The sequence below is a fragment of the Stegastes partitus genome, unplaced genomic scaffold (genome assembly GCF_000690725.1).
Source record: "Stegastes partitus isolate 25-593 unplaced genomic scaffold, Stegastes_partitus-1.0.2 Scaffold90, whole genome shotgun sequence".
NCBI lineage: Eukaryota > Metazoa > Chordata > Actinopteri > Pomacentridae > Stegastes > Stegastes partitus.
This window is the reverse complement of record NW_007577821.1, coordinates 67,530-211,708: the sequence shown is the minus strand read 5'-3', so window position 1 is coordinate 211,708 and position 144,179 is coordinate 67,530. Positions and strand designations below refer to the sequence as shown.

The window sequence follows — 144,179 nt, the reverse complement described above, 5'->3', positions numbered from 1 at the left end:
GCTACAGAGTAGTGGCAAGCATCAGATATGGCAGTTACTACAGTATGTTCCCACTCAAGCTGTTTGCCATTCTTCTTGTAGTGCAACTTATGCGGAACCATGAGAATGTTGACTCACAAGAGCGATAAAGTGATTCCTATAGCACTGCCTGCTTTCGATTGTTGACCTCTAGGAAATCCCTGGCTCTTTTCTCAACGTTTTATTGCTCGCTGCAGCTTGAGCACACCAGCTCAACTTTGTTTCTCAAACACTGCAAAAATGCTCTATGTTACACAATGGAAACTTGGAATATTGAAGTAATTTGGCTATATGGTTTGACCTAGAAAAATATTCTGAGGGAGAATATTTATAAAGGAGGTCACACACTAGAAGTTGACATATGAAACTCTGGAAGTCTGAATCCATGTTTTTGAGTATGTTGTTGATGCACTGTAGTGTCCTGGTGGAAATGTTCAGCCATGACAATGACTGCTTATCACACATCGCAGAGAACCATTGTCACATACAGTCAAAAACACTAACATCAATGAATTAAAGAAAAAGTAAGTAGAATAGAATAGAATAGAATAGAATAAAATACTTTATTGATCCCCCATTGGGGGAAATTTGCATGCCACAGCAGCATCCAAAAATATTATAGAAATTATTTAAAAAAAAGAAAGTGGCTGATCAAACTATAGCTTGTTGTTCATTTGTTTTTATATTGTATGCAAAATGAGTCTGGCACAGTGCAAGGTGATGAAGTGGCCCATCGGTTTACAAGTATCATTGTGGAGAGGAGTTTTAGGATTAACAACATCTTTTCTGTTTGGAGCCAGGACCTTCCAAATATGAGACTCTGAGTGAAGCAGGAGGATTGACAGTTGAAACCTGGTCAGAGTACATAACTCATGTTTAGAATGTTATCAGTATATTAACCAGCAAGAAGGGTGCATTCCATAAAGTCTTAATGGTAAATTGCAAAATCAAAAAAGAAAAAAAAGTTCATTAAAATGGGAAACCATTGAGAAGAAAACATTTACTTACCAAAAACCTGAATATCAGCATCCCTTGAGGGCTTGTTAGTACAATTAACCAAAGAAAAGCCAAAATTACCATGAGCCAAAAACTGTTTAAGGCATGCTGATGAACTGCAAACTGCCTGTGGAAAATGTATTTCCTACTCAGCTGACAGATGAACAGCAATGACAGCAAAAATGAACCAAAACAATGTTCCTGCACTTTAAATTCACCAGTGAATCACCGTCTTTCAAATGACTTTTCAATCAGACCAGCCCAGAAATGTGGGTTAAATTGAGGTCTAATATTTACTTCATTGTAGAATTATTAAAAAAAGAAACAAACAAACAAAACCACCAGAACACTAATCAGACGGAGTGAATTTAGCCAAAGACATCATAATGACTTACAGGAAATATGTGTTGAGGTTTAAGGTAGTCTATTGGAGCAAGCAGCCTGTTACCCTCAGTTGTGTTTCAATTTAAGTTAATGTGCATCGGCTTCACTTTCAAGCTGTGGTTGTTGCTGCTTTGTTAGCAAACTAACATTTAGAGGTAGAGATAGAGGCTTTATTGCCATTGTGCAAAATACTATGAAATTTGTGTGGCAACTCACAGTAATCAGCAACAGTGCAATACGGATTACTCTTTAAAAAAATGAAATTAATTTTAAAAGAATTTGGCTATTTACGTATGTACATATAGCATAGTGCAACTAGTAAATAGATACAACAGTGCTAATAGTGCAACTAAAATGTACAAAGTGCAACTGAGGCTGATGAACATGTTTTTAATTGATTTTATTCTTGTTTTTTTTCTTTTGGTGGGAGGTGCTGAGTTTGCATGTGTACCATTAGTTGCTGAGCTATTTCAGCTAACACCCAAAGTGTGTGGTAGAGTATGTAAAGTCAGAAGTTCCCTGAAGTCAGAAACATTCATTCTTTAGTGATGGTGAAGCCCAGCGTTTATTGAGACAATATGTTTCAGTCAGGGTCAAAGTGGTGGACTATCCAGCTAGCATTGCCATTCCTGGAGCCATGCCCACAAACAACATCAAATGAAAGGATTCTCTGCACAGCAATATGTTCAGACAACACTTTATAGGCTTGAAGCCTGAAGTCAAAACAGCAAAAGCTCACAACCCTCAGTTTTTTGTTTTTAACCATAGGGCATACGATAGCCACTGGTCACAAGAACTTTAAGTCCTGCTAACGTGAGCATTAATAGTTCTTGAATGTGTGTAGAGGCTCGGCCTTGCTGTTAGATTCTTGACTCTCATCTGTATTTCATCTTGCAATTCCATTTGAATTACTATTGAGAAGTTTGCTCTGCTATTGCTTTTATGATAGAAGAATCAGTGTCCTGTCCTGATGATATTTGTGTACCTCTGTGGATTCGTGTACACGTGCCTGTTTGTGTTTAGTCTGTGCACAATACTTTAATGGTGTTTGATCAGGGACGGATTGGATGTAGGCTCCAGCACATCAACTCAAAGTAGGTCAATAAAAGCAGGTTGACTGTTTCAGTTCACCATTTACAACTCCTAATTCTTCCACCCCAAAATACTATAGCTAATTTTAAATCATCAGGGCCACTGATGTATTTGGGTTAGGGTGTCACACCTTTCCACATTCTCAGATTTATATTTCATTACTTGAAAAAGCATCTGGTGCCTAATGAAGCCTAATGTGACCACAGCCCGGGGCACATTAGCTCAGCCATCTCATTACATATATGAGTCATCCCTATCAGCTTCAAATCAGACCAACTGAAGTGCCATCCTTGCTGGTTTTGCCTGATAGTTTGTTTACATTTGTCTCCTCTTTAAAGGAAATTGGCCAAGAAGCGTAAGGAGACACTGAACAGTACCCGCCAGGAGATGACAGTGATGGTCAACTCCATGGACAAGAGCTACACAGAGCAGGGTACCAACTGTGATGAGGCGCTGTCCTTTATGGACCCACACAACCACACACTGAACACCCGCAGCGAGTGTGCCCTCACGCTCAACGCCCGCAGCGAGTGTACCCTCACTCTCAACGGCCGAGGTAAGCCGGCAACACAGTGGCCTACCTGCCTCTCTACACCGTCACAGACACAGAGCAGGATGGAAGCAATTTATTTGGTTTGGTCAGGTGAGACAAAAGTCTAACTTGGCTGCACAGGAAATATTCACCCTGGGACAACCTGAAAGTGTGAGCTGTGGTGGTCTTTCAAGTGATTTAGAAACATGTTCAAGAAAAAAAAAAATTGATATTTAAATGCTATTTTCAGAATGAACATATCTGTGATTGCTTTGAGGCTAGAACTGGAATTAAAGTCTATTTGTTTTGACTTCCCTTACAAAAAACATCTCAAGTTTAAAAACGGGTATCAAAACTCAGTGTGAGACCAGACAGTGTGACTTTTTCTTATTAATAAAATACTTTTATTAAAGTTTCTTTTTTGATCATTTACCCCATCTTGTTGCATAAATTAGTGCTGAAATGGATTTTTAATGAAGAACTGTCTTAACATCTCTTGGTTTTTCTAAATTTGCCTTGTTCTAACTGAGGCTTTATTCATTCTCTGTAAAGGATTCGACTGTAATTTTGTAGCTTTTGAAAAACTGCCTGTTGTTGCCGGAGTAAGGCAACGAGCAAATCGCTTTTTCAAAGCAGTTGCACAAACTATACATTTAATTGACTTGAAAGACTTTAATACAGTTTTAAGAAAGATTGTTTACATTTCTTGTACAAGCAATCTTCATCCTCTTTCACAAACCCTCAAGGGTTTGTTTCGCCTTTTTTACATATTCCCTTTAGCTTTCTTTCATTTCTCAATTTAAATGCTGTTAAATTACCTAAAAGTAAATTTAAATAAATGGCATTACTATTTTAGCACAGGAATGTCGTCACTGTTACCTGCATTAAAGTTGTTCAGCTGTGGAAGTTGTTGTGTAAATGTTTGTTAGTGGCCAAGAGGGAGTCTCGTATTTAGATCAATAATCAAGACACCTCGAAATCCCAAACCTGACCTCAAAGCTTATCAGTAAACATTAGAGTTCCAAGAAGTCTGTCACAAGGTCCTAAACTTAGCCCCCTGTTGTTTCCAATTCATGGAGGAAACACACCACACACACTAGATGTGCTCCGCTGTGATAACCTATTAATTTTCTCCGTCCCAGGTTAACTTTAATACTTTGTTGATGGAAAGCTCAGCTAAGTCTGCACCCAGGGCTTGACCTAGTATAATCCCAGTCAAAACCATCAGATTAAAACTCACACAGCAGCTTCTGTCTCCACACCCCTGCAGGGGCTGAGCCTCAAAGATGCTTTGACCTTGATTAACTGTCTGTTAGTGTAGATGTTCAAATCCGACCCTCTGTCTGCCACTGCAAATGATTTAAATGCATTACTTCGTACTCTGCCTGTCAGTGTAAAGCCCTCTCACACTCCATGACCTTACATTACTGTCAGTAGTGTCATTTTGGCTCAAAACATTGTGGCTGACAGATAAGCCATGAACACACTGCCCTCGTAACCCAAACCCCCTTGGCATGGTTCTGTTGATGTTCCATGCGAAGATGACAATTCACAGGGGAATTGACATTCTATTTCCTGTATGACTCTTGTTCTATTCTGGTATAGCAGTAGTAGAAAGTAAATATAATCAATAATATATTTAGTTTAAATGTCCTTCAACTGTACTTGTCCGTTGTCCACTACTTTACAGTTGGTCTGCACTTCATTTCAGAGGAAAAAACTGCACTCCTTGACTTTAGGGCATTTATCTGACAGTGACAAGACATTTATCTGACAAGAGTGTATGTTTGTACAAATCATGTGATCATATCGTTCAACATCTGATTCAAATGTCTCTTTGCAACTTGATTGTGACTGACATTTTTTTGTAATACTTTCATGAACATTTAATGATGAAACAAACACAAGTAATCATCAAAACAGTTAGAAATGGAAAAATAGTCTTGTCGGCTGCTGCCCTACTTTTAAGTTAACTAGTTAACTTTTGCAAAAAGAAATAACATAAGTTTCCCAAATTATAATTCATACTAAGAGGGAATTGCACTCTTGCTCATTTCAGTTCATGCAGGAGTTGTGTTTACCAGTGTCAGCTAGCTTTAAATATTGTTATACAATTAGCAAAATGACATGTGTTTGCCTACTGTGGGACTTTTCTCTGGCTTATGTTCCACTGTGTTACCATGGCACAGACAGACATTTCAATGGTTTTATCATATAAGTAAAACAGGCAATGAACACAGTGCACCCCACCAGGGTATGTGCCTGTAGTTTCTTGCTTGCCGTTCCGTTGTTCTTGTTTTATCTCTTGCTGGAAGCAGTGGACTGTTAAGAAATGAATGGAGTTGAGGTTTCATACAGCATCTCATTTATGTCTAAGGACCATGAAAATCTTTTTTTTTTTAAATTTCAAATAACTGAATAATTCATACTTTCTGAGATTGAAAGTCATACATAGTCATACATCACTGTTTTATCTGTGTATATAAATTGTGAAAGATTTTAGTTAGTTTAATTTTATTTAAGTCAACTATTCTATATTAATATTTTAGGTAATTATAAGTAAAGATTTTTATAGGTATTTTTGTAATTTCATACATCCTGTTTCAGCTTCATGTTTGTTTACCTGACAAAATAAGAAGTCAGACCTATATCAGATTGGGCCTTTTAAAATGATTTTAAAAAATGACTGCATAGACAAAAATAAGCCAAATCAGCCTGAACTCCAGAGGGTTAGTACGTTTTATTTTTCATACCTTTGTACTTTATGCAGCTCACCCAAACAGTCTCTTTTGGTATCTGGCCGTTCAAAGCTAGTGCGGTTTTATGTTGGCTTGCTCAAGGTCTCTGAGAATTGTAGTGGAGGTAAATGGAATTTTGTGTACTCAAAGCAGCTCTTACCATGGGTTAAGTGAGAAAATCTGAGGTGATCTTTTAAAGTGCATGTTATTTTTGAAAGAAGGACTCGGAATAATGTATTTTTACTTACATTGTAAGTTCTGCATGCTTCCTGTATGAGTGGCAGTACTGGATTATTTATGCCTTTTATTCTGTTCTTTTTTTCCTGTTTGTAGCTGGATCATCTCCTTCTTCCTTCACACTGCCAAAAGCCAACACTCTCAGTACTTCCATCCCCACCAACTCGTACTACCCAGGTAAACATACTCTGTTTCTTCTTGCTATGCTAAGTACTTACTGTGTGGTCGAAGCAGTGATGATGGCAAATTCAGTCATACACCAAAATTTAAAACGGTCACAATAAAGGCAACATTTTTAAATAAGTATTCGTTAGTTTTAGTTTTCTGGAGATACCTCTGATGTAAATTACAGAATACTACTGTAATGTATGATAGAAATGTACCTAACAGAGTTGATGTGTGCTTTGAAAAATTAGAAGACAATTTCACAAATGAGAAGGCAGATAAATTAGCTTTAGATGGGTTTTCACTCCACTATGTTTCTGGTTATGTTTTATATCACTGCCAAGATAGATTTTAGCTGTTCAATTATGACTTCAGTTTCTCCCAAATAATATCCATAATTATGTGTCTTATGTAATCAGATCCCAGCTCATTGATTAGATGGAGTAAAGGGCAGCTAGCTTTATAATCAACTGAACTTACTATATAATTAGCTTTTCTGGAAAATGTGATACCTTTCTTGTTATGCTGGTTGGCTAGAAATTTAAAAAAAAAAAAAAAAAGTCCAATGTTTTATTTTTTTTTGCTAAAGCTGTTTTTGTGAATTATCTTGGCTTCTTTCATTTACTGCAACTCTCTTTCCTCCTCCAACTTCTGCACTTGTTTTGGGGGTTTGAGCAGATCCCTTTGTGCCAACGGCTATCTTAGGTGAGATACATTTTCTTTTCCCATTGCTATTGATTATTTCTTTTTACCTCTTTGCTTAAGGAAGTTACAGTGCATTACATTCATAAGATGTCTGTTTGAAGACTTAACTGTGAGGCCAAAAAAGTACAGATTTTTTTTTGTTTTTTTTGACATTTTTTTGGTTGGCTCTTTTACTAAAGATGGCTTCCTCACCTTCATACCTGCCTGCTGCTTCCCCCTCTCCTCCTCTCCTCCACCCCTCCCTCCTTCTTCCTCCTCTCTTCCTCTTCCTCTCCCTTCCCCGTCCAACGAGGGGCTCTCCTGGGCTGAGGCTGGCTTCACTCCATCCCATCCGCATTGCGTGTCGTGCGTGTGATGTCACATACGTGTTTGACCTCTCATATGCATGGACAGACATGTGGACTGGATGTGGGGGAGTGTCTAAGGGGGGCAATGGGGGGGCAGTTCGCCCCAGCAACCAATGCTACAGCATGCTGAAGCCATAGCAGCTGCACTGAGACACAACAAGCAAACAGTGTGAGAGGGAGACCGAAAAACGCTCTCTCTTAGCCCTCCTCACCAAAAATTCCAAAAGCAGGATGCGTTCGGTCTGAACATCTAAAGTCTAGCATTAGCTGGGCTGCCCTCCCTTCCCTCCCCTCTCTCCTCACTACGCATTTAGCTCCCCTCCCTCCCTCCGAAACAACAACCTTTTCTATTATTCTTTTTAATGTCGCTCCCCCTGCCTTTGGCTAACTGCTACTGACCTACTTGTTTTTGTTTTGTTTTTGCCAGTGTTTAGTCATCTTGTTCAGTGATAAAATAGAATTATAAACAGTATTTTGTTCTTCTGTTAATTATTACAGGCTTTGTTGAATATGCAGAACAGCCCAAAGTGCAGTATCTTATACGAACAGATGCTTTTGTACTAGCAGAGCATATAATGTAGCTACTAAGTGGGGCACTAGGACTGTAATAATTTAATACTGAAGGCCAAGAAGAAAGACACAGTAAGCAACCTTACTCCAGCTTCACCACAAGCAGCATAACTGCATTTTTAAGTACACAACTTACAGCTAGGGTTTATTTGTTCACATTAGTGCAACTTAAAGCAGTGTCTTTCATCAGCACTCTTGTGACAGCTGCTTATGTTAGTTCCACATTTAATAAAGCATGAAACAATTACCATGAAATTACAACAGCCAGAAAAGGTTACAAGCTTTCAGTTGTGACACATTCAGTCATAGCATTCTCTCATCAGTTGCGGTTAATGATCAAAACTGATTAGATCATAGAGGATTGGTAGTGTTTTTGATTTCAACACATTCTTTTTTAAAAACATAGTATAAATACAGGTGTCACCACTAGCACATGCAAATATAATTATAGCAATTAGAGAGAGAAATCCAAATGTCAGAATACTCAAAAAATAATTGGCATCGTTAAAATGTGCAAGTTACAGATCTGAAACAATTACAGCTTGTTCAAAATGACGATCAGTATTTCACCATTATTTTCTCCCTTGAAATTCATGACTTCCGTTGTTCTGTTCTTTTATTTTTGTCTTGCACTGTTGAAATTGCCCCATCCATCCACTCAACATCCCCCTTGACTAGGCTTTTCACCTAGGCAGTTTGAACTGAGAAGGCATGTGATCTTGCCCTATAGCGTAGCTCTAAAACTCTACTGTAACAGGTTCTCATGCTGTATTGTTGCTTATCCCCTCTCTCCTGTCTCTTCTCCTCTCTCTCTCTTTACATACGTAACCTCTTATGTATCTGCTATCTAAAAAGTGCCCATTAATGGTAAGTTTTCCCAAGTGGGCCCTGGGTTGGGGGAAGGAGGTGGTGTTTACTCAGAAAGTAAGCCGACAGTGAGAGGCTGCTTCTGACATGGGCATTTATTGCATGACAAGTGGACATGTTAGCATCTCACCACCCTCTGTAGCGTGCCACCAAGCCACCATTAGCTTAGCATGGTCAAAGTACATACAGTGCCCCATGGCAGCATCACCCCATGCATTCTCCTCCCATCTCCGCTTCCCTCCTGGGTTCTTTTTTTAGGTTAGATTTTTTTTTTGTTTTTTTTTTTTCGTTTTTTGGGGAAGTATGGGTGGCAGGGGTTGAATCCACGCTGTGTTTGTGTGATGCTTCCGACGGTGCCTGCTGCAACATGCTCACTGTGGCCCACCGCACCCCCTCACATCCTCCTTCTCCATGTTTCTGGACACCCTCCATCATCCGCTGGCTCCCCACAGCATCTGTGCCTCATGTCTGCCACTGACTGGATTACAGTATGAAAGAGCTGGAATGGAGTCTGACTCTCAATATGAGCTGCAGCCCAAACCAGCATACTGTACTGCCAGTACAAAAAGTAAACTTATTGTTTTACAGCATCTTCATGAGGATTTTAATGATTGACCCTTACTGTTTCTCACAGTTGAGGGCCACTGACATATTTTGTTCTGATAGAAACCATGTTAACTGCTTGTAGTGTAAGTGTGTTACTTAAAGGACCTTGTATTTAAATGGCTATACAGTACAGTACAGTTTCCAGCCACACTGAGACAGATGGACCTGATCCCTCCCACCACATGACTCATCCTATTACTCAATGATGTTGTGTTGTTGTGACCATCCATAACAAACAGATTACTAGTTAAGAGTTGTTTGTCAATCTGGAAGGTGGTGACATAATGCTTACCAGTAAATGAGATAATGTGCCATCTGTTAATGAGAACAATTGTAAGTGAGATACGAGCTGGTTTGAAGAGCAACAACACCTAGGCTACTTATCTGAGCTTTATAAGTCAATAAACTAGCACTGCCATTTACTGCTTCAAGCATTATGTCACCCATATCTTACAACAAACTACTGATGTCTGATGGTGTCAGTGTAGCTCCTTTTTCTCCATCCTGACCCAGTTTGTCCTGTCTCTGTTTGTGTCCCACAGATGAGAGCCAGAACATGGGCAGCGACACCAGCAGCCTGGTGCAGTCCCACACTCACTCCCTGAGGAAGCGGGAGCCTGTTGATGTGCCGTACCAGACGGGTCAGCTGCACCCGGCGATCCGCGTGGCAGACCTCCTCCAGCACATCACCCAGATGAAGTGCGCCGAGGGCTACGGCTTCAAGGAGGAGTATGAGGTAGGACGCAGCCCAGCTGTCATACCCCCACTGTAAAGGCTGCAGACACACATAAAGCCTCGTGATAGACTTGTAACATCACCTCTGAGATCCTTGAATGGAAATGTTTCAGTCTAACACAAGGCTTTATCTGCATCACAGTGTTCACCCTAATGTCTCTTTCTTTGTATCTGTCTCTCTCTTTTTCTGTCTGTCTGTCTCCATTTTGCACCACGCAGCAGAACTCTTTTGTTTCTCCCCAGATGCACTTTTATGATAAATTGTTAATGTACCCTGTCTCAGTGTGTTTACGGTGTGATTCGTTTTGTTGTTCATCTGTTTCTTGTTGTTTGCAGCGACTGTGCATTTTGCGTGCGTGAGTGTGTTTATGTCAGATGCTACTGTCCTAATTCTCCTTTGAGATTCAGCTATAGACCAATACAGAAATGTGCCCCAATAAAAGTGTGAGGACCAGTGAGCTGGGCTGTGCCCCCTCCTTCACCTGAACCAGGTCCGATTAGGCTCCAGTGACGGCAACCCACTGCTCTTTTAGGACTGTTGTCACACAACAGCATCCATAATCTGACACCATGCCTCTCACTGACACTAAAACAAAAGATTTTGCCCCAGAAGAGCATCATTCTCATTTCCTGTCATTAGTGCGAGGGCTGGCAGGGTTTGGCTGCACTCCAGCCTCATCACTGTCCCTCAGCATCACACCAGCCAGCTTCATCCTCACCCTCATGTCATGTTGTTACAGACCGACTTGGAGCTACGCTTTTTTAATCCTTCCTTTTAAATATCTAATCTGTATCTCTCCAGTCTGACATCACATTGGCCTTTTTCACTGATACTGCTGCCACTTCTTTATTTCACATCTTCTTTGTCACCTTTCTCTTTCCTCATTTTCTTTCTTTTTAACGAGCATCACACATGAGCTCATTTTCTTTTTTCATTTCTTTCTCTGTAATTTTCTTATCTACACCTCCCATGTTCTTTCTTTGCCTCCCTTCTCCACTCTTCATCTCATGCCCCACTTCAGTCTGCTATGTGTGGGCCAGATTTATCAGTAATTAACTCCCCACTTACCCCTCATGACTGCCGAATGAAATAATGCAGCCTCCCATTGCTACCTGCAGCATCACATCATTGAGAGGTGTGAGTGCTTTGGGCTGCCCTCTGGGCCTAATCCATTATGAATAAAGGTTTTTGGGTTCACACAGCCCCATTGCATGGATGCATTACAGTCAGTCAAAAGGGACGTCACAACGAAGGACCGGCCCCCCCGTCCCCTCACCCTGCTGTCACTTAGCTGTCCACAGCCCATTGCAAAAAAGGCCTGTGGGGTGCTTAAAGTGTGTGATGGAGCTCATTCTCACTTGGCTAGAGCAATTCATTTGTATGTTGTGTTCCCGCTGCTGTCTTCTCTATATCAATCTGTCTTAAGGTTAATGCCCTTTTTATTTTTGATGATGAGATTGGAGCCTAGTGCACCTCTAAACCTGTTGACTTACACTGTACTATATCTCTCTCTGACCCATGCTTCTTGTTATTCTGTACGTTAACTTTGGATCAGATAAACGAGGTAAGCCAATACTTTTGGTTATTTGTGAGTTTTTCTTTAGACTTGTAAATGATATGCCAAACCTGACAGATCAATAATGGTTGCTGCCTATTTTAAGGCCCTGTGGGAATAAAAGGTTACGCAATTATAAATTAGTGTGAAAAGGGCATTTACCATCAGAAACGATAAGTATTTGACATTGTTCAGCTGACGAAATGTGTGGAACAGTGACATTTTTCATTTTGTCAAGTCTTTACAAGGTCACTGTGAAATATTTTTCTTTCCATGATCGGAAACAGTGAGATCCACAAATGCTCGACAACTAAAGTCTGATGTTTATAGAGCTTTTCAAAAACATGTCTACCATCTCTTTAGCAGAATAAGAGACAGGGTTACTTAAAAGAAATAAGATGTCAGTAATCTGGAAGATAAGCATATCATGGCTAACCAGCGACACTATACTGCTTCATTACAACCTGAAGACTGCTTCAACAAATATTCCAGTCCCTTTCATTATCACATAGCCAAACCAACAGAATAATAAAGGTAATTTCCATTTTGGACAACCAAGCAGATGTCATGACTAGAAATTGGACACTGTACAACACTGAACACTTGAGAAAAACCATATTGTATGCTTTGTAAAAGCTTTATAAAGCCATGTGTAATATCAGCTGCAGCAACGTATTTGCATGTCCAAATTGTCCTCCTCATTGAAACAGTTCAAGTGACCAAACAGGAAGCAGAAAAACAAAACGTTTCAACTGCATTAAAACTGCCATGTTGTCATTGTACTCCACTTGTTTTCAGCTTGTTTTAGGTGAACAGAAATGTCTTGCATCTAGCCTATTGTGAGAATCTTAAAATTATTTCAGCTCCAACCACAAATGAACACTAGTCAGTTTGAATGAGTCTCCTCTTCTCACACAGTAAATTATTGAATAATACAGAGCAGCGCACTAAACAACTCCACTTCTATGTGCTACCATCCATTTTCCTTTCTTTCTTGTTTCTTTTGCTTTTTTTTTTTTGTTGTTGTTTTTTTTTCTTACTTTGCCATGGCATATATCGTTGTCCCTTTTTGTAGGTTTTCCCAGAATGACTGTATGCAGAGAAAGTATTATGCTTCTCACTTACAGTTAAGTGGTTACGAACAGAAAAACAGCATAGCAGACAAACTGTGCTGGGACTAGAATGCAGCAGGTAGCCTGTAATTAAAAACATACGAAGCTGGCTGTGTGCCAGTGGGAGTAATTTGAGGATTGTGAAAAACTACCTGCAGATGCACTGTAGTATAATGCATCACGTACCTTTGCAACTAAACAGCTTTTGCAGGTAGAGCTTACAATAGATTTTTTTCTATCTCTGTCTGGTGAATCTCCGGTAGCCAATTATTACCACTATGTGCATTTTTAGCTTTCATGTAATCTTTGCGTCTTGGGACATTCACTCCATCTGAATTCAAGATTCAAACAGCTTGAGGAATAACAGGGTTACTCAGTTTAAGCAAAAGCTATTTTAGAGTTGTTAAGAGATAACGCTTTTCAGCTTGAGGATGATTTGTCTTCAGATGCTTGATATTAGACCGGTATCCTTCAGAGTGACAGAGACAACGGCATTGGCCTGTCCATTTGTTCAAGACATACTGCCACAGGAAGAGAGGCCTATATAATCCATCTCTGAGACATGCTTCCATCTTCACTCGAAGGGTGTGACATATTTTTAGCATATTAAAGCTATTTCTCAGTGAAATCACTAATCCTTAGGACTTCATACAGGAATATGTCCTTGTGTGGTGTCTAAAAGGGCTTTATATGCTAGACAAACGGCCTGCTTCCCACCGTAGCACTGAGATGAATGGATCCGTCAAACTCTAGAAGAGTGATGATTGAAGACAGTGCTTCCTACTCCACACTAAAAGGAACTCTCAAACAATCTCTTCAACCTCCAATAAATGATCTTGAATTTTTATTTGCAGACTGCAGTCTGCACCGTAATGTATTAGCTGACTTTTCAAATGTGCATTAGTTCACTATCAAAAAGACAGAACAGAAACATATTTTTGTCCAGACTCGCCTGCTTGGAGCCAACCCCACCCGCCCCTGCTGAACAGCGGTAGACTGGCAGTGGAGATGTATTTTCATAATTTGGCTTAATTGTGCCTGGTGTGCCATCAGAATGGAAATCTCCCCAGCGAGAGATGATAAATATTTCATGAGGGTAATCTGAGCAGAGCGGTTTTGATCTGTAGATGATGAGCTGGCTTTATTTTTCCCCACGACGAGCTGATTGAGTCCTTCAGATGAGGCAGACAGACAGCCGCTGCAGTTGCTCTGCCCAGCACAGCGGCATAGGGGGGAGGTTTGAGTGTGACACCCGCTGCCTCTGCCCTAATGGCACTCGCTGTTTGACACAGCTCCCCGGGATCCACCATCCTCCCTGTATTTCATGTCTAATAATGATGTGAATGTATCTCTCTATGTGTTTTCCTTTCTATTGCCAATGTTCCTTTCCTTTTTTTGAAGTGCTGAAAGAGGAAGACTGTATTCTTTAGCCTGGTTATCATTTAGAGTGCTCACACATGACACCATACTTCATCCCTCCTCTCTGTTCTCTGTTTTCTCTCTTTTCAGAGCTTTTTTGAAGGACAGTCTGCACCATGGGACTCTGCCAAGAAGGATGAAAACCGCATGAAGAACCGATATGGGAATATTATTGCATGTGTGTACAAAGCACCTCCTCAGCGCTCATGAATTTTTGTGTGTGTTCCCATTCTTCTGGCTGATTTATTGGCCAGGCTTGTAAATGGATAACTATAAGCTGCTCAAACAGAGTTTTATTATCAGCCAACGAGACCAACTTTGACCTTTCCAATCTACTTTTATATTCATCATCCTGTACTTTCTCTTCAGTTATGAAAAATAAGCCATGCAGGATATGGCACATAACATGTAGCACTAATAAAAATGTTGAATTTGATTTCACAATTAATTCCCATCACCTATATGCTCTTAAGCTGAGCTGTGATGGAATTTTTTTTCCAGGACTGCTGATTGGACAGTTCAGTTTCACAACTTTTCATCACTGCTGTCAGAAAAACTTTGAAGATCTAAAGTCAGTTTAAAGGTGTATTAAGTAACTTTAGAACGATGTAGACTTACCTTAATTACAAAAAGTTCCTTTACTACAGCAAGAAATCAGTAGCTAGGGCTTCATAGTACTCTTTAACAAAGCTACCTCACTATCAGCCGATGTAAGATTTTTGTATTGTGATTTGTTATACAGCATCATCTATTCTCATATATTGATCTAATTAGTGTTTACTTAAATGCAAAATCTTCCAAGGATGAGCAAGTTTTCATACACTTAAGGTCAATGAGTTACAAAAACCTGAATTTGATTCTTACTTTTTGGTTTTAATTTCTAATCTCATATCATAGAAGATATAAACGGACAGCAGCATGATTGTGTTTGGAATGCAAAGTCACACAACAGCAGTTGTCCATCAGCCATGTTGCACTTTTACTCTCTTTCATTCTACTTTTTACTCTCATTTCTATGCACTTCCATTTGTGCACCTGTATGATGCCACTTGTTACTCTTTCATCATCCCTCTCCTTTTGTGATTTCTCTCTCTTCCTATTTTTCTTACTGTCTCTCTGTCCCTCTCCCCCCCTTTTTTTTTCCTCCTCATGCCCTCGTTAATATGATTAATTCAACAGTGGATTCTTCCTCTCTGCCTCTCTTCCAGATGATCACTCCCGTGTCAGGCTGCAGGCCCTGGAGGGGGAACAGAGCTCCGATTACATTAATGCAAATTACGTTGATGTAAGTACACACACCAGCCAGAGCCACCAACGCAAAGGTCACTGCGCTTCCTCTCACGGAGAGAGAGGGCGCTGGTGCCTTCGTCGCAGGGGGCCTGAGGGACAATGCAGCCCCTACTGCCTGTCCATCATACACACACACACACACACACACAAGCACATTGCCTTTATATTCAACTTTTAAAGGCTGCTCATCAGCTCCGTTCATGGGATATATTAAGAGGAATAAAGATCAGAGGCTGACAGCGCTGGGAGAGAGAAAAGGCAAACCAGCACACAGGGGAAACTGAGGTTATCGTTTTGGACTTTGCTTTGAACAACAGTATAAATGCATTTAGAAAACCAAAAAACTGAGAAGAAAAGGGAGAGGTTTCATTGATGATTATTTATATCCATCCATCCACTATCTATACACTGCTTTATCCTCTGTAGGGTCACACAGGGGCTGGAGCCTATCCCAGCTGACACAGGGTGAAGGCAGGGGACACCCTGGTCAGGTCACCAGTCCATCACAGAGTCACAAAGAGACAGACAACCAAGTACACTGTGTTAGTATAATTGTTTTCTGTGAGTCTCTTCTGAGCTGCCACCTGTATAATTAAAGTTTAGTTAAGTCTTTGCAGGTGAAACCAAAGGAACTATTTGGTTGTGGATATAAGAATCCAGCATTAAATGTTAGTTGTGAAAGCATGTCCAAACTGTGGCCTCTAAAACAGTTGGTCGATTATTTAAACGCCAAACCATCCACCTCTCTGCAACCTTTGCTTACAGAGACAGTCGTTATTGTGATCTTAAGAGATTGATGGTGAGGAAATGTAGACATAGATAGTTCTCAACAAGCAACCTATGTTGTTGTTTTTCTCTGATGAGGACAGTTTGGTAGATTGTGTAACTGTTTACACATCTCTCTACTTTATATCACACAAAGCAGCTGCTCAACATTGAAAAACTCTCAAGGGCACACTGGTGAATTAGACCAGGCGCTGAAGTTATCGACAGAGGTTAAGTTACACTTCTTACAAGTGGGAAAGTAGTTGCAGCACAGCTTTTACATGCACTCACATGCCGTGGCATACCTTTACAGTAAGTAAAAGTCATTAAAAAGTGGCGTGAGACGCGTTACACGTTGAAAACAGATCTAACTCACTTAGCTCACACAATATAGAACCTCTTGATCGGACATGATTTGCTGTTAATAGCAGTGTTAGTAGCAGGATGTGACCAATCAAAGCAGCTCACTGGCTTCCCTGAGCAGATGCTTCCGCTTCATGTGTAATGGGCTTGTGATGTACCCGACTCCCTAAGTGGTTTTCTGCTCAGGAGAGAACGCTCACTCTGTCTCCCATCTTCTCTTCCCCTGCCCCTCTAAAGTGGTAATTTGTAATCTCTTGTTACGCCTTCAAACATAAATTCATAATGCAAGGTGTGCCACGGCAAATGCAGGGGGCTTAAATTATTTACCTTTCCCACTATTCAGTTTGTGGCCCATTATACTGCAAAAAGGGGTACTGCGGAGGAAACTCTTGCTGTAAAGAAGGCCCCATTATAAGATAAGAATATACGCATATTAAAGAGGGCCCTGATTGAAAAGGATTTCCACTGCTCTGCCAGATTCATTGGAAAGTACTTAGTAGAAATGCAGGCAGATGGGTAATGATGTTTTTGCTCTTCAGAAAGCTTTTTAACCCATCTAAAAGCTTGTCCTGCCCAATAAACTCTTATGTGTAGAACATTTCCCACAGTGTTTGTTATTGTACTCTATTATACTGCAGATTATTTCGAGTCATGTACGAGTAAGCAGAGCCAGTCGGGTATGTTCCTTTTCACTGCAGTTGATTGAGTATTTTCATCAGCATTTAGGAGGCAAGGAAACGTAGTGTAATGGCCTGTTGTCTGCAGAGCTGTTTGTGTGTGAATATGGATTTGCTGGTTCTCTCCAAAGGAAATAGAAGTGATGCAGTGGTTTTATGAATTTGCAGGCGTCACTCAGGTGCTCGCAACCTTGTCTTCTTAATATTCATGTTCTACAACTAATTCACCTAAGTGAGGAACATAGTCCCATTCAGATTACATTTTTTTTTTTTTTTAAATCAACCTCAAAATATTGATATTGTGGTCAAGTGCATAGTGAATGTATGTGCAAAACTCTCACTGCAGCACACAGTTTTTTCCTTCACACTGATTTGACTCAAAACACAGTGTGTTGGCCTTTTTGAATTTAGGCAAATCCACAATCTCTAACCCTAATCAATAGCTCTTTTAGCCTACTTCTAAAATCACACGGGATGCAGGGCAGAAACTTAAACCTTGTGCTTTGTACCCCCAACCATCCATCCTTTTACAGGATTAATCCTGCATGAGACCTCTGGGCCACGGGGGGCAGCGGGCTCCTACTGACCCACTGCTTATGGTAATTTGGTTGAACCCAGTTTTACTGAGGGAAGCCCATTGTAAATTTTGGCACACAGCCCTCGACAACCTATTTGGCTTGTGACCACTTTAAACAGCTCAGTGTACTTGTAATCTCTTCTAACAGGACGTAGCCTTGATTTGAACAGTTTAACGCCGTATTAATTTTGTTTTATCTGAAGGATTTTTGGACACACGAGTATGTAAATGTGTCCAATAAAGAAGGACTAAGGGTGAATTAAGATAACATACATGAAGGAGACTGACTATAAGACAAAACCAGATAATTGGCCTTGTTATGCTCATACATATATTTGCAGCACATTAAAATTTACCGTAAATCAGCTGGCACATTAAATCTGGGGTGATGTCTCTTAGGGTGTGGGGCCTCAGGGCAGGTTCTTACTCTCACCATGTTGTGATCGGGTCTTTCTCTTCCCTATGGCATGTTTGTAATACAACAAAAGAATATTTTTCTAGATTGCAAAAGAAAAATATTGCCAAGAGAGTGCTCCCTCCATGTTTTCCCCAAAATGTATCTGACATAGTGAATAATTACTATATAAATGCATTCTCTTGGTGTCAGGGTTGGGTCCCCAGATTTGCAAAAGTGGGAGATGTAATGATAAACTGAAAATGCCAGGCCATGCCCACAGGTAACAACACTCTAAGCTGCACATCCTATCCTGACCTGAAAGAATGTAAATGATCAATGCAGCAAGCAATGCAGCAAACTAAGAAGAGCCCAATACATATTTAATTCCTCTTTAGTAATTTACACATTCCTGGAAACAAAGCCTTTTCAATTAATAATTTCAATATTAACATTATTGTGTTTTATCTCTTTGTGTTAATCATGAGGGAGTGCTGTTGTATGCCTAATGTAACATGCTTACAATAAGCATAGAGCCCATTTATAGCCAGCTCTACTCACCTGACAGTCACTGTCAGGGCCCCTCCTTTCTTTCTTTCTGTCTTTCCCTCTTTAATCCGACGGCGTACTGGGCTTCCACTTTACTTGACAGAACATACATGAAAGCACAAACAAATCTCCTCTTCAGTCCAGAGATAAAGAAGTCATTAAAAATGGAGGACAGTTGAATAGCTGAAGGAGCCCTGTGGATGAGAGAGAGAGTGAGGAAAATATCCTTTGTGTCTTCCTCCCCTCATTGGAGGAGCGTTAATCACAGACCAAGTTAAATTGAATATGAGTGAGATAAGCAGAGCAGCAGGGGTGGGTGGTGGAGGGGGGGGTCCAATCAAGAGGAGGCTGGGCCGGGGAAGAGCCTTTAAGTCCTAATGTTTTGTTTCCTGTCTCATATCTCTGGAGAGAAGACAAGGAATTTGACAAATAAAACTTGAAGGGATTAGAGTAATCCGTGAGACTAGGGGCCTATTGTGAAGATCAGTGCTGTTAGTTGTATCTTGGGGATTATCAACACTTTGGCTGCTTACTCCAGAGGTGTGCTGCATATAGAATGTGTGATAGAGTGTTATTGCATCTTGCGTCAAGCAGCATCCATCATGAGCTTTAAGTCAGGCATTTTGCTCGCTCAGTCAGATGCTGAAACAAAGAGCTGAATGGGAGTACAGTGGCAAACAGCTGGCTGACTGACTCCGCAGAATGCATAGAGTAGCGCACGCGTTTCTCAAAATAATCTTCTTAAGGTGTAGAAACATGGCGGCATGAGTTCATTTCTCTGCAGAAACAAGGGGCATATGAAACAAAAACAGCTGTCAACGGAGGTTCTGTACAGCTTCAATCAGTTCTGTTCACTGATGTATGTTGTTGGTACGTTTGTGATGTAGAGATCGACTGAGTTTGCATGCAAGGGTCAACATCCCTTGTCAAAAAACAGAGTAAATAATAAAGACAGTGTGTGTTTTCTGAGACAAATTGCCTCATGACAGCTGGTCTTTTAGGAGTAGCAGGAAAGTGAAGTGATTCTCATATTCTCTTCTCACACTTTTTTTTTGTCTTTCAGGGCTACCACAGGCCAAATCACTACATTGCCACTCAAGGTAAGAATAACATTTTCTAAAAATTGCCAAGCTCTCTGGATTGGAATGTGTGGGCGGTGAGAATTTAAGGTTGTCTGTTTGTTTGGGCGGATGGATGTGTGCAGATGTTCATGAATATCTCTCTGAACATCCCTATCGTTGTTTACATACGCTCTTGCAAACTACTCTTTGATGCTCAGTCAGGTGTGTGTTCGGGGAATCTGGTATCACCTCAGTGCACACACACACACACACACACGCACACACACACGCATACTTACGCACCTCTGAGCAAGCAGCAAGCAGAGCAGCACACTTTCGTCTCTCTGTCTCTTTCCTCATTCCTTTCATCGGTGGTGTAGGAGTGATTAATCAGGCAGTCTGGGAGAAAGCTGAATAAATAAATGGATTAGCTGACATGTACAGGCACATTTTGTCACTGTGTTAATCTGGCCGGCAGATTCGCCAAGCGAGGAGCACTTACCATGACCCCAGGGGTTAAGTCTGATTGATGGTTAATTGTTATGAATTTTGCGTCGAGAGCCTCACTCCCCCACAACAAGGATGCATGCATAGGGATTTTGCGTAGCACTTTAGGAAAAAAAAAAATCTGTGGAGGAGAAAAAAGAAAGAGGCGTATTTGCGAAGAGGCCTTAATGGATTTACAATCTGCTTCGGCGGAGCTGGGAGTTGCATAATTACCTGTTTATTAGTGCATTGCCTCTCTTTCTCAGTGTCTCAATTAAAACAACCCTCTGTTTGCTCTCACTTCAGAAAGATATGGCTTACCAACCAGGCAGCAGCCGCTTGGTCTGTGTTGTCTGCCTGTATGCACAGCACCTACTATGTGTTGTCTGGCACTGACCACTGAGCCAAACACTCCAAACTAAGCAGACTTTGTCCCGTGTGCCTTCGGCTCACCAAAACAAGGTGCTGCAACAGGATCATTCAGCTCTGAAAGAATTTTGACTGGGCCATCAAGACTTTCGTAATTGTCCTACAGTCATTAAGCACATTCCACATTTTATTTAAAAATATGCACATGGAGATCAGCAGTCAAAGAAATATTGCCAACAGAAGCCCTCTCTAAGATGAAAAGCTCGAGAAGCCAAACGTGTTTCCATTCAAGTTAATTAGCTCCTGTTTTCTCATTGAGCTTGCATAATAAGTCCTCATTTTCCATCGACTGTATCGCAAGCACGATAAGGTTTTTCACTGTCTAGAGCCATCCAGTATGAAACAGTGGAGTGGTGTGTGTGTGTGTGTGTGTCTGTGTCTGTGTGTGCACGCGCACGTGTGTGTGTGTGTGTAGGTGTGTGCGTGTGCGTGCGTTTGTGTGTGTGCGTGTGTGTAGGTGTGTGTGTGCGTGTGTGTGTGGAAACATCTGTATTCTCTGGGAGAGCAGGCCCTTTTATAATTCATCATCAGCTCCGGCAGACTGACAGGAAGGAAGGCTCAGTCTGCTGACACTGAGGCAAAGAGCAGCCAGAGATGATAGGAAAGCCAGACACAGACCTGTCTCTCTCAGTCAGACAAACTGCATACTGTAGCACCTGAAAAGAGCACCTGGGCATTGGCACACTTGCTAAAAATGAGGAAGTAGTCTCTTCTCTCCCCCAGTAAAGTTTTTCAGTGAGTGACACTTCCACTCAAGTCCACTGGGACCAGCAGTAGCTCAGGAAATGATGAGACCTGCAATAGTGCTGGATAAGCTAAAAAGTCTTTGTTATAAATTGGTTATGGAGATGGTTGGGGTTGTGCTTAATATGGCAGACAGGTGGGACAACGTTGTCCCGCTTCTCTTACGCTGTAAACTACAATGACACTCATTAGTTTGGGGTTTATTGACGAGTCCCTTTGCTCTGTCAAGGTGACAACGGCAGGTAGAACAGCTGTCACTCCATAAAATCCTCATCACCCAAGCTCTGCCCCTCATTATGTAGGTCAGTCTCTCATCCAGGCTTTTTTTTGCTGCAGCAATCCAACAACTGTCTGTCAGTGATTCTCCAACGCCAACTGCAGGTCACCTACCTAGCAGATGGAGTATGTGCAGGCAGCCCTTCCAGTTCGCCGCCTCGTCTTGTCCATTTCTATGTCTTACAGTCGTTTAAATGCAGTTCAAACATGAGCTTCTTCCTCGTGGAGACTGTAAATTTCACTGACACCAGGATACAAACAGCTCTGATAAGTCCCTGCATCCTTCTGGTGATTTGGAAATATTCATGACGCAGAAAAGGGCTCAGTTTCATCAAGTTTTCCCCTCCGGTCTTCTCTGCTCTTCCCGCCCCTCCCTCACATGCAGGAAATGTCACCAGGAGCGCAAAAGTTTTATTATTTACAGGTTAACATCTCAAAGCCCAATGGAGGGTGAGGGGGGTGCAAGGTGGAAATAGAGAGAGCACAAATCAATGATAAGTGAGTGTACATTATGCCAGAGTCTGCTGCATGTAATATTAATGGGCAAGAGGGGAACGTAGCCTGCATCTTTGTCTGTGAGTGTTTCTGTGCACATGTTGATCAGGAGTTTTGCTGAATACCTGACTGGGGGATTTTTACAGCTGTCACAGTGCTTGCTTCTGAGGAGGAGCAGGCCTAGTCCCAAAACACAGCATCAGCTGCAGCAGCATTCACACTCTGACAGCTGGAAGTGAAGCTCCTACCAGTGTTCTTCTTCTGTGAAGTGCCTCCTCCAGACTTCTCCAACTAGGCTCCACGCACACTGTCATACAAACACTGCTCTCATCTCATAGTTCCTCAAGTGTGTTCTCAATGCAATTTCTCTCAAGTAACCCTTGGATAAGTCTTTGAGAATGTAAGCTTTCCCTCAGTACTGCTTGTCATCAAGAGGATTTGTTTGTGTTTGGGCAAATTTCTAAACGGTTAAATAGTCTTAATTTTTCTTTTGAGTTTTCTTTTTTTCTTTTGTTATGTCAATGATTCCAGAAATTAATTTAGATATTTTTTAATAATGAATTCAGTTACACAATATATGGTAAAAACTGAACTTTTAAAATACGATTGCAGTCTAAAATCAAGCAGAAAACGCCACAGGAGAAGCATTGTTCTTGCATTATTGTTCAGCGGTCTTCTTTAACTTAATGCATGTGTCCACCAATTGACAAGCTTTGCTATCCGTTTGTTGAAGAAGGTCGTATCTTAAGCCTCTAGATAATCCAAAACAGCATGGAGGACTTCATCATTACCCTGAAAAAAGGCAAGCACGCAAGTGGGATTTCAGTTTGGGAATCAGATAGAAGTCAGGTGGTGCCAGGTTGGGTGAGTGGTGAACTTAATGAGGTACCCTCATACAAAGACCTGGGCAGGACAGGCACAAGTGGAGAAGGAGTTACAGAGGAGAGCCTCAGACTCACACACTGCACTGAAATGAAGCAAGTGCACATAAATTACAGATGTAGCATAAATGAAATACTTCATTAAAAAGTAGCTTTAAGCTTTAAAATTCCGTGTTTTTTGGGGGGCACGAGCTGAATGCTCAGACTGCATTTCCACTTTTGCACATGTGCAGTGTGGAGGACCATCAGTTTCAAAGGGAGAGACTCACAGGCACTAACGTGCACTCACGTGCACTAATATGCACGCATGGCAGGACTGACTGCCCAAACATAGATCAGAGAAGCTTGGATTAGTGCACACAGAGGGAATGTGACTTCAGTCTCTGCTCAGGATGCCCGTACTCCACAATATCTTAACATTGCTGCTGATATATTAATGCTATATTTCTGTTCAAAATGTTACATGTTACATGTTAAATGTGAATATTTAAGGTTATTTGATGATCAGGGTCCCAGTTAAAAGCACACTTCTCTGACTTCTAATCACCCATTAAGAATCTTTGCAGTGCCATCACAGCTTCATCCTATTTCAGCCTTTGCTGAAATGTTCTTTTCCCACAAGGGAAAGACGTTGCCTGTTAGGAAGATTTAAGTTGTTTCAGAGAATCATCCAATGCTATCATGCTTTCCTACCATTTTTTTCACTTATATAATATTCTTAAATATACATATATTATTTAGATTATATAATTATATGGCCTAGATTGTTTCTTGAGATGCCAATATTGCGAAAGCTCCTTATTTACAACTCATAAACTGCTGTGATACATGTCAACTTGCAGCGTAAGACACAAGTGATTGAAAGTCATGCTTTTCACAGGAGATTAGTAAAAAAAAAAAAAACAATGAGTCTGACAATTATCCAACTTCCTTCAAAGTGTCACCCAAAGTTTAGTTCAGCACTTGAAGCTGTCCACTTCCGTGTGAAAACTGTCAAAGTGTGAGATCCCTTTGTTCTTTTTTTTTTTTACCTCTTTATCAAGTGGCATCAAGTTCATTGCTAAACAGCAGCTCATCCATACCTTTTCTTTATCTCTCCATGTATATGAAAACATAAATTGGCTGGCTGACGCTTGGCAGGAGCTTACCATTGGTTGATTTACCATATAATGCCAAGTGTTATTGTGTTACTGAAGTCCTACACACCAGCTGTCCTGCTTCTCAGTCCCCCTCTCCCAAACTTCTCAGTTGTGTGTATCCTCCCTCAGGGACAAGTGTAGGAGGTAGCAGAGTGGGTGGTTCAATCAGGTTGGGTAGTTATTGGCTGACTGGAAGTGACTGGAATTGGAGATTGAGGTCCTACAGTGAAAATCAAGACACACCACGACATGCAAAGCAGAGAAAGTGAGGCAATATAAATGGAAGATATTGTGAAGCTCTGTTCCAAATGTCTAGATATCCAATTAGGATGTGAAGAAGTCAGGAAAAGTGCATTTCTCAATTTTGAAAAATTACAACCATTGTTCTCTGCAATTTTTTTTGTTTGTTTTTCAAAGAGAGAGGCATGCACAGGCTTAAATTTCAATTTCATTAATTAAAGTGTGTTTTTAAAATAGATTTTATTCAAACTGTCACACAAAGCTACACAATTAGAAGCAGAGGAACTGTTGAGGCAGCCCAGAAAGCAGATCAAATATGGCCTATCAATCAAGAGAATAAAATCGTGATGACACTTGGTTGATGCCCCGAGGGAAATCAGGTTGTTGGAGAAGGAATTAGCCAATGAGAAGCACAAACATTAAAATAATAGAAACACATAGCATACAGCCGCTCAAACAAACACAACAGAGACTAAGAGAGACAAACTAATAAACACTTACAGTGTTGTCGAAGCAGCTCTGATTTGAACCAGCAACAATTTCATGACCAGAACCAAAATAATTTTATTCCATGAAGTATTGTAGATCTTCAGAGACTATAAGCAAAGATTTTAAAGAAACTGTAGTAACAAGTTTTCATTCAGAATGAAGTGAACATTTTTTAAGCCTTGATTTTACTGTTTGCACACATGCACACAGACTGCTGCAGACACCACAGGCTCACAGCTGTTGCTATACTACTTTCTAGTCTGCTTGGAGGACTCCTTTCCATACATACTGCTGAGCATGCACACTCCTGCCCTTGAAGCATAGTCACCACGCAGACACAAATTTGGGCTGCACAAGGATGTGCTCAGAGTGGTCCATGTGGACTGCTGTGGACTTGTGGAAATAACAAAATGATCCAAGTATCCTAGTTTCCTAACCTGTCAACAACTAAGTGAATGACCTTTTTTTATTTTATTTTTTAAATATTGGATGTCAAATCAAAACTTTAAGATGCGCCAAGAAATGTGATTCAGTTGTTGTGAAATTAAAATGATGCATGACCTGATTTTTCGGACAGTGAATTATTCAATTTACTTACCACATAAATGACGGGGAGGAAAAACACAATCATTTCGTGTGCCCATGTTGTGTCTTAGCTTGTCTCTGTGTGTGTCTGCATAATTCGCTATGTCTCCAGGTAATTTGGGCCAACGCAGGAGAATGCACAGTTGTGGAGATTTGCATTCACTAATTAATTTGTCAGAAGTAATTTTTTTTTTCCAGTTGGTGCTTGATTAAAACTAATATTAATAATTTTAATTAACCAGATTAATAATTAAATTCTACCCACAATTATTGCTCAGTGAAGTTTTAAATATTGGAAGCATTGAATAGCTCTCTGCTCGTTTATTTTGATGGGCACCAGATACATTTGGGTCGGATGTGGTACAAAGGTTGGTGTTAAACAGATGAGATGTAGTGGTAATTACTTTGAGTTTTGCCACACACACACACACACACACAGGCCCAGCCTAAGTGTTATTTTTCTCTCTTATTTTTTTTCCATGTCTTAAGCTCTGCGCTGTAGAGTAAGCACTATGCAAAGAATCTATTGTAGAAAACACTATAAATAAATCAGATTTGACACATCTTTCAGTGCTTGATCCAGGAAGTGAAAATGTAGAGGAAAATGCTCTATAAACTGTCATTCTGCTGTAGGACAGTAATGCCTCCAAATACCCTGTATTTAGATTGTGTGTAAGTCAATCTGAGAGAGACGCTTTGTTAGCAGGACGTTACTGATCACAAAAAGCATGTTCCCACAGCCAAGACAGTAACAAAAGTAACAATATAAAAGCACAGTAAAAATATAGCGATGAATGACACATTAAATTAAACAAACTCTTTTACTTATAGAAACCCAAAAAATCAAGAATATAGTTAAATATAATTGAGAGCGACAGAAAAAGACAGATGGAAAATGATGCGTATTACACCAATGTCCTGTGTGTTGCATTTAGAAACAGTGGATGTTGCCAGCATCTCAAACCAAAACAAACAGGCACACTGGCTACACCTCAAGAGCCAATAAAAAGAAAAAAAAAATCTAGCCACAGCCATTAGCCCACGCAAGCATTGGAAAATACATTCAATGACCATAGCAATTTGTTGTTTACTCAAGTAACAATATCTTCAGTTCCCCTGCCTGTCCTTCCTGTGGTTAGAACTGGTCCACAACAGTGGATCAATCTGAGTGTGGAAACATTTCATAATTTCAATTAAGGAGATACAATGTTGCGGGACTGCAGAGAATGCTGTCAATGGCTCATTTAAGGCCTCCTCTTGTTTGAATATGACTGTTTGTCTGGGCCAAAACCCCACCACTTCAACACACTGGGGATACTACGACTACTAAAATTAATTTTCCACTCTGTCTCTTCCAGGACCCATGCAGGAGACTGTCTTTGACTTCTGGAGGATGGTCTGGCAGGAGAACACAGCAGCTATCGTCATGGTGACCAACCTGGTGGAAGTGGGCAGGGTGGGTATTAATTACACGTTCACTGGATCTGCAGATCTTAAATATGATTACCTTGCACCCAGTCAACCGACAGGCTGATTGTATCTCAAGGTAAACAGAGCCATCTCTTTTTTTTTTTTTATTGTCTTTGAGCATCAGTGCCCAGATGTTTCTGTGTATGTGTATGCTGACTTAGTGAGGCATGGGACTCACGTGCCGCCAGCTCTTTTCCCATCTATCTTATCAGTGAGAAGTGAGAAGCAACTGATTGATGGCCTTCATTACCAGAGAGGCATCCAGGCGACTGACTACTGTTTCATCTGAGTGGCTCTATAACAGGACATTAGACTCCTGAAGCCGCCAGCTCCTAGCAAGCTCCTCCGAGCAGAAACATCTCTTAATGTTGTTCTCATTGGACAAAAGGGGACTGTTATTGAGTGCTGAGGACAGTTCATAATGTTCTAACTAATGGTAGAGCCTTGACTTTCTTTTTTCGCTCACTACAGCATGTGGCCTGATGTGGGGGAAAAAAACCCAGAGCTCTGTTTCAGTCCTAATTTGTTCCACTTAACTCACACTGTAGTTCCCCCTGGTTAAGTTGTAATCAAGAGAAAATGAAGGTCTTAACGTACAGTGTAATGCTTTGACTGCCAGGGGATTTTCTCAAAGAATTTTAAACACATTCACACTGAAAGCCCCTTAAACACAGGCACACCTTGATTTCGCTGATGTGCATTTTTGGTGGGACTTAAATGTAGCAGAGCTGATAATGATTCATGGGCCCATCTCTAGGTACCTCATTAGGCCTTTCCTCTATAGTAGCTGAGCCCAGCCCACCCCGCCCAACACCTTCTCCACACCTGCTTAGCTGCTGTGCTGTTCTCGGCGGGCCCCGGCCCCCAAACCGTCTGTTATATGATCCTTGTCCATTGGCGGGCGGTAGGCACAGTTGGTCACAGTGATGGTGGCTCCATAGAGGGCCCCATAAAATCACTTCACCATATCACAGTGGGCCATCTGCTCGGCACAGTTGCTGATGAACTCTGGGAAATCCTGGCACACACACAGACGAGCACACACAGCCTCTGTCCCGCTGGTTACCCTCACAGGGGTGGTGCTCAGCGCACTTTGATGTACGAGAGATTTGGTTTTGGAAGTTAGAGCGCTGATGTGTGTGATGAGGTGATGCGCTGTGTGCTTCTTTTCCATATACTCTATCCATATGAGGGAATGAGTTCACGAGCTGTGTACACACAGTCATAAGTATGCCCACACAAAAGAACATCTGTGTCTACACTGGCACATTTTAGCCCAAAGGCTAATTCCCCTCCAAACCAGGCATCTGATTTAGAGTGATCTAATAAGGTAATGGCTTTTGCCTAATTCAATCTGGCCTGAAGCGGACGGTGGATTTGTGATTGTCATCAGGGATTAGTCATCAGGGGTGTCAGAGAGAGGGACCTCAAAGTCCCCCTCTGTCTGTGTCATTCCACAAACCAAAATCTCATTTCATTTGTAATCAGTGCATAGACGCCAGAAATGAAAATTGAATCTACTTGTGGCTGATGTCGCATTTATCCCTCATCAGAAATGATCATTCTCTGATATACCTCCGTGAACTCAATCTCTATTACCAGGCTTACTCCCCCAGTATCAACAGTTTAATTGAACAGGGGGAGGGGTAATTTTGCACTCTTATGATACCTAATACAAGTAATATTTCCAGTGGGGTGTTTTAGATTTCTGTTGGGAAATCTGTTTTAAACAGCTGAGGGTTTGTTATTTCATATCATTATTGGATTGTCATTATATGTCTCTCATTCAATTGTAGCACACTACTTTTTTAATGTTTTGTCCTATTTCTCTGCACTGCTGTTCATAATTTTAAGGTGGACAAATCTTACAGCCCTTTGGTGCCTTTTCTGTTCTGTTCCAGGCTTTTGCACAGTCCACCTTTAGACTCATTTTCACATTATTGATGTGAGAATGAAAAAGCAATAATGTGCGAATGAACTCTCCATCGATACATAAGATTCCCATTTACAGCATATCCTTGACCGGGGGCCCAAACTAATATGAAGCAAATCTCATTTGGATTTGAAAGAAATGCTTTAGAAACTGAAATATCAGGTGGCAAATAGGAGGTAATGTTATGTGACAATCATCTTTACTGTAGAAATGACAGCCTAGAAACCTACAAAAATTCAAATGTGAGTGTGTTCTGTGAAATACAGCATCGTGACTGTCGATTCATTGTAACACTTGCTTTTGTCACTTTCAGGTGAAGTGTTGTAAGTACTGGCCTGATGACACCGAGATCTACAGAGACATCAAGGTGACGCTTATTGAGACTGAGCTGCTATCAGAGTATGTCATCAGGACCTTTGCTGTAGAGAAGGTATACTTTGCAACACTTTCTGAACTTTTTCTTATTATTTTTCTGAGAGAATTGAAAGACATTCATGCCTTTTCAGTTTTATCTTCCCATACTGTTACACAGCTGAAGCTTTGTTTGTACTCGACCTCAACCTTTGGTCATTAAACAGTTCAGAAATTATGGTTACCTTGGTCATAAGCATGTTGTGAGTGGCTACTAAACGGCTTTAGAAAAAAACACAGTTTAATGTTTCTATGCTACTGGTACTCATTTGACAAGGCTTTGAACTGACTTTCATGAACATGTCAAGGCCAAAGCAATATAATTTCTGCTGCCAAATGTAGTGTTAAATGTTGCTTTAAAATAAGATCATTTACTCTTATTCTTATAGTTCCTAAAGACTTTTTGCTTTTGTTTTCAACTTTTCTGTAGCAAGTTCTATTTAAACACCTCTGTTTGTATTATTTGAAGAAGATTTGTATTTCGACGGCTCAATGCATGTACTGCACCACAGATCACACTATGGAATGGGCTGAAAGCAAAACAAAGGTGATCACATGTTACTGGGATTGTTCAAATTTTCTTTAAAACAACCTATGCCTCTTGAGCAGTCTGAGATATGCTCATTGACTGTATATAAAAACATGGCTTAAAGTATTCCAGCACCAGGGCTCACCTGGTTGAGCTGGCGTCCCATGTGCAGGGCTTACAGTCCCAATGTGGAGGTCATGAGTTCGATTCCCGCTCATGACCCTTTCCCACATGTCCTCCCCCCATTCTTCTCCCCTACTTTCCTGTCTCTCTCTGACTAAAACTATCCAATAAAGGCACAAAGGCCAAAAAAATAACTTAAAAAAAAAAAACACTACATTACGAATGCTGCTATCGGGTAGCAGCAAATATGCTAGCAAATAGCAGTGTTAGCAGCGAAGACAGCAGTAGTCAAACTCCGTCGGGGCTTGTTGTTAAATATTTTCCCGTTACATACCCTCGAAAACAACGTATTGGCCCAATTTGCAGAGTAATTTTTTCATGCAGCAGCGTAACGGGCCGTTGCTCTCTGATGACGCTGGCGAGAACCCTGTATTATTATTATTATTATTATTATTACTATTTGGATAATTTATCTAATGACTGAATGCTTTTTCACTTACGAGGATTCCCACTGACTCCCACAGCCAATCAGAATGAATGTAACAGAACGTCGCCATATACCGGAGCCTGCTATGCCGGGCTGCAGGGTTGAACAGGGTGAAAACAGCAGACCGGTATAGTGGGCTATAGTGTTGAAAGGGTTAAGCAGAGACGACAAGCCCTTTGTGCAAAAAGAAATGAAGCTTCTGTCCCATCTGCTCAAAAAAACTCATGTAGGCAACTAGCGGCAAGAAATTGCTGTCAGATCACTAGTCAGACCGCGGCCATAGAGCTGCTATCTGCTCTGAAACTCACAACTCGTTTGCCGGGAGGAGCAGCCACCGCTGAGGTACCGGCATCAATGACTGACCGGGTTTGTGATTTGAAAATACATGTGTGCACGTTCATTGCAGAACATGTTCACCATGTCTCAGCCACTCTTTAATCTGTGCAAAAAGTTGGCTGAAGATAAAAATGCTTTGTCAAAACTGTTTGTGTCAAATCAGCGTGCTGGTTACATAAATGCACATGATATAGCACCAGCATTTAAGAAAAGTCTTTCTGAAAAGCTCAAAAGATTTTGGATTTCATTGAATATTGACGAAGTATTGTATTTCAAAACTAGAAAAGCCCTCTGAACAAGCGCAGACCTCCGCCAAGCTGCTCATTTCCACCGTATTGTGATTTAAAGCCAATGTTAAAGTCCTGCATTCATTTTATCTACACTTTAGATTCCTGGATAATCAAAACATACCTTTAGCATTTGAATTAACATTGATATCAGTATTAACAAGCTGACGGAGCAATGAATGGTCTTTCTGTACTCTCAAATATTTTTTACACTTATGTTATTTCTACAGTTCTTTACTGATTTTAAGCTGTTAGCTAATGCTATGCTAGGTTAGCACAACTTTAGCAATGCAATGCAAATGAAAAGCATGACCGACGCAACGAAGCACGATGATGTCACAACATCGTTATGAACTTATCTGTCAGTAGCTCCGCTCAGCCCACTCCTGTAATGCTGCCTGGCTGTAGCTTACTCCTGTACTACTGAGAAGACAGCGGTGAGGACTGAAGGACTGAATGGAGTTAGAGCTCCATCTAGTGGACAAACGGCGCAATGATAGCATTCTGCGCGACTGTGACACTTAACAGCATTTACTGTTTTATGAGAAAATAACCAGATGGTACGCCAGAACACCAAAATTGAATCATCTGTTCATTGTGCCATTATCAACATTTCCTGAAAACGTCATGAAAATCTGTTCAAAACTTTTCGAGTTATCCCGCTAACAAACAAACAAACAAACAGATAAACCCCGGCTAAAACATAACCTCCCTGGCGGAGGTAATAAAGAGTGCAAATGGTGCACATATTGTTAAAGGGTGAATCAATGTCCTTTTTCCATGTCTTTTACTGACTGGTTGCTAAATAATATATTTGCACCATGTTGTAGTGAGATGGAGTACCTACCACAACGTATTGACCTTCTTTGGTATTATTATAATCTGTAGTCTGAGTTTGGGAAGGCAGATATCTTAATATCTTACTAATTAGCGAGATTGTACGCCCACCCAAAAGCAAAAAAGTTCAGGCTCAGGATTATTTTTCACTTTAAGCCCTGTAAAGATGAATAAACCCCAACATCACCCATATGTTTTCTGAGCAGTGGCTTTGAAGCTAAGTGCGACAGCTCCGACATCTCTCCATCTGGATCAGCTAATCCAAAAATGAGCAAAGAGGTGGAGCAGGAAAGGAAGTGAGATGAGAAATGCAAGTGTCTGTGGGCACTGATGGTCCTGTGACAGTACCATCCTGCCACTAGAGGCAGCTACGTCCTTAACCATGTATAATTTTAAGCTTTATTGCTGTTATGTTAAAATTCACACCCATACATATATTCAGAACAGCCATAAAAATTAAAACTAGTTTTGGGACCAGACTGTAAATATGTTTATTTCTGCTGTAAAGCTCCACATTTTAACATGGAGGACTATAGGGATTAACTCACTTTTGGAGCCTGAAGTGGACATTAGAAGAACAGCAGATTTGGCACTTCTGTACATACGACCCCCAGCAGTGTTTCTGAGGAGGGAATGCTTTCCAGTTCCCGAATGCTTTGTATCCCACAATTTTCTCTTTAAAGTCCTTCTGTGGTCATTTAATAAATCCCTAAAAACTCATTACTGTGTATCAAAGTTACATATGTAGAGGAACTACTCTGTATACACAATGGTAATATTGGATTAATTCATCCATACATTTTAAAACTGGAAGCTAAAATACTGAAGACAACCCCACCTCCTCAAGGAGTGGTTCCTTAGGGTTGTTACATGTGAAACCCTGCATATTGCGACTTGTCACACACCAGATCTGGAGTCCATCCAGAAAATAAACTTATATTCTATCTAGATAAAACTGCAGAAACTGTTTTTTTCTGTGATATCTACAGTGCCTGGGTAATAGCTATAGCATACTGTATAATCCTTTGTCCTTGGGAGGACATAGGCTTGACAGAGAGGTGTTACAGCGGATGAAAAAATAAGACTACACTGGCCTTGAAACTTTGCTCAACCCTACTTCTATTGAATCCATGAAGTGTATGTTTGTATTTAATTCAACGTTGTATTTTCTTTAAGGGGACCTTTCACATCGCCCTACACTTCTCATCACATCTCCAATGTTATCTGCTGTGCTTTGTGTGTTTAACATGATGACTCCTTTTTTTTTCTTTTTTTTTTCAGAGAGGGGCTCATGAGATCCGTGAGATCCGACAGTTTCACTTCACGGGCTGGCCAGATCATGGTGTGCCCTATCACGCCACAGGCCTGCTGGGGTTTATTAGGAGAGTCAAGTCCAAGACCCTGACCAGTGCTGGGCCCATGGTGGTTCACTGCAGGTTTGTGTGCACTGGAACAAAGCAATCTGATTCATACTTATGGTTCTACTCATCGAAGCAGACAGTATTTACTTGTTTGTATTAATTCGAGTCTTATCCATAATTTTATACAGTCTGTAGATTAGAAACCAGAATGTAGAGATATTCTGTGTTTATGATTGCATAAATTGTGTATCATAGACAATATGTGGGGTTTTCTTGTTCTTCAGAGGTTGAATCACTGTGTCTTCCAATCACCTTTGCCTTTAAGGGGTCAGGACATCAAAATCATTGAAACAACCTGTTGTCAGTATCTGTTAAATGTTTCTATCAAAGAAATGGTGCTTGACATTTGAGTTTAAAATCGACGCGTAATTTTTTCATCTGGAACATTTTTTATGGAAAACATCATGTTGTTGAAGAGCCTTATTTCTACTTTCAAAGCCTTGACTGTCTTATTTTAAATTCTGGGCAAAGAAAAGTTAAGAATATCTTCATATATTTAAGAGGCAAGCTAAATTTTTTGTGCATCAACCATTTAAAATGTGTATATTGAAACTTACAATATCACAACCAGTGGTGGAATGTAACTAAATACATTTACTCAAGTGCTATACTTAAGTACTATTTCACATATTTTATGCTTTACTTGAGGTTTTCCATTTTCTGCTATTTTACTCTTCCTTTCACTACATATCAGAAGGAAACACAGTCTTTTTTACGCCACTACATTTGTCTGACAGCTGTAGTGACTAATATTGTCCGATTACAATTTCTGATACCCCTCCTGTCCAGTGAAAACAATGTGTTGTTGTTTTGAATACAATACTGTTACTGGTAGTGGAGTATGTTCACATTGTAGTATTTGTACACCAAGGTTATGATAACTTATCCACCACTGATGAAAACTGTATAAATAACCCTGTTTGATAAAATCACATTCAACGTGTATGCATATAAGCGTACTTAAAATGTGATTTTAATTGTTTATTTATTTAATTACTTAATTTCAGATGTCTTACGGCTCTGAATAAGAACAGTTTCAGTTCACCTATGAGACTTCTGATGTGTATGTTCGTCTGCAGTGCTGGCGCCGGTCGGACGGGCTGTTTCATCGTCATTGACATCATGCTGGACATGGCTGAGAGAGAGGGCGTGGTGGATATTTACAACTGTGTGAGGGAGCTGCGCTCACGGAGGGTCAACATGGTCCAGACTGAGGTACCGCTGATCTGCTCCCATATTGGCCTCAGCAGAGCTGAGCCTGTCCACAGATACTTATCAATAAAATATGGAAGAGTGGTGATGCTGCTTGACAGGCTGTAGCCATCAAATAGGGATTAAGTAGTATCAAATCATTATTACAATAAGCCCCACTTCTCCACTGCTCCAAAACAAATGCTCAGAAGTAACAGCTGATAAAGACCTACTTTCACCAAAAACATGTATTATTTTTTGGGACAATAAATCATTGACTGTCATTTATTAGTCATTAATTCTGCAGCTGAGGTGGTGCAGGGGAGGTTGTTAGCCATTTTGCCAGCGATTGATGATGCCATTATCTTTTAAAATTTTTGCTGTCCTTCACTTTCAAGTACCAGTTCAAGTGTCACATTTTTCAAAGAGGAAAGTATTTCATTATGTAGCTAAATAATCCAAATATTAATTAACCTCAATTTGGCTGTAAAGAGCTCCACTTGTTTTAAATACCACTTTAAATACCATGTTAATGGTATTTCTATGTACAGCAGACATATCTATGTGATTAGAGGACTGTGGGTTTTATTGTACATCATGTAGCCATCAATCATGCTACCTTTTACATTTTTAATGATCTTTTTTCACAAAAGACATTTATTGAAGTGCACACCCTGACTATTCCCCAGGGTGCTAAGCACAAGTGCTTGGCAATACATGCTGTAATAAAAGGGTTTAGAGACTTGTAACTGAGAGGATTTAGCCCCTATCGATAGCTGAAAACATCCCTGGCTCATCCTCCAGCTTTATGCCAGCATGGACCACCGAAGGACTTTGCGCTTTCCTGAACACCGGCCATCTGGAGGTGTCCATAGTCTCGTTGAATGCATCATTTCACCGTAATTCCCTTTAAATCACAAGCGTCATTGGACTTAATGGGCAAATGTTTCATCGTTGACGTCCGAATTGGGATTTGAGCAACTGGAGACCAAATGTTGTTCACCCTGAGTCATTCTCCTCAAGTTCAGTGACCTTCAAAGTGTGTGTATGTGTGTATTTTCCCTTGCAGGTGTTCAGGCTGGTTGGCACAGCTCCTTAGCCTGCAGCCAGACACCAACTCTCCACCGTGGTTTAATCTGTCAGCGGAAATGAAATGCCTTGTTGCTGTTTATAGTTTATGAGCTCAGATAAGATCCAATCTGTGGGTTCTGGTTAGAGAACCGCGTCACCACTGACACACTGACCCAGCCCAGCAAAATCCAACTCGCGAGTCAACAGTTCATTTTCTGCACTAGACTTAACAAATCGCAACACATGTTTCTCTTTCAATCTGTAAATCAGTGACCCCTGAGCATGTGTGCGGATTTTGGTCCGAAGTGACAAGGAAGTGTCAGCTGAAAATGTCACTTCAGAATAGATTTGCATCAAGCTTGAAGCTGTGTCACCGCGTCCGCTGCTTGACTGACTGATTCGAGGAGGAGGAAATGTGTTGCGATTTCCGACTGCCATTAAGTACAGTGGGGGTTGTTTTTGTTGGTAAGAAGTCCACCTTGGCCATGCGTTGATGATGACAATACTGATGACAAAACCTTGCTAAGGTCACCAAGGTTTGATAGGATCATTAAAAATGAAAAAGTAATAAAAAAATAAAAAAAACTCTCTGCCAGGCTTCTAAGTATTTTAAGGTTTTGAAAATGTCATGAAGTTTTGTAAGAAAATTAAATCAGCTATGTCCCCCAAAAAATGCAAAAATATGTAATGTAACCTTTGAACATAGACAATGACAAATATTAGTCATAGAAACTGCCTTGGGTAAAGAATAATCACGGGAAGGTCATGGAAAGGCCATTGAATTCTTCTAGCAAAATGCTGAGGAACTCTGGCTGCTCATGTATTACTCCTCCTCCTGCTGCTGCTGCTCAAAATAAAAACACACTCGGTGTTCTTAGTAAATCCTGTCCTTTGTCATAAGTCCAAGAGGCCTGATAGATGCGCAATGAGGATGCTGTTTTTTTCAGGAGCAGTATGTCTTCATCCATGATGCCATTTTGGAGGCATGTCTCTGTGGCGACACCACCATTCCTGCCAGTCAGCTCCGCTCTGTCTACTACGACATGAACCGCCTGGACCCACAGACCAATTCCAGCCCCATCAAAGAGGAGTTTAGGGTGAGGAGTTATTTATCATGTTAAAAAGATATGCAAATATTGTATGCAAGTCCCTAATAAAGCATTATCTCAAGTACAGGATATGTTCTAAACAACCGTAAACATGTTGTCTCTTGATGAACGGTGCAGCCCCCCTCTGGGCCAATCAGTAGCAAACATATCATCTTACATTAATCTGTAATAGTAGTACCCCCTTCTTGGACCAATCACTGTTACATGAGATGCATCGTCCCCCTAAGTTTCATCACAGTCACATCAGGGGAGTCAGAGCTATCGCTAATGTAACTGATTAAAGAATTGCAATGTTAATTACCATACTGGGAGATAATTGGCACACTCAAGACCCAAGTGCCTACCTTCCTGCGTCAGTAAGACAGCATGTAATTCTGCTTCAACCTGACAGACTCTGAATATGGTGACTCCTACGCTGAGGGTGGAGGACTGCAGCATCGCACTGCTGCCTAGGAACCATGAGAAGAACCGGTGCATGGACGTCCTGCCTCCTGACCGCTGCCTTCCCTTTCTAATCACCATCGATGGGGAGAGCTCCAATTACATCAATGCTGCCCTCATGGATGTAAGAGTCAAACATTTCAGAATATAACCCTTTTTATTTACATGCCAGTTCAGAGGTACAGAGGTTCTTGCTTTTAATGTGCTAAACTGGTAAATAGGTACACTGAGTCACAAGTCACAAGGAAATGGCAGCTGCCTCTTTCTGTGTGAACTGATACCTTCTAACATGTTGTTTTTTCCTGTCAAGAACTAATCAATGATGTAAAAGCAGGTATTGCGCATTTGGCAGTTAATACAAACATTAGGCAACTACGAGAGGCGACATTGGTATGTCAAACTGCTTTACAAGAACATTATTAATATTTGACGTACCCGTTCCCAGCTACACATGCAAAACCAAAAATACATAAGCAAACCAAAAACAAAGCTAATTTACAGATGCTGTACTCACAACTGATCTTAAGCAAGAAAATTTATTAAAAGTGAGTTCAGGGATGTAAGATGTAAAGACTTTCATTTTTTCTAAGCACATTTTTTGTCATTGTAAATGTCAGCACTCAGACATGAAACACTTGTCAACATGACATTGAAAGTGTTTAAGGAGACTTGCTCTGACAAGCTTAAGACTTGGACTATTCCTCATAATATTTAAAAACACCTCTGTATTGTTGTCACATCTAATTATCTGTGGTTCAGCAGCTGTCTCATAATATTTAAGATACACCAAAAGGACATGACACTGTAAACGGAAAAATGCAATGCCTAGCAATTTTCAAGGGTTAAATGTATTCAGGATGGACCTAACGGAGAACACCTTGACAAGGTGTGTTTTCACTGATGGACTGTTTGGCTCTTGCCAGGATTAGGCAGGTGACCTTTGAGGTACAGGATTGTTTTAGTCACCACTGGACTCCCTTTGAGAGCCAGAAACCACATTAATAGTACAGTGCCTTAATATAATCTCCTTAGACATGGAATCACAATCATCAGCTCTCAGTGGGAGATGGGTCACAGAATGGAGGTTGTTTTAGAAATGGTTATATCTTGATTCTTGCTAAACAGGAAGGGTTACGAATAGTATAATGTGCACAAGGTATATGTACCGTCAGGATTTCAATTGTTTTTTTCTTTCTTTTTCTCCCTCTCTTCCTCCCTCCTCCAGAGTTATAAGCAGCCCTCTGCATTCATAGTAACCCAGCACCCATTGCCAAACACAGTGAAGGACTTCTGGAGATTGGTGCTGGACTACCACTGCACATCAATAGTAATGCTCAACGATGTTGACCCAGCCCAGGTAAACCCAAACTGATACCCTGCTCTAACACACAAAACAATCCACAATGGTTGTTGCAAGAAGTTCACTCCCAAACACATAATGCACAAAGCAGTTTGTTTCATCAGAAGTCTGTTTCTAATAAAGCTGCAAAAAAGGACAATGTGGGAACTGGATTCAGAGACAGATTGCTTTTTGTTTTGTTTTCTTATTGTACGAATCCAGGGAAAAACCTAGGGATGTATCTGTGTTAGAAACTCTCTCTATATATGTGTATGTATACAGAATATGTTTGAAATGAGGTAGAAGCTGCAGAGTGGAAAAGGACTTGCCATGAAAGTAGACAGAGAGACAGGCCTATGGAAGAGACTCTCCAGATTTCTCAGCCCGAGGCTCTGTCATAACACCCAGGGATCAAAGCCTGAAGCCGGGCTGCTCTCCCCATCCAAATCCCCTTTCCCTAGGTGACTGGCTGGATAGAAAAGGCCTTTCATTCAATATTCTCACTGTAGCCAGTCCATCAGCCAGCCAAGAAATCGGCACAGGTGGAAAGGGAAGGAGACGGGGAGGGGTGCAGATGGAGGAGAGGGAGGTGGAGGTTTACTATCTTTTCCATCAGCATTTTTGTTTTTGCATCTGTTGAATTTGTCAAGTTTTGACGGGCTCTCAAAGGAAGCTAGAAAGTGGTGCTTAAGCTGCCACACAGACTGCATATGTGTTTGTGTTTTTGTGTGCTACGGGGAAAAAAAAGTATATTTGTGTGTCCATCTGTATTCGGGTATTCAGGCCTGTTATTTGCATTCTTCTGAGGTAGCATCTTTATTTTCCCTTGTTTGTTCATGCCTGTGTGACTCTGCATGTAGGCATGTCTGTCAGTGTAGACTCTGCCCATCTGTGTGTATGCTTCCACCAGTCTCACTTAGAGCTGTAAGGCTGGTGCTGAGATCCACAGGTGCATGTTCTTAACTGGGCTTTCAGTCCTGAGGAGCAGAAATAAGGAAGACTTTGCAGCTCTTACGAGGCTGTCCATGAAGTTCATGCCTCTGTGCACTACTGAACACTGTGGCCAGAGCAGCCAACACTATCTGTAACTTCTTTTTAATACTTGTAAAAACCTTTTCCTGGCATTGATTAAACCCCCAAACAACTCATCTCTGTGTATCAAAGTGACATGTGTAACAGTTTTTTCTATGAACAAGTCCCATCTTTCTTTAACCCGCTGAACTCTCAAACCCACTGGAAGGTTTGAAAGCCATGTTGTCTTTAAAAAAAATGCCAAAATGACACCATTTAAAAGAAGCAGAAATGGTAAAAACTGTAATTTATAAAAACTACTCAATAAAACCCAACTCTCTGCTTAAAATTGTGGTATTTTATCCATATCACTTAATGTCAAATTCTCCAAAAATAAACCAATTGCAACAGCCGGAAACAATAAATTCTGCACTCACTAGAGTTAACTGAGAAGCCATTAGTGACTTGGCTGTTACCAACAGTCACATGACGAAAGTCTGACACCTTCCAGGTGAGCTGGGCTGAACTGCAGGCTTTGTTTACACAGAGCAGATAGAAGACAAGCATTGAAGTAAACAAAATCAATTTCAATCACACTGTGGGAGTCTGTTAAAACATTTATAGAAATGATTAGTCTGTACTCAGAAATGTTGTAAATGAATCAACCAATCTTTTAAATAACTCACCTTTGATTACATTTTCTTCATAGAGATGGTTCTCAGATTTTCATACAGGAAGCAGTAAAAAGCAGCTTTTAAGAAACCTTTTGAGTTGTTGAGTAGGGGGTCAGTTGATTAGGGGAAAGCTCATGCTTAGAGTGCTTCCCTGTAAAGTGTTTGGTCTATTAAAAGTATGTTTCAGTTTCTTTCTATTGAATGTTCTCCAATGGAAAAGTTGTTCAGCTTTAAAAAGAAAACACTTAAACTTGAACAAATTTACCGTCTTTCTCTTTGACTCTTGAACCATATTATTTGTGTCTAAAGACGTTTTACCTTTTTAGCCTGCGTTCAAAACAGCTTGCAAAACTACCCTGTCAGTATAGTTTGGATCTGAAACTAATGAATCTAATGATATCTTTTGTTTTCTTCTGTGTTTTTTATCGTTTTGTCTGTGTGCGTGTTGGTGTGCTTGAATTTCTCTGTGTGTGAATGTGTGTGAATGTGTGTGCACATGCCTGTTTTGTTTAGCTGTGTCCACAGTACTGGCCAGAGAATGGTGTCCACCGCCATGGACCCATCCAGGTGGAGTTTGTCTCCGCTGACTTGGAGGAGGACATCATCAGCAGAATATTCCGGATCTACAATGCAGCTCGGGTGTGTGATGAAAAAGTGATTATACTGGCATATAGTTTCTCTGCTCTGCTGCCCATTTTTTTTTGTAACTTTTGTAACTTGTTTTCCTTCCCTGCTGCGATCACAACAGCCAATTTATTCTGTGACTGCACACCTCACACGTCCCACTCATAGGCCAGCCTGTCCATTCAAGCTGTGCAAAGGCAGAGTCATTCTGTTCTTTAACTATGCCACTGCACCAGTGATTGTATCGAGGTGTGATTGCCACAAGTCACTTCTCTTTTAGACAACTTGAGAAATTTTCACACATAGTTAAAAAACTAGAAACTAGGATTTCCCGTCAATTAACACTTTATGGGTAGAGCAAGAATCTGTCTCCAAGGGTTGTTTCACCACAACCACAAAAAAAGCCATGTTTTCTCCTTAGTATGTTGTATCTAGCCGATGCAAAATATGTAACTTGGCTTTGTCTTTGTCTATGTGGTCTGTGATTCCAAACCTGGGTGTTCACGGCCCACCCATAGTGGACACAAGAGGAATCTGAGGGGTCACAAGGTCATTAAAAAGAGAGAGGAGAATTGAAGACATATTTCTAATAAACTGAGGTATAGCTATTTAAAATCAAAACATTTTTTCTGTTAAATGCTAACTACTTTTGCTTTTTAAGAAAAAAGCTGAAAAACCTCTTTTTATATATTCAAAGTCCTTCTGTGGTTGTTGGTTAAACCACTATAAACTTATCTCTCTGTATTAATGTTACACGTTTTTCCATGAAAATAATCCCTTCCTGTCTTAAAAGGGCTTAGATATCTTTTAGAATATATATCTATGAAATCCCTGCCTCTCTCTCCACTTATCCTTTTGTACTCATTGCAGCTCAGCACACCAGCTCATAACTTTACTGAAGCACTGTAAAGCTACTATGCGGTACAATGGCAAGTTATAATTTTGGAGGAATTCAGCCACTCATGTTTGAAACTGATTTTGAAGAAGAGGAATGATACAGAAAGTCCCACTCTGCAGGTTTTTAGGATTGTTTCCTTAAGTTTGTTATTTATGAAATCCTGGAGGTCTATGTACGTATTTTGGGGATTTTTAGTACAATGCTGTTTCATCTGGAAATGCTCAGCCACAGTGATGACCCTCCACCATTTTGCTCATGATTATCTTCCAGCATTAAAAAAACAACAAAAAATACCATATGGACATGTTAAACAAAAAACTCAATTTTCAGTAGATATGGTCTTTAAAAGTGCATAAGTCAAAAAGGTGTGTACAGTGATTTAGATGAGCCGTCCCAAACATTTGTGGCTGGTAACGCTCTCATATAAAGTAATGTTTTCTTGTGACCTGTAGTCAGAGATCAGCACTTTGGTGTGTACATGACTGATGACCAGTTTTTAACAGATTTTTTCTGGTTAGATTGCTTCTTTTGAATGATTTTAAGGGCCCAGAAGAGATTCAATTATCCAGTATTTCACACAAAGGTCAGACAAAAATCCACCTAAATTTCTCTAAGTAAGATGCGTTCCTTAGGTTTAGGAGAGCCTGTTGTACATGATCTCTCAGACTTTACTCTGAACAGTTTCTATTGAAGCTACTTTCTGAAAAAGAAAACGTTTTAAACAAAAACAAAACTGGTGGCACTGTGTTTGGGGGATTTTTTTTTAATTTCATGTTTGAGTTGTGTGAGCACAACAAACGAAATTTAATTCTTTTGGAGGATAAATGGATAAATAAACTTCAAAGACAGACTTCTCAAAACTTGATCAAATAAAACAAAAAATGTCTGCACAGCTAAATACCATGACAGCTATGTTTTTTGTAATCTGAGTGTACCGACCATTGAACTTTGAGCTACCAGACATCAGTGCGTGAAAAAGGTCCCGACCCATGCTGGCATCACCTCCAGTCACCTGCCTAAGCTCTTTATCCCACCGGTCTGCTCTTGGTTGTCAATAATCGCTCCTCATATTAACAAGCTGTAACATCCTCTGGCCGGCAGAGGCACCAACAGCATGTTAAGTGCAACACAATCTAATCACACATGATCACTGCAAAGTGTTATTGATCGATATGTCTGAGTGTGATTTAGAGTTTCTGTACCATAGATTGCTTAACTATCTGTCTCCAGCAGCAACTGTGCTCATCTATCAATCTGTCCTATCTGCACATTCATCTTTTCAGCCACCCCTCGCGCCCTTTATCCATCTCTGTCCAGCCTCGCCGAGGCTTAGCTTCAGCCTGCATCTTTACAGTGTGATTGAATCTTTGCACGCAGTGATTAACCCTGTTCGCATCTGTGTGTTAACCTGGGATAACCGTTGTATCCCTCCTGTTCAGCCTCAGGACGGCTACCGGATGGTGCAGCAGTTCCAGTTCCTGGGCTGGCCGATGTACAGAGACACACCCATGTCCAAACGCTCCTTCCTCAAGCTCATTCGACAGGTGGACAAGTGGCAGGAGGAGTACGATGGGGGCGAGGGACGCACTGTGGTCCACTGTCTGTAAGTTTTCTCAACACCGAGTGCAGCAGGAACTGAGTTCAGCGCAGGCATTAAAAATGAAACATCTCCACCTACTGATGGAAAACATTTACTGCAAAAAAAAAAAAAACTCCAACTCCTCAGCACTCTGTGACCTTTGTTGTCTAGCCTTTCTTTGTCAAACAACAATTGATTTACCTTTTATTAAAGTGTATTTAATATTCTAATGCTTGACTTGTGTGTCTCAACTCTAGGAATGGAGGCGGCCGCAGTGGGACATTTTGTGCCATCAGCATTGTGTGTGAGATGCTTCAACACCAGCGCTCTGTGGATGTTTTCCACGCTGTCAAAACACTGAGGAACAATAAGCCTAACATGGTGGACCTACTGGTGAGGAGCGATGTAACAGCTTCACACATTTATCAAACTCAGTAATTTGTTTTGTTTCTAGGTTCAAAAAATCGCAAGCGATGGCATAATGGTAAACACTGAGGCGGCACTGAGATATTGGGTCATTATGACCCATCAATATGAATCCCGCACCAATGAGACACTCCCTCTCTGATAAATGCCCACAACACAGATAAACACAAGCCATGATCATCCTGATTCAATCCTGGTGTCAACAAAGTCAGTAAAGATGGATAAATCATCCCAGGACTAGGGCTGTTATGCAGCATGTCTGAACTAGAGTTTGAACTGTTGTGTTTTTGGTTCAACAAATGCATGCTCTCCTCCTTGTATGACAGTCATGCTTTCAGTGGTGTGTCATGTATTAATGCTCCATCATGTTTTAAATCTATTGAATAGTGAATATTGAATTAAAGTTCGACTTAAAAAAAAAGACATAATCCAAATCAAATAGCAATTACTATATCTGTTAGAAAAATTCTAATTAAATACCTTCCCCAGATTTTTGCATCTTGACCTAGTACTGCCCCGTCCTTGAACAGCGCTTGGTTTTGTATTGGCATCATTTTTAAACTTCCGACTTTCGCCAGTTGTTTTGACCCACTGCAGCACTCCCTTTTTTTTTCTTATTTAATCAATATTGCTTGTAAAAGTCACTTATCTATACTTTTTAAATTGCTGTGTATTTAAATTGGTCTACTGATCACAGCATTCATCCATCCATTATCTATACACCGCTTAATCCTCACTAGGGTCAGGTGGGGCTGGAGCCTATCCCAGCCAACTTAGGGTGAAGGCAGGGAACACCCTGGACAGGTCACCAGTCTATCACAGGGCTACACTTAGAGACAGACAACCAAGCACACTCAGATTACGTTAAATCAAAGGAATTTGCAAACACAGAACTGTTAAACATTATTGATAATCTACTGCTGTGCTCATGTTGTATCCCGTGTCTGAACAATTTGATTCCATCCATCCATCCATTATCTATACGCCACTTAATCCTCAGTGGTGTTGTTGGGGGGCTGGAGTCTATCCCAGCCAACTTAGGGTGAAGGCAGGGGACACCCTGGACAGGTCACCAGTCTATCACAGGGCTACACTTAGAGACAGACAACCAAGCACACTCACATTCACACCTATGGACAATTGACAATCACCAATTAACCTCAGCATGTTTTTGGACTGTGGGAAGAACCCGGAGAGAACCCACGCTGCACATGGAGAACATGCAAACTCCACACAGAAAGATCCCAGGCCAGAGACCCAGGACCTTCTAGCTGTGAGGCGACAGTGCTAATCACCGAGTCACCATGCATCCACAATTTGATTCCCTTTATGTTATTTGACTTAACCTAGATAAAGAAAGAAATGTTTTACGCTTGTACAAATTAGGCCAAAAATGTAATTAAAAAATCAAATTTATCAAAAATCCAATTATACCAATGTAGTTATTGGAGTTTTCTGCACAGCAGCATAATACAAGCGGGGGATGGTCAAAGCACTAGAAAGGAATCAAAAGTGAAAACACTCAGCCTTGGACCAGATTAAAATGAACTGATATTTATCTAAGCATTAGTGCAACAGCAAGCAATGCATTTACTAATTAGAATTTTTAAGAAATTGGACCATGTGACTAATGCGAGCATGACTTTGCTTTGGTGCACAGTGACATATTGTATGAGGAGAATGTGATTGCATGATCCAGATCTACATTTGTGATGTGTTCTCCTGAGTGAAAAGCAAACTTAATGAGACAAACAAAGGTATTGTCCTTTCTTCTGCTTGCATCGAAATCGTCATTTACTTGTCTAGAACTGGGGTTATCTGGAGCCCCTTTTTATTCACAACGATGCTAATGTTCAGTCAAAGGGAAGGGATTTGATTGGCTGGATTATCAAACAAGCAACAGACTCCTTCGGGACAGTAGTTCCCAGAGGGCTCAGTTTAAGTCTGTGTCACTGAAACACAATATTAACCCTCTGAACTCCAACAGTTTCTGGGCAGTTTTTGCTCCTGTCCCATTTTCCTCACTGTGGGCTCATTTTTCAGTGAAAGATGAAGTCCTGCTCCTCTATGGAAACAGAACAACCATGACTGGAAAGAGAGAGAACTCAGAAATGTGTAGTATGACACAGTTATAATGTGATGAATCATTAAAAGAATGGAATCAGCATGGAGAACATTTTTCCAAGTGCCTGCAGGTGTTACCAATACTGAATACTATGTACTGTCTTACTATCTAAGTATCTGACGACTTACATTTTTTATTTGTCTCCATGGTTTTCTAATAATCAGCTCTGTGTATAATCAGCTGAATCTCTAACGGCTTCCTGGCTGTGCAGAGGAGGGCAAAACTTTTATTTATTTTTATTTTTTTTTACAGATTCTGGTTCAAGCAAAATGCTTTATTTTTGCCAAATGCTTAAATGAGACATGTAATAAAGTGATTTTGATGACTTGTCACGATTTTAAGCTTGACATTGGTTATGTTTCACAATGAAATGGCATGCCACAGATAATTAGCTCAAGGAAAGTTGGAAATTTGAGAATCCAATGATTCTTTTAGTTTTTACAATTCTGTGCTCTCATAAGCGGGTGTCATTTTGGTGTCAACATACCTCTAAAACGTGCTGGAGGGTTTTGGGGTTCAGACGTTTAATTGACACTGAAAGCGCCTACTGCTTCGTGACTCAAAGAGGGGTCTTTGGTAAATAGGTATTTTTGGGACCTTCGTTACTTCTGTTCATATTCCATCATAAATTAGTGTTTATTTAATTTATCATATCGTATACTTTATAGTATTCTTGCTTAGATGTACATTACACAGAGCACAAAGGAGGAGGAAGGGGAGGGAGATATGAACCACGTACTGCACGCCTCACTAATATTTGTGTCTGTTTCCTCTTGTCTCCCAGGACCAGTACAAGTTTTGCTATGAAGTGGCGCTGGAGTACTTGAACTCTGGGTAATTCGGGGCTACGTACCAACCAGAAGTGAAAAGTTTGGGACATTACAGACGAGTGCAGCTCACATGTGTGCATTATGCTAAGAGTGTGTGTTACTGACCAGACAGGAGCGAGGTCCACACAACACCATACATGCAGCTCCTTTGACCAGCTCTCCTCCTCTTCTTCTTGGTCTAGACGGGAAAGGTAGCAGAGTTGTACAGTGTTAAATATCCCAGCCTGTTTCTGTCACTACCGACTAAGGAGGCCAGCAGGAGCACAATGAGGTTTTTTTTTTTTTCTTTTTTAGTTTTTTTTTTTCTTCCCTCTGCAGTGAGTCGCCTCCTCTCTGGATCCCTATTTCTCTCTGTCTCTATCTCTGTCAGCTCCTTGGAGTCCCGTGGTTGTTGCCTTGATCCTCATTGGATGACAAGCATTAAATACTCTCCAGTTTTCTGTGGAATGTGATACACTGTATATAATATAATGTTTCCATTTTACTCTGATTTCTGTTTTGCTCAGCTCATTATTAAAAGTCATTAAATGCAGGAGTGTAAAGCCTAAATGTTACTAAATGTCCTGTAAATTTATGACTTCTAGATGACTATTGCTTCATGTTGGGACAGCTGGCTCAGTCTACATTTGCTTAGCTTTTTTCCTGTACAGGGATCCAAAGCTTTATTTGCACTTCCATTGAATTCTTGTTGTGCATATTGTATATATTTCTGTAGATTATTTATTCACAGTATGTACTTTTTTTGTGACTCGCAGTAAGTGACAATCATATGTTCTATAGGTTTGGTTTATTGACTGTATTGTGTGCTTTTTTTGGTCATCTTGTATGATGGAGTAATTCCATTGTAAAGAAAAAAGATATTATATAAACGTATCTATAATACACATGCTGGCTTACCCATTTCTGCGTCCTTTCTGTGTTGAGTTGGACATTAGGGGGACCTCTGTTGGAGAGATGAGGAACTTCTACAGGTGCCACAGGATTATCACTTTTCTTGATGATGATATATATTTTTTTTTTTTATTTTAACATTCTGCCATTAGCTTTGTTTTGGTTCAAAGCATATTTCTTAAAGAGAGTAGAAACCCAAGTTCTTAGAGGTAATGCCATCATAATGCTGAGCCTGGGCAAAAACTCCCAACAAGGTGTTAGAAAATCTATCTTACTGAAGACTTTGAAGTTCAAAGTTAAATTCAGTTTGTATAAGCAGATTTGAGCATAGATTGAATAATTAACAAGTAAAATCGTTTATTATTTGCAGGAATAAGTCCAGCAGTGCATGTGTGTGTGTGTGTGTGTGTGTGTGTGTATGACTATGTTAGGAAGTGCTTTACAACAAACAACCATTGAATTAAATAATACACAAAATAAAATACACACCCATGTTAAAAAAAAAAAAAAAAACGATGATTGATGATTTTTCATTTTTACTAAATAAAGCTGTAAGGATATGTTATAGAAACAAAGCTTAATTCAACCTTAGAGCATTGCAAGCCTCAAATGCAACATCATGATGAGAGAACACAGTAACTCAACAGCCAAGAACAAACGACAGCAACAACAACAACAAAAATGTTTAAAAGAAACTCTCAATGAAAGCCTTTAAGTACAGATACGTCTTGAAAGTGAATTAAAAGCAGATTGTGATTTAGCAAGGCAGGTTGGTTCATAAAAGCAAACCTCAGGTTGCCTTCAGTCTTTAATGTTTAGGTCGGAACAAAACCAAATTATATTCTGAGGATCTTGATGATATACTGTATGCATATAAAACAAGTAATATTTAAAGATGAGTAATGTCCCTTTAAAACTATAAATCAGAAGTGTTTATGCCACACAATGTTGGTATTTTTCATTTAAAAAACTAAGTTGATCTTGTTGCCCTGCATTTTGGATGGTGTGATTTTTGTCTACTTATCTGGATCATTGTTGCCAAATACTTGTACAGTTTATTTGTGTATAAAAACACAGGCTGAGGCCTTTCTGTCTGGAATTCTCTTTGTCTCTTCTCCCTATTCAATGAGCTCCAGCTTCCTCCAACAATTCATGGTAGGTCTATTGGTGATCCTAAATTAGTGGAGTATATGAGTCTGAGCAGTATGATGCAGTACAGACAGCTCCTTTTCAAAAAGGTTCTTTGCAAAGCTTCATTTTTTGCATTAAGTGTTTAGTGATTTGAGAGGTTAGAATCAAAACCTCAATTTCTTATAAATAATTTATTTCAAAATATGTTGTGACACATTTCTTATAAATGGGCTTTTAGGATGTTCAGCCAGAACAAACCTGAGCTTGTTTTCAGAGCTTAATCAAAGGCTGACCTATGAAAAGCTTCTCAAGGCCTTGCAGCACAGATAAAAAAAATATCTTGGATTAAACATAGATGGTTAAGTAGCACGTTGTTTTGTTTGGGAGGGTTAACTGTCTTGTCTGAAGCAAATATATAATGGGCATAATGTTTAGTCTTACTGGTTTTAGAGTAGGCTGTTGATAACACTGTTCTCTTGCAATGAATTGAAAAATGGCTTTAAAGAATAAATAATTTGTTGGTTATACTGCTACAAGAACAAGTCAGAAAAGTTTATTTAAACTGAGAATATTAGTTCCATAGCATCCAGTGTTGCAAGTCTTGGATCACTTTCCTGTAAAAAGTTGTATCTATATGACTGATTCTATAAGAATAAAATGTATTTGAGACTAATTTAGTTCCAGTAGAATGCCGTGTTTCTGGAGCCCTGTACTGGTTTGTGCATTCTTGTTCATTTGGATTTTTCTCCCCCTAGTGGTCTCTGTGAGTATCTTTCCTGTGTGACAAAAACATTAAATATTATAAACGTTTATATGCTGGTATGTGCTCCCAGCCGTTTTGGGTAAACAGGGTTAGCTGGTAACAGGTAATTTCAGTAACAGAGTCAAATATGCAATATATAACTTGAGGATAACATGGTTTATGGCTCATTCCATAAAAAATCAAATAGTGTCTTCCACCTGACCCCTCTGAATCAGCAGATTTTTTTTTTGTACAATTTCTTTTCATATACTTAATGAAGCCGTGCACAATTTCATCTTCATACTATGAATACATTCTGAGATAAAAACAGCAACCAAATCAATTTTACATTCACTCTCAGTGTCCACCAGCTTAATGTCTGACAAGCATTGCTACTCTGGATTAGTTATCTGTTTTTTTTCCTGATAATTCACCAGAGAAAAGTGCATTTTGGGTAAATTTTCAAGGCTCATATCATCATGTTGTGGTTGGTCAAAACTAAGGTGCCATTTTTACATACATTTTAATAGAGGCTCATCTTTTAGCCATACCTTATGTGTCAAAACAATGATCTCATAGAAACATTAAACTGGTGCAATTTTGCTATTGAAACTGTGATCTATCCAATGATAATGTTGGTTATAGGGGGAAAAAATCATGCTGAACAAAAGTGAGATTTTGGCATTAGACTCTAAAGTTGAGGGCTCAAAAATGCTAAAATAAATAAATAAATCTCACATTAAAAAGCTTTTTTTTTTCTTTCTTTTTCCCCCCAGCCCTCTGTATTTCAAAGTCCTGTAACTGGATTTATTAGGTCTACAAAGGTAATTATGACATTAACTGATTCTAAGGGAGTCAGGTGGGAACCTGTTCCACATTAAGTTGATTTTATATGGAATGACCCCTATATATTTTATTATTTATATTCTATTATGTCATATCTGACATACAGGGTTTCTTAGGTAAGTGCTCCACTTTGTGGTGATGGAAAAAGGAATGGTGTCGAGTCAAGATAAAAGGTTCAGAGAGCAGCTGTCTCTCCAAAATAGCCATTTATTCCTGGCAATACTGCTGTCGTTTTGACTTCAAATATGTGCAAATTGTTCTGTATATCAAAGAAAGTTAGTCCTCCTGGGTTGCTTTTTTTTTTTTTTTTTTTTAATTTTTTTTTTTTTTAATAACAATTTATGGGTAGTGAAGTTTTTATTAGTTTTTAATATACATTAAAATGATAAACACTTTGAGTAAGGGTTTCTCTTGTGTACCAAGAGCACAGTTCTGCAGCAACAAAGAAACAGCATCCTATATGAATATACACAGTACACCTGTAGTTTGTGCCAGTGCTGTTTGTTTGTTTGTTAGTTTTGACTCATTTGATTTGACTAGCTGTAAATTTAAAATGCATCTTATGTCTGTGGTCCAGTGAGGAGCAGCTTTGACTCGTAGGCTGCAACATTTTCAACCACAAGAGGTCAGTCAATGATGTTTTTCATTTCACTGTTTGCTATTTTTCTGACTGCTCTTCTGTTATAGGATTATTAGAATTGGGCATATAATATGCACCTCTTGGTAATTCTTCTGTTGTTAGTCCTACAAATACAGCCTTGGATGTGAACTGTGAACTAGAAGCTCACAACATGAAAAACTCAACCCAATTTTCCTCCTTCACATACTCTAGACTCAAAAAGGCAAAAACACAGCAACATCCCAATCCTTAAAACATCCGATTTTTGGCTCCAGGTTCACTGACTTGTCTCTGCAGGCCACAGCAGCGCCTTGAAGACTCTCTATTGGATGAGAAAGAAGAAATCTTTGGCACATCTTCACGGAAGCTGAAGGTCTCATCTTTTCCCTTAACAGAATGTTCCATCTGGTCAGAGCTACAGGCACCGCGGCACCAGAGATGGTTTCATATTTCATTGCAAGACTGCTGGTAAATAATTCCTGTGTTCACACATGGAGACCAGGGGAGCCGATGAGTCGAAGTGAGGAAGGGAAGGAGATGGAGGAGACTGGGAGCAGCTCCTGCTGCTGAGAGAGTCCACACCAGATGTTCCCTTAACTAAAGTCCAGAGGCGCAATCACAACATCTTGACACACAAACATGCACACAGAGCTGTGTCGTAATGTATGCAGCGATGCAATCAGCAGAAATTATCTGTTTCATTCATTGTCAATGAAAAGAATGGAGAGCCAGGAAGATCAGACAGCTGGTCTTAGAGTGTATCCATCATTCATCCAGACTTATGTCATTATTAATATGAACATTTTAAATAATCACATAGATTTGTCTTTTTGTTGTGTGCATCACAAACTGTAGCATTGAATACCCATTAGTTAAAACAATCACAAAGAGCTGGAAAACTACCACTAAATGACTCCAAATAATTAAGTAAAGAAACTCAAAAGAGGCCAAAAAAGACTGCAAACAGGTGCTAAATATCCAAACAGAGAGAAAGTCAAAAGAACAAGACACACTAAACACAGATGGGAAATGAAGCAACTCAAAATTGCTAGAAAGAATCAAAAAATCCCACAAAGAGAATCAAACCTACCACAACAAAAAGCAAAAAATAAACAAAAACCACCAAAAGAGAGACACAAGATGACCACAAACAGGAGGAAATGCTGATATAAACACACACAATGGCTATAGAGAACCAAAAAACGCAAAACCACCACAAGACGATGCAAACAAGCAAAAAGGGACCAAAAAAGAAAGACTAAACAGAAAGAATAAGAACAACCACAAAGCTGCAGCTGAAACTACCACAGAGTCTCACAATGGCCACAGAGAGATGCAAAAAGTTCATGTTGGCTTTGACAATGATCCCAGACATGATGTTTGTTGTTGTTGTTTTTAATGACCAGCAAATGAGAAAAGCAAGGTTGCCGCTGCAGCTGATATCAGTTATTAATAGCATTACTTGTCCAGGAGATGGCGCTGTCAGCAGCACGTTATTAGAGACAAGTGGAGAGCAGCTAGTGGAGGGAGGTCTTCTCTGTGTTATATACTCACTTTACCTTTAATCTGTACTTGTGTAATAATGTTAAAGACATTATTCCTCTAAGACAACATTTTAATAAAGCTAGAGACAATGTAGGATTTAAAAATAAGTTGTTTGATTCATAAAATGAGCAGATAAGAATCTATGAGCTACGGGCAACTAATGATGCAGCACTTTGACATGCGTACAGTAGTTAGGCAGATATACTCGGTATACAGGGTTGCATTTGTGTATTCCCCTCCTCCTGTGTGTTTGTTTACTGAATTTAGAAAGATATTTTTGTTCGACTCTGCTCTGTGATGATGTAACAATATAATGAATAACCCGATGAAACATTAATCTCTCCGAAATTGCCGATGAAAGATTAGCTGTTGCATTTTCTCCAAACCAAGATGCTTCCAGAATTGCAGGCAAACAAGCCTCCAGCAGCAATCCAACATGCATCACTGCACAGTGTCACACACACATGCACAGGCACATGTGCAACACAAGTGCAGATTCACACACAGGTCAAAGGGTGGCTGAAGCAGCTGGAGCACAACAGCCTGCTTCCCTCTCGAGGGACTGGATTATGTTTTTTTTTTTTCACTTTCTCTCTCTCTGTCTTCATCTCTTTATCATCCACTCCCCCTCTTCTGCTTTTCTACCACGAATAATTACACAAGCTGGACTGTAAATCTCTAGCAGAGAATCTTCACTTCTTTCTTTTCACTTTCCATTCTACATGTGATACACTGCACTGATATGATCTGTATTTTGGCCAAATTTCATGCTTTGCTAGTGATTTCCAACCTGCAGAAGCTTGTCTCGTTACTCTTCTGGAGAATGATGAAGCAGCTGTTTTCAGCAAACTTCCAATAATTCAATGTATTTGCTATTGGTTGCAGCCCTGCCATTGAGCATTTGCCAAGGGTGAGCGAACGATCAATCAATGGACCAGCTCAACATACAAAAAGCGCCCCTGTCTAGCGTTCACATCTGAGGAAAATCCTTATCTCATATTTTCCCAATTTTCATACAGATGGAAGAGATGGAAGTGAGTAAGATGTCTGTGCTCTCTGGACATTGTTCCTATTCCCCTGACGGTGCGATGTGATTGCATTGTCAGTCTTCTAAGTCTCCTGGTGCTGTCGTATTCTTGGCTAGAGGCTGATGTGCAAAGGCTGGAGAAATGGTATTCCTAGGCACAGACTTGGCATACATATTTCAGTAGTTTGAGACTACATATTTTAGAAGTAACAAGCTTAGTGTCAACCCACAAGTGGATGGCCTAGTTTAGTGTATGGCTGGTGTATTGCATTACTTTTTTGCTGTTTTTTGTAGGTCCAACAAGCAAAAAATGTATGTACACACACACACACACACACACACACACACATATTTGTCAGTCTCCATCATGTCAAAAATCCTTGAGATGCAAACCAATATTGGAAATCTGCCCGAGGTCAAGTCCTCATCAAAGTCAATCTAATTTCCTGCAACTCAGAGGGAAACTGACGACTTGGCCCCCATGTTGCCGTGGCAGCAAACAGCCCCCCTCTGCATATGATCAGTCTGTTGCCATAGCAGCCCCATGGAGCTTTCCTGCCAGTCAGTCTAGCAGAGAAGACGAGTGAACCAGAGGTGCCCCCATCCAGAGAGGCCTGTGTGTCTTCATCTGTTGCCATGGCACTGTAATAGGGTTCTGGATAGATTTGGCATGGCAGGGAGTCACTTCCTTTATCATCCAACACATTATATTGAGCTGAGCTTGCCTGCGTTCAGCGCTCGCAACATGGTGAGCAGACAAAGGGAACCTAAGGGGAAGAAGGTATATGTCAAGAGAGTGTATCTAATTGAGATCTAGAGCAGTGCTGAGCTTGGATGTGCAGTGTGCTCACTGAGTGCTAATTAGGAGGTACATAGAGCTGCTGGATGTTAGAGAGACATGCATGACAATGTAACCTGGAGTGGACTCGCCAACTGACTCACTTTGTAATAGAATGAGTAGATGTGTGGCGTCACAGTGATAGTATACTGAACTATGTGTGCAAGCGACACGGGAGTGAGGCCTTTCTAAATGACACACTATAACAACTATAAGGACTATTTTAATAAAGGACAAGTTATAACATGACAATATGAAAACAGTTGGGCAATGTGGAATGTTATGTCTGATAATAAAATGATAAAATACCCCAAATGAACTTCAACAAGCTCACTATTTTAAATAAAAAAGATGGTGATCATTTTTCCGATCAATCCTGTAGAACATAGTGGTCTGGCTGCACCATTCTGCTATGAGGAAAAAACACTCTGGCTTGTTTGTATTTCTTTAAACCAATCACAGTCGTTGTGGGTGGAGCTAAACGCAGGTTGCGACTTTGGTGTTCTCTCGAAAAAGTAGAGTGGAATTGTTGTGGTGGAATATTTGCAGGCAGGCAAAGAAGCACCGTGATTTCAGTGAATAATGCAGAACAAAAAATATGTAAATTTCAGTTTGATTTTTTGGAGCAACAGCTTGTGGAGTTTCTTCTTGTTGTTTCCCTTTGTGAAGAAAATTGTAACATGCAGACACGAACTGGGAGTTTTGGCCAGGGGCAGGTTTATATCCACAATCTACATCTGGTTAAAGACATCAAGTTTCATATGGGTTCAATGTTCAGTTCACCAAAAATAACAAAGCAAACAAACAAAACAAAAACAGTTATAACTGGTACCCTTTTTCACTTAAGAAGAAATGGTCCCTGTGAAACCTGAATAAATGTTGACAGAGCTGACTGTTTTTGATACTGGGCCCTGTTTTTGGAAAGAAATGTAGGCGTTTTATTTTTCATATTTAAATTTTTTTTTTAATGGCTTTAAGCACTGCAAAGAAAATTCAGATCTCCTTCCGCACTCTATTGGATTGGAGGCAGCTTTTTGAGAAAAGTCTCAAAAACATGGATGTGTTTTAATTTGTGATGGACAAAGCATTCAAGGAACGTTACATAACTGTTCACCTTGAGATGGAGGGTGCTCTGTTTTGTAAGTCTAGTTCTTCCTCTGCTCATCTCATCGCACGACCTCACCAATCATGATGGCACTATGCAACCTTCCGGAGAATGCCTCCATTTAAAAAGTCCTTGGTAACACTATCACGTCATTCACCTTTCTCAGCTACACAGCCAAGAGTGACTGCCTCATATTCCAGACTGTGACAACTGCCAGGCTTCTCTTGTGATAAGATGACGGTAGTGCCAGGACGACATCCATTGTCCCAAAAACACAATGGTAACCTAAGGAGCACAATGACTCATGTTTGACTCCTCTCACCCCTCTCCCAGACTCGGTGCTGCTGCTGGTTCTTGTCCTTTCAACAGAGGAAGACTACATGTAGTTTAGCAGAACTGAGCAGCTTGTAGTTGTCTTGTCATGCCATGTGAGTGGTATGTTTGTCTTGTCAAAGAACGTCTTGTTGTTGCGAGTTTCTTCCACCTAGTATGACAGATATCATCTCAAGCCAATGGTCATCATCCTGAGATCCACCAGACTGTGAGGTGTAAAGATTCATGGGAAAAACCTTTCTGTATTAGGGCGGCTGTGGCTCAGGTGGTAGAGCAAGGTTGCCAGTTCAATCCTCGGGCCCTCCACAGTCGAAGCGTCCTTGGACAGGACACTGAACCCAAGAAGTTGCCCCCAATGGCAGCACCTTGCACGACAGCTCTGTCGCTATTGGTGTATGAATGTGATCTACTCTCAAAAATGTACGTCACTTTGGATAAAAACATCTGCTAAATGAAATTATAAATTTTATTATGGTTTCTATCTGACTCTGCTGACTTACCAAGCATGGAGTGGAAGACCAATGCTTAATACTAAGGAATTCCTTCACACGAGGCCTGTTTCCCCTCTGATCAAGGATAAAGAAATGGTTTGACATTTAGGGAAATACACTTTCTTGCCAAAAGTAAAATCAAAAGATGAACACCTTTCAGCAGCAAAGTTAGATTAGTTTTACATAAAGACTAAAACACATATGAACAACTAGCATGACTCTGTCCAATTCTAGCAAAACAGGATGCCATCCTGTAATTGTAAACACTTCTGATAAACACACTGTTTCCTGTTTGTTTGGTACAGACATCAAAGTATTGTATTACTGTGAGTTATACACGGATATCTCTTGGCAGTGCCATATCAGAATGCCAGTTTCCGTTTACTGAAAATGACCTCCCTGCCTACTGAAGATGCACAAAGCTATGCACTGTGTCATAGATCTACCCTCAGTTGACATCTGACAAAGAATTCAAAACTCAGCAATATCTAGCTCCTGAAGAGAAAGCCCCAGAGAACAACGAAGCTGACAATGCATATTTCTACATGTCTTCAAACCCTGGGGGTGGCTCTATGTTTTCTATAGCCTTCCTTTGATATCCATGTGCATGCACATCTGTCAGTCATTTGAAATTGCATAGCTAAAGCCTACACATTCTACCATCAAGTGTATTTGACAGTCATCTATTCTTATCATGTCAGGCTTTGGAGCACGGTTGGTCCTTAGGCCAGTCTGTCTTGAAGCATTTCTTAACAGATGTTAGGAAGTAGCATCTGGTGTTACACTCTACTGACCCTCAGTGGCAATTGCTTTCTGGAACTCCTTCTTGAAGAAGCCATTTTAGTGCTTCAGGCCAATCTGCCACGAGTGGATAAACTGCAGCAGCTGAACTGATTTTTTTTCAAATAGAAGCAAGTAGATAAGCCAGTAGTGGCAACACTGATCAACAATAATGAACAACTGAGTGGAAAATGTTTGGCTGGTTTGATGTATTGCAATTCGGTCACAAAATGCTGATGTCAGGATCCCAATTTGCTGTTCCCAGTGAGCCAATTGATCTGTCCAGGCTTGAGTCGAAGGCACACACTGATGACTGTAATATGGTAACACTAAGAAGCTTTTCTTGGCAGAGGTCCATCTGTAACAACTGAGCATTATTTCAATGTGCACAGCTTATTAACATCTGGTTGTTGAAGAGTGTGTGCCTCCATTAATGTACACAGGAACATGACTTAATTTCATTTCACACCTCACACCTCAGCTCAGTGCATCCTCAATTTTAGGTATTATAGGGAGTAGACTCACTGCATTAATTTGCCGCTGAAAATGCTGAAGGGAGTGAGGGATGCAGCCGAGCCGAGTTGGACTGAGATCCCTGAGGAACATTTCTATTACCATATTTGAAACAGTTCAGACCATTTTGGATTACTACCTGAATTTCTGCATGACTGCTTTAGTGCTGTTGTGAGAGGGCAGCAGGAACGATAATATATCATTGCATATTTAACCCGTTTCAAATTTTAAGGTAAGAAAAGAAACTGTACAAACTAAAATATAATGAAGCATATGATACAAGCAAACAAACATATTATATCATTAATTAAGTAATAAAAAACATCATATATATATATACTGTCTATATAACATACACATACAATGACCTGCAATAACGTTTTTAGACCACTTAGAAGCAGTTACAACAAGTAAATATATTGTAACTTTCAAGTAGATATATTAAACTTGCTGGCATCAGTTGCTTTCGGGTCAACATTATTATTAATTCTGAGTCAGGTCGACAATATTCCAATTCTAGTATTGACACTCTTTTGTTTCTGTTTGGGACATTTTTGGGTTGTTATCTTTTAAATACTTCTTGATGTTCACCAGCGAGTTGCTAACTGTGTCTGTCTGCCGTTTGGTGCAGAGCAGGTAATCAGATCAGATCAGAAAGCAGATTTCTAATTTTTTTAAAAAATAATTACAGGAAAGTGCATCCTGCTGCTGCGAAAAACTATGCTATAGGAGTCGCAAGAGGTGGACTCTGGACAGTTAAAGAGTGCAGAGAGCAGATAGTTCTCCCGCAGGTTCATCACTGAAAGCAATCCCTCTTGCGTTGTCATTTTGTTTTCACTTTGCTGTTATTCATTAAAGCTGCTTTAAGCAAGATCTGTAGGTCAATTCCTGATAATTGATTTTTCTATCCAGAAGATCCATCATTATGGTGAAGAGCTGACAGCACACAGCATGGATGCTATGTGTATTAACATAAAGCAAAGTCAGAGCATCTGTTAAGCTTTGCCCTGCCTGTGTCGATAGTGTGGTTAAAACAGCAGAGTCGATCAGTCTTTGTCCTGCCACACTCTCCTTGCTCTGAGTGTGGTTCAGAGACAGGAAAGTGATGAGTAAGTGCTCTCACTGGACTGTTTGGTCTTAGGCCAGTTTACAACCTGCTTTGTTCTGTGTTTTCCTTCTTTTTTTCTGTATTCCTGTCTCCCACTCACGCTCTCTCCAGCAGCAAAAGATGATAATAGCACAGTGTACAGTATGCCTGAGTGGTGCAATACTACATGTTCTGATGCCTACAGCCATACAGGAGCCTTTCTGGTAGTGGGGGACTGTTTAATGACCAGTACTGTGACAAAATGTAAAGTATTTCCTTTTTTGGCGGGCTCAATTTTCAGGAAATGTATCAACCAGACTGTCCACAAAGGTCAGACATCTGGGTGTTTTTGTTGATTCTGACCTTACATGGCTCAGTCATGTAACCAAGACAACAAAAAGTGGCTTTTATCATCAAAACAAGAGCGTACGTCCATGCTATCGATTCCGTGGTTGTACTCAGGCACAGCGGTGTTTTAAACTGAATGCTAATTTTAGCATTATTGCTGACAATGACAATGCTAACATGCTGATGTTTAGTAGGTGTAGGTATGATGCTGCACCAGAGATGTTACAAGGAAAAGACCACTACCTAAAGAATCCTGAATAATAAAAATGTACAAGAGAATTCTGTACGACACATGTTCCCCCATGAAGCCAATCATTTGCATTTTGCATCATGCTGTTGTACTGATGCAAGTGCAGTGTCATAAAACTGTGTGCATGCATTGCAGAAGCATAAACACTTTATAAACCTTGTTTTGGTTGCCAAGTCACAAAACTTGTTAAGCAGTTTATGTCCAATTATACTAGTGATTCTATGAGTGCAGTTTTTATGTCCCGATGACCAATGACATAGCAGTTATGTCTCTCTCTTCATTGTTTTAGATAAGAGCCTGGTTTTGTTAGCCGGAAATGACTACCCAGGGGCATTACCAAGATGCTGCCAAGTGGTAAGACTTTCCTGTAAGGGCATTGGCAGCGCTCTGTTTATCTTGGAAGTCAGAGCTGGAAATGACATGGCGCTCGATTTGCACAGTTCCTGTAAAACAAATCAGAAAACTAAGAATGCTTCCAAGAAAATCTTTTTTTCAGGTTTGTCGCTTTTACAAATTCCAACGCTTTCTTTTACACATGCAAACATGCCTATAGATAGAAGCTACAAGTTGAATTTCCTGAATGGGAAGTTCAAATGAAATGCCCCATAATATTTAACATACCGTATTCTTCTATTGTGCTATTCATACAGGTAAAGGCATTAGGTAGTTAGCCTTAAACACAAAGTATAGGCGAGACTGACAGGAATGTCATAAACTGAGTTTGTTAAAATGTTTAACTGATGATGACCTAGATGCAGGGTTTTTTCTTGGCTCAGGACAGGTCTTGGAGGATGACTATGCATGACAGGAAGCATTATCAGTCTGCATACAGTGAAAGGCAGTGTGAATTTATTTGGCGGACATTGTATTTTTTCTTTTAGAAGTTATTATTAATTATGCCTCGTGATTTTCCATTGGGGGGCTGCAAGGTGGCTCGGTGGTTAGCACCATTAACTCGCAGCAAGAAGGTCGCTAGTCTGTGCCCCGGTGAGGACACCTGGGATCTTTCTGCATGGAGTTTAAATGTTCTACCCCTGCAGTGTGGGTTCTCTCTGGCTTCCTCCCACAAGTAGAAATACATGTTGACGTTAATTGGTGATTCTAAATTGTCCGTAGGTGTGAATGTGAGTGTGCTTGGTTGTCTGTCTCTAAGTGTGGCCCTGCGATCGACTGACAACCTGCCCAGGGTGTCCCCTGCCTTCGCCCTAAATCAGCAGGGATAGGCTCCAGCCCCCCCACAACCCTAGTGAGGATTAAGCGGTCTGTGGATAATGGATGGATGGATTTTCCTTTGGCTCTGCCTAAAACTGACAAAATTAGAATTTTGCCAGCTTTGTGCTGCAATGTTAAAGTTGCGGTAATCAACTATATTTTAACAATGGATCGAATGACTATGTGTAAGGGGTCCCTTGTAGTAACAAAATCCACAAAGCTCTGATAAATGCATTCTGTACTACCAGCCAAATACTGAACAGCAGGCAGACACAGTGAGCAGCTGATGAACATGGCTGACTATTTAGCAGCTAAAGACACAGATATTTCCCTCAGGAGCTGAAGCACTGCAGACCAACCACACTGCTACAAGGATAGTGAATTTTGGCACTGAAGTTCTGCTGACTGTTAAAATAGACAACTGTTTGTGTAATCCTTTATTAACTTTATATGGGCATGATTTGTGGGTGTTGTGTTGACAGATTATCATGCAAATGGCCAAAATATCAATTTATGTGGGTTTAACGTCACTCAAAAGCAGACAGAAGCATTCCTGTAATGTTTTCTGCTTCACTGTGAGGCACATTTCATTGGGACAAAAGATTCTATATCAGTGTTCCTTCTTGCTTCTCACTGACACTGTCCGTCTCTTCACTTTGCCTTGTGCCTTTTCCCATTACTTCCTTTTCATGCTGCCTTTTAATAAGCCAAATTAATGACAGCACAGATCGTGCTTCTCGAAACTGCACAGATTTGAAGATAACACACAATCAGTATGATTTAAGTCTGCCAGTGTGTTGAAGTAAGCTCTAAATCTCTTTATAATAACTTTCTTTTATGATTTCCATTCAAGGTTTGGGGTGAAAAAGGCAGGTCAGTTGTGGCTGGAACTGAATTGTTAGTCTATATGCACTGACAAAGCTATACTGATTCATTCACTCTGTCAACAGAGGAAAAATCATTATCTTTTAAATACACCCAGACAGTTAGAATTTTCAGCTGTCCTTCCAGCAGAAAAGGTTAATATCCCAGATAACACAAATGAGCCAGAGTCCTGCAAAGGCTTAATTCATTGGGAAATGTTGATTAAAACATTAGCATATGAAAAGATGAATGACCTCAAAGATGCTCTGGATAAAAGCAGTCAAAAGTGGTTGTGTTAGGTCGACCACAAAGATGAAACCCTTTTGATCGGAAATATGTTTTCAGGCAGTTGCTACACGACTGGGAACGTTGTGATGGAGATAAGTGATTAATGTGCTAAATATATGCATTGAAAAAGACTGCATTGTATTTCCAACAAGGAAATCAGCTTTAGAGACAATTCATGTTGTCAAATTTACAGCATATTTGACTCTCCAAAGTCAAAATAATATAATGGTGTTGTTTATTCCAGCAGTCATATCTATCTATCATCTACTGTTGCCTGTGTCTCTTACTCCGGTGGCTCACTGGAGCCTTTTAAAATGATTAAAGAGCTTATCCAAAGAATACAACACTTTGGGGAGTTTTGCTTGTTGGTCTCGAACCAAACCAAGCCAATAGTTTCCAAAATCAACTGACATGACGTTGCCATACCGCCATATGTGTCTCACAACACAAAATAGAAATGGGAGTTGAGCTGTGAAAGAGACAAACTAGCTACATTACCCTAAAATCCATTTAGATGATTGTGCTTAAATGATGAGCGACTACTTCTGCCGTTTTGAACACTCCTAAATTCTTTTTGTTTTCAGACAAAGTGTTCTTGTTTTCTATCCAATTTGTTTGAAGGGAACAATGTAATATTCAGTTTTGTATTCCATCATGAATTGCTATTATGTATTAAAGTAGCATTTCAAATGTCCGTCCTTTTACTTCCTCACCCTACAGCTTTTGACTGTTCTGAGAACCCATGATGTAACTGAAGGTCGTGCAGACTTGTGCAGCCAATGCCAAGACACCACATTCCTTTCACTCGGTTTACCTGCTCAGGTAATATCATGTGACGGCTACTGTATCCATAGCAATGAACCCCTGCAGATGCCCTCAACCCAGGCTCCTCTGACGGGCTGATTAGCATGCATGGATGAGGCCTGAGCTCTTCCCTGATTGGTCCTGTCAGTTCCTGGCATGGGCTCTGGCTCACCCCTGCAGAAGACCCAGCTGGCTGCATGCCCCCCTCCTATCAATTTCACGCCTGCTGTATTCCACATGACTGGACTCGTCCTCCAGGATCCTGAGAACATGCTCCTGTACAGTGAATGTCAGTGCCAGCATGTCTCATGTCATCATATTTTTTCTGGCCTCTCTGAATGACCTCTTTTCATTTTTGCCCCTATCATATTCTTTTATGCAAGTCATTCAATTTAAGGGCGTGACTTACAAGAATGTCATCTGAAAAAATATATCATGCACAAGCCGTCAGCTGTCACTTTTTCCCTCTCTTTTGAGTCTTCGCTGCCTCTGACCCAGCCCTCCAGCCCAGATAAAAAGGAACCTCTTCTAAGGTGTTTCACGAGGCATTATAAAATGGTTGCCATGGATACCCAGTCTGAACAGGCTCCACATACAGGCAGCAGAATAGAAAATGACAGAAGCAATATTTCACATTTTAGAAATTCCTTTTTCTCTCGTCAGCATACAAGCTGATGGACCGTTGTGTTAAAAATGGCAAAGATCAAGACCCTAAAAATAGGTCTGCGGGGCTATTTGCTGCGGTTCTCATCTGAGAGGCTATTTACTTCTTGCTCCTGGAGGTGGGTAGAATGGTATTTTCCGCCTCATTTGGTCTTTGTTGTTTCTCCCTGAAGAGATGACCTATATTATCTAGCATGGGAGATCAAAGAAGGCTTTCTCACTGATCTCATGAAGCTTGCATCTTACAAGCCCTGAGAATTAGTACTGATTGCGCAACAGCCTCACTGCACTGCAAAATGTGGCCATGAAGCTAAACAGTGAAAAAACAGCTTCTTTTGTTGCTGCTCAGCCTACAAGATTCATGATCCTGCAGTTTTGGGGGAGCAGCTCTTTTTATTTTGAGGATTGTAATTACTGTCTTTTCTTGAGCTAATTCAGACTCTGCTCAATGCTGCGTTATTATCCACTTCATGCACACATTCAGAGAAACTCTCAGACTTTGTTTTTATGTTTTCTTTTGGCAAACTTTGGTATAACTCAGTATAAACTTCAAAGAGTTGTTAGAGTTTGCTATCTGGGGCTGTTTTCCATTACAAGAACATATCACCTCTATATATTTTCCCCATGAGTTCCCATTAGTGTTACAAGCTGATGATATGTGTGCTAATGCTGGCCTCTATTCATGTTTGGGTCCTTGCTCACCTATTTATCAGACATTTACACTGTGGAAATGAAACAAGGTCACCAGTGGGAATTGGCTACCTGCTGGGAACAAGTGTTCACCTGCTGCTCTCCACTCGCACCCTCCTCCATTTGCCTTGCACTCTCCTGATCCTTTCTCCTTGGTAACCCGACTACTGGTCCCTTTTGCCTGATTCGACTGGTTGTTCCATTTCATTTTCAGCATTCCCCATAATGTCAGAGATGCATGGCTGCCGAACATAGAAATGAATCGACCAGAAATGCCCATATGTCTCCATGACCTGTATCAGTCGCAGCGCTGTCATGCATCTCATTAGCCACAACTAGAAGCTGCAGATGGGTCCTAATGGTCATTCATCAAAAGAAGGTCTTCTCCCCATAGTACCTGAGCAGACAGTGGTGCAGTTGATGGCTACTGTGGGAAACTCTGGTGTGATTTATGTGGACTTTCTTTCTTGGGATACCATTGTGCAAGATAATGAACATGGTCTATAACTTCAACTAAAAACAGAGGGTCAGCAGATGGATAGGTTTGGATTTAATAATTGTATCATGGTGAAAAAGAATACTCTGGCTTTAAAAACCTACAGTTTTATTTCACCTTATTCATGCACTGATAGCATGTTGTGATTTACACATGAGATTTTGGTTAATGAGTTACAAAAAATAATCCAGTTAAAGGAGAAATTTGGGGTTATTTTTTTATTTTGTTAAAAATACCATGAATAAATGCAAACCAACCAATGAATTGATGCTACTAATAAGTATTGCTTCTGTTGCTATATACTAATGTAGCTTTTTATCTGTAACAAAGAGCTCCATTGTTGTACAAAAACTAGTAAAAACATCAGTTAGGCATTCTGTAGCACTGGACTGTCTCTTTTGTTATAATAAACATAGAGTCAGCAATTTCTAATAAGTCTACCACACACACTGTTCAGCTGCTATGAATATTCACAGAGAATCAATTGTGTATTCATCTGCAGCTGAAAACAGTCTCTAACAACTACACAGTACATTTCTGTTTGAGTAACATTTGCTGAAAACTACAGTGCCTAGCTGTTTGATTAGTTTAATTTGCCTTTTTTTTTTTTAAAGAAAAGTACAATTTCAGTAGAACAAGAGTGTCTGAGTGGGGAAGAGACTGGTGGATCATTTGTTTTTGACTTGATGGGACTTTGATCAGAAAACATAAATATTGTTAGAAATAGAAAAAAAAAAGGGTAGCCTTATCCTTTGAGCATCGATTGTACATCTCAGCAGTCACAAGACCTCAACAGTTCAGACCAGTGCAGGTTTCACATTAATTGGTGGGCCATCATCCATCAGCTATTGTGTCCTTACCTCTAAGACCTTGGAAAGGAACATTCCTTTTATCTTTCCAACTGTAAAGCCCTTTGACTTGTGCAGCAACATAGACCGTAATGATGATGTCCCCTGAAGGAAGTTGATCTCTCGCTGAGCCTATATTCCCACTTTCCACAATTCCAATTAGCTGGTTGGGTCCAAGAAATGAAATTAAACCCCTGCAGCTCCTGAAACTGCTTCAGATGGATCTTTTAGCTGCTAACAAGCATATTGCACACACACACTACACACAGAAAGGGTGTTGGAGGAGGAAAGCAAGCTAGAGGACAAAGCAAATGTCTCCTTCTGTGCTGTGGTTGTGCAGATACAGTAGCAAAGCCGGTTAGGTTACAGTAGAAAAATCACTGAAACTATTTTTGACACTGGAGTGTATGTGAGCCCAACTGTGGTGCACCATCTCCTGGGCTGCTTGAAGGGATGATCTATTTTATTTTATTTTTTTGATAAGCATCAGAAACTGGTATAGGAGCAAATATGAGAGGCTTGTATAGGAGGGACATCACTCACTGCAGACAGAACAGAAGAGTGGTGTCTTAAATAACCATGACAGACATGATATGATCACTGAGGAATGAATTGAATTATTGAATTACTGCTGCAGTGGGGATGGGAATGTCCCTCCCAAAGATGAAAGACGCAGCATCGGAGACTGGGGCATAATGGAAGTTCACTATCTCTTTCCTTCTCAGTCTTTCGTTCCCCTCTTTGCACTTTTTTCATATTCCCTTTTTTCATTTTGAGGAACGACGAAACCCCACTGCACCCATAATTCATCACTATGTTCTAGATAGGTTTAATTACCTGTGGATGTCTAGATAATAAATTATTAAGTCTGTGAGGGTAAAGTCATTAAGGCAAGTTAGAAAGTCTGCAGAATTTTTGTTGCAGTTTCTGCACTAGTCTGCAATCTGCTCATTCACCTGTAGGTGATGCAAACTATGCTTCCCACAACTGTTAGATAACTCTCAGCCTTTACCCTGAATACCTCTCTGTAGCCCTACATTGTGTAAACAGGAAAGCATTCAATATAGTAAATAGATTCAGCAGAACAGGTGTTACAGAGTCAACAAGACAAATTTGAGGGAGTTTGTGGTGAATCTCAGACATCAAAAACAAACTGTATTTGAAATAAGTGGGATTTAATTCCATGCTGTCCAGACCTTTGCTGCATGTCATACCGCCTGCAGTGTCAACTGTCAAATCAAAAAGGCCATAGCACACACACGCACACACACGTTTACACAATGATGTAACTAAGGGTAGTGTGATTTTGGTTGCATTTTGCTGATAAAATTAAGTATATTTCCAAAACTATACTTAGAAAATTTAAGATTTAAAAAGAAAAAAAAAAAAAGTTCAGTAAATATACCTCATTGTCTCTGAGTTGCTCTCCACAGCTACTTCAAATGAGTGAGTATAAGGGTATAAATACACTTGATGGGCCGGTGAGGCTTCCACCTGCCCTTCCAAATGACAATAATTCACCTAACACCAGGTTTATCTTCAGTCAAGTTGGCTCCATATCATTGATTCCATTTTACTTCTGAAAGCTGTTAAGACATGTTTCATGCTGTTTATTTTGTAATGATAGCTGCTGCTTGGAGATTTTAAGTCTGTGTGACAAGCTCAGGAACATCTGTTATGTGTCACTCTATCTTCCTATATTGCACAGCTTAGAGTCCTGCTGAAAGCTGCTCCAGACCCCCAGACCAACTCTGCACTGGTTAACGCTAAAGGATTAAAGGCAGCTCTTGAAAAACCCCTGGATTATTTCCCCTGTCCGTGTATACTTTAGCTCTGACTACGGCATGCACACTGGATTTCTTTTTTCCTGTTCCTTCCAATAATTTATGCCATAAACAAAACACATTTCTGGGTCATAAATTCGCAGTCAACTCTCTGGAGCATCAGCGCTGAGCTTTGTTACGCATGCCTCCCCCTGCCCAGTGTAAAGCTGCTGCCTCTGTCTCCAGTCTCACATCTGGACTCTGTCATATTTAATTTTGTTAAACACAACGGCACAGCATACGAGCAATTACAGCAATCTAACCCAAGGGGAAGGCACATGATGTAAGAGATGATGGATTTGATGTATTCAATATGCCATTCTCTCACCTAAACTCGTGCAATTTGAGACCTATAGCATAATACTGTATTCATGCATTGTATTTCTACCCCATTTATTAGAAACATGCGCACAAATAAGTAGTCTAATGTAGCAATTTGTCATAAAAAAAAAAATCCCCTAGCCATTGTGCAAAAGCCTTACACTGGGGAAAATACATGTTTCTATTTAGTTTAGAAATATGGAGAAACATATCTGGAGTCGAGCATACAGTAGGATAAACGCTCTTAGCAACCCTCGTTTTACCCCCGTGCCCAATAATCACCGCCAATAGAAATGCGGTTGGCCCGCCCCTGCCGGTCTATTGTGAATCCGCGTCTAACAAGAAACCCACTCTTCCAGCTCTTGGCACCAAAGTGGCGCACCACGACAGGCTCAGCTGAACGAGGAGCGCGCCTTTGAAGATGTTTTATTGTCAAGCCACAATTTCTGGTGAGAGACGCGCTGTTTGATTGTTTCATTTGATGAGATTTTTCATGTCACCAATGATCCGCGCTGCGCCTTTTTACCGCCAACTGCTTCTTTCGGGTTTAATAGTCGATTCTGACTCCATTGTTTCGAGGCACAACGAGGTTAAGGAAGTCTTTTAATTCGGTGACAGACTAGTTTCAGGGTTTTGCTCTTGAATAGATTCCAGGGACAAGAGTTTTGATGCAAAGAAGGCGTTGGACTTGGAGAACTGCGCACTTCTGCCTGTTTACTTTTATTCGTGAGATTAAAATTGAGCTTATTTTGCGTTTTGATGCATTTATTTCGATCTGTCGCGCATGTATGATGCTTCATCTGTCAAATGCGCGATGGACATAGAGAGAAAATGTGGATAAAATAGCAATATTGTAATCGGGAATCTGCTCATTGTATTAAACTTTTTTTTTTTTTTAATGGCCGAGATGTTGCCATTAGATACCGATTTCTAATAAGTTGGTGGGAGACGTCAGTTGGTTATTTCTGTAGTGTGATTGTAAGCACATCGCTCGAGTTGTAGTGTTAGTTATGGAAGCATGGGCTTCGTCAGGCCGTGGTGAAGGTATGGATGTTTGTCATGTGTCTGCACCTTGAGAGCAACAGAATACAGTGTTTTGGCTTTGTGTTGGAGCGAGATGCGTCGCCGTGGCTCTGGACATTTTCAGGGCACCTCCAGCTCCACGGCAGCACATATTTGTTTCGCGGTATTTTCCAAAAAGAAGAGAAACAGATGCGCCGTAATGTCAACAGTCGATTACTCATGCAACATTGAGTGAAAATATGCGCCCCCGCAGATGGAGAAAGGGGGTTGGTGGGGGGCGCGCGTTAAGACCATTCTCCTTTCCTCTCCATCCTGCCAGATGAGCGGCTTTTAGGAGGCAAATCGAGGAGTTTTGGCAGCTTCCTGTTCAGCACCGCAGACAGAGACACAACCACGACTTGTCCACACCCACTTCTGGTCCACGCTACCGCTGCCCTGCTCTCCCCAATCATAGAGAGGTCTGCCTACGCTTTATCAGTGTTAGTGCAGGTTGACTTGCTCTCGCCCAGGAGGCATTTGAGTGCTTATTGGATGTGATATACACAGAAAGTCGCTATAAACAGCAGCTGAGTACCGGTGTGATGTTTGCTGAAGCTCAGGTGCAGAGCTCTGTGTTCTACTTTCAGTGGGAATTGCGTGCAAAAAACTGGAATTAAAAAGGGGATGTTAAGGGCCTCCATCTGTAACCTTTAAAAAGCTCCTATTTTTTTAATACTTGCTGCTTAAAATGAGTTTTTGAATTTGTGAAATAAGTCATTCATGAAGCTAAGCCCCAAGTCATACACAATTAGATGCAAATTATCAAATTAAATATCTAGCCACCAGCACAATCAAGGAGGGAAAGCTAGAATCTGTGTAATTAATCATCCTTATCCTCCCATTGTTATTCACCACATGTGGCTGAAACTCATCATCTGTAATCATGATAAGTGTTGGTGGCTTCATTGCCCTTTGGACCACAGCTTCTGCTATCATACAGCAGTGACTGGCCTGTACTGCGTAATCATAAAGACACACATGTGCACGTTCTACATGGCAGAGGCTGTGTTTGTGTATAAGCAAATGGCTAATAGCTCGGGTTTGCCTTTGTGCTGTGCTCTATGTGAAGGGCGCTGTCATCTTGAAGCACAGCTGCGTTGGTTGATGGTGAAATGGATTTGGGTAGAAAGCAGGAATGAGAGTGTTGGTAGGAGAGAGAGGTTGGAGAGAGGAGAGACAGAACGAGAATGAGAGTAAAAAAAAAAAAAAAATAGGGTGAGGTGGAGAGAACATGCCTGCTGGCTTTCTGTCTTGACACATTACATTTCCATAGGTTGATATTGTGCCAGCACAGCTGAATTTAGATAAATAGCACTTGTTGTTCTCTGTTGTCAACTTGGGTATTTGTCTGTGTTTTGCCCACATAACTGTATTCATAGATCCAGCAGCGGCGGCGGATGGATGTTTTCTGTTGGTTAAATCTCCATCGGATGACTAATATCACATGTGTCTTTTGCTGGATTGGTCCTCTACCTGTTGGATCATCTCTGGTACAGCGCTAGATAAAACCCAGAGCAGACCTCGAGGCAAAAATGCACATTGGTCCCCCTTTAAAAAGCCCATACATTATACATTTACAGATTTCAAATTATATTTTTTGATTCTACTCGAATATGTTTCATGCCTTATTGTTCAAAAGCACATTATTTTTCTCATACTGTAGATTGCTGAAGCACCTCTTCTCACCCAATCATCTGTTTTAGCTCCTGTCTCTTTAGGGACTCCCTTCAGAAAAGCCTCATCTGCTCTGATTGGAAAGCTGGCCAGACGAAAATGAGGTTGGTTACCACCTCAGATCTCTGAGTAAACAGATGTAGCAGTAGCAGAAGCAGCTCTAGTGAGGTGACAATGGCGGACTGCAAGGGATGCTCATTCTTTGTTTGATGGCCAAACTTGGTACCAGACAGGTGCAAATGTGTTACATGGTGATGTAAATAAGTAGCGGAAGAAAAGTCTGGATTTCAAACTAGGTGTTGCAGGCAGGTTGGACACAATGGTTTCTGTGAGAGAGAATGACTCTGTTTGGTATGAACTTTGGACTTGGTAAGCTTACAGGCTTTCCACATGCACAAAAAGCCATACCACACTGAAAGAAGAAGGGAAAAAACAAAAGGATACTATGGCTCTTTTGTATTTCTGGTTAAACTACAAAGATATATGACTTTGAACTATAAACTTCAGCGCTGTTGTGGGTAGATTTTGTTATATCTAGACAAAGGTAGGTTAACTTTTTGTCCAAGTTTCCATTATTTGTGCTAAACTAAGCCACCCAGCTGCTGGCTCTAATTTCACATTTATCCTACAGACATGAGAATGGTATTGACTAAACGTAGTTTTTCTAAAAATAGTAAATTATTCTTTTAAGGCCCTTCCATTTATGTTGTGTTTTAGGGTGCATAGGACCTTTTCCCATTCAGATTTTCAACTAAGCCAAATATAAGTAAATGTAAGTAAATTCAGGACCTTCGAGGTCCATATTTCAGCCTTGTATGCATGATGAACCTTGATTACATGTGTATAAAATAAACATCCTCTCCTCTCTGTTTTGTGTTCTCACAGATTGAGTGACAAGCCGGCTGTTTAATCGCCACCATGATAGCCACAGGTGGCCTGCTGCGCATGAACAGGCGCCAGGATTCACTCCGATCTAAAAATCGAGCAGAAAACAAACGGAAGCGGAAATCCAAGAAAAAAAAGAAGAATGATGTAGTTGTGGTGAAGGGAAAGCTAAATTTCTGCTCAGCAGCTGGTTTGGTGGCCGCCGTTGGAGTCGTAGTTCTCATGGTTGGGGTTTCCATGGCTGTACTGGGCTACTGGCCCAGCCAGAATCAGCAGGAGTACCAGGAGCGCCGCAGAACTGGAGCATACCACGCCAACAGGATGAGCTACTCCAAAAGTTCTCCTGTTTCCTCTAACTTGACCCATGATAAGCCTCCCTCTGGCCAGACAAATTTTGTCAACCAGAGCCATTCTAACAGTAGTGTCCAGAACCCTTCCCCTCGCTGTGGCTTACTTTGTGACTTCCTGGATAACTATCTATACTCAGACAATCTGAAAGTCTTTGGACCACTGGTGATGGGAATCGGCATTTTCCTCTTCATCTGTGCCAATGCAGTCCTCCATGAAAACCGAGACAAGAAAACTAAAATCATTAACCTGAGAGACATCTACTCCACAGTGATAGATCTGCACAGCATACGGTCTAAAGAGTACACCCCTCTAAACGGCATGGTGAACTATACACAGTCGAGGAGTGCAGAGGGCCCGTCGGGTTCATTCCCTGCGAGTGGGATGCTTACTCGCAGTTCCTGGCCCTCCACTGGACTTGGTTTCCAGGTTGAATTAGAGGGCGATGAGGTGTTCAGACGTTCCTCATTGGCCAGTAGGCCACGTAGCTGGTCCAGAGATGTCCAGACCTTCACTGACACTGTCTACAGCATCTACAAAGACTACAGCAATAGCAGTGAGCATGCTCCACAGCCTCGACAGTGGGAGACCACCTCCATCGTCACATCCTCTGTAAACGCTTTCACCCTCCCTGTGATCAAACTGAACAACTGTGAGGTGGAGGAGTCTGAAAGAGCACAGGCACAGGGGCGCTCAGAGGAAGAGGTTGTTATTGAGGCTGCTGCTGAACACATTAGTGAGGAAGGACAGACCAGCAGGAGCCAGACTGACGACATGGACTGCAAGCAGGAGGAGGCCTTGATGATTGATTCCTCCCCGCCCCATCAGAGCCATGAGGAGATATCCACAGATACAGCTAACCAACAGGGGGCACTGCAGGCTCAGCCTCAACAGCAGTGGACCCAGCTATTTCCTCCATTGCCTGTTGCCACGGTGATGGGGTCACAGCTGTCGCTCAACTCCCTCACGGATCAGCCCAGGTCTGCACGCCGCTGCAGCCTGTCTCTGTCTGCGTGTCGTCAAGGTGACAGAGCCAGGCGCTTCAGCTGCCCCCGTCTAGAGCGCTCCAACAGCAAGGGCTACATCAAACTGACTGACCTGGGGGGCGAGTCCTTCGAAGCCCCCGACACAGACCCTTCTTTATTGGCCACCGAACAGGGAGTAGCAACGGACACAGCAGCAACTGCAGCAACAGCAGCAGTGGAGGGAGACGCTCAGGGAGAAGATGATCTGGTGACACCCAGCACCTCTGCAGAATCCTAGGCAATTTTTGCTGACGAGCCTCTTAAAACTCTTTGATGTCTTGTTCTTTGCTTCATACTTTTTTCTGCGATTGCTGATGTGAAGCTGGCCATTACAGATGAATGGAAACATGGAGAGTAAGCAGCTAAGGACTATTGAAATATAGCCATGAACATTCAAGAGCAAGGCTCTTTATAAATAATTCACATCCACAGCTCAATAGCTCAATATTCAGATGTAATTTTTCTATTTTTTTTAATGTAGCAAGAGCAATACTAAAGACTTGTAAGGAGTTTTAGTAATGATTTATATAAAAAAGAAAGAGAAAAAAGAAAATGTGAAAACAAAAAAAAAAGAAAAGAAAATCAAATTTTATGACTTTTAACTTTTCTTTTGTAAAACAGTAGGGCAAACATTGTAGCTTGTAGAATTTCCAAAACTGTCACTGAGAACTGCTGTCCAAAATGTTGTACTGTAGCATTAAGATATGCCACAGAAAGCTAAATAGTCTACAATGTTATGTGAATACCACGTGAATAGGTGAACTGAACTGAATCTCAGGTAGGCGTTTGTTTTAGGATCGGGACCTTATGGACAAGGTCTCCCCTTCGTGCACACTTGTTTATATCAAGCATTCATGGTTGAATAAATTTGACTGTAACACCTCTGTCAGGTCTAATAGGCGTCCTTGTGTAAAATTAGATGAAATGCAGCAAATGCAAAATAGTTTGTTTGCTCCAAATAGTTTTACTTGCATTAAGAAAAATTAAAAAGATGAAAAACTGACAGTTGGACTATGACTGAAATGTGTGTGGCAAACCTGCTGATGGTATAGACTTTGTTGTCTTTTGGTTTAGCAGTGCTTCTCATTTCTGGAAAACACTGCAGTGGTATTGATGTTGCATTATGTGAATGAAATGAAAAATACTTTATTTATCCCAGAAGGGAAATTCAATATGTGGGCAATTCAAGTAAGACCAATGTTCTAGATGTGACACACATCACAACTATCTTCTCAATAATTGTCTTCTGTTCAAAGGGGAAGTTAGCAGAGGAGCATCAGTCCATTTAAATGTGTGACAAATTAAAGGAAAAGGTGTCTTTTGCAATACAATAGAATGCTGTCAAGCACATTGTTCTGGGCTGAGATCTGATGACTGCAAATCCATTTCATACTCAGCAAAGCATTCAGGGATTCCCTGTATAAAACCCATACCCACTGCCTGCAACTGGAGCATACCAGCTCACTCACAACTTTGCTCAAATGCTATTGAGGTACTCTGTGCTACACAATGGCAATTAAAAGTATTATAATTAGCATTCGGTCAGTCACACAGACACTGCTTCTTAAGAAGAGTAATGGTACAGGAAGGCCCATGCCACAAGTTGACAGGATTGGCTCCTAAAGCTTGTTATGCATAGAACTCCAAAAGCCTTAATCTGTGTTTGAGAGACTTGGAATATTGGAACACTGCAGTTTCAAGGTGGAAATGTTCAGCCACATCACTGATTGCTTGTTTTAGTCATGATTTATATTCCACCTTATAAAAAACTGTATTTTTCTGTAAAAGTGTAAACAAGGTTAAAAAAAAAAAACGTGATTTTTCACCAGAGGAGGTCTTGAATAGTCAGCATCCTTACCTGCACAGTTACATAGACTGTTTAAACAGACTGTATAACTGTCTGCCTTGCCATCCATGATCAAATGCATTATTTGGGGAAACCAGAGTTATTATCTGTTGTGCAGCAATGAATTATTTTGGCATTTGTTTTATAATTAGAGGCAGGACAACTAGCGTGAATTTAAACTAACAACAATATAGTGATAACATATACGAAGAATGAGCTCCAATCTCATAAAATGCATTTTAGACATTTACAAAAATAAAAGCAGGAAAAACACCAAAAAGGCAATATTTAAATTAAAAAATAAATGTAAAAAAAATACAATAGTACTGTTCACTGTGTACAACATTTTGCTCATATTTTTGTCATCCTATTTGTTGAGTCACATGACTGCAGGGCTTTTACTTGTGTTGGTATAAATACATATTTGAATTCTGATACTTTTAATGACAGGATGTAAAGGAAATACTTCTTACACGGCTGAAATCTACCATTGCAGTACATGTTGCCAACGCTACCTTTAAGCTGTGTGGTTTGCGGACTCATCATAAGAGGATCCAGTGTAGCTCAGCCTAACGAGGCCTTCTAGTGGCCAAGTCACATACTGGTTATGATCGAACACATCAATCCTCCTCCTGCAGGCTGCCAGCAGGTGGCACTGACTCTATGCTGGCGGCTGCCGTGGGCGTGCCCGTTTAGGAGTACCATGGGGGCCGTTTTTCAGGCTGTAGGGGCGGGGTTAAGTCGACCCGTCTCTGGGAAGGTCTGCCAAAGCAGGCGCTTACAGGTGTCTGATCCTTGGCACTCGGACGAGCTCCAGGACGGTGTCCGTGGTCTGCGATCACGCACCGTGTTTACAGCTGCGGTTTGGGAACTTTGTGTCTCCTCTCTAAAGACAAAGGTAAAGTGCTCACTGGTGTTTCAAATTCAGTCTTATTTACTTTGTGCGGCCGAAGAAGCCACGAGACATGAGCAGATGACAATGAATTATGTCGCTGTGCGTAATTTCACCAAGTGCAGTTCGGGGTTGTTACCACCGGGTAAGGTGATCTTTTAGAGTTTTACACAGTATGTCCACTCATTAATGTTTTGTTTCATTTTTCATTTGTCCTTCTGTTGCAATAACCGGCCTCTCCACCACAATGTGACCTGCCGCGTTCCTGCTGACATGGAACGTGAAATGGTGAGTGCACGTTCACTAAGGTGGAACACACAAACCTACACAACTCACACACAGTTACACACTTGTTCAGTACAGTTATTAGTTTCGGGTCAACACTAAATGTATTTAAAGTTGCAGAATAAAAGGGTAAACATGTGGCAGACTGTTCCTACAAACGTTGATTAACTGAAGCCTTTTTTTTTTTTTAATCTAACAATACTGATCTAAGATCAATAACTGATAAGATCATAATAACTGACCTTAGATCACTGATACAAAAACAGTTGGAACCGCTGTTTAAAGCGAAAAGGAAGAATTAAAAAAGAAGGTCTTTTTCTGCTTCCCTGGTGTTAAAACACTAAACAAATCCATCAGCACTTTCTACATGACACTTTGACTGAAGGCTCTTTAAATGTGTTGATTGTTTTCTGTCACGTTTACATCTCCATAAATTCTTTATCAGCATTTTTTCTCAGGAAGTTTCTTCACTCATTTCTTCCTTCTTACAACTGCTGAGAAAGCACAACTGGTATTCCTTGTCACACACACCTGATAAAAAGTGTGCTGGCTACAGGCAGACAGTTCGGAAATGGGAAGTTGTCACAGCATGTGTTTCCGCTTAGATTCTCCCCAAAATAGACATGTGAATGAATCAAAGAATGAAGAGCTTTTTTGTTTTAATATTCTCTTTCATCGAGCTTGAGCTGCACATTCATTTCATGACAGCCAAAAGCTCCATATGGCTGCAATTAAGTCTCTTTTGAAATGTACTGTTATAGACATATATAGATATACATATTACAATATGCCACGTTGTGTTTTATAGAGCCACATGGCCAGTATTGCAGTTGAGTCGTTTTACAAGGTTTATGAGTTTAAAAGCTGACGGTGAGTGTGCAAGACCAGGGAGATAAAGCTGGCCAAAGTCCGTGGGACTCGTCATGTCCTTTTGCTGGTGGTGGTGTGCACTGTCCTGCGCGCTTCTGTGAATGGTTGGTAGCATTAGCTGAGGCTGGACATTTGCAGTCAGCATGACTGAACTTCTAAAATAACTTGCAAAATGTATTTCTTGTTTGTTATACCATAAACTTGCGAGAGCCAGTGTTCTGTCATTCCATATTTGTCACAGATAAATTACAGTTGTCTGTACAGAGAGCTGGGGCCAACAGCAGCGGCACCCACGGAGAAAAACGCTTGACTGTTCTCGAAATTGTGCTTCAGTACAGTGGGAACTCTCAAGCCATAAAAAAGCTCATAGACTGCATTGTAAAAAAGAATAATAATAATAATAACAAAGTCAGAAGTGTGGAACATCTTCCACTTTGCAGGTGACTGAAGTGCCTCCTAAAGCCCTAGATAATAAACTATTAATCTGCATTAACACCTTTTTATTGACCTCTTGTAAGCCGCAGAAACAAGCATTACCATAATATGACCTTTCAACTTGTTAGGGAACAGTTGCTTTTGTACATATTGGAGTTATGGTTTTTGTCAGTAGGCAAATGTAAGTGCATTATTTGTTTATGGCCTCTTCCAGTTTCATACTGCTGCAATATGAAACGAAAGAGCTTTGAGAGAGAACTGAACATGAAAGTTAGAGGTAGACAGCTGAACAATTAGCAGATCACAAACCTCCAAAAAGCTGATGTAAAAACTCTTATTTATCTAAAATGTAACCCTCAAAAATCTGATAGTTTCCTTCTTCACTGGGAATGAGTACATGTGGGTTTGTTTTGACCAAATGTAATCAATGGTGACCAAACGATTCACTTATTATTATTAGATTCTCATTTAACTCATACCAGAGTTATGTGGCGTCACCTTTTTCCAACTTTTCAGAGTCCACATGCTTAACCTCTGAGAAGACCACATAAAAACAGAAGTCCAGTCATCTCCCATGCAAGACCGAGAAAATGGTTTTCATGCACGATCATGTCAGTCATTGTGAGAGAATAATTGAAAAGTAGCATTTCCAAGGCCTCTAAGGTGGAATTCCATTTAGGAAAGGCATTATTACTCATTTCTAACAGCAACTGAGCCTGGAGCATACAATGTTTTTTAAAAGTTTGAATATCAGAATCACATCCTCGTAAAATCTAAATAAAAAGCTTCACTTAAAGACTAGCCAGCAAACATTGTCGTACATTTTGTAAATTATATGATGCCAGCTGTGACATGGAGAAGAGTATTTACATTTTGTGGGTGACCATGTTTCATGCCTGTTTTTTCCATATGCGATCACTGAAAACGCAGGAAAGTGGTAATTATGGGCTTGCGGCTGGTAATTTCCAAATTCTGACTTAAACTGTAATGCAGCACATGTACTAAAAGTGTATGTGTCTCCAGGTGTTAAGTCTGTGCTGTTAAGATGTTATGATCAAAAAGGCCATCAAAGACTGCTGTGTGAACCCTCATGTCCTCTGCTGAGGATCAGGAGATCTGGTCCTCCTTGAAATTCCCTTTAAATGTTATGTAATTTCTTACTTTCTGTTCGGCACCTCTGCACCTCATACAAGATAACAAGATTAAATCTAATGTCTGTGACTCAAGGAAGGAGTCGTTGAAGCAGCTTTTAGAGGCTGTAGAAGAGATTTCCCACTGTTCTGATATAATGTTGCTGGTGATAAAATCTCTCACCATTCATCTTAGGAATTTAAATCAATGCTTCTCTCAGTTTAGTTCAAGAGCAGTAGTGCTTCATTGTGCTGCAGGAGAAGACATTATTTTACTGCTGCTCTTTGATGCTGTGACTCATTGTGCTGTGTGACGAAGTGAAGGCTGTGGAAGGGCCATGTGTGTGTAGAAATGAAGGTTAAAGATTAAAAGGAATAGTCTGTAAATCTCTGTCATTATCACATTTCAGTGATAAGATTTGCAATGGTTGGAGTAAAGTAAAGTAATGTCTTCACACTTTCTTTGGAATGAAAGGGTTTCACCAAGGGTGTTATTACATTATTCCCACAGCCTTCCCACGGTGCGCATACTGTATAATCTAGATGACAAAGCATTTATTAATCAGTGGCTCATTGTTCAAATACTATTACTTGCCTTTTAAAAACAAGTATAATACAAAAGAACTGTATAATTTTCTCACAGCTTTATTTTATTTATTTATTTTTTTTACCCTGAATCACATCCGATTCACTTATCCTTTTCAATTAATCTGACAATAATTTTCTCAACTCTTCTTTTAAAAAATGTTTTGTTTTAAAAGGTGATTTCCTAAAACATATGTGTGACATATACTTAAATGTGTTGTATTATCTAAACCACAGCCCTAAGAGAATGTTTGCTTTTACAGTTTTTAGGCTCTTTCATAGACAAAAAAATCTGTGGCTCGATTGTATATAAAAAAGAAGAAATCAGCAGTTGAATTTGAAGGTGTTGCAGTTCAGACCATCACATAATTCAAAGCTCATAGTTTAGATTACATCAGCAGCCAAAGTGTCCATCAATCAAAGTTCTTCAGGAGCCTTACTGCTATCTCGTTATTTTTATCGAAGCATTTTGAGCATAAACTAAAGCCTTTCATCACAGGTTTCCTGCCCTCAGGTATACAGTAGTTTGCAGACAGTTAAAGTAAGCTGAACTCGACACGTGAGTTCAGTGCTGTTGTCTTCAGGGGCTAGGAGAGATAACCTCTATGACTCAATCTTGTAGAGTGGAGCGATAAGCTTGTTGAGAGCATTGTTATCTCTCAGCATTGCCTGATCACTTGAGAGTGGTATGGAGCTGCCGTTGCCTTATAAAGCTGCAGCCCCTGGAATGTGCACCTCAACAGTAAGGGGGTATTTATAGTGGAGTGATGGGATTCATCATTCATCATCTCAGTATGCAGGAACTTTTGTTTCTAATCAAAAACACCATTGTTAAGTCATCAGGTCTCCTTCAGAGTGTTGCTACAAACAAACATGAGGCTTTGTTGGGATGCAGCTTAAAGTATTGTTCTCTTGATATGTTTAATTAAGTGACAAAAACATTTGCATTCAGTAGATTTTAAAGACTCATTCATCATTTTGGTTAATGGACTCACTCACTTTCTTGGTGAGAGGTAGATTTCAAGATTCCTAAGCGATCGCTATCAGTTTTGTCCAAAGGCCACAAAATGTGACTACCATCAACCCTAAACACTAAGTTTTGAAAAGCTTTAGTCACTTCCTAAAGTGTCCACATTCCCTTCATAATATATATACATACAAACATTTGATCATTTAATTTTTTAGTGTACCTACTGATTATTGTTCATTTGAGTTTACATGTCAAGAGCTAAGCTGTAAAAGCTGGATGTCTTCTTGGGTATAGATAAAAAGAACCCTGCACATAACAGTAACAAGATAAAGATGTACTTTTAGTTTGGATTACTATCACTACATGTTCTGCTCAGGACATCTTGTCATTTAGATAGTTCTCCTCTGATAAATAGTGATATCCATAGAGAACTCTAAAAGGAAAGTGTGATTTTAAATACTGCTTTTTTTTCTTTTTTTTTTTCAACCGCGTGCTACACATGTGCTGCCCCTCCCTAAAAAATGCTTCATTCACACTGACTGAAAGCCTTAACTCATTAAGACACAGCTGTCAAAGGTTAGAACTACACACCACATTTATGATCCTTCAAGATAAGATGTGCTTCCTACTAGGAGAAAACAAGAAGGGTGTGCCCCTCAGCATCTCGATTCCTTTTCATGTTAATCTGCAGTCTGTGTCCCTGGCTTTACATAAAACGATACCTAAGTTGAAAAGACTGAGTTTTGTAATAATGTAATGTGATGAGGTCATGCTCAAGGTAGGGGGTTGATTTGGGAGCTTTGTCCCAGTTTGGAGTGTCAAAATCAGACTCTAATTTGGCATGTATGCTTGCTGACCTGCAGCCCTTTGGGAGTGAAGGCATTTACAGTTGATCAGAGCCAGACAGCAGGAGATGGTAGCTTTGGCCAGTTAGAGGTGAAGCTCTAAGCGGCATTGGAGCACATTTACTTTGGGTTCATTCAGTTCATACTGTAATTTGCAGCTGCAGTTAAGAGAATACTAATAATAAACTCTCAACTGTCAATAATGCATTTATAGTCTGAACAATGGAACTAGACTGAAACATTAGCCTGAGAATGCTCTCACTGGAAATGACTTCATTGCAGGATGACACATGTTAGCGTAAAAGCAGTGTACTAATATAGTGAAACCAGGAGACAAAATGTAATTCTGTGTTCGGGCAGAGATCCTCTTAGAGAAGCATTTATTTTCCTCGAGACCGCAGGGGTGGCAGAAAATGCTGGCCTGGATTTTTTTATTTTTTTTTAAATTGGATCACATGGGTTATTTGCCATATATTGTAAGGGACATGCTTCGACATAATTATGTTCTGATGAAGTGCCAGCCTCCTTGTTCTAGCTGCAGCACTGGAAATTAGATTGCTATAATGAGATTCATATGGTTTCTGATTTTAGAGAAGGAGCATATACACATATTCATGCATATCAAGATTAGCTTGTTAAAATTTGAGGATTTTTTTTCTTCTCCCAAAACTGCAGCATTACCTTTTAATGACTACTGCAAAAATAACGCATTTAATGTACTTATGTTCAATTAAAATTTCATTAGAACCGAATTGCTGTGTAAGTAGGATCACAGTTAAATGCAACTTCTTTCCTATTTAAAGTTTTAAATTCAGTAAAAGAAGAGACAGTAAACGTAATACTAAGTTGTCTAATTTTGATAATGCTGAGAAATGACAAGGTTTTGAGGTTAACTCAGTTCAAACTAAGGGTTTAGAGCAGATGATGAGCTGCACAGGAACTTAGTGTCTGTGCTCAGCAGAAAAAAAGTGAAGAGTTAAGCAGCCACATAAACTAAGTAGAGTCCAGAGATCACATGTTGTCTGTCCTGTGTGGCATTAATCATTCTGCTGACCAAGGGCTGTTCTGGAGGCTCAAAGGAGTCATAGATGTGCACTCAGACTTATCTATGCGCCGCTATACATACAGAGAAGAAAGAACATCAAACACCAGATATCTGTGTAGAAATCAGAATAATACAACCATTTCCTTAAAGCGTCAGCTATCTGTAAGGGGATTATTTATCTCATTGAATTTAAACCTCTCATAGATTGTTTGTTGATAAAGCACAGATGATGATCTTAACATATCACTTCCTAAAATCTTGCTTTTTTCTTGAGACATTTATATCCATCAACAGTTTACATTTTACTGCTTTTCTACCAAGGAAGGCTTGACTGTACTGGATGTTTGGTTTTACATAGTGATTCCAAGAAATCAGAGGAGTGATGTATGCTTTAATGTTTTTCTGCTTTGACTGTCAAAGTCTATCAGATCCCTCAGAGCAAGCCCGAGTGTGTGACTGTTATGTTTCCATGTACTTGCTCATCTACATAGCCATCCTTCTTGAAAGGTACTGCTAATCAGAGCCTACTTTTTATGCTGACTGTGCTTTGCATTTGATTTATGAAACATTAAATTAATTGAATCTTGTTTTTTGTGAAAGTATTGCTAATACTTTTGATAGTATTTGAAAATCAGCACTACAGCTGTTTCATCCAATTCAGTTCAGTTAGGTTTTATTCGAAAAGCTCCAGTTCACAACACATTATCTCAGGGCACTTCACATAGTAAGGTAAGGACCTAATAAACTATAAATGATGAAAACAGTATTGAGAAAAACCCAACAAACCCAAAGTGTCCCATGCAATCCTTCTCATCAGCTCTTTGGTGACAGTGGGAACAAAAACAATTCCCCTTTACTGGGAAGAATACTGGCAGAACCAGGCTCAGAGTGATTAGGGTGAGGGTAAAGGGGAAAGAGAATGGGATAGCAGACTGAAAACAGAAGGGATGTGATCCACTGTTGGCGCATTGTCTTGTGCTATGGACTGACAACACTAAACCACACACCATCTGGCTCCTCCATTCACATATTCCATAAAACTGGCTGCAGACTAGCATTAAGATAATACAGACCATAAAATCAATTTCATCATCACATTGCCCAAGATATCTTGGAACTTACCTCTTACCTTCAAAGACGAAAGAGGGAGGAAGGAAGGACAGTGTCAGATAGTATCAAAGTAGCAGAACTTGATTAGACTGTTAATGTATTTTTTCTACTGTATCTGTTACCTCGAGCGCTTTGAAACACACTTTTAAAAGTGGTGACAGTAGTTCGATCCCTAACTCCTCCACATACCATTTAAGATGAAATTTCCCTGACTTAATATCTGCCTAAGTCAGAAAAATACATTGCCAAACTAACCTACACTTTATTTTTGTGAGCATTGATATTCCCTGTGAAGACAAGCTAGTATGGAGCCCTTCACTTCTGCTTTATGATTGTTTACTGCAGTCAGACAGTCACCGCCCGCTGGCCAGACAGGCCCTGATGAGCAATGTCTGAGACGATCTGTCGGGCCATGACAATACTGTGCCAGACTCCACCTGCTCTAAATGTAGATAACTATTGTTTGGCTAGGCAAAGGAAGGACATTGTAGTCATTTGTTACTGCCATTTCTTCTCCGAGAGCCTCACTGAGGGAATGTACATGATAATTTGTTTCGTGTCAGTAAATAAGGTTTATCATTACAATAATGTCTGTGATTTATTAACATGAAATGAAAGGGGAAGTGAAAGAATCCAGCTGTGGAGAAATGAAAAAAAAAAACATAGAATGGGACATTATTACCATAGCTACATAGCACTGAGCTAAGAATGAAAGTAAAAACAAATCCTTACATTTTTTATGATTCATGGTGCTATTGAAGTATGGCTCAGGATGACTGCACAGTAAGTTATTACATTGGCTGAGATCATTTTGTTAACCACCCCCAGCTATTATTTCTCCTCCCAGAATTGAGGGTTACAGGAATATTCTGTTACCATCTATTGTTGAGCTGCTGCACATCACCCTTCTTTCTTCCTCTTTGCTTGAAAAGTTGCAGCTTCAGGATTTTAAACTTGCACATGCTGTGGCTAAATCACTTACGACTGTAATGTGAATTGCACTGTATGTCTTCAATGTAAAACAGTTGTTGTTGTTATTAAGCATATTTTACAAACTTTGCTACAAATAGCCAGAGACTGAATACGGAGTCACCTGTTTGTTGTATATAAGAGTTGCACTGTGCAAGTTATTACATTTGCTGTCTACCATCTGCGAAGCATGCCTTTTAAGTCGCTGTCACTATTTAGGGAATTCATGTCCTGTTACATTTGAAAATTCTCTTAAGCCGCACCGTCAATGACTGTGGGTTTCTGTTTGTGTAGTGCAAAGTAAGGGTTACTACTTGAGCATGAAAGCAATTAGATGAAATAAAAGTCATATGGGTGACCAAGTTGGGTCAAGTTCCCACTGGGAGGCGGGAGGCCAAGCCCACATATCACTGGAGGGAACAACCCAGACTCTAATTAAATACTTGCTTTTATGTCTGTATTTGTGCACACACACACCCAAACATATGTATGTACCTAGAAGAGGGCAGCAGATGTGTGTTTGTGCCATTTTACCCATGTGCTCATTATTGGCTGGTTTTAACATGGTGTGTAAGAACATGATAAAGCAGTCCGACTGCATGGTGTCTTTAAGAAGTCAGTATAGAATTCAGTGTCAGCAGTTCTAGTTATTTGTACTCAACTCTGTGCTTAAAGTAGCATTCAGATCCTATACCACAAAGTCAACATCTAACATTGTTCCAAAGTGTTAGGAGCAAAGTGTACATAAACTATCAAAAAGAAAAGTGCTCATTGTGCAGCAGCACGTCTCCTGTCAGTACTGTAGATTATTGTTACTGATGTACTGACTTGCAAAAAAATAATTTTGCATAGTGGCTAGTCAGAGCTAGCTCATTTTCATTATTATTATTAGTATTTAATGCCAAAATGAACAGACAAATAACACGATAACAGCCTACATGTTGCAGTTTGTTTGAAAATGTTGCGTAAAAATAAATATCACATGCTTTACATTTAGTTGAATTTTGGCAAGTGAATGTGTACATTTGTCATATATGCTATATTAATATCAACATTTTGCCAAAATGAGTTAGGAAACATTCAACATACTGGATACCAGCAAAAAATATAGAATATTGTGCACCGCTTTAAAAAAAAAAGTATAAAACAGCAGAACCCCTACAGACTATGCTGACTGAAGGTAGTCACTTTTCTGTGAAATGACATGATTACAAATGTAGATATGTTCTGGTGTGCCGATAATTAAAAATCCTAATGGTTAGTGGTTGTCAGTGGTTGTGTTTACATTTGCTAATTTCAACTTAAAACCATGTTTTGTGAGTGATTTATGAATTGTAAACAGTAGCAGTCTGAAAATTAGATTTATTATCCAATTTAGTTATGTTTATTTTTAGGCAATTGTATATAATGTAATAATAACATGATATGATAATACAATAATAAATTATAATTATAATATACAATTATACAATGATGATTTTGTTTAGGGAAATGTAGCTGTGGTTGAAAGGACATAAGTAAATGAGAAAAGATGGGTAGGCGTTGTGTTACATATGGTAATGATACATTTCTGTATTTTTGTTTGCGTAAGTTTTGCAGAATGAACATGTGGGATAGAGAAGACACTCAAAACGTTCACTCTCGCTGTCTCGCTGCATCTGTGTGCCGCCATCTCTATGGAAACCCATAGAGATTCATTATATATAGTCAAACTTCCATTATATATATATTCAGAGTTTCATCACATATATTCAAACTTTCATTCCATATATTCAGACTGTTATATACAATTTCATAGCATAGTACCTAATGACTTGAGTTAATGTACCTTGTTACATCCACTGATTCACTTTCATTTAATTACATTTCCATAAATAGGCTCGACTCTTGCTGACTTTCCCCACCAAAAAAACAAACCTCGTGCCATTAATTGCACCACTCAGTGTGTGTGTGTGTGTGTGTGTGTGTTGGGGGGGGGTGTGTGTGTTGGGGGTGTGCTGCTGAAATAATGCCCCGGCTGTCCTCATATCCCACAATTCTGCTGTGAGCCGCGCAGGGAGCGTGATAGGCCAGCGGAGAGGGAGCTGCAGCAGAGTAGCACCGCTGTCAGGAAACACAAGCCCACTACGAATGCAACTCGCATAACCAGCTGTAGGAGGACGGTTTGACTGGTAATAACCCTGTTTTTGCTGGTTACTCTTTACTAACCTTACACTCAGGCTTTCTTAGCAGAGATGCCCGCTTCTCTTGTGTACATTTCTCGGCGTTATTTCTTGTCTTGCCATATTGTGACCGTACGACCACCACGTCGCCCCTGCGGCCGATGACAAATAATTAACATTGAGATACACTTTTGCTGTATTCACTCAGGCGGAAAAAGTCGAGTGGACAGCGGCGTTAGAATAAGTTCCTTTTTCTGCTTTTAGCTTTGTAGCCGTTCGGTGCGTAACGTCATGGCGAGATGTTGTTTCTGTGCTGAATGAGCTGCTTCCAGCTGTGGCTATTTCGCTGCTAAACTCGAGGCTTGGATGAATATGTTAAAGACACAGAGGTGAAGCGGGCTAACGTGCTCTACTTTCGAGGCTGGAAAGTGGAAAACTGGTGAAACAGCTCGACACAAATGCCTTTCCGACCCTTAATTCACCGCTGTGTACATGAGTGAAGGACAGCGCTGAGTCACCGGTAGACACGGTTACATCTGTGGACAATGAATGGATTAAAAGTGTTCCATTAGCGGACGTTCAGACGACATACGTGGGTGTTTTTGATCTGCAGTGCGGTGGGCGTGGTTAGGGCAGGATGACACGGCCTGGATCTTCTTTTAGCACCCTTCCATTCTTGTAGGCAAGGCGTGCAAAGGGCTGGAGTCTGACATGACAATTTGATTAGGATGCACAGTAAGCTGCTGTTGCAGTAGCACCGAGAGGCTGAAACATTGTGGGCCTTGTTTGCGAGGTTTCATAGAGAGAGCGCACCTCTGGTCACAGCTTTAGTGTGCACTCTGTTGAAATGTGCAGATAGATGTCTTCTTCCTCCACATTACTAGAAAAAATAACAAGAACTGCTAATATCTGCTAATATATATTAGGAAACTCTGCGGCACCGCATTAAGTCTAAGGAAATATTGAATATTTACGCTGTTAAACCGTGTATCTAGGTTTATTGTTTTACCCCCAAATCATACATTTGTCTCACACAGCTATGAAATGTGCATAGCACCATCCTCCAGCCTGAGACGCTTGATTCAGGTGAGGAAACACCCAAATATGATTAGGTGACTGAGTTTAGTGCATCACAGAGGCAGAATGGGACTGTATATGGAGGTACATTGGTTTTGTTTTTCTCCTATACATGGAAACAAAAGTGATAAAACAATACATCATAAACATAGCTGCTGTGTCAGAATATAATAGATTCCTGCCGAATATAATAAAGCACTGACAAAGCTTTTCACTGATTTATGTTTTGAGAATTTTCTCGTTTATTATTGGCTTATAATTTATGTTACATATACGGATATTTCTTGACATAACAGTCAACTTGACAATTGAGCTTTAGGATATTGTGACATCTATTTTTGACTGTTTTCTGACTTGTTACATACTATACAGGTTGGTAGATAAGAGAATAATTAAGGTAAGGTACATTAATACATATGAAAAATATTTCAGATGAGTAAAACCTCTAGATTTTATCGCTGCAAACTCATCCAGACATTAAGGTCGTATAAAGGCAAACTGAGTCTGAGTCTGACTCATTTGTGGTTGAAATACAGTCATGCAGTCGTGGTTTTCAATATTGATATGAAATTAATCCGCAGCTAGTTAGATTATACATTTAGGATCATTTGATGATTCCTATGTTTTTGATATTAAACTAAACATTTTTCGAATGTGGACTGAGAAAACATTTTGCAGTGTGACTTGTAATGCAATATTTTCCACATTTAATCAAAAAAAATGTTATTAGATGGAGCCCTATTTTTGTCCTATAAATGACTGTTTGCAGCCTATGCTAGAGTCTCTGCATCAAGGCTTGAGTATTGCACAGTGAGCATAGAAATATCCAAAAGAATAAAATACAAACCTGCTGTAGACTTGGCCCAAATCAGAGAACCAGCCCAAAATGCCCATTTTAACTCCTCGTACTTTATTAGTTATGAAGTCACAGCCGATTTACTGATAGTTAATCTTCTAAAATGCTTAATCCATTCCAGCCACTGTAATTATTAAAAGAATAGCTCTTCATCAATATGCAGAGATTTAGTTGTACCAAAGGATTTTTCCTCTGTCAAATGAGCAGTACAACTTGACTAAGAGATACTCCAACAAACATGTATTTCCCTTATCCACTCAGGCATGTTGGAGATGCCTGTGCTAGGCTTTCACCGAAACCAACCCTGACCTGAAGTAACTGCACAATCAACAGCCGCATGTTGATAACAAAATGTACAGTCAAACTGGGAAAACAATAAGTTAGCTGGGATGTCTGTTGAATCCCTGAATGTCTCTCTGCTACAGACAGCAATGCTAAGAATGTAAATGCAGCAAGCTGACAGGATTTATGGCCTCTTCAGCAGAAATGCTCTCTGCTTGGAGTCACCTTCGTATGACTGCTCTCCCTATGCCAGATTCTGCTGGTGGGTTACAGGGTGTCAGTTCGGTCTATGAAAGCTCAACCTATGGATTACAGTCATGGCTCAATAATCTGACCCTGAACAATCAGAACACCTTGCTATCCAACAGGTTTTTAGGAAAAGCGAACAGAACCCATGAAAAATAGCCGTAACATACTGACAGCCTTGGATTCTGACTTTGACATGACACTTTATGTCACAAATAAGGATAACGGCATATTATCTGACTTAACAATCACACAGATTGGCTATGTTCAGACTGCAGGACGTAATGCTCAATTTGGATTTTTTTGTGAAACCTGATTTTTTTGTGAGTTTGTTCACATTTACGATTAAATACGACTTGCATGTGATCTGCTGTGTAAATGTAATACGACCCAAAAGTGTCCCACATGCGCAGAAGAGGACACAACAACGTCACACGCACTGAGCGTGCTCAGTGTTTACAGAAGTAAACTCGGATGGTGGTGGTGGTGGGGATGTGGTGCCGCCGCCACCGGTGGTGGTAACTGGGAACAGAACTGTGACCGCTAACTGAACTGGCATCAGTAGCCAAGTACTGCCTGTGCGTTCCAACCACTTCCACCCCGTTGGAGCACTCCCCGGGGGTGGACGCCTTCACCCCGACCATGTCGAATATTCTGATATTCATCATTAATTGAGCCCGGAAAGTGCTATTCGGACCAGCCCTACTAGTTATTATAACATTATTACATTTAGTGTCGGATTGTCGAGTCACGACTGTATTTTTTAGCTGTTTTGAGAATACTTGCATGGAAGGATCTTAATCCTTTTAACAGAGTATGATTTTACTGGCTTCAACAATTTTGCACATTTTTGCCTTGACTGGGACCTTTTCAGCTGTTTAGGTGAAGCTTTTATTCAGGTGAAGACATGGAGACCTGGTTGACATTGTTGTCATCTCTTCTGAGGTCCAGTACCGCTACATGCTAGCGCTGCCCATTTAGGTCTTTCTTGTTTTAACTACTCAACTCTGAGCTCTCCTTTGGAGGATGCTGGAGGGCACATTTCACATAGTCTTAAAGATCTTAAAGAATCTGTTGGAATTGTTAAACAACAATAGTCATTGGAAATGACCAACAACCAAAAATCATATTCTTGACAAAACCTAGCAATAATTTAGTTGTTTTGGAGTCTGGAACAGTAAAAGCACCTTAGGGAGTTGTCACCCATGAGGGTTCTCATTTGAACAGCCCAGACCAGTTACATGGTATCCTGTTACGGTAACTGGGTGTGTGTGTGACAGCTGTCAGCCCTGTAGCCAGGCAGAGGGGCTGCTTCATATACGGCAGGCCTGGTTGAGATGGGTTTTGACGTGTCAGAAAATGCTAGCTATTCCCCGCCATGTAACCTCCATAAGTCGCTGAGGGGGATATGGCTGTGGGGGCAGGGGTGTCAGGGATGGGCCCAGCTGTGGTTTACTCTGGCTAATGGCACTCAGCACAGATGGCCGTCCCTCATCCTCCTACGTTTGTGTGTGCGCGTGCGTGTGGGACTCTGTGTGGACAGGCCACTTTCCAACAGGGTGCATTACAATCACAAATGGACCTTGAAATGGAGGTTTGCATGCATGGGCAGTCCCACAGTATTTAGTCTCCGTGGTCAAATATGTAATGTAGCTACATACTGATAAGCCTCAGCTGCACTTTGCAGTGGACATGAAAATCCACTGCACATTGTTGTCTCACCATTTTATATGAATATAATTTGATTGGTTTGTTTAGTAACAGACAGTGAGTTTAATTAACACACAGGATAAAGCTCTTAGAAAATTACAAAATACAGGGGACATTTTTGAGTTGTCTGTCCTTCTAGTCATGGTTGTGCTGTTTCAATAGAGGTGCAGGACTTTATATTGCAGTGAAAAATAAATCCACAGTGAGTAATAAAAAAAAAAAGCTAAGTGTTGAGTTCTCGTTTAAATTTACTGATGCAGTAAACACATGTATTAAACTTCCTGTTGATGAGTTACAATAGCTGCTTCAATTTGGATCCGGTTCCCAGTGTGCACAACAGACATTTGTTAAGCTATGATGCAACAAATCTCTTTTCAAACCTCATCTCCTCACTTATTTCTGTCAGTAAAGAGCAACGACAAACCTATAGGCAGCAAAATTACATTTTTTGCACTGGAGGTTCAGACGGTGAACACAGCAGTTGTTTTACCTTTTTAGCCAGGAGAAGGTGGTAGGACATATTGGAGCTGTGGCTATTTAGCCTTTAGCTACTTGTTGAAGGTAAGTCTGTAAGACTCAGTAGGGATTTAAAAGGATTTGGAGCTGGATGAGAATTTGATAAATGCTATCCCTTCTCCTGTGTACCTAAGGATTTTCCTGATAAAAATATGCCAAACACCAGTTGTTCATGACTGCAAGTTTTAAAGCTTTCTTGACCTGAGTTGTTGAATCTTCCTGTCATGCAAGATTAATCAGCAACAGACCAGAAGAAACATTGATTCATTTATTTGAAAAGTATCACTTTGTCTTTAGCTAATTCTTATGATCAATATGATGAGGCTATCTTGGTACAATCATCTGCTCCTGTATCCAAGCAGTAATCTAAGGCATTAAATGAGTTGTGAATAAAGCTTTCTAAATGCAAAAAGTGTGTGTCAGTACATGGTGAGGGCCACACACAAGGCTACTGTGTGGGCCTGTTGTGTGCACTGTGAAGAGTGCCTGTCACCAGTGACTGAACTTATTCTTCCTCCGTTTCTATGGTGCTAAGATGTTCCTTTCCTCCCCTCCTACCATAGTTCCTGTTTCATGGGGGTTAGGAGATGCAAAGGTTAGCTGTATGCAGCCATCCTCCTGTCAGCTGATTACTGAGTCGCTTCATGGTCTTTTATAATTTGCTTATCTTCACGTTTTTTTAAACCAGGGTTGGAATTTGGATCTTGTGACATTGTTGCTTCATTCACATCACTGCTACTCAGGGTTGTAATCTGGATGTGGTCATCTTTATCACATTTTTCATAGCATCTGCAGTTACTGAAGTTGAAAGGAGTTTGATCAGCATTTTGCACTCAGTGACCCTTGGAGTTGGAGGATTTACAATTTAGAAATGACTATCTTCTCAAGAGTATGTTTATTTATACTCTTAATACTTGGTTGGGTCTGCTTCACCATGAATTACTGCAACAATGCGGCACGGAGGTGACCATCCTGTGTCACTGCTGAGGTGTTATTGAAGCCCAGGTTGCTTTGACATCAGCTTTCAGCCCGACTGTATTTTGTGTTGAGTGTTTCTCGTCTTCCTCTTGACAATACTCCATATAGGGTTCTGTGGGGTTCAGGTCAGGTGAGTTGGCTGACCGAGTAAACCATTTGTCAGTAGTTTTGCTGCTGAGTACTGCTGGTAAAGGAAAGGAAATCAGCATCTCTATAGCGCTTGTTAGCAGATGGAGGCATGGAGAGCTCTAAAATCTCCTGGTGGATGCTGCATTGACTCCAGACTTGATAAAACACAGTGGACCAACACCAGCAGATGACATGACACCTCAAATAATTTAAAATTGGTACGGTCTTCACCTTACTATGTTACGCGCTGTGAGATGGCATATATTGTAAAATGTGTTCTATGAATAAAATTGAATTGAAATTGAATTACATCTCAGATTGCAGAAACTGAACACTGGATTTCAAGCACCTTGAGTTCTGTTCCTTCAGAGACTATAAATTTATACACATGCATACATACATGTGAGTGTGTGTGTGTGTGTAACAGAAAGAGAGAGAGCAAGTATCACTATGTTTATATCGGTATTTTAAAGTTATCTGTCACAGAGTATATGATGGATAGTGCTGACACAACACAGAGGCATGATGAGGTCACGGGCCCCAGCTGTTAATACTCCAGTTATGTGCCTGCGAGTGCTGTTCATAGCAGGACGCATGGAGTCAGACTTGTGGGCCAAATTTAGTCTTCCAGAAAGCCTTTGTGAATTTTCTGAGACATGTTTCCTATTATAGCTTGTAAGATATCTTGACCTCCAAAAAGCCTTTAGCACTTTGTAATAATCAATCATGCCCAATGGATTTCTTTAGGTTTTGCTGTGCTTCTCCCTCTTCTTCTTTTTTTTTTTTTTAAATTTTTTTTAGCTGCATCCCTCCCTTGAAGATGTCGCAGTTTTTTGCTCAGCATGTCAACATTTTTGGGGATCACCTCAGGCTGCAGTGTTGGCTTTGTTTATCCAGAGGCTGCTCTCCTTGGCCACGGCTGGAAGTCAGAGATCCTCCCACTTCGCAGTAAACACAGCCCTATAAATAGAGTGCAAGGGAGAAGCAGGCCAGCAGCAGTATGACAACCATTCGTACTACAAACCCCAGACTATCTGCAGCAGAGACCCAGTGTACAGGCCCACACATACACAAATACAACGCCCTCCAAACCACATCCCACTGTCTGAGAGTGTAGCTACGGTCAGCACAGGGGCCCCAGTGCGATCTGGCCTATCTGCCGTCTATGTTTGTTGAAACTAGAAATTCGATGTTCCCTCTCATTACCAGTTTTAGGCTCCTGGGACTGTGTCTCTTGCTGGTATGCTGCTATTCACAGGAGGAGAAGGTCATGCTATGAAAGATGTGTCCTGTGGCAGCTCAGATAGTCTGGATTCCTGTGTTTAAATACTCTGCAGAGTAATGTGCGTTGGGGTGGGACTACTCTAATTATTTACACTAATCATGAAGCATTTAGTTTTTAAAATAATTGTTTCTGAGCTGACCCTACAATAATGAACTATTTGATTGTTCAGGTAATTGTTTAGATAAGGAGAAGTGCAGAAGGTTGTCTGGCTGGCAGCTCTCCGATGTAAGGACTTGCTGATTTTCTTTTTTTTTGTAGCTAAATGAAAAATATTTTGCTCAGAACTGTCAGACAAAGTCAGAAATTTGAAGAATTTTTAAAACTTTTCTAGAATTTTATACCTAAATGAGCACAAGCATCAAAACATAACTGATAAAAAATAATGTGGACAAGTGTTTGTCACCTGAATTGTTTAGTCAAGGAACGTATGCCTCCAGCAGGTTTCTAGAGTTCAAGTGTCTAAACAGCAGGTCAAAACGATGAAGTAACTCAGTTATTATTGTGACAAAATCTGCAGAGCCTCATTCTGAAGCAAGGCACAGATGTTTGAAGTTTTCGTTTGAATAATTACTTGAAATGAATAATCAATTATTACATTCAGTCAGTTAATTTCCTCTTAATCAGCAATTTAAAACACTGGGTGAATTAATGAGCTAATACCTTCAGTGATTGCTTTTTTAATTGGTTTGATTCAATTTCCCCTGATATGTAGATGCTTTCACAAGACGGTGAGAGCACAACTGCAGCAGTTAGTGAGTTATTTGATTAGTCAGTTCAGTCAAAACTTATTCGTGGATTTCATGCAAATACATTTGCTGATTCCAGCCTCTCCGTTGGGAAGTTGTTTCCTTTTTTTATTTCACTCATTCATCATTATAAAGAGGGTTTTGGAAAAACCAAGACCTCCTTGAACTTACATACATTTCTCACCATTTTCTGATATTTAGAAACCAAATGATTAATTTTGCAAAAAAAACAAATGTCCACTACAAAAATAAGTAATTGTAGCTGTACATGATACAGTAATAAAACAATGTAATCTGGCTGAACAAAATGTGAAAGTATATATATTTTAGAATTGGTGAATGTCTTTGTACATGCCTTTGTGTTTTCCTTATCAGCTGCTGACACAAGAGATATTATTGAAAAAGGGAACTTGGGTGCACCTAAGCCTCTTGCATACATTTTTTTTTTTGTGCTGTCAACTAATATCCATGTCTCCACATTTGCCTCATAGGGGAGCTTATCATTAGGCCTGAAAAGTGGCAGCACATCAGTCCATAACAAGTCAGCCGAGTCATCTAGTTTTCCTCCCTCTTTTCCTTTCTTTTTTTGCCCTCCAGTGTGATTTACCATGACAACTGAGTCAGGCGCAGACTCTGAGGCCAAGCAGCTGCAGGAGAACAAGGAGACACAGAAGGGGAAAGCAAAAGCAGCATCCCAGCCCAGCCAGGCAGCAGCCGAACCCACCTCGCCACAGAACCATCCGGAACAGCTTCCAGCTGCCGCCGGACACAGCACCCCAGCCAGGAAAGAGCAGGTCAGCCTCTTCTCAACACATGCATCCAACTGTCACTTCTGTGACACATTTAATTGAAATCAAAGATCCATGAAATATTTTTCCTTTTTTGTATTTATTTATTTTTAATTTACATTTCTTGTAAAAATATTTTAATTGAATCAAGTATTGTTTTTTGCAATTTGCAATATTTAGCAACACTGTATAGATCCCATTACATTTGAGAAAACATTACACACCATTCATCCCTCCCCTAAATGAATTGTGTCTTTGTTAAGAAAATGGAAGTGAATACAAGGGGCAAAAAATAGTGACGCATGACCTCAGCGTCCTCTATGACAATTGCGACCCTGTGTCAGATGCATTTGTTTACAAGAAAGCTTGTCTTTCAGTCAGTGCTCCATGCTTTTATTTTGAAAATGTGGAAAAAACACATTTACCCCTTTCAGACATGCACTCTGTTACATTAATCTGACTGCGACTACACGGGGCAGTTGTGTGTCTGAATATGCACCCTGGTTGCTCATCCATAAAAGTAGCCTTGGAAATGTTACTAAATCGGACCTAGAAACATTTCCATAACACTTTCACTACAGTGCACGTCTGAAGTAAGCCGCCACATTAATGGATAGACTCGTAACAGCGTTACTTTCAGTTGTGTGAAGTGTTTTAATGAAGGATTTTTCTACATTTCAGCACCAATATTCATCCAGAAACATCAGAGAGAGGCTTAATACACAGTTTGTGTGCCAAAATCCTCACACATCGTTTTTATGCACTTTACAATTTAGAATCTATAAGTCAACAAAATCAAATGTTCATAATATTAAAACCTTACTCTGATTAGAACAGACACTAGCAGCTTAAAGATAAATTATACTTGCCAATAATTAACATAATCCATTTTTTTTTCCTCACAAGATGCTAAGAAGAGCTGAAGTTTGCTTTTTCCAGCTGTTTAGAACTGTTGGCTCTGAGTTAGTTTACTACCTGCAGCATCAGACAGCAGCAGGATCTATTCGTGCATCTCCAAAGAGAGAGAGTTGTGCACATTTGCACACTGAGCACCAGTAACTAGTTACATTCTTATACTTTTAAATTATTGCCAAGAGAGCGCATGGAGAGCGGATCAGTCCGGACCAGGATCCAACAGTAGATCACACTGTGTCGGTCTACATGTCTTCCCCCACACACACAGGGGTAGTTTAGTTTCGAGCTGTTTAGGACTATTTCCTCGTGGGATCCACAGTGTCTACAAAGTAAGAGCTTTATTTATGCACAAAGCAACAGCAATAACTTCATTGTGAATGACAATGTGGGTGGTCTGTTGAATGCAGGTGTGAGGAACAACAACAGAAAAGTGACCTTTTGTCTGAAAGGGGTTTGAATGACAGAATGCCGTCACTTTAACCCAGCAATGTTCCGTGTACTTAGGGGCTATTGAGAAACAAAGTCTGGATGTTTTTATTTTCAGTGTTCCATTAATTGATCATATAGAGGAGCGCAACTTAACACAGCAGTGGCAATGATGAGTAAGTAGTTGGTTGGAAGTAAAAGCTCATGATTTTTCGTGGTTGAAGGTTTAGACTGTAATAAAGTTTGATTGTTCTGGTAATTGCTGGGAAAGCTGGCACTGTTGAACTATGACTATAAGTTTCTGTTTAGTGTTTTTATTCTCAGAATCCCAGTCTCTGGGTGTTTTTGCTCCTCATTAAGCTAGCAGGAGAGAGAATTCAGAAATGTCTTCAGTGCAGTATGACACAGTGAGAATACCATGAATCGTACAAACAAAAAGAAGAAAAATAGATTTTTTAAAAGTATTTATTTAGGATTAATGAAAAAAAATATAAAAATGAATTAACAAGTACAACGTTTTTTCAAGTGCCTACAGGTAATACTATTACTGGGGGGGGGGGAGTTGGCGTTGTATGTGCTATACATACTGTACTATTTATTTATTTTTAAGTTTGTTTCCATACTTACCTTTCACCTACCATGATTGTTAGTTGCAACCAAGTCACTCATTGATTCATGTTGTGTTAAGGTGTCGCTTTTTGTTTTTCCCTGAATCAGGTTCGTGTGCATGGTTTTGAACATTTTTCAATGAGACATGATTTTGATGAAATTTGTAATGTAAGCGTAATTTTCCTGACATAACCTGATATCACACATGATGACTTCAAAGACTAGCAGAGGTATAAAAATCTAATGATTCCTCATGTTTTTACAGCTTCTGGCTCTGACAAACGGGATAATTTTAGTGATTTAAAAAACTAACTAATAAAATTTTAATAAAATAAATTGGCAAATTAACAGCTGCGATTTGAAGGTTGTTTTCAGTTAAATGTAATTTTTAAAAAGCATATTTAGGTGACCGTGGAAACGGTGGGAAACAAAGGCTAGTGTGTCTTAAACACGGACATCTCAGTTATAAAGAATACTGTACCCTGCAGCCTGTCTATTTTTTGTCTGAGGAAGCCCAAGTAGCTACTGATGTTATCTGAACACTAAGTGTCTGTCTGCAGATTTTGGCCCAAACAGCCTCTTGGCCTCACTATCCAATTGATTTTCAGATTGAATTTCCGTTGCTTTAACAGTACAGAGGGTAAGGCAGAGGCAGATTCCTGCTTATTCTCTAATTAACTACTCGAGAAGAAAACATGTTCCCCAGCTGTACAGATTTGGTCTCCAGTATGCAGCTCTGGCAGGTGTAAAATGTATATTTATATAGTTCAAGGCAGTTTTCTCCCAAACAGAACACTACATATCTCACTCCAGACACCACCATCTTTCTGCTGTTTTGTTTTAAAAAAACCTCTTGTCGACAAGTTTGAAGTCACACCAATTTCATTGTAGGATGTGTTTAGTCATTCTGCATAGTTGAAGCCAATTTATATGCTTTTTTTTTTTTTTTTTTTTAACCCCAAATTAGTCTGTCGATGGATATAACCAGAGAGTCTAAAAGTAATACATTTTAAAATCCAAATGAAAAAGGCTACAAGAGTTTTGACCGATGTCTGCTATATGAAGGGCCTCAGACGCATTAGAGTGGGGATTAGCTCTGAGCTCTCCTGTCCTACTGTTTCTTTCTTCTACCTGACATTCGAGGCATATTGCCGATGGCCTTTTCTTAGTCAACACATGCTGATGTTTAAAGTTGTAGATTTCTGTCATTCAGGAGAAACCCATATTAAGAAGTCAACGAATCAAAGCCTCCTCAGCCAAATGTGAAATTGTTGAAAGTAGTAGAGATGGATTTTTTTAATGTTTGGCCTTGTAATGATGTACAAGCATGTAACCATACTTTAAGCATACTCAGACTCAGCAGGTGCTGATCATGTTGTAGAAAAAATAGGTGTAGAAATGAGGTGTTTGATGAAGACAGGAAATGGAGCCTGAGTTTATACATGAATCATAACAAGCTGTAATGAGAAAGCAACCACAGCAGGGCGATCTGATGGATAAATTCATTATTTTCTAGACCGCATAAAATAGCATAAGAGTGACTGAATTAATAAAATGATACAATGTTATTTAACCAACTTCTAGGTGTTTGTGCCACCACAGTATCGGTTGGTGCCAGTAGTGCAAGTTCTGTGCTCCCTTCCAACTATAATGATGCAAGGAAGACAATACAGCCTTGACATTAAGAGCGACATTGACATTGAAATGGCATTTGAGAATTTGAAACGGATGAAATGTAAAACCACTGAGGATTGACAACTCTTTTGCACTGTTTTCTTTTATTGCTCTTCGTACATATTTCAGTACAGCATATGAAATACTAAAAGTTTAGCCAAAATATTTTACAGATCTTAGTTTTGGGTCCCAAGTAAGAAATAAGTAGAATCTTACCAAAATCTGAAATTATTTATTTAAAAATTGTCAATAATTATTGAATATACTGACGACATAAGAAATGTTATTGTGATTGAATTTTTAGCTATGTCGCCCAACCCTAGGTCACATCTAAATATTTTGCACTTGCACACTACTGTTGAGCATGTGCACAGCTGCCCTTGTAGCATAGTTGCTGTAGCAACACAAATTTTGGGCGCAGACTCTTGCAGGCTTGGGGAGATATTTACTCCACACAAACGTACTCACAGATGCAAAAAGTAAAACACTTGCCTCAGCTGTATGTGGGGATATCTTTGGTTATGCATGTGATAAGACAATGATTTTGGCACGAAAAGTCAAGTGATTAAAGTTTTTACAAAAAAAACTTTTAGGACCAAAAATATCTGTACAGCATTCCTCTATAATTAATCAAACAGTGAATGAGATATTTTTAAATGGACTAAAGATAGACAGACCAACCCAGAGACTGTCACAGAGCCAGGTTGCTAGAATGGACAAAAACTGTTTTAAAAATGTTTAATTTTCTTCCTGACAGAACACAGTGTTACCCATTTGGCCTGTCTAAACTGGTATCCTTTATAATTTGCAGCACTTAGCAGCATTTAACAGCCCTTGTGGTGCCACACTGAAAATGATAGATGATGCGCTACCATTGTCGGAACTCTGTGACTTGGCAGAAGCAACACTAAGAGAAATCACAGCACTCTTGACACAGCACTGTCAGCCCTTCCTGTGAGACACATGCTCCAGCAGGGAGCGCATATCAATGAAGTGTACTCAGCTTACAATTTCTTTCATGTGGATTATTTATAACATTGGTGTTTCTAGAAAATTCTAAGGTAATTACATTTATATTACAGTCCTGTGATGTCTAAAATTGCAATTTTCTTCTGTAGTTAAGCACTACATCTGAAGGAGTCCACAGGGAGAATCGTGGACACATGAGCTACAGTAGATACTATAGGAACAGTGTGGTAGATATAGCCTGAAGAACAAGATAAGGAATGTTCTTCGTCAGAATGAAAGGGGTACTAAATCCACTTTGTGAGAAAGAAGAAAAAATGTCTTTAAGCTACAGGCCCCTTTTTCCACGTAAAGTCAGCCAGAAAGGGCTTTGTTTTCAGTGAAGAGGAAAATTGGATTTTCTCTCTTTAAGACAAAATGGCTGTACACCCTGAGCTCTTCTCAGTGGGACGCGATTACATTCAGTCAGAGTCCCGGTCTCTATTTTTAGTTTTAGAAATTATGACAGAAATGTTCCTTGTTTTTTTTTGGGGGGGGGGGGTTTAAGAGGTAACTACATTAAGAGGTAAACCTTTAAGCCAGTTAGGGGCATTTGGGTAATGAAATGTGTGTGTGAGTATTTTACATTTGTGCTCTGTGAGCACAGTTGGTCTAAAAGCATTCATTTCTTAAACAGTGAGACAATTATTCAGTGAAATAACCTTTCTCTGTTTTAAGATGGTTAACAAAGAAGCCCAGTGCACAAACATGCGCAAAACTGTAAATATGGTACATACACATTTGTTACTGTTGTTACACTCATTACCATCCAGTCACCATTGCTCTCTTTCTGTCAGGAGCAGGTAGAAGAGGATCAGGTGTCCCACCGGTCATCCACCAGTCGTCTGTCCAGGTCTCCTTTGAGAGGCGTCAAGAAAGTGAAGATCATGCAGTGTAAAATCACCCTGCTGGACGGCTCCGACTACACGCTCAATGTGGAGGTGAGACTCTGCAGGTGGTGAAGATCCTTTTTGCTTCGGTTTACTACAGAATAGTGGTCATTTTTTAGGGTTCTATATGCAGCATGTTGGGTTGGGTGATATTTTTGACGGGCCATTCCCAGACCACCACATCATCATTTTCTTTTCTTTTTTTTTTTTAATAGATCTTATTTCATTGTAGAGCTGTAATCAGCCCCTCTTCATTCACACTCAGAATCAAAGCATTTGTGAGACTGTTGTTGGCTTCTCCCCTCAGACATGAACCAATCCTGGGCTCACAAATAGAGAGTATCATGATTTTGTCTAAATTTGTCTAAAGCTGACACAGTCAAGTTGTCAATCTTGGACACCCTGCTCTTTCCTGATTCGTGGCCCCTGACCCTGGCAGGGGGCCTCTTATTTTCAGCAGTGTCTCTCCTATTCTGGTTCATAGTTGCTAACTAGCCTTGGCTATCTGTACAATTTCTGCAGTGATGAGAGAGAGGCAGAGAGATGCTTTGTAAGTTTGCGTGGGCCAGGCTTTTGTCTTCTTTCATGGTGCAGCAAACACAGTACACATTTGGATAACTGTTACACTGAAATTTATGGCTGTCTACACACTTTAATGACTGATAATAGTAATTTAACCACCTCTATTGGCAATCATTGAGCAGTGACTAAGGCTACTTTAACTGCCAATTCCTGTTAGTGCTAATGCTTTAGTTACACTTTGTAATTCTTCAGGATGCAGACCCTTAAATTAGCAAAATAAAATCGCTGACATCACCTTAAAAAACAAAAAAAAACAAATAAAAAATACTGTGATGGACCAGTCAGCAATAGGCAATATATTTGCCCAACCATGTGGCAATTTAATGTAACAGTCATTTTTAAATAACACAAGTGTAACTGTGGTTCAGGGGATACACAAGGCTGTCCATTTACAACACAGTGTTGACTGTTCCCCACCTACTGATGTCCATACATAGCAGTGTCCTTGTGCAGGGACCATACTAAAAGGCATTGCTATATAGGAAGAAGATATATATATATGATCTGTAGTTGGTCTCTAAAATTTTACAGCTTTCCAAAGTCAGACAGATTATTGTACTTCTGAAATCTGAAGGAATATTTGATACTTTGTGTTTGCAAAGTAAGCCAAAAACGCTTCCCTTTGCAGAGATGGTAATGCAAGTTACCCTCATTTTAAAAGCGTATAATGCAGCATGTGGCACCAGTCAAATACTTAAAAGAAAAAAAAAGTTTAATTGTGGTTGATTTGAGGGTAGTAAGCTGATTTACTATGCCGATATGTAAACACAAAGATATGTCTCAACAGCACATAATTATTAGGAACCGAATGACTTGATAGTTTATACCATCAGCCTTCTGCTGCACCCAGAATTTCTGTGGGTGTTAGTTTTCTGATCCTTGTTCTGTTGCATTAGCAGAATAAAACTGCATTTTGACAACCCTTCTCCGAAGCAGGGATTTCATGGATTTCACCACACATTTCCATTTCCATTGTCAAACTGCCTTATGGGATTTTGTTTTTCCTCTAAAGCTTCTCTGTGTAGCCTTGAGAGAAAAAATATTCATGTTCTTAAATGTTCAGTTCTTACTTCAAAGCTCATCTGCTATCCAGAAATAAACCCTTTGAGGAAAGAGGAGCCAACAATCAGTGAAAAACACGTGTCTTTGTGTTGTAAATGTGAAGCTCACGGCACCACTATCCCAGCAGTATGTCTTTTATCATAATGTGGAAAAACTGAATATGAAAATGGCATGTTTTGGGAAGAAAAGCAATAGAGCATGAGCTGGTTGTTAATCATATTGGGTAAAATGAGGGGAGGGTGAAGTAGTATATGGAGTCATTATTTTTTGGGATGGACAGTGCATCAAATCAATTGCAATGTTTTTGTGTTATTTTGCTGCCTGATTTCTTTTTGACTGTATCATGCATCTTGTCAGGCTTTGATGAATTTCACTCCTCTTTTACTTTGTATCGTGTCAAATTCCTTTGTCAGTTTTTTCCCCAAAGCAGCACTGTGTACTTTTAAATGGAACTCGTACTCTGATAATATATTCATTGTCCAGTATTCTGAAATAACCCCCACTATTCAAGGACTGCCCACTAGGAAAAGGCCTTTTTGTTGTACATGTGAGTGTTGGAGCTTCACAACATAATAGCTGCCTTCTGCCTTCAGACAGGACAGTCTTTCTTTCTGTTCGGGCATTCATAATTCAGGAATAAATCGGACTCATTAACTTTTACTTTTACATATTTCTTCCCTAACAAAACAAAGTTGAGCTTTTTCTCAAGGATATACAAACTGAAACTTTGTAAGATTCCTAAAAAAGATGCACTGGCTGAATGAGAGAACCAGACACTCCTCTGCAAATTTCCTTTAAGCAGATTCCTCCTCACCAGGGGTTTGGATAGAGGGATTAACTGGCTGTTTTGGTGGTGAGGTGATGCGTTCTGACTGTGAAATGGGAGCATTTGTTGGAGGGAATCAGTGTCATTGACTCAGTGTGTTGGCATGATTACTTGATGTCCCACTGTGGCACTGGAGGGATTTTTTAAGGACATTAGAACCGGGGGAATTGGAGGTCAGTCTGGACTTCTTACCCTTGAGACAGACTTAGAGAACATTACGCATTGTTGTTTTTTTCTAAGCTCTGTATGAGATTCACTCATATTCTGAAAGATTGTGAAACATTATTTCATTAAGCTTCAAACAGGATATTGAGATTTTTTAAAATCTTAAATGATGCACTGTCTGTAAAGGCATAATCCTTTAGTGTAACGTATAAATGTATAATTCTGAGCTCGAAATTCCAAACAATACATTGAGACCCGGTTTTATCTGAAAGTTAACTGACAGGTATTTTAAAGGAGCACTCTACCTATTTACTAGAAAGAAAACAGAAAGAAACCTCTCACTTTAAGTTCCTAATGTTGCTCAAGTTCCTAAAACAGGCCAAAGAGATGACTCTTATAAAAGCATATTTTTTTCTTTCAACTCTACTAAGTTAATCCAGATCCACACAGGACAATATTGATGTTTTAAGAGCTGAGGTAATACCCCTAAAGACAAATACACTGATCTTGATGTGTACAATTTGAGGTTTGCCCCTTTTAATAGATGGAGTTTCACCAGACAAAAGCTAAATCTGACCTAAAAGTGAAATTTGCTCAACTTAAGAACACAAAGAGTCTTATTCATCATCAAGTTATATTTCCTAATTATCGCAGTGAATATAGTTAAAAATCACTAATTGGCCTTTTGAGTGCTAGTTTCATGGAACAGAAAATAAGTGAATGAATTATCTTGCAGTGTGTAATATAAATAAGATGACTTTGCACTGCATTATACACACTACACTTGAGCTTTTACTGTATTCACAACAGCCTTCCTAATTATTAATTAATCCGTTGGGTCCACCTCAAAAATAGGATGATGTATCCTAAGTGTTTTATTCCAGAATGAATTTGACTGATCTCTTAAAACACTAAATGTCAATTTTTTGTGTATTTGTCTGAATAGCAAGTGTAGTATTGAGCCACCATGTCCCCTCTGCTTACTGTCCTGTAATCCCCCAGTCCTGCCCTCCTGCTAGGATGGCCAGAGCCAAGACTTTTCTTGGCACAAGTCTAAACCCTCTTCACTGTGTCCCAACCCTGACACCGATTAAATGAGGAATACTTAGAACTGACTTGAGATTAGACTGCATTGGAGGGGATGTGAAAAGAAGGGACTGGCAGAGTCAGAAAGAAAGAAAATGCACGACACTGGAATGCTTGTCTATTCTGTTCAGAAAACCTGAAATGCTCAGAAGCATTGCCAGGTCTATGTGACAAAAACAGCACAGTGGCTAAGCAAAAGCAGTCCAATACAATCAGCAATACAGCATGTCGTCTGTGTGTTACGTGTTGTATGCTCTGGTCTGGACTGAGTATAATAGGATTTGAGTGTTAAAAAAAAAAAAAAAAAAGATTGCATTTGAAGCAATTTTTCACTATTGATGGTATTAATGTAAGTTGCACGCACAATAGGTCTATCTAAACATCCATCCATTATCTATACACCGCTTCATCCTCGCTAGGGTCGTGGACGACTGGAACCTGTCCCAACTGATTTAGGGTGAAGGCAGGGGACACCCTGGACAGGTCACCAGTCTATCACAGGGCTACACTTAGAGACAGACAGACAACCAAGCACACTCACACTCACACCTACAGACAATTTAGAATCACCAGTTAACCTCAACATGTTTTTGGACCTTGTGGGAGGAAGCCAGAGAACCCACGCTGCATGTCTGCCCAAACAAAAAGCTAAAAATTGAGCTTGCACGATGCGTCAAAAGTAGCCTTGCAACCCTGACCTGCAGACCTAGCAACGCTGACGTGCACATGAAGCTTTTTATCTCTTCATAAATCATCCATTTACTACACATTCTACAATTCGCCTATCAGGATTTTGTATAGAGTTTATCTTTTGGGTGCTAAAAGAGCAAGTCAATCCACAGAAAATTAATAGATCAAAATAATAGTTCAAAGCAATTATCAAACAAAACTGACAAAATGTTTTCTATATGATAATTTCACTTTTTTTGTCATTTATTTTTTGATAAATTAATGCTGGTAATAATAATAACAAGTAATTATAATATTGTACGTGACTATTTACTGTATAAACTGCACATTTCTTTTCTAGGTGTATTAGCCTGAAGTTGGCTATGATTAAGTTTTGAGAATTCTTTGGAGTGTCCCCCTTTCTGTCACTTTATTCTTTTTATTTTTCTTTTTTTTCTTCACATCCAACAGCTGTTCCTCTGAGCTTTTGTGGATGTGTATGCAAGTATACTATTTTTTAATTTGCCATTTAAGCAATAAAATAACAAGTCAGTGCAAACAAATAAGTAAGAAACTTTAAATTTACTCAGACCATTTGAGCTACACAATTATGTCTGAATAGCAGTTTTGTCTGCTTCTCTACATGGTTGTGGCTGAATTAGGCCCCTTCTTGCTGCAAAATCAAGCTGTGCTCACTGATACAATGGTGATGCAGTATGCACAAGTCTCACCGGTGCTGCTTGCAGCCAAAAAATACCCATAATCAAGGTAGCACTGTGTCCTTAGATATGTTTTTTACAGGTCACTCCTTGACTGAAAAGCTTTCGTTAATAAACATTACAATCACTACAGTAAAATGCAAGAGGCAACAAAAAAGAGCTAGTTGGCTGCTTGGCCACCTTCCAAAGGAGTTGTCATAGCAACCAATAAGGCACAATCACAATCAGTTGGACCATTTTACTTAAAACTGAAATAAAATTCTGTTGTATGAGAACATCCAGCTGCTGTAGGTGACACACAGAAGACATATGTTCGGTTAGCTTATATGTTTGACACCATAATACAATTGAAGTCAGACAACCCTCGGATAATTGCCAGGGAGTCCTCCTCCCTCCTTCCAATCCTATTTGAAAGCGGTCGAGAGTGTCAAGATTTGACATTTTTATCCCCCCTGACCTTGTAGTTTTCCAGCTCAATGCCATTTTCCCCTTTGGGGAAAAATGTCTGTCCTAATCGTTTCCTATCATTTTCTGTGACACAGAACTGCTGAACCTCCTCCTCTTCATTTCAAAGGTTGTTAAATCTCAGTGGAGGAAGAAGAAAATCCTTCATCTTACTGTCTTATTGTTTTGAGTTCATGGCTTTTTTTAAATTTTATTTTTTATTTTTTTAAAGCCCTTGAACTGTAGATTTACAACTATATCCTAACTCTAAAGTCCATGACAGTGCATGCTAAATGTTGTCTTTTAAGTCAGTTTATTTTAATTTTATGAGATAAATAGTTTATTGTAGTTTTATGAGATAAATAATTGGTGTTTTTCTCTGTTTTAATTGGAAGCTGTATATTGTTGGGTTTTGGAGCTCTGTTTGAAGAAAATAAGATATTTAATGAAGTTAACTACAACAACACAGCAAGAACAATATATTTTCTAGTATTTTGTAGGTCAAGTGATTCATTAAGAAAACAGTCTTTAGATGAAGACACATGGTTTGTCTATACAAGCTCCTCTTTCTTCATATAATCATTGCAAATCTATAAAGTTGGCATGCTACTGCTGTTGTTTGCTCTCTAAATTTAGAAAAGAGCATCCTGAAATTGATCAAGATTGATGGGTCCTTCTCTAATTTGAGATCAATTTACCCTCCAGTTTCCTGCCATTTTCTTTTTCTGGAACAACCCAGAGGAAGGCTGAGTGCCTACCAGATCAGTCAGCTGCATCTGTTACCCTCTTCACTTATTTTCTTTGGATGCCTTAGCTATATCTGTGCAACAGCTATTTGATCCTAAACAGAGTTTTGTACATCACAGCCCTTTGTATATGTCTGTCAGTAGTCTGTCAGCCAGGCACCAGTAGTCTGACGTGACTGATGTTCTGGTAGCATTAACTCTCTGCCACTGGCAGCTTTCTTAAAATCACATTCAGACAGTTAGGAGTTTTCTTGTTTAAAAGGTTGTGTTGCATGTGTCTCAGACTTAGAAATGTATATGTTTACATTCTTTGAGGCCTTTATTTGACAGCATTCGTGTGCTTCTCTGCTTGCACTGACTATGACAGATACACAGACACGCTGTGACTCCTGCTGCTAGAATAAGCCAAAGCAGTGGTTTCCAGCCTATCCCCCTGCAGGAACATGCTCTGACTCTGTGTCGTGGCAACTCAGTCCTTAAAATATCCCATGTGAGCCGACTAAATGAGTCTGTCAAGTCCAGCCTTGTTAAGTGGGGGAGACGACAAAGCCCTAGCCAATGGCATCTCATCAGTCAGAGATGTATAATCGATTGGTGTAAAGCACTCACATAGCTAATGTTCACCTTTAGCAGTGTGTTTATACCATAATGCTTTACAGAAGAAGAAATCAATTTCGAGTGGCCCAGTTGGTCAATTTTGGCTCCGATACCTTTAGGGTTAGCCCATGCCGAAAAGGCCCTGTCATGCAGCAGCATAGTGTGCTACATCATCATGTTAGTTTTATTAAACTCATTTCATCTTTAAATTTCATTTAAATATCCTATATTATATCCCTTTTCAGCAAACTAGTGAAAGTCTGACATGTCCCCAGAATCTGTCTTTCTAATTTTTAGTTCAAACATGGTTTGTTTTAGCAAGCCTGGGTAACTCTTCGTTTTAGCCCTGTTCTACGTAAGCCGCTTCAGTGTCTGTGGCTTTCAGTCCAGCTGAGCTGCTGCTGTCCACACCCCCTTCAGGTAAAAGCCTCTCTGTGTCTGTGACTGACAGCACAGAGCAAAACAGTTGGCAGCTCAGCAGTTGACACAGACGTGAATGAGTGTATCACAGTCGAGACATTCTGTCACTGATGTAGCTGAAGTCACAGCACAGCCCTCGTCTTTACCCTTTGCATAAAAGTTTGTCAGACAATGTTGTGTTGACATGTAGTGTTGATGCTGACTATTTTATACCTGTTCTATAATCTGAAAACAGAGACAGACAAATATGTAAATAAGAACAGCTTTATTGGGAAGTTGTCTGCATTGAAATACAGTATGTGTGAGCACAGAGAGCAAGAGAGAAACAGACAGAAGCGTTGTGCATGAGGTGGGAGTGTGTGAAGAGCATGGGGTTTGCTCTTGCAGCCAAAAGAAATCATTTCATGTGCTTTGCTTGTGGCTGAGACATTAGAGAACTAGCTAAAGCAGTTAAATAAATGATGGTCACTGAGGCAGCTGTTCATTCATCCTAACGTAAAAAATTGTGCATAGATCTGAAAAATATGCACATCATTGAACCCATTAATGACTCTGCATTCAGTGTGATTTGTTCTTTCTTCTCACAGAAACGAGCCAGGGGCAACGTGCTCTTTGACAAAGTGTGTGATCACCTCAACCTACTGGAGAAAGACTACTTTGGCATCACATATAGAGATGTGGAGAATCAGAAGGTAATCTAAAAGAAAGTTTTCAGTAAAATGTATTAGTACTCATATTGGCTAGCATATTATTTTTTTTATAAAGTTGCAAAGTGGTTTATTGTTCATTCCGCAAAAAGTGTGGCTGGGAGACTTTGCTGGGTGTCAGGACAGTGAACGGCACTGGAATTGCAGCGATCGGTTGTGATTTGGACAAACTACACCAACACGAGTCCTGTCGGAGACTACGCTGGCAGTTACCCGAGAGAGAAGGAAGCACAAGCAGTACAAACGTAAACAAAAGAGGGGGAAGAGAGCCAGGATCCATGCTAGGCTAAAGGCTAACCACTCCAGATCAGCAGGACCGTCGCTCCTACTCTGCAATGTCCGCTCCCTCCACAACGAGCTGCGTTTGCTGAGAGAAACCCGCAGAGAGTGGAAAGACTGCTGTGTGTTTGCTTTTACAAAAACATGGCTCCATGACATCCACGAGAGGGACATACAGCTGGAGGGGATGACATTATGCCGACTTCACCATCGTCACACCATCGTGTGTGTCTTTGTGTTCCTGAAGACCTACCAGGACCTGAAGAGGTTCACCATGTTCAACGTGATGGCGGCGCACATGGACACAGCGGCCCTTTCAGGAGACAGCGAGAGTGAACGTTTAGTGTCTTGCCTATCCCAGACGTGCTGTCTGCAAAACTTACTTATTAAATGATCCTGAAGAAATGCTCTCTCGTCTTGCCTGTACTACTGTGCATGTACAGCAAAATGACAATAACTTTGATTTGATTTGATTTTTGATATTGGCAGTAGAAGCATAATACAATTGTGTCTTCTACTGTTGACATGCTGAGCGTTCTTCAAAGACAGTGTTTACGTAATTTCCTGGCATTTATGTCCTTGGACAATGAAGTCCACTTTACAAACTGTGGTTCTTGATTATTTTACTCACAAACTGGTCATGATAAATGCTTTGCATCTGTGGTTGTCTGTTGCAGAATTGGCTGGATCCTTCCAAAGAGCTAAAGAAGCAGATCAGGAGTAAGTGTGGGAATCCTACAAAATCCATTGTCAACTGTTTTGTTCTTTATATTCAACTGAGGTGTGTGCAGTTTAAAAAAATTCTGATTTTAATATTTTGATGTTCTGTCTGCATCTCAGCTGGTCCCTGGAACTTTGCTTTCAACGTGAAGTTTTACCCTCCAGACCCCTCCCAGCTGACCGAGGACATCACAAGGTCAGTTAGCATTTTTATTGTCTTCTTTTGTAAGTGGTTTTTAAGTTTCATTTTTGTAGACTTGGATATCCAATGCATTTATAAATCTGAGAAGACTTACAACAGAAACATGTAAGAAAATCCACACATTGGAAATAAATAACAAAAACAAAATGACCCACCTGTTTTGCCCTCTCTCTTTTCCCTCTCACACACCTGTTTTGCCCTCTTCTCTTTTCCCTCTCACAGGTACTACCTGTGCTTGCAGCTAAGGGATGATGTAGTTTCAGGTCGCCTCCCCTGTTCCTTTGCCACCCACACGGTGCTGGGCTCGTACACAGTGCAGTCCGAACTTGGAGACTATGACCCTGAAGAACTGGGCAGCGACTACATCAGCGAGCTGCGATTTGCACCCAACCAAACCAAAGAGCTAGAGGAGAAGGTCATGGAACTTCACAAGACCTACAAGTTAGTCTCTGCATCATTCCCGAAACTCTGAGCTTGAACCGTCTGCATAGCTTTTAATACAGTCCTAGTCCAGCTACACATACAGGTGCCTTAAAGAAGAGAATAATATTACAGAGAATTAAAAATCTGTGAGGTTACTGATGTTAGAAATGATTCATTTACTGTGGTTATCTACTCAGTGCTTTTGTTATTTGGATTTTGGTGGCTGACAATAAAAGGACTTAGATGTCTCAGTAAGAAAAAATATGCAGCTGTAAGTATGAAAGTGCACTTTTGTATTTCCTCAGTGGAAATGATGTACCTGTGCATACAAGGATTTTGACAAACATGATCCTTAAACAATAGTCATATGCTGACAGATTGTTTTTGCAACATTTTTTTTTTACGTCAGTTACAAAACATATGGCTCTTCTACAGTCGTTTTGGATAAAATTAGTTTGTAATGAATACATCTAACAGCTTTAAGTCAGTAAGTTCACCCGAATAAATGTTTACAATCTGCAATAATTACATGTTGTGAAAGGCTGCAAGTCTGCAGATATTGGATTTGTGCTCGATTATAAATGGATCTAGCTGGCTGTCCTTTGTCTGAGCCCCCATTCTCTGTGTATTACAATCATCTGTGTGTAATTTGATGCAGTCCTGTCTAGTCCAGTGAGTGCAGCAATACAATGACAGTGCCAGGATTAGGGTCTATCTAATGATCATCTGTGCTAAGAAAGTATTCTCTTATGTTCCTCTGTGGAGCTTCAGCTACGAGCATCCATAAAGCCAACCATTTTTCAATATATTTTCTGCAGTACTGTGAATTACTATTGTTACAACATTATTGGAAACGGTTCTTCTTCTCAAGTGTTGCATTGGTCAGAAATCTTTTGTTAATTGTTTGTTGGGTCCTGTCTTGTCAGGGGGATGACACCAGCTGAAGCAGAGATGCACTTCCTGGAAAATGCCAAGAAGCTGTCTATGTATGGTGTGGACCTCCACCACGCTAAGGTAACACGTCATGACAAAATTTTAATCCCATATACAATTTTTACAATATTTGTCTCTTACAAGTCAAACATAATATCTAATGTTTTTTTTTTTGTTTGTTTTAAAATGGTAACTGGTAATCTGTTATTTTATTTCTTGCAGATAGTTAGATGAGAAAATTGTTACCATCCTCATATCAGTACAATAAATATAAAGGTACAGCCAGAAATCAGTTAACTAAGCTTAGCACTAAGACTGAAAACAGGTGGCCCTTTTCAAAAAATTCCCCTATCAGCACATCGTCTAATTAATTTATAACACCAAATTTGTGAGAAATTGTGATTTTGCTAGACATTGTGTTGGAATTATTTCTCAGCCAGGAACAGGCTACAGTGCTGTAACTAACAAATATTTTCATTGTCGATTATTCTGTTCATTATTTTCTCTGTTGATGTATTAGTTGTTTGGGCCATTTGGTCCAAAATTACTTCCTCAAATATCTTGTTTTAACCGCAAACCAAAGACATCTAAATTACTGTGATGGAATAGTGTCAAAAAAGTAAATATTTAAATTTAAGGAGCTGGAATCAGTGATCTTTTACTTTAAAAAAACAAAACAAAACAAAAAAACCCACTCAAATCAGGTAATTATTGACCAAAATACAGCTACAAAGTACAACTAATTGAAGCTCTGTCTGCCAGTAAGGGACACAGCAGGTGAAGAAACACAACATAATGACCTTGTTAAAATGTTACATCTTCAGTGGTGAATGTATGGTGGTTTTGTTATTGTTGGACAGAGCCTTAGTCACTGTTTCAGCTCTGTGTCCAGTCTTTGTACCAATCTAACCAGGTACTGGCTGCAGCTTTACATTTGCAATGCACTAATGATAGCAGTATTTTTCTTCTCATCTTTAAATAAATCACTGTACTAGAATGTCCTTCGCATCTGTAGTAATGGTAGATGTTTCTAAGATTCATTAAGCATTATACAAGTTAGACTGTGAGAGTTCTCTTATTCTCTATATAAGATCTAAAACTAACATATTTCACTCATGCAGTCAATAGTAACACTTGCTACTACAACATCGCTGCTTCAGAAACATCATGGCTGCCACAGTAACGCTTTGATTTAACATGCCATTGCTGCTCTGCTGATTGACTGACATATCACTGCTGCCTCTCTAGGATTGTGGGAATTAAGGTGGTAGTAGATTGAGGAGTCTGAAGCCCAGTTTAACTTACATGGCTTTCTTGCTGTTTCTGTCCTGCTAGCCAGATGGGATCAAATACGTCTTTTAGAATGCAGAAAGAAAGAAAGAGCTCGAGTACGACAGCAGAAGCGCTGCCATCAAAGAAAATTACACTCATCAGTCTTCTTGATATGAATCAACAGTGCTTTGAAAGTTAGAATGGGTCTAGATATGAGCAATGGGGAGGATATTGCCTTCACAGATTTAAATCAGAATGGAGGCGATGACAGAGAGGAGAAAGTGGCCATGATCAAACTGATTAGACATCAATGCTCAGTGTTGCCTTTGTGTGTCAGAGTTTTGATACACAAGAAAAATGTGTACATATTAGACCAGCATTCCTCTTTTGTCTTCTCTCCTCTCTCATTAAATGCAAAGTTGGTAGGCAGTCTTTATGAATGCTTGGCTCCAGCTGAGGGAGAGGTAAGAGGCTGCTTTCATGTGCTTACCTGTGTGTGTGAGTGTGTGTGTGTGTGTGTGTGAGTTTGTGAGTGTGTAAGTGAGGTTTCTACTTGTGCATGGTTACATTCAAAGTCGTCATTTTCATCATCCCACTAATTACTTAAGACTGGTTGTTCCTGCTTTGGATAAGCGCTTTCCTCTTAAAACATTGTCACTGGTTTTACCCACTCATCTAATGCTTTGTGCAGTGAAGAGCATTATTTTGTGCTTATTTTGTGCTTCATCCACCACTATTTCCCAGAACCTCATCATTGCTTTTGCCAGTCAGTGCCCTTTCAGTCTTTATTCAACGTCACCACTGACTGTATAGGTGAGAGCAGCGTGCCATATGCCTGATTCCACTGTCCACCTGCCTGCTTAACCCTATTATTATCATAAACTTGGTTCTTCTTTGTCCCGCTGTGCACCTACGCCTGAGCACCTCCTTGATATCCTGTAGAGTTTATGGAAGTTTTTATTTTGAAGATCATAGAAAATAAGAACAATGTTGTGGTCAGTGACTTCTGTGTTTAAACTATGTTGCTCTACAAAAGTGACACATTTTTAAAGGAGTTTCTTTAAAGTAACTTTCACTTTTTTTTATTTGTGCTGTTCCCAGGACTCTGAGGGTGTGGAGATCATGCTGGGAGTTTGTGCAAGTGGCCTCCTCATCTACAGAGACAGATTGCGGATCAACAGATTTGCCTGGCCCAAAATCCTCAAGATCTCCTACAAGAGAAACAACTTTTACATCAAAATCCGCCCCGGCGAGGTAAAGACTGTTTCAGAGGTTTCAGCTGACCTGCATCAGCTGAATTACTTGTATTTAGATTGAAAATATTAGGCTCTGGGATTTCACTGTTTTTGTATCAATGCTTAAAGTAAAGCACTTTAAGAAAATTATGTAAACAACAAATAGTAATATTAAGCAATTCATAATAAAACACACATTATGGAAAGAGATTGGGGGAAAAAAATGAATTCAAGGTCAAAGTTAATTGTATCGTAAATCTTTTTCTCCCTTGCAGTTTGAGCAGTTTGAAAGCACAATTGGTTTCAAACTTCCCAATCATCGTGCTGCCAAAAGGCTTTGGAAGGTCTGCGTGGAACATCATACCTTCTTCAGGTAAGAAATAATCTATGAAATAATTTTCCCCAAATCCAGTCCAGAGCATGCTTTAGAGCTCATGCCTAACCTTGAACCAGTTCTTCACGGTTTGACAACTAAAGAACTGGGTCTCAGGCTGGAAAGTTGTTTCAAGAGCATCACCAACCAATGGCCTGGGGACAGGATTATCCTCTCAGTGACCTCAGTATAAACGGCTCGCATTAACAACTGTCATTGTAACCTGTGAATAGAGCGACATTAACAACTGATGATGATGATGTAACAGCACACACAAATTATGGTTGGGTATGTACAGTGGTTTTGAGGTTTCTTGGGGGGAAACATGGGGTACAAAATTAATTCCTGCACACAGAAAAATGTTTTGCAAGTGCAGGGGCTGCATTTACTTAGTACACGTTTGCTAAACCGAAAGCCTGCACCAACGATTTTTGATACCAACAGGTATAGTGTTACACCCCTAACTGCTGATATTAAAACTTCAACCTGCAGGAAGAATACGATGAATAAAGATCTCAGCTTTCCAGCAGTGGTCTGCCAGAGAGACAAACTGTTTTCTTGCGCTGTGGTCCTCAACAGAAGTTCAGAATAAACTAGAGGGAACTTTAATATTGATACCAGTGTTCATATAGATGTATGCAGTGACTTAGTGATGTGGCTCCATGTAAAAATTAAGCAGGTCTTTCTTGCAAATAGAAGCGACTCTGAATTAGTAGTCGGTTCATGGCGATGGAAAAGGGGTAATAGGGGACTTTTGACAGGAAACAGCTTCTAATCCAGCACTAGGTAGGCTTCAGTTTAAAAAAAAAATACTTCTTCTGGTATTGAGTGATCACAGTTATGCCAGCCTTGAGGTAATGACCAAACATGATGTCTTTGTGGTAAAACAGAAGCAGTGTTCAAATTTTTAGAACAACCTGCAAAGTTTGTTAGTGCTGCTTTCAGCAAAAAAAAATGTTTCTTCTGGGTTGTTTGGAGTAACAAGCCCAGTCACTGGGCCCTCCAGGGAGTATTCAAATGAGTCGGAGTTGTAATGTTTTACAGTGCTTGAAAAAAACCTGTTTTATTTCTGGTTTGATTAATGGGAGTGTTTGTAATTTGTGTCAGGCTTGTATCCCCTGAGGTGCCCCCGAAGAAGTTCCTGAGCCTCGGCTCCAAGTTTCGCTACAGTGGCAGAACACAGGCTCAGACCCGTAGGGCCAGCTCTCAGATCATCAGACCTGCTCCGTTATTCGAACGCTCCTCCAGCAAACGCTACAACATGTCCCGCAGTCTAGATGGAGGTAAGGAACCGTTTTTGCTGGTTAAATGCCATTCAAATTGAAACGCACCTCATGATGGACTATTTATGACAAAATCCTTTGCTGAAAGTGCAAACCATTTTATATCTATTTTCTATTTTTATATCTTATAAAAGAAAGAGAAAGGTGTTTCCAAATGAAAGCTGGCAAAGCTAAATTTGTTGGCATATTTTAGCAGTGGCAAGACAAAACCATAATGGGTATCACAACAATGCAGAACAGTGTAGGAACAAATCAAATCCTTAATGCTACTTGTAACGCTTTTCCTGGGGTTACAGAACAAGCCAGTGGTGTCCATAACATGTCACCGTCTCATCCACCTTTGTCCTCTGGAATTTCAGCTCCCATTATGGAAAACCATGAGACTCTGATGAAGGACAATGCTGCTGCCAAAGTAATCGCTAAGGGCGACATTATTACCACGGTAACAACAGAGAAGAAGGTCGAGGAAGACCAGTCAGAGCAGGAGGACACTCACAAAGATGGAGCAGAGACACCAGAAGCCGCTGACACAACACCGCTCCGACAAGACACAAAGGTAAACCGCTGTCTGACCGGCTCAGTGCAGCCAGAGCTGCATTAACTGAATTACATTACCTTTCAGAGGCTTTGATGGTTTGTTTGTTTTTATTTGTTTATTTATTTTTGGTTCAGAGAGACGTACCAACTTAAAGAATCTGATATTTCTCAGAAGCTGCCGTGACTTTCTTTTCAAGCACTTTTTGAGATCTTTATTTGGTTTTCTTTCTTAATAGCGTTCTTAATGGCTGATGACAATTTCCTAGTTGCTTTGAGCTTAACCCACTGCATTAGACTAGGCCTAAATGCTTTTCATTTTGTGTGCGCTTTACTAATTAGCTGTTCTTTTCTTGTCCTTCCTTTGACCCCACACTATACTCGTGTGTGTTCATGCGTATTCGCTCCCCTCCCCTACGCTTCTCTCCATTTACACACGTCATTTTTCCGTTGAAATTTCCCACCATCAGTGCTCCCCTCATGTATACACAGCTGACCCCCTCCCTTCTGAGCTCTCACTCCCCTCATCCCCTGTTTCATCAACTAAAGTACGACGGCGGCGCAGGGAGAATGCTCGTAAGCGAGCCTCATCAGTCAGTCCAGCCAAGAGCCTCACTGGGTGCCGCCGCCGGCAAGCCCATGCTGACCGTAAAGCCGCCCTGCTGGAGGAGCAGGCGCTGCTTCTCTCAGCCCGCAAGCAGAGACTGGAGCAGGGCAAGAGCCGTGGTGGCACGCTCTTCTCCTTCTCCTTGCACCTGCCAGACCTGACCTCCATCCTGGATGAGGATGGCTACATCACATTTCCCGATCTGTCAGAGATGCGTTTCCTTCCTGAGTGCGCACAGAACTTCCTTCCAATTAAGTCGCCTTCACTCATCCCCTGCTTCCTCTTCATCTTCTTCTTTCTGCTCTCCACCTCCTTTTCTGTCCCCTATGCCCTCACCCTCTCCTTCCCACTGGCGCTGTGCCTCTGCTACCTGGAGCCCAAGGCAGCCTCCCTGACCGCTTCCATAGCCCAGGGCTACCATGACCATGACAGTTCAGAGGAAGAAGAGGTGTGTGTGCATATGTCTGTATGTTCCAGTACCCACCTCTGGCTTAGAATGACAGTCCATTATCGGTTAACCCGTTATCCTGTTCTGTATCTCGCTCTACTGTTTTACCAGTTCAGAGCTGACCTGGAGACTGTGTGTGTCCCAGTGTCTGTCAGTCTCCTACTTTCAGAACCTCATCTCTGCCCAGTCACTCTCTCATCCTGTAGACTACATCCTCATCAGCATCACAAGTACACAGAGATGAACCTGCAAGTCTCACCATTTCATATTTGATTGGCATGTTTTCACTCTACCTCAACGAGAGGGTTAGACACAAAATAGAAAACTTCTTAAGGAATTATATTTCTTAACCACATCAGTGACAAATTACCATGAAATGTTACTGAAGCGTAAAACAATTCATGCAAATATATTATTATGTCACCGTGTTTTTTTTAGAAATTGTGAGTATATAAAGATGTCACCTATCTTCATTTAGTCACTAATCCTTCACTAAGTACCATATTAAAAACACAGCTTTGTGCCTAACCCATCTCAGTATTACCATCTATATTCAGGGCTTTACAGTGTAAAAAGTCATCAACATCAGCTGCATGGGAACACATCCATTTTTATCTATGCACCAAGTCTCTCTGCATTATGTTCTGAATCAAGCAAAGCGGCACAAATTAAAATGAATCATTTAAATTGAACTTCTGCTGAAAAGGGCTCTTAGTGCTTCAGTGAAGAGACTCAGTGTGTGGAACGCCAAGATGCAATGTTTTTCCCTCAAGCAACAGCCTTTTGGAGTCACAAATGATCAATGTAGTGTAATACATGCTATGATGCAGAGAGACTTTGACAGCTAAATGCATCCAGATCATCCCTGGTGTGAACATGCATGGAGAGGAGGGGGAGGGCCTGAAAGTCAGGTTACTGCTCAGCAACAAAAGATCAGTTTTTATCGTCAAGTGCTGTTTGTTCGTAGTGACAACACAGCAAATATCATATCTATCTGGAATTCATTTACAATAATATACCACAAAGTAGCCTTTCCAAATCCAACCCAAATTTCATCATAGTACCCTTAAATATCAAAGTGACCGACCAAAGGTTTCAACTTCCTCTGAGTCTGTTTTGCTTGTTTTTTTCATTTGCTTTTTATCTTTTTGTTTTTCTCTTGCAAATCTTATATGTAGTGTTGCCTGATATTGTGCAGCGTAAAGAACCAACAACCAGTGCATTTCCATTTGTTCCATTTGTTGCTATGAAGAATGTCTGTAGATGACTGATGCATTTTCTAAGATTTACAAAATGGGTTCTTCTCGTTTTTCTTGCTTTCCATTTGGAACACTTTGGATATGTGATGTGTGAATACAGACTGACAGCGAACAAACTGACTTTGCCTTTGATGGAGAGATGACAGCCACAGAGGTTTGTATATTGTGAAAAGAAATCATATTTAGGGCATAAAAAAGCACAGAAGGAAAAGGGAAATTATGCTGAATCATAGATGTATGCATGTTGTGCATGCACTGGATTTTATTTTTATTTTTTTAATGTAATATAAACACAGTTTAAATGTACACGTTTCTTACACAATGGCAGTACATCTGTCAGATATTTTAGTCATTTTTCGACCAATCAGTGCTTGTTTTCAAACTGGGATCAACAAAATCAGATATCTCATTTCTAGCCTCTAACATTAAAGCATTCTAACAAACCCTTGATTTTACCATCTTAAAATACAAACGGCACCAGCAGATTCTGGCAGTTATAAGTACCTTAATACTGGCTTCATGTGCTGGTCTAAGATGATATCTGTAGATTACTGTTTTGTTGTTTGTTTAACAGGCACTCTATGGCTACATGCATGACAATGTACTAAAAGCTAAAGCTGCATGGACAGTCAAACTGTATTACAAGTCCTATGTATTAACCATGAAACTGTCGAGCCGCTTAGGGGTAATTTCAGTGTTTGTTTTTACTTTAAAAGGTTTGGGTAAACGGTTTTAGGAGTCTTGGCTACAGGTGGCTGTTTGGAGGCTTGTCCAGATTAAGACAGTAAAGGCATGGACAGTGCTGCAAAACTGTCCCACAGTGGCAAATAACTATAGCCTCTTTCAAACATGCGACAAGGAACATTGCTAGGTTTATCAATCTGTTAAAGCGACGGCATTCTGTCATTCAGCCCCCTTCAGACAAAGGTCATCTATCTGTTTATGTTCCTCACAGCCTTATGCAGAGATTGCACTCATAGTGCCGGATAGCGCCGCGGTATGCACAAAATATCTGGCATTCACCTGAGACTAGTCAATACACCAAGTGTTGTATAAAACATAATAATCGAACAATGGACTAAAACTAGATTATTAGCAACTGATCAAAGTGTTCAAATAACTGACAGCCCAGTTTATCTTTGATTGTTAAACAGTGAAACTTAAAGATTAGGACTCAACCTGACGACAGCAGCGATGTGACAAAATATTACACAGCAGCTAATAAAGTGTGACAGTTTATCAGTCTGAGGTGAACAAAAGTTGACAGTGTGACCTGCTGTTAGATTCTGATCTGCCATTTTTTGATGTTTGGATAATATACAGTTCAACTTATTTAATGAAGTTGTTACTGTTGCTCCATGCGTAAATACGCGCAGCTTTTACTTTGGAGACACTTGGAGACTGGAGTTGATCCGACCTTTGTCTGATGCTGCAGGTTTGTAATAAAGTACCAAGAAATTGTCCTAAACAGCTGGAAACTAAACTACCCCTGTGTGTGTGTGACAGCCATCTGTACGATGTGAAGCGATGTAGACGAACACAGGGTAATCTTGTGATCTGCCATTGGATTCAGATTTATCTGCTCTCCATGCTCTCTTGGAGATAATTTGTAATTAGAACAATTTAATTATTTACCGGTGCCATTGTTCAGTGTGCAAATGTGCACGTCTCTCTCTCTGTGTGGAGACACACATATGGATCCTGCTGCTGTCTGATGCTGCAGGTAGTAAACTTACTCAGACCCAATAGTTGGGGGGGTAATTACCTTCATTACTGTTGAGTATCAGTATTCTTTAAGCTTTTACTGTCTGTTTTCATAACAGTGCAGTTTTCTAATTGACATTTCATTTTGTTGCCTCATAGATTTGAAATCGTAGAGCAAAGTGCATGAAAAAGGTGTTATGATTTTGGTACATAAACTGTGTGTTAAGCATCTCTGTGGTGTTTTCAGATGAATATTGGTGCTGAAATGTGGAAACTCCTTCCCTAAATCACATCACACAACTCATAGTACCACTGCTTGTGTGTATCTAGCTAATGTGGCGGCTTACCCCAACTCACATGGCCTATGGCTTGTTAAACATTCAAGACTCACATAACTTGAAGTGTTAATAGTGGCAACACTCTCTAAGGAGGTATGTTGAGCCTGTGTAATAAGTTTGCTTCCTTAACCTGCATCCAAAGCAAAAGAAGACACTTCTTTGAGGGGAGCAATGTTTGCATTCTGGACAGAGACTATAGATTGATTAAGAGAGAAGTGAAGGAAGCCATTTATGTTAAACTGGAACAGCCATCTCTTAACAGAGGAGGGGGTATGTAACACCATCCACAGTCCTGAGAGCCCTCCTGAGACAGTTTTACCACCATTAACACCTTGAGTCGTGTGAGTCTCGGGTTGTTAACAGGCCTTTAGACATTTTGGGATCATATGAGGAACTCTCCAAAGTCACTGAGGAGCTCTCTGTGAGAGGTGAAATGTCTTTGAGAACCCAAAAGAGAAGTCCAGTTGTCTTCTACTAAAGCACTTACAAAGACTACAGTTGATTTCACAAACATAAAAACAAAAATACACATGGAATCAAGCAATAGAGGTATAAATAAAAGACAATAAAATAAATACAATTAAAATGAAAAAATGCAACATTCATGAACAGGGCTTTTTAAAGTAACTCATAAACCTACAAACTAATGTCGTTCAATTTGCCAATTGGTACATTACCGCCATGTAATTAGTTATTGGTATGCTCTCAGATTAGAAATTTCTTGTTTACTACTGTAGGTCATAAGCTAAATAACTCAACACATTAACTGTTGCAGTGTATCCTGAGCAGACAATCACAATGTTTAACCTGCTTCCACTTTTGCTTTTGGAAAAGGAACAGAAAAACCAGCCAGCCTATAAACACTTAGATGTGCAGTTGTCACTCTTAGTCCAGCCTTATGCATGCTACTAAAGCAAGGACAAATTTAAAGCTGGACAGAGCTGCAGTTCAGTTGTTAAGGCTATGATTGGACAAAGCTGTTCAGGAGAGGGGATTAGGAAGTGGTCAGTTATTTTTATTGGTCAGCCACCTTATTTTCCCTCTCTTATCTCTCTGCTTGTTGCTCCCTGGGGCTCACTTTCTCTTTCCCCTCACCTGGTTTTCCATCTGCATCTCTTCTGATTAATACCTCTTTATTGCCTTGTCTCACTGTCTCTTGCTCTTCTCCTTACTTGTCGTCAGTCGGAAGCCGATGAGGACTCTGAAATGCAGACTCAGGTACACTGGGCTCGATTCATGGCCCTGCTCAGTGCATCACACCACCATCAGATGCACTGAACCACTCAGAAATGAGCCATCAGTCACTTTGTGCTGTCCCCCAGCCTTGGCTTGCCTGCTTCTGCTGCCGCTGTTGACATTCTCACGCCCCACACCAGACTCTTTGCTGAATACACGCCACAGACTGCTGCTGCAAAGCAGTCACTGCTTCTTCTCCATTATAACTAATTTCTCAGGTGCTTGCGTTTGTAAATCATACAGTCATGTTCGGATTTCATTTCCTGCTGCTGCACCCGTCAGATTTTAGTTTTCACCTTTTATTTTATTTTTTTTTACATATCATGACTTTTACCGGGATTTTTTTGTGAAGTGGTTTTTGTCATCACACCATTTGTCTTTTTCAGCCCTATTGTCGAAGACAAAGCTCCCACTTTCTCCAAACAGTTGGAACATAACATGGCATAGTGCCTAATTCGTTATTTACAATTCCTCTCCCCTTTTTTGTCTTCACAGTATAGTTTCATAAGACGAGTTAAAGGGGAAAACGTTTTTATCAGGCATAGTAATCTGATGCTAGAGGTTGGTAAGAAAACAACGCACTACTGAAATACGCATGCAGCTTTTGGTATGATGAAACTTAACTTAGAATAGGATTGATTACACATGTAACTGCCAGTATTAGATACTGTTTTCTAGATTTCCTGTGTGAAAAAGTTCTTGCTGTGAGCATCTTAATTAATTTAATTAATTTATGACAAATATAACTGAAATTAAACTGGTAGAAGTTACTGTTGACTTCTAATGGGATTTGGGAGTGCTGTGCTTAACTAAACCTATGAAACTAAATACATAAATCTATGCATGAACCCATTTGTTTTGATTGGTTCAAGCTGGTCTTAAATGCTTCTTTAGCATTTAAGTACAAGCTGTTACTGTCTTCGTTCACAATTGCCGTTTGGGTGGACATTTTGCAGTTATTTTGCGGTTTTTGCAAGATAACTGCACAAGATAACACAGACTCCTACACAGGCCTGTGAACCGTAAACATGAAAACTGAGGACGCACATAATGCATCTGATTTAGGACGTTTTGGTTCCAGACCTTTTCAGAGCTGTTTATGCTGCCCAACATGTATCTTGGTAATTCATTGGATATGCATCTACCGTTGCATGAAGCATGGCCGTTCTTCCCTCCACACTGCTCCTGCGTTCATCTCCCTGTATCATCGTTGATTGGCTACTGTAGGATACCGATACTCCAGCAGAGGTTGTCAAGCACCAGACCAACATCAGCGAGCTGAAGCGCTCCTTCCTGGAGACTGGCGGAAGCATGTCAGGTCTGACCGAGTGGGAGAAGAGACTCTCCTCATCCCCTGTTCGCTCACCCAAAGCGCATGAAGCACCAATGATAGAGCCACTGGAACCACAGGATGTAAGCTGCAGTCCACAGCAGACTTAATGATGGCATGTGTTTGTGAAGCATGACATCACCAAGGACATTTTTACATAAACAAAGGCATCAGTTGCAGGATTTATTGCACAATAAGTCATAAAGGAGCCAATTCAATATTCATAATGGGGCAAGAGCAATATTTTCTACATCAACATGAGTACGGTGCAAGACATTTTATACTTCAAATGGCTTTAGTGCCTGTCAGAAAGACGGGCCCCTTAATAGAGGAATCTGGTGTATAAAGCCATTCTGAGTTAGTGCGTGAATACAGTTTAATGCATGTTTTATCCAATGTGTTTCTCTTTGCCATTTGATTTTTTTTGTCTTTACTATATCTCATCATCACCTGATTATTATGCGAATTTGTTTTGGTAAGGAATGGTAAAGTCATTGATCATTAATGTGATTGTTGTTCTGTGACATAACGTGCAGTTTTGTCAGAGTTTCTGTATTGAAAGGGGTGTGTTCTAAAACTTGTGAGACTGTTTGTAGTGCATGTGTAAAAAGCACATGTGCAAGCAATAACTGTCTCGAGGCAGGAGACTGCCTGACTGTTAATGCAGAGGTGTACTGTAACATCCTAAGGCATCTGAGGAAGAACATCCGACGCTAACAGCTTGAACTGTGGGTGCCCCAGTGTGCTGTGGACATGGACAAAGTGTTGTGATTATGCACAGATTTGTTTTGGCCACAACAACACAGTCGTGGCTCACCACCCACCCTGCTTGTAAGATTTGGCTGCTGTACCTTCATCCTTTTCCCTGAAATGAAATTCAACTTTAAGGGTTGTTTGACACGGTTAGGGAGATTCGTGACCATTACAGAGGATGCTTGATATGTTGAACTGGTCTTCCAGGAAGAGCTACAAGCGTTGCAAACTTTGACAAGAATAGTGTCCAAATATTAGCAACTTTTGATTTTTAAAGGAACAATCATGAAACTTTTTGATCACACTGTGAACTTGTCATGTGTAGCATAGTCTGATTTAGTTACACTGGACTAATTAAAGTTTCTGAAAGCAAATCCTTGACATCAAATGTGTCTCACTAAAATGACAAGAAACTGCCTCTCAAGAGTTTTAGAATCCAGAACTCAGAACTCTTGATGACGTTTGAATGTTGTGATTTGCACTGGACACGTCATTTATTGTCTATCTGGATGATACCTGAATGTGACCTTTTTTTTTTCTCTGCAGACTAACGATGAGCAACCAACTGGAGATGAGGCAAAAGAAGTGGATGTTAAAGTCACTGAGGTAAGCTGCTTCCAATTAGTCACACTTAAAAAGGAAGAAGTGTTTTTTTTGCCTTTCACATCTTTGTGGCTCCAGAGGTTTGTGGACACTTGGGCAGTGTCTTGCTCTTACTGCTTACCACTGTAATATCTTTTTGTTCTATTTATTTATAATTGATTATAATTCTAGTATTTTCAGAATCAGCGTTATGATATCAAGTGCTGATCTAAAATTATGTGTCATACTTTTTAAATTCATAGTTTTGTCAGTGATAATACATATTTATGCAGAGAAACTAATAACAGACTAAGCTACATCCAAACAGTGCGCCTCAATTCAGGTACTTGTGGAGCTCAGCCTATGTACGTGTCATTTCTTCCTGAATAGTCTCTTGAGCTTAATTCTGCTGTTAATTGGCTGTGCAATGTCCTCTGTCTATTAACTTAAACGATCCATCTTCAATAAGCAAAGTGTCTCCCCAGGCAGCAGGATATCTGGTGAAATACGTGGTGGATAGTATCATAACAGATGGGGCCACCTCCTCTGGGCCTCATGGGATTAGTTTGTCAACCACTATGGACGATGACGTCTTCATGGATGGGACCCTGAGGGAGGTGGAAGAGAAAACACCTGACTCCCAGGACGAGGTGTCAGAGAAGTCAGTAGTAAAAATCAGCCCCGGAGCTGTGAGACAGGAAGTGTCCCAGGCCATCAGTGATAAGAAAGGGACGCTCATTATCTTGAAGGATGCGGAGGACAAAGCGGACGCTGAGGGCAAGGAGACGAGTACTTTGGATGAGAAGGAGCAATCTGTTGTCCCTGGAGAGTATGAAGCTGACAAGAATGACTTGCTTGCTGCATCTGAAGAGAAAGAAGTGTTAATAGCAGAGACTTCTGTTGTTACAGAAGCCCAGACTACAGAAGTCAAGATGCCAAGTCCAAAGGTGGAGATAAAAACTAATGACATAATTCAGATTAAAGGTACTGATTCGCCAAAAAAGGCCATGGCATCATGGATTTCTGAGGAGGCGAAGACAGAGGCCTCAGAGGTCATCAGTGTCTCAGCAAAGGACGTAAAGGCGATGAAAACATCTGATGGGCTGAAGCAGGAAGCAGAAATCTTCACCTTTGAAGGAGTCCAGTCTGAGCAGTCAAAGTCCAACCTGACTCAGATTACAGTTTCAGAATCTTCAACTACATCTTTAGCTGTGGTACTGTATGAAAACTAAAAGCAACAATTCAGTTATTGCTGCCTCCTTCATATCTCCTCCACCACCTGCCACCTACTCCCATTCCCTCCAGCAGCAGCCAAACCAGTCTAACAAGTGTAATCAAGCCCTGTGCATGGCTAATGGTCCCCTAACACCCAGCGTTTATGCTCACACTTGCCAAACCGCAATTTCTGTTGCATTCAAACTTGCTGCTTGTTTTTTTGCTACAACTGTTTTGGGTTTGTGTCTGAATTGATTGACAACTAAAACAGCTTGCCTTACCTTAGCAGCTGACCTCCACAGCTAATAAGGAACGAAACAGGGACTGTGGCTGGCTATGGTTTGTTTCTGTCATTTTGCTCAGCTACACCATTCCTTTCTTTCAGCTCTGTTATCAGTTCCCTGAAAGCGGTGACTTCATAGCCCTGGCTCGGTGCCACCGTTGCAGCTTTTCCCGCCTCATTCTCCAAAACCCCCTCAGTCTCACAAACAAGTTCAGAAAAAAAATTGTATGGATCTACCTAAAGAGATATTTCACCATTCTTAAGGGGCAGTTTTTAAAAGTAAAATTTGCTCCTGATGGGTTCAGCAATTCTAAAAGTGGATTATCAGTTTGAGCTTTTAGGATTTCTTTAACTTTTTACTTAAGCTCACACATTTAACAAGCTGCAGAATGGTATTCCATACAATGCATACATTATTTACGTTTCATACCTTTCATTTTCCGCACTGTCTCCCTCTTGTTTAGTGCTCACTGTGACTTTTGACTATCGCTTTACCTTTCTCTCTGTTCTTGTGTCTGTTTATCCTTGTGTCTCATCAGTCTACGCTGGGATGGGTTTCCTCATCTCAAAAGGTGACCACTGCTCTCTGGTCCTTAAAAATTGTCTATATCTTATATTTTTCTTATTTTTTGCAATTCTGTTAGGTTGTATGGAGTAAAAATCTAAAAAAATACTTAACCAACATATCTGTTTTTCTCTATCAGGTGTGATGTGAAACTGCCCTGTACTGTTTCGATTTAGTTTTAAATAATGATGCAAAACATTGTCTAATTGTGTAATTCATCATTCACAGGCCTCCGCTGATCAGCAGGAGAAGGAAGTGGTTGCCTTGGAAACAGAAGCAGAATCAGCCAAATTGACAACGCCAACGGTGAGTATCCAGACCACAGAGGCTGCACAGACCGAACCGGTGCGCTGCACAATCTGCAGAGCCAGCAAAGCAGGAACTAGATTGTGTAACAGACTCACGGTCAGAAATTAGTGGTAATACTTCACCAGCTCAAAAACTGTTACTCCTGGACCATCCTGATAACAAGTTCAGCAGTGTGTATCTTGTGCACTTACAAGCAGAAATGCAACCAGTAGCATCAAATTTGGGGTTAGATTAGAGGGCTTTACCAGAGTGTGCAGTGAACTTAGAAGCATAAAAGGAATCTGAGGAAGTCATAGATAGGAAAGAAGATGAGGCAAGTGTGGAGGGGGAGGCATCTATACCAAGAGAAGACAGTAACTCCTGCTTACATCAGAGGTTGTAACAAAAAAAAAAAATAAAGTTTCTTTGAACAAACTAGGAGCACAATGAAGCAACTGAGAGCTGCTTTGGTGAATGAATTGGCAGGTTGGAAACATGCAGGGGGCAGAAAGGAGACAGAAGTAAATGGCAAAAGATTCCAGTTGTCAGATGAGGTGCATTTTTTCAAGAGAGAAGAGTTACTCACAGAGTTGGAAGACAGAATTGAGGAGGTGAATAAGGAGGCAAAGGAATGCTCTGAGTGTACCGAGGATGAAGAACCAAAGAACTTTCCTGAGATGTTGACAGAAAGGGGTTAGAAGTGTGAGAAGAGATACCAGGAGCTGAAATATTTAAAAAAAAGAGGATATCGAGCACAAGACTGAAAGTCCAGCCCACACAAAGTGACTCAGACTGAACCCCTTATGTCAGATACCCCACACACCCATTCACCTCCACCCTTACCTCAGCTGGAGGTAACCCTTCATCAGCTTCAGTGGCCTCAGCCTCGGCCCTGTAATCTTACTACCACCATCCGTTTTGCCAACATAATCTGCCACTAGTAATCAATGACAAAACTCAACAAAAAAGCACAGATATGCGTGTCAACCTCCTAACTTCACAGTGTGCTGCTGGGCAGATCAAGAGACCTTCAACTTGATGTGGTGCACGCACTTGATCAAAACCGTGTGATTTGCCTTCGGTATTCTCTCCTTCAGAATCAGAACACGTTTTACTGTCATTGTGCAATGTATAATGAAATTGCACGACTAAGGACTGCAGTACATGACTGCATGTTTGTTTAGACATTTAAACCCCTCAATGGCTGTCTTTGGCTTAGTTTTTTAGCATGTGGTACCTTCTTTGTCAATTTGATTTCATGTAGAAGGTACAGTTAACAACCAACATCTGCAGCAGTTTGTTTCACACAGGAGATCTAAATGAGCTGGAGCATGGATGCTTTTGCTGATGCTGGTTTCCCTCTGAAGACATTGATTTGGTCTGACTGTTTGGTCTTTTTGTGCACCAGAGTCCGGACAATGTGGAGATGGCAACCAAAGACACGCCTGTGATCCACACAGAGACAAAGACTATCACCTATGAGGCTGCAGAGGTACATTTGTACACAATGTGATATTATCTCCATTTTATATTTGTTTAAATTGTGTAAGATTTGAAACAGAAGTGATTAAAGAATGATGTGTAATTTATCCATAAAAGGTAAACTTGCAATAATGAGCAGAAAACAAGCTGTAACCATGACTAGAGGAGGTGATAGAGCCATCATGTTGGCAATAAATACTTTAATATTTTATAAAGCAATATTATAATTTATTTATAGAGTTGTATTTGTGTCCACTTAATCAACCTACGTCCAATATTCACTTTTCTTTTAGCACTAATTTGCTCTCCACTACCTGAAAAGAGAAATATCTGGCTCACTACAAACGAAATCCTCGACTGTCTTACCAGCGAGTCGCTAGCTGTGTCTGTTTTTGCTAAAGTACGGAGGAAATAGTGGAGAACATTTGTCAGAAAAAGTAAAAGAAGCAGCTGTGTGCTGTGACAGAAAACAACGCTGCTGAGACGAGTGACAGTGAATCAAAACTGTGAAGTTGCTGGAAGGCGTAAACAGTGAGATGAAAGATAATGTAAAGCTTCGTAAAGCTAAAGGGAACTGTGGGATTGGGAGTTATTGTCACTTTCAAGTTTCACTACCCATTTGATAAACCGACAGTGTATTAAGTTACTGAGCTTTAAAGCTACTACTTAGTTGTGCTGAGTAATATTCGAAAAAGAATTGAATAATTTTGTTGTACTGACTTGATCCAGAGCACAAATATAAGGCATTTTGCTTGTGAACAGGTTGACACTAATGGTGACGCAGACCCTGGGGTGTTGCTGAGTGCTCAGACCATCACCTCGGAAACCACCAGCACCACAACAACCACACACATCACAAAGGTCAGGGCGATCTGTTGTCTCTTTGACCTGTCAAACATTTCTTTAGCTTATGCATGTCTTTCTGCCTACCGTCACATTTTAAAGTCCCTCTACATTTATGGATTCAAACCCCAGAAGTGTGGTTCCCGGGTGTTTTCGAGTCATCGGTGCACTGTAGTTTTAAGGAGGAAATGCTCAATCTTGGCAATGACCAATTATTTTACTCATAATATGTCTTCCAGAATATTAAAAAAAAATGCCATCTTGACATGTTAAACTTGAAATTTACTGTTTAAAACATATTTTTGTAGATGAAAATGGGGAAGTGGTATTTTTGTATTTTAGAGGCATTTTATGTCTCATTACACACTTCTAGCCTTAAGAGATGGAAACACAAACTTAATGATACCTTTCCTGCAAATGTCAATCCCCTCTCTGACTAACATTTATACGTATATGTAAGTATTTCCTTCCTAAAGATTTGTAATGGGCCATTATTGATTGTTTGCTGTTGGTCAGACGGTGAAAGGAGGAATATCCGAGACAAGAATCGAGAAGAGGATCGTTATCACCGGAGATGCGGACATCGACCATGATGAGGTCTTTTAGAGATTTGATCTTTTCATATAGTTTCTTTTTTTTTATTCTCTACTATCTAGTTTATTTTTTCTTTGCCTATAAAACCAAGACTTTGATTTGAACAGCAAAACGAAAAGTAGAGTGCTTAACAGTGACCTTTGTGACCCCCTGGGCCTTAACATGCACTTTGAGAGTGGCTACATTTTAAACAAAACAATATTAACTCTTGGTGTGGCTTGAAAAATACTGGAAGTATGACAAATGTAACTTCCTTGTTGGTATACTGACTTACAATCCAACATCCCCGCCCCCTCCTTGTCCTTCCCCATTCTCTGTCTCCCCCTGGTGATCCCTCCTGGCACTGCACTCCTGTATGTAGGCTCTGGCTCAGGCCATAAAGGAGGCTAAAGAACAGCATCCTGACATGTCAGTGACCAAAGTAGTGGTACATAAAGAGACAGAGATCACGCCAGAGGAGGGGGAGGACTGACCCAGGTAAGACAATGAGACCCTAGTCCTGGTCCCGGCCTTGTCCAGTTCAGTCTGGTCTGGTTTTAATTTGGTCAGACTGGGCTTTTTCCAACTGGTCTCCATTCTCAGGCATGCTGCTTTCCCATCAGCACTTCTTCTCACTGGTACAGATAGCGCTGCTTCTGTAGCACTCACAGCTAATGCATCATGCTGTTGTCATTCCAGCTCCACTCCCCCAGCAGGGAAAAGGACTGCTGGTGCGTGTGTGCACACAAACCGGATATTATAGTCTCAGCTCATAATGACAAGGCTTAAAGGCCTTCAGAGTCATGTTGCTGGCAGTCCCATGCAATTCCATATAATGTGGGTGCAACACTTCCCCCTGCTGGAAAGAAATACAGTCTCTTATTTGAAGGGCTGCAGTGTTTTCTGTGTATAAAATACAGTCATCACTGCCTCTAATATGAACAGTCTGGCATTTTAAGAAATCACTTTTTTTTTCTCTAAATGTTCACAAAGTTACACATTTTTAAAAAAAAAAATGTTAGAAATGTAGCCTTCATGTTGTGAAACATCCTGTAAAAGCATTTTCCATATATTGTTGTGTCCATATTTGTAGCCTCACAAAGGGCACTGGCAGCGATGAGCGATTAAATACCGGCTAAACCGGCTTCTGCTCCTCAGAGCTCTCAGCCTGTGACTGCAAACGCCCCCGTATGGACTGAAATCTGATCTTAAGTGTACACAGACATGCTTTGGTCTATTTCGACTCTGCTCTTACGAGAAAAATATAAATGTTACCTGAAATAGATAGATAGATAGATAGATAGATAGATAGATAGATAGATAGATAGATAGATAGATAGAATACATATATAGAATATATAGAATTTTAGTACAATAGAGTGCTATAAACGTTTAAAAACTTATTTAACAATCCAAAAAGTTTAAACTAAGCCGCATTGAGTATTCTCTAAAACGCTTAGCAAAAGTGCCATCAATGCAGCACAATCATCCACTTTCCATACGCATTTTTGGCTCTGGGGTTTATCCCTGACATGTTAAAACTGTTTCTAGGACACCTGTGTTAACAACAGTTTGTGACATACTGCTCCTTTCAGTTGCACTTTCTTTTCTGTGGGGAGGGGGAGGGGGCTCCTTGTGGCAGTGTTTCTACAAACTTCACAAATGCAGCCATTTGTGTTTCAACTTGTCCACTGTCAGTATTGTGAGGATTCTGTCAGGTGTTACGCAGCATAAGAGAACTCTTCATTCCACTCTCCCACAGCATGTTTTCACAACTTTCTTCTCCTGAGCGATTTTTGTCTCTCGAAACTGCTCACTGTCTAGTTTACTCTAACTCACCTTTTAGCTCTGAGGCTTGTTATTTCATTAGCTTCTGACTAAAACAATCCCAAGGCGCAGGGTTTGGGATGAGTGAGCGTGCATGTGTGTTCTTATGTGACTCACTACATGGGAATGTTTGGCTTTGTTTCTGCGGCCTTACCCTCAGTCTGTGTGTGTGCTGTCTAATGTTTATGTGTCAGAACGACTGGCTTTGAATAGCACTATTAACACTAAATGTTTTCTCTGTGGTCTTTTGGATGCTTGTCTTTTTTCCAACATAGATACACACACAGTGGTGAGGTCTATCGAGTCAGAAAATTTTGGCAGTGTCCATGGTGCTAAAAATACAATTGACTATGTTTTCCTCTGATAACACACATACAGCAAGGTGCAGACCACAGTGAGCATCAGTGCTGAACTCCCAAAATTGGGACATGCTGCACAAGTCATCTCCAGTGTGCCACGCTTTATTCATATTCTGTTGTGGCATCACCATGGAGGTGCTTAAAATGGGTTTGGGATTTGTTACATGCAATTTAATGATCTGTTTTCAGACCAATAGGTCACAATATCACCATCCTTCTCTTCAAAACACTTTATACAATATCAAGGTATCCTTGGTTTTATTTACACCTTATCCACCTAAGTTGTTTATGAGTGGCCATAAATAGAAAGAATGCTGTCATAATTGTCTTTTCAGAAAATTTCTTGCAGCAAATACATCTTTTAATCCGAGTTTGTCAGTTGGGAAAAAGTTCAATGTAGCAACGTCTAAAAGGTTATTTAAATTATCGCCTGTTAAGTCACTGTTGACAAATGTGGTAACTCAAAGGTGTGACTGGGCCTATCATCCACTTATGAAAGTACTGCAATATTTATATAGTGTTACAAACTGGATGTCTGTGGCAGCATTGTCAAAAGTGTGCATTAGGCAGGAATGTTAACAATTGATTGTTAATCGATTAATTGCCAGTAAGAATGTAACCGATTACAAATATATGAACTGATAAAGCAGAATACCAGAGTCATGCTGTCAGAAATGTGTTGCTGTAATAACTGGCTTCACACCGGGCAGAGCCCCTTTAATGAGATGGAGTTACACGTGTGTTTGCTGACTGACTGTAACGGTCCATAAAACAAGCGCACCTCCCTGCTGTCCAACTGCTAACTGTGGAAGTCCTACTGATGAACTCTGCTGCATCAAACTGTAAAAAGGTGTCTGGTACCTGTCTGGTTTAGATGACTACCTGAGGCTCATACTGATAGTAAACTAGGATTTTCAAATACCATCACAGGCTGGGAACTGAGCGTCTGTCAGCAGAGGACAGCTGTACCTGATACCACTGCTAATGTTCAGGAGCAGCGGACTCTAATAACACACTTTTTAACGACAGGCATACTAAAGTGATGAAGTGTTTCTGCGACGCTCTGCTCTGAGTATAAATACATTTTGAAGGGGGCAGTAAATACTGACTGATCTGCTGGACTGATAAATTTGCTGTGACAGTATTTATGGACATCTGTTCAAGGTGAGCGGCTGTTTTTAGCAGCTAGACTAACATTACCTCCAGTGAACAAGTCACTCCATCATGTAGATCAGCTATGAGGATTATTTTAATAATAAACGACTGTGAAGAGATGAATAACTTGACACATTATTTAATGTGGAAGACTCCATTTTTTTCCCCATCAATTGTTGAACAGCAAAATAAAGTCATACATTTTTTCTATTTAAGTTATATTTCAGTAACCAGCTGTAAAGTTGCTTTTCAAATTTATATGTAACTGTGCAGTTTTTTGAGAAGCTTTTCTTTTTTTTTATCAGCATATGGAAAAATGTCCACAGTAATTCCTTAATGTCATTGCTGAATTGATGATTGATTGTTACCATGGCTGACGAACAATGGAGGACATTGGTTACTTTTGCATTTCTAGTATTTAGTTGCTGCTAATGCGAACCAAACACGTCCTACTGCTGCCGTTTAACATCAGAAGCATTTCACTCACAAAATATGAGCTGACAAGTTGTTCACAGTGTTTGTCAACAAGCTTGGCACTTACTCATTCACCAAAAATGTGTAAACAAAACAAGACAACAGTCATGTGGGCATTTTTCTACCGCAGATCAGTTTGAAATACTGCAGGAGATAGTGGAAGGAACAGCCAGAGAATTAGATGAAGGCTGCACGCCTCCAACTGCTTTTCACAGATTTATGCTGTGTTGCCACCAGTGTCTACAAGTGTCACCAAGTCAAACAGACTGAAATCTTTGATTGCCTTTTGTTTAATACGTCATTTGAAACATTGTCACAGCTCAGTGTAAAGAAAACTATATGCTTAAAATTGTGATATTTCATCAAAATAACTATTCTGTATCTCATTTAAAAATTCACTTTAAATAAAACACTTAGTTTAACCAGATAATATACAAAATAAAACAATGATTTCTGCATTGAGTCATGAGCTGCAGCTAGCAGTCACATGACAGTTCTGGGACTTTTTTAGGTGAATTGGGCTGAACTGCAGGCCGTGTTTACACAAATTCAGTTCACTTCAATTTTATTTGTATAGCACATATTTACAACAACAAGTCATCTCATAGCGCTTAACAAAGGCAGAAACAGAAACACCCAACAGTCCAAAACATTTGGATTCCCTATAAGCTTCAGCAGTCCGCAAGCAGTCCTCAACAGTGGGAAGGAACCGAAAACCCCCGCAGGGGAAAAAAAAACCTCAGACAGAACCAGGCTCAGGGAGGGACGGCCATCTGCCTCAGATAAATATAAAGATGAAATGTAACTAGATGAAAATGCAAGTAGTAAAATAGCTGAAGTTTGTCCATGCACTTTTTCCCCCCAGTATTCACATGTGGGTACGTGGAAAGTGTCCAACATATTGATTGCTTTTTCTCTCTTTTTTTTTCACTTTTGTAAAATAACTAAACTTAGCTTCAATATTTCTGTTTAATTTCTATGACTGAGGGCACTCTAACTGTGTCATACTACACAGGAGACATTTCTGAGTTCACTCTCCTTCTAGTCATGGTTGTGCTGTGTCCATAGGTCCAGGACTTTATAATTGCAGTTAAAGATGAGCCCACAGTGAGTAAAAATGAGACAGGAGCAAAAAAAGAAAAACTCAGAAACTGCTGGAGTTCAGAGGGTTCATTTCCATTTCATCTATTATTTATTGTCTGGTAGGTTCTACAAAAGTTGCTTTGAGCTTAATTCCTCATGTTACCCAAAGTGCCCAATTTAGAAATCCAGAGTGCCACTCTCTAATGCAGCAATTTCTCCAAATCTCCTCCTCTCTTTGAAGGACAGAGAGCTGAAATTCTTTGCTGAATAAAGCATGATGTAGTGATGAAGAGTTGTCTTTTAATTCTGATGGACTTGTAGCAGTAACAGTAGAGTTTAATGCTAAATGGTCTGCACTTACAAAGCACTGTTCTGCCTTATGGTGCTAAAAGCACCTTGCAGTAGTTGGACGACAGGAATTAGAATATGGTTGGAATTCATTTATTACATCATTGCAGATTACTTGTTGCCCAAGTAGCTTGTGTGTATCTATGTTCTGAGTTCGCAGTTTTGTGGCTCAACAGTTCCTCTTTGTATCTGTTTATGTGGGTAAAACCGCATAACCTTTAATCAGACTCATTTTTGGCAGGGTGTACTGCGGCAGTAAAGCTTCAGAAGTAATTAAACGTGTAGGATGCACTGACTTCTGATTCCTCTGCTTTTCCAGGAATAACACAGATGGCGGCTGTTTTCCGTTCAACCTCCCAGAATCCAACATCCAGAACTCCACATATTACGTCAGGACTCTCTGAAGACTAGAAAGGCTCCTACTCTACAAGTGCTGCAGCTCGCCGCTAGTCGCAACCACCACTTGCAAAACAAATAAAATGCATTTTGCATGAAAAGGGACGCAATGTTGCATTATCAAACTAATGGCAAGATACAACTTTCAAAAAGGTTCACAGTCCATCTGCACCCCCAAATCCCTGTGTGCAGCAAGCAAATGTTTTGCTTTCACTGCATTCTGACTTTAATGCATTTTTATGATGATTGAGAATGATTATTGTAGCAGCATTTTATTTATGAAGCAAAGCCATCACTCCAGAAACTTAAATTTGCTGTAGGCTGTATGTGTTAGAGAGCATACACTATTTAACCTTGCAGTAGAAGTGCCAACCTTATTTGCAAGCAAGCAAGCATTGCCTCACTCCTTCCAGCCACACAATGATTTCCCATCAGGTAGGCTGCTACAGAAATCACTACAGCTCTGTACTGTACATATCAAAGCTTTCCTAGGAAAATAGCAAATTATCCTTCACAGTTGATTTCTGTCATGTCTACTTGAATTTTACTTTTTATTTTAATTTCAGTGTTTTATTGTTTCTCATTGATTGATTGATTGATTGATTGATTATACCACTGCAACATTTTTTTTGAGAAAGTCTATTTTAGCAAAAGCCAAGGTGCTGCGCTATGGAAGAAATAGATTTTTATGTGCCTGTGTAGGCTTTGACCGTGTTCTTGGGTAGAGGATCGGCTGCAGCACAAGTCCCAGGTTTGTGTGACTGTGAGGTTGAGGGCTCAAACTGCCGAGCTCTGCCCAAACGAGATGCAAAGCTAAGAGAGATCTTTCCTCCGCCTCCCCCCGAACATGTCAGCTGTATGCCTCCCTTATCTGTTCAAAGGTATCTGAATAACTGAGTATTGTTCATGTACAGCCATGTTTTCCTCAAAATGGTAAAATAAAAATGGTAAATGCATTGGTTTTTAATTTGATGTTTTCTTCTAAACAACAACATGACCAAAGTACTTCAGTACTGGATGGCAGGGACCTACAGTCAACCCACTGATTATTGATTTCTGGATTTAAACACTGAGATTTGGTTATTTTCTCAATACATTAGGTCATTTTAAAACTGTTTTAACTGTTTATTCACAGTTTCACACAGTAAAAAAAAAAAATAAATAAACAAAAATCTGTCCCCAAGATTGAGCAATAACAGCAAAAAATGGGTTTCACTTGTTGAAGTACTGAAAAAACCTCCGTCTTTCTCCAGCTTTATGTCCATCCATCCACTGCAGCACCGAGAAAACACAAACAGCAGAGTAATTTGCAAAGACACTTTCAAAAATCCCTTTACATATGATCCATGTATTTTTTGTTAATTACTACCCTGTTTTTTGATAAAGTTGAAGTACACTAGTTGTATTTGTGCACTTTTACATTATGTGCAGCACAAATGTCAATCCAATGGCTGGAAAAAAAATTGCAAATAGCAGAAATGACATGCGTGCATCGTCCTGACCTGCACAAAGTGGAAGAACGGACTGACTTACTGAAATAATCCTTGGTCAGGACTGTCCAAACAAGTGAGTATGTGTAATATGTGATCAAAGGGCATCGCTTACTTAAAAATAAGTCTTTGGTTGCTTTTTTTTTTTTTTTTTTTTTAATGAATCCTCTATTAAATAATTTTCCATATTTCACATCTTGTTTTGTTTTGCACTTTTATTTCTCTTGATGTCTCCAAATGCTAAGCCATAAGATTGTTGGTTCTTCTTGTGATTCCTCCTCAAGTAAGTAACAAATAAACTGCATGGTACTGACATGAAAAAAAAGGTCTTACACCACGAGCTCTCCTGAAACTAACAGAGCATCCAGTTCATTTTATATCATGTGTTCATCTGTTTGAACTCTCATATTGCATCGACCTTGTTATTAATAAAATGATGATACCTGTGTACTGGAATCCTTAATAGCTGTAAAAGCAGGATACCTCAGAAGGCAACATAAAAATTAAGATAAACTCAAAACAAAAAGACCCTAGCTAACCACTAAGCTGTTGTTATTAATATCCCGCATTTAAGCCAAAGTGCTTTCCAGAAATAACATTGGCTTAACTAATTACCCAACAAGTTTCAATATAAAAGTTAAGACTCTGTACTAACATATACAATGCAAATTTACCAGGCTTACATATTAGGAACATATAATATTATCAGTTTTGCAAACATACCAGATCAAAATCAATTTTATGATTAAATTCCCACAATATTTTGTTCTCTAACAAATTACCTGAGTAATTCAGATTACTAAGTACACCACCAAATTATACCCTGAAAATTCAATGGATCCAAAGATGCCATATTAGCAAGCGTCTCGGTGAGGGTGAAGGTACTCCATTTTAACAGGGAGAAACCTACAGCTGAAACAGGCCCAGAGAGGACGGCCATCTGCCTCGACCGGTTGGGGTGAGGGGAAAGGATGGAGAAAAGTGAAACGCAGAGACAAACAAGAAAATGCTATCGCAGTGGAAAGAGAGGACAAGCACAAACTATGTGAGCAATAAGCAATAAACAGCTTAACAGGCAACAAAGAGAGAAAAAATCATGTTAATGCAAGTGTTAGGAATGTGTTTTAGGAAGTGTTTTAAAGGGTGTCAATTGATAGGAGTGAATCCCTAAAAGTGACTGTTTGGCATACAGTGCTTTGTTTAAAAAAATAAAAATACTCACACACGTGTACGTCCTGGCCATTTGCATGTTCTCCCTGTGCAGCGTGGGTTCTCTCCGGGTTCTCCAGCTTCCTCCCACAATCCAAAAACATGCTGAAGTTAACTAGTGATTCTATGCTGTCCAAAAGTGTTAATGTGAGTGTGCGGTCTCTCTGTGTAGCCCTGTGATAGACTGCTGACCTGTCCAGGATGTATCCTGCCGTTACCATAAGTCAGATGGGATAGGCTGCAGGCCCCCTAAGACCAGACCTGCTCTGGGTGCTTGTACTTGACTGTTCTGTTCTTATTGATCCATGTTCTGTTTCTTTGTTGTTGTTTTCCCCACTGTAACTTAGTCATGAACAGCACAAGCTATAGTTTGCCCAGTCACATTTTTTCCCAGTATTCATAGCAAAAATTTGTTGATTCTTTTTTTTTTGTAAAATAAATAAATTCAACTTAAAGATTTCTTTTTGACTGGCGGCCTGTCCAGGGTGTCCCCTGCCTTCCCCCTAAGTCAGCTGGGATAAGCTCCAGCACCCCCACAACCCTTGTGAGGATTAAGCGGTGTATAGATAACGGATGGGTGGATGGATTTCTTTTTAATGACTAATGGCATTACAATTGTGTCATACTGCACAGGAGACGTTGTTTTTTTCTGACTGGATTGTTTGACTGAGAGGAGCAGCACAGAACAGCACAACAGCTCTGTTCTACCATCAAACTGTTCTTCTGTTCCTCCTGAGCAGCTGAAGCACTCAGCAGTGGCATCAGCATCATCTGCCATATTACTTCCTCAACAGTGTGTGCAAAATACATTCGTTTTAGCTTTATGTGCAATATTTCAGTTTCATTGCAGTATTTCAATATTATGTGAAGTATGAGTTTTATTTTTACAACAGTCTCTTTGACTTCATGTATTTATTTTTTGGTGTCATACTTTTCCTTTAGGCCTGTATTTATTCACATGTAACATTTCTGAACAACATCTGGCACAAGAATTTCGGTAATTATTAATATCTTATATATAAATTCCCATAACTGACAAATGAAGAGGTGGTGCTGCTGCCAGACCAACACTCGGCCAGGACTGAGGCTCCTCCTGTCTGTGGCCATGGAGCGTCCCTGCAGTACCGCTCCGAGGCTGCAGGCGGCAGCAGAGCGGTGGCGCGCTTCCTGCGGAGCCGCTCAGTCACAACAAGAGGAGGAAGAGGAAAAACGACAGCTCTGGATCGTCGTCGACTGCCTTGCGTGACAACACAGGGATCGCGTTCAGGCTTCGGGTATTAACATTTTCTGTTTTCTCTTTGTCTCCTCGGGCGGCGCAGAAAACCGCGCCGCGTTTCGACGGTCGTGTGTCCTTGTGTTGGGTTCCGTGTCTCCGCTGGTTGTGAACTGACTTAAAGACAGCAGAAACATGCCAATGGAGGCTTGCTGACCAAAATGGCTGGGCGCAGTGAAATGTGAAATATTCTTGCTAAGGTTATCCTCCTTTCACGCAACGCGACTGTCACGCAACACTGCGGCAAAAACGCATTTGTTAAGTAAAGAAAAGTGCGTCAGTTTGTTTCTGCTGCTGTTTCTGTCTTTTCTTCGCGCTGCTGCAGCTTGTGTCGCTGTCGGGCCTGTCGTATTTTTTCTTAAGGATTTCTGCATGATTGATTTAGCCTCTTGTTTACTCTCTGCTTTTCAGGCGGTCATTTATTAACAAATACGCTTTTGGTTGCAAGTTTCTCCAATAACTGCTATGTGTGTTGCATACTCAGCATGCTCGTATTTTCATAGGAGGCATGCATACAGAGCTCCACCCCTCAGCTGTACAGCTACATCCATGCCCCGCTTTGTTATTGAAATCTCAGTATTTGACAGTGTGCTGTGTCTCCTCTGCAGGTTGCTCCTATCTGACCTGCAACATGTCTGATTTACTGAGATATATCGACTATGACCACAAAGCCACCTTTCTGAAGATGCTGAATCAGCAGAGGATGGAAGGTGAGCACTGTGATGTGGTGGTGGTGGTGGAAAACATCGAGTTCAGGGCTCACCGCTGTGTCTTGGCAGCCTGCAGCAACTACTTCAAAAAGCTCTTTAAGAAGCAAAGCGACGAGGACAACTCCATCGTGGAGTTGGACTTCATCCGCTCAGACATCTTTGAAGAGGTGCTCAATTACATGTACACAGCCAGGCTGGCTGTGAGGAAGAAGGACATCAATATGATGATGTCGTCCGGTCAGATCCTGGGGATCAACTTCCTGGATAACTTGTGTACTCAGAAACGTGAGCTGACCAACATGAAAACTCGGGAAAACCAAGCTCCGGGTGACCACGGGATGAGAGCCCAGGACGCCATCCTTAAGGAACTGGCTATGGAGGAGGTGAGGAAGAACAGCTTCTATGATCAGGGGATGGACAGCATGGGGCCTGGTGGCTCTCACGTCTCTCAGCCACACAACTACAACACCAACATGGGCAAAGACCCTCACAGCCACAGCTGGGGCTCCTCCTCCTCCAGTGATATGAAGCTGGAGTACCTGCTGTACGGCCACCGCGACCACGGCTCCTGCCAGAGCACGGGAGCAAAACCCATGGACCACAACGCCAAAAAAGAGAGACTGCTCACTGCCAACCGCCCCTACGGCTGTGAGCACTGCCCCAAAGCCTTCACCACCGCCGCCCACCTCAAGGAGCACCTGAAGATCCACTCTGGCTTCAAGCCGCACCGCTGCGTGGTGTGCGGTAAGGCCTTCATCAGGGGCCCCGATCTGAAGAGGCACGAGAGGGTCCACAGTAATGAGCGCCCTTTTGCGTGTCAAATGTGCGAAAAGGCCTTTAAGCACAAGTCTCACCTGAAAGACCATGAACGGCAGCACCGAGGCGAGCGACCCTTCAACTGCGGTTCCTGCGACAAAGCCTTCATCAAAGCGTCGGATCTGAAACGCCACTGGAACACCATGCACAGCGGCAACCCTCGCAGACAGATGTCCCTGTCTCCTGCAGCCTCCCAGCACGGCCAGGCAGACGCCACTGACCAGAGAGACTGGAAAATGGAGACCGGGCCACACTCACATAACTCGGGGGACTGTTGAGCCTGCAAACAAACACAAACACACTGACATACAGACATGCATACATGCACACTTTACAACATGTATACACACTGACACAACCACAACCCTGTGACAGGCTGTGTAAGCTGACATCACAAGGACAGTAATCGGAGTGAGTAACAAGAGATCATAGCATGTTCATAAGACTGTGGGGCTGTATTATTATTCTAAAGAGTTATGTCAAAGCGATGTTTCCTTTCACCTGTAAAATCATGTAAATGTTTAGTTCACTCTACTATACATATATTTTTCACAAAGCATTGTTGCTATCTAGGCTGAGGGTTCTCATAACATTATTCTCTTTTTTTTGTTTAATGGAATATGTAACATTTAAATGTTTGTTTAACCTTTACTGGGTTTTATGGAGATAAAAGAGAGAAGCAGAAAGGGGAGGGGGGGGGAAAGAGATTTTTCTGCATAACATTTGTTGCATTGAGTATATTCATGTGGATGTTTTTAATGGATGTGTTTAGTTGTATTGATTGATATTACACTGTAAGAGTAAGAGTCACCATTTTGCATTGACGCAGATGATACCAAAGTCTTGGGCCTTTGACGGATTGCCTTTAAGAGACTGTCCTGCCCAAGCAACCGGCCAACTAGATTTACTGTTATACAGTATAACTGTCATCCAGCTATCAACAGTTTATGATAGATGTCTGTATATACTGTAGCTTAGTTTGTTGCACAATTAGAGAACACAATATTGAATTATGCACATATAACATTGTCCTACTCCTACACTTTGACAATAAACACCATTTGCTGTGTTTTATTGGTTTTGCAAAGTTTGGTTTTTGTGGAGTGCTGAGCATGCCCTGCAGGATTTTTCTATTGAATTAATCGGTGAAGGTAGTCGTGCCACGCCTACTTCTTAAACAGTAGATACAAGCAAGGTTCTGAAAGGGTACTGTGGAGGCATTCCAAAAAGTATTTATCCTCTGCAGCTGCCACCTTGGTTAAATGGGTCAAATGTTAATGTTATTTGCTTGTTGTGGCTGCAGTGAAAAAAGTTTGTAGACCTTAATTTCCCACATTTGCAGTCGTCCTCAGGTTGTTTCAATGAAAGTATTCTGCATCTGCCTTAAAATGTCTTAATCGTAAGTCTACAGTGTTGCTTCCTTTAGAATGTGCAAATCTGTTAAGTCTCGTCCTCTCTTCAGCCACCTGTCCGCCATTTACTCAGGCTCACCAGCTCACCTACTGCTCGCTCAAACACTGTACAACTGTTTTGTGCTACACAATGGCAAGTTGTAATAATTGGAGCAACTCCACTGTACATGTTAGAGCCAGAAACCAATTCTGCAGAAGAATAATGATACAGAAAGCCCCGCCCTTTAAGTTGACAGGATTGATTCAAAAGGTTTGTTATGTCAGAAATCTCAAAAGTCTGAACCTGTATTTTTGAGGCTGTTATCAGGATGCTGCAGTTTCAAGGTAGAAAATTCATCCATGGTGTTGACTGCTTGTTTTTCTCAGGGAATGTCTTCCAGTACTATGAGAAACACCTTATTGATATATTCAAAAAGTAAAAAAAAAACCAAAAAAACCTTGATTTTCACCAGAGGGGTTGTTCACCATCAGTGAAGGTCACCATGCCACACTCACATTGTAGACATTAGATACAAGACATGTCCAAAATTTCCATCAGGGTACTATGGAGGAATTGAGTGATGTTCATCTTCTCTAATGTTGTCTAAATGGAGCAAATGTTTGGGTTTTTTTTGGTGAAAAATACCTGCAGATCTTAATTTCTCACCTGCAAGCTCAAGTGTATCAACATATGGCATTTGTTAAGTGTCGTCTAAAATACTGTAAATGCAAAACAAACACTTAATTCTAGATAGTAGTTGGATTTTCTTTTCGCTTACAACTTAAACACTCAATTGTAACCTGATAACTGACAAAATAAGTTATTTCACACCAAAAAAAACAAGACTGAAGCATTTTAAAACATTTCTTTAAAGTGACAATGATGATAAAAGTAATCCTTAGTAGCAGCTCCATTGTTGAATAATGAATCTTTAAGTTCAAGTTAAAGCTTTCCTCTATCTAAAGGTATAGCAGTTCCTCAGGCTTTGGTTTGTTTGTGAGCTCAGCCCATGCAAACAATCACATCTGCCACCCAGCCCCCATCCCAACCCTAAAGTCCTGCACCTCTGCTTTGTTCAGCCTGTCTGCTGACTCCGACATGAGACTGACCTGTCTTTGACCATGTCTTGTGTGCGACTTTGAACACAACATGAAGCCAGAAAACACACATCCAACATGGTTGTCCTTTATCTCCAAGGGATTTTTTTTAAGCAGCTCTCTTATACTCTGCATGCAACACTAGGTGGTGCCCTGTTCATAGTGATTGACCTGTTGCTGCCCAATATGACCTGCTAATGTTGGCTGTCCAGGACCAACGGAACCACTGAAGATACTGATGGCACATAGGAATAAAAGTTAGTGTTTATTAAAGGACGCTGAGCACAGTGGAAAGCACATATGGCGGCTGTGTGAAATATATGCGCTCTCACACCTTGGTACTTTCCATATATTTACATACATCTGACTCCAGTAGTTGGTGTGAGGCCAGTTCAGTATCATGGTTTCACAGTCACGCCTCTGTATGCTTTGACGGGCAGATGGAGACACTCTGTACCTATTCATGACAGTCTAACCGCACAGTGTGGAGGAAGAACATCCCCAGCGCTGGTCCTGTACCTCAGACTGATGTGTTCCTGACTGTCAACAGAGGGACGGTTTGATCGCCTGCAATTTAGGGTGAAACAGTTTTGTGGAAAACTGACGTCAGTGTCTAATGGAAAAGGCGGGCCTTGCCTCACTGATGTCAGTAGATGCCCGGGATCTGTTTTCTGCATTTCCTGGCCCTGCTGTACTGCGTGTGTGTGTGTGTGTGTGTAGTTGTGGGAGTGTGCATTAAAGCCAGTGAATGATGCAGGATATGGGTTTGTATCTCATTGTTAGACTCATTGGGGCTGGGTGTGTGCGCCTTTGTGTCGTGACTGCCTGCGTGTATATTTGTGAAGAAGGTTGAGATGTAATGTGTGCATGAAATGGTGTGTGTGTGCCAAGGGATTTGAGTGACGAGGGCTTTTTGTATGCGTGTATGTGTGTGTTCAAGCATGTGCCTTTATAAGTGCATTTATATGTGTGTGCACACGTGTGCGTGTGTATGCATGTGTAATGACTGAGGGAGGAGGGGGTGTTGGAGAGTGTGCATTCAGGCATGTGTGTGTGTGCGTGCATTAGAGAGTGTTTATATGTTTGTGTGCACTCTATGCATCAATAATGAGCTCTGTGTGCGCACACATTCTTGTGTGAGTGACAGGCAGTGAGTGAGTGTGCATTCATGCATGTGGCTCTCTGCATGTACTCATCCGTGCATCAGTTTGAAGGAGATTGTGTGTGCGTGTCTCTGCTCATTTGTTTTTCTGTATGCATGAGCCTGCATGCATGTGTGTGCATGCAGATGTACACATCATCACTATTTACAGAATTCACATTTCAGCAGGCTGCATTCTCTAATAAAGACAGTCACGTGAATGAATCGATGTATTGTGCGTGTGTGTATGTGGCATATATTAGTATTGTGGAGACTGTGCATTCAGATTCATGTCTGCATAAGTTTATGTGGCTTTCTGTGTGTGTATATTCTTACTTCAGCTTTGGTTTACGTGAGCGTGGGCGCGAGTGCATGTGTATGAGAGTGTGTGCTTGCATGAATGTGTATATGTGTACAGTGAACACCCGGTTTCCATTACCCTGGCCGGCATGGTTCTCTCAGCCAGACCACAAACCTCCTGTCTCCACTCTGGCTCCACCCAGTGCTGCCACAGGCTTCCCAGAAAAGAACAGCGTCTAATTAAAAAACTTTAATTACATTCATCTCATCTCTCTCTCTCACACACACACACACACTCTGGGAGAATAAAACAACTGTATACAAACAATTCCATGTGATAAATGGGCATGAAAGGCAAAGCCAGCAATTTTTTCCCCAAGCGCAATGGCTTTTAATCAGAGCTGCTGACATTCATGAGCCATATAGTCTCCTGTGATGTCGTCCTCCATTTGAGCACCATCTGGAATTTCTTCAGCTTTTAAGGACTTCATGATTGTGGTGTGTCTCTCAGTCCTCTGCTGTCTTTTAATGAGACATTTTATGCCCTCGCTCTGATCTCTAAGGCATCTTAAACCTAAGAAAAAAACTATAAATCATCTTACAACTGTATGTCTCCAGTTACTATACTGTATAAACAGTCTCAGGCTATTAAACTGATTTGTGGGAAGCACTTAGAGTGTGACACAAGTGTAAAATAGCACTTAATTAACGGCTCATCTTCAGAGTGAATGTCACATTAATGCGAGGAGGATCTCCAAGGAATGTCGCGGGGGAGTTTACTCAGCACCTTAAACACCGGACCTCTTATCTGACCAGCTTCCTTCTTTCCC

At 40.4% G+C, this 144,179-nt stretch overlaps 4 protein-coding genes across 9 annotated transcripts in view; all 4 read left to right on the top strand.

The window, feature by feature from the left end:
• Nucleotides 1-47,555, top strand: part of LOC103353947 (protein tyrosine phosphatase receptor type M) — a 169,666-nt gene extending 122,111 nt beyond the window's left edge. For 2 of the 3 annotated variants that reach the window (XM_008277149.1, XM_008277147.1), the window contains 18 exons: nt 2,829-3,046; nt 6,094-6,174; nt 6,841-6,867; nt 9,800-9,993; nt 14,170-14,257; nt 15,288-15,364; nt 19,758-19,794; nt 26,878-26,975; nt 29,236-29,352; nt 33,214-33,368; nt 34,433-34,568; nt 36,563-36,712; nt 37,116-37,289; nt 38,391-38,522; nt 40,703-40,828; nt 43,151-43,314; nt 43,548-43,683; nt 46,626-47,555. In XM_008277149.1, the coding sequence (XP_008275371.1) occupies nt 2,829-3,046; nt 6,094-6,174; nt 6,841-6,867; nt 9,800-9,993; nt 14,170-14,257; nt 15,288-15,364; nt 19,758-19,794; nt 26,878-26,975; nt 29,236-29,352; nt 33,214-33,368; nt 34,433-34,568; nt 36,563-36,712; nt 37,116-37,289; nt 38,391-38,522; nt 40,703-40,828; nt 43,151-43,314; nt 43,548-43,683; nt 46,626-46,679 (2,164 nt within the window). In that variant the 3' untranslated portion in view covers nt 46,680-47,555. The remainder of the gene's footprint in view (nt 1-2,828; nt 3,047-6,093; nt 6,175-6,840; nt 6,868-9,799; nt 9,994-14,169; nt 14,258-15,287; nt 15,365-19,757; nt 19,795-26,877; nt 26,976-29,235; nt 29,353-33,213; nt 33,369-34,432; nt 34,569-36,562; nt 36,713-37,115; nt 37,290-38,390; nt 38,523-40,702; nt 40,829-43,150; nt 43,315-43,547; nt 43,684-46,625) is intronic. The other variant, XM_008277148.1, reaches the window with a different exon arrangement.
• Nucleotides 47,556-67,609: 20,054 nt separating this feature from the next.
• On the top strand, nt 67,610-72,458 carry tmem200cb (transmembrane protein 200C, genome duplicate b). Its single transcript, XM_008277146.1, has 2 exons — nt 67,610-67,675; nt 70,848-72,458. Exon 2 carries the CDS (start codon nt 70,881-70,883, stop codon nt 72,456-72,458), a length of 1,578 nt encoding a protein of 525 aa, XP_008275368.1. The 5' UTR covers nt 67,610-67,675; nt 70,848-70,880.
• Nucleotides 72,459-74,864: 2,406 nt separating this feature from the next.
• On the top strand, nt 74,865-134,877 carry epb41l3b (erythrocyte membrane protein band 4.1-like 3b). Of its 4 annotated transcripts, XM_008277145.1 has the most exons (24): nt 85,244-85,373; nt 93,787-93,983; nt 99,404-99,547; nt 107,400-107,504; nt 108,476-108,518; nt 108,639-108,714; nt 108,943-109,161; nt 110,070-110,157; nt 112,450-112,602; nt 112,859-112,956; nt 114,064-114,239; nt 114,599-114,795; nt 115,244-115,828; nt 117,188-117,241; nt 120,312-120,347; nt 122,995-123,054; nt 123,516-124,244; nt 125,068-125,100; nt 125,322-125,399; nt 126,790-126,873; nt 127,626-127,724; nt 128,223-128,303; nt 128,662-128,777; nt 133,845-134,877. In XM_008277145.1, the coding sequence occupies exons 2-23, from the start codon at nt 93,798-93,800 to the stop codon at nt 128,770-128,772; spliced, it is 3,435 nt and encodes a 1,144-aa protein (XP_008275367.1). In that variant the 5' UTR covers nt 85,244-85,373; nt 93,787-93,797; the 3' UTR covers nt 128,773-128,777; nt 133,845-134,877. The 4 variants fall into 4 exon arrangements, with proteins under 4 accessions (XP_008275366.1, XP_008275365.1, XP_008275367.1 ...); XM_008277144.1 differs by lacking the exons at nt 85,244-85,373; nt 115,244-115,828; nt 117,188-117,241; nt 120,312-120,347; nt 123,516-124,244 and adding exons at nt 74,865-74,964; nt 120,861-120,926; nt 121,593-121,778 and having other exon boundaries at nt 93,814-93,983; XM_008277143.1 differs by lacking the exons at nt 85,244-85,373; nt 115,244-115,828; nt 117,188-117,241; nt 120,312-120,347; nt 123,516-124,244 and adding exons at nt 75,228-75,246; nt 120,861-120,926; nt 121,593-121,778.
• Nucleotides 134,878-137,826: 2,949 nt separating this feature from the next.
• On the top strand, nt 137,827-140,493 carry LOC103353943 (zinc finger and BTB domain-containing protein 14-like). The gene is made up of 2 exons (XM_008277141.1): nt 137,827-137,894; nt 138,502-140,493. Exon 2 carries the CDS (start codon nt 138,525-138,527, stop codon nt 139,695-139,697), a length of 1,173 nt encoding a protein of 390 aa, XP_008275363.1. The 5' UTR covers nt 137,827-137,894; nt 138,502-138,524; the 3' UTR covers nt 139,698-140,493.
• Nucleotides 140,494-144,179: the final 3,686 nt, after the last annotated feature.

What these genes read in the sequence shown, in the direction of transcription:
- tmem200cb (XM_008277146.1), top strand. Translation starts at nt 70,881, where the DNA reads ATGATAGCCACAGGTGGCCTGCTGCGCATGAACAGGCGCCAGGATTCA.
- epb41l3b (XM_008277145.1), top strand. Translation starts at nt 93,798, where the DNA reads ATGACAACTGAGTCAGGCGCAGACTCTGAGGCCAAGCAGCTGCAGGAG. An exon ending in GGGTTTCCTCATCTCAAAAG is followed by an intron (nt 125,101 to 125,321) that starts GTGACCACTGCT and finishes CATCATTCACAG; the next exon opens with GCCTCCGCTGATCAGCAGGA. An exon ending in CAACCACACACATCACAAAG is followed by an intron (nt 127,725 to 128,222) that starts GTCAGGGCGATC and finishes GCTGTTGGTCAG; the next exon opens with ACGGTGAAAGGAGGAATATC.
- LOC103353943 (XM_008277141.1), top strand. Translation starts at nt 138,525, where the DNA reads ATGTCTGATTTACTGAGATATATCGACTATGACCACAAAGCCACCTTT.